This window comes from Oncorhynchus masou, chromosome 31 (assembly GCF_036934945.1).
Source record: "Oncorhynchus masou masou isolate Uvic2021 chromosome 31, UVic_Omas_1.1, whole genome shotgun sequence".
Taxonomy (NCBI): domain Eukaryota; kingdom Metazoa; phylum Chordata; class Actinopteri; order Salmoniformes; family Salmonidae; genus Oncorhynchus; species Oncorhynchus masou.
The window spans coordinates 100,921,439-101,062,674 of record NC_088242.1 but is presented as its reverse complement, the minus strand read 5'-3'; the positions used below and the strand labels follow the sequence as shown (position 1 = coordinate 101,062,674).

The 141,236-nt window shown below is 46.9% G+C and overlaps 2 protein-coding genes across 5 annotated transcripts; both read left to right on the top strand.

The window, feature by feature from the left end:
• Positions 1-28,040: 28,040 nt before the first annotated feature.
• On the top strand, positions 28,041-58,083 carry LOC135524827 (mitochondrial import receptor subunit TOM70-like). Its single transcript, XM_064952683.1, has 12 exons — positions 28,041-28,530; positions 40,586-40,759; positions 41,151-41,277; positions 42,104-42,213; positions 49,320-49,468; positions 49,987-50,194; positions 52,245-52,379; positions 52,598-52,705; positions 53,037-53,153; positions 55,249-55,346; positions 55,897-56,019; positions 57,217-58,083. Exons 1-12 carry the CDS (start codon positions 28,300-28,302, stop codon positions 57,368-57,370), a joined length of 1,734 nt encoding a protein of 577 aa, XP_064808755.1. The 5' UTR covers positions 28,041-28,299; the 3' UTR covers positions 57,371-58,083.
• A 9,888-nt stretch (positions 58,084-67,971) lies between these two features.
• Positions 67,972-139,932, top strand: tbc1d23 (TBC1 domain family, member 23). 4 transcript variants are annotated; one of them, XM_064952680.1, is made up of 19 exons: positions 67,972-68,076; positions 87,354-87,525; positions 89,069-89,174; positions 95,341-95,548; positions 100,475-100,598; positions 106,430-106,554; positions 107,037-107,083; positions 107,163-107,266; positions 109,903-110,025; positions 110,246-110,338; positions 120,694-120,864; positions 121,067-121,109; positions 121,228-121,313; positions 122,137-122,276; positions 125,353-125,397; positions 127,609-127,697; positions 132,102-132,237; positions 133,082-133,276; positions 137,939-139,932. In XM_064952680.1, exons 1-19 carry the CDS (start codon positions 68,039-68,041, stop codon positions 138,021-138,023), a joined length of 2,130 nt encoding a protein of 709 aa, XP_064808752.1. In that variant the 5' UTR covers positions 67,972-68,038; the 3' UTR covers positions 138,024-139,932. The 4 variants fall into 4 exon arrangements, with proteins under 4 accessions (XP_064808752.1, XP_064808751.1, XP_064808753.1 ...); XM_064952679.1 differs by having other exon boundaries at positions 109,903-110,046; XM_064952681.1 differs by lacking the exon at positions 125,353-125,397 and having other exon boundaries at positions 109,903-110,046.
• The last annotated feature ends 1,304 nt before the right edge of the window (positions 139,933-141,236 follow it).

The following is a 141,236-nucleotide window of genomic DNA, read 5'->3' as shown; positions in this document are numbered from 1 at the left end:
TCTTATGGCTTGGGGGTAGAAACTGTTAAGAAGCCTTTTGGACCTAGACTTGGCGCGCCGGTACCGCTTGCCATGCGGAAAGCAGAGAGAACAGTCTATGACTAGGGTGGCTGGAGTCATTGACAATTTTTTGGGCCTTTCTCTGACACCGCCTGGTCCTGGTTGGCAGGAAGCTTGGCCCCAGAGATGTACTGGGCCGTACGCATCAACCTCTGTAGTGCCTTGCGGTCGGAGGCCGAGCAGTTGCCATACCAAGCAATGATGCAACCCGTCAGGATGCTCTCGATGGTGCAGCTGTAGAACCTTTTGAGGATCAGAGGACCCATGCCAAATCTTTTCAGTCCCCTAAGGGGGATAGGCTTTGTTGTGCCCTCTTCACGACTGTCTTGCTGTGCTTGGACCATGTTAGTTTGTTGGTGATGTGGACACCAAGGAACTTGAAGCTCTCAACCTGTTCTACTACAGCCCCATCGATGAGAATGAGGACGTGCTCGGGCCTCCTTTTCATGTAGTCCACAATCATCTCCTTGTCTTGATCACGTTGAGGGAGAGATTGTTGTCCTGGCACCACACGGCCAGGTCTCTGACCTCCTCCTTATAGGCTGTCTCATCATTGTCGGTGATCAGGCCTACCACTGTTGTGTCATCTGAAAACTTGATGATGGTGTTGGACCGTGCCTGGCCATGCAGCCATGCGTGAACAGGGAGTACAGGAGTAGACTGAGCATGCACCCCTGAGTGGCGGATCAGCATGGAGGATGTGTTGTTACCTACCCTTACCACCTGGGGGCAGCCCATCAGGAAGTCCAGGATCCAGTTGCAGAGGGAGATGTTGAGTCCCAGGATCCTTAGCTTATTGATGAGCTTTGAGGGCAATATGGTGTTGAACTCTGAGCTGTAGTCAATGAATAGCATTCTCACATAAGTGTTATTTTTGTCCAGGTGGGAAAGGGCAGTGTGGAGTGCAATAGCGATTGCATCATCTGTGGATCTGTTGGTGCGGTATGCAAATTGGAGTGGGTCTAGGGTTTCTGGGTTAATGGTGTTGATGTGAGCCATGACCAATCTTTCAAAGCACTTCATGGCTACAGACCTGAGCGCTAAGGGTCGGTAGTTATTTAGGCAGGTTACCTTAATGTTCTTGGGCACAGGGACTATGGTGGTCTGCTTGAAACATTTTGGTATTACTTGAAACATGTTGGTATTACAAACTCAGTCAGGGACAGGTTGAAAATGTCAGTGAAGACACTTGCCATTTGGTCAGCACATGCTCGCAGTACACGTCCTGGTAATCCGTCTGGCCCTGCGGCCTTGTGAATGTTTGTTGACCTGTTTAAAGGTCTTTCTCTCATCGGTTACGGAGAGCGTGATTACATAGTTGGTGCTCTCATGCATGTTTCAGTGTTCCTGCCTCAAAGTGAGCATAGAAGTAATTTAGCTTGGCTGGTAGTTTCGTGTCACTGGGCAGCTCACGGCTGTGCTTCCCTTTGTAGTCTCTAATAGTTTGCAAACCCTGCCACATCCGATGAGCGTCGGAGCTGGTGTAGTACCATTCAATCGTGGTCTTTTATTGATGCTTTTCCTGTTTGATGGTTCGTCTGTGTCCTGTTTTGTTCTGTAGAGGAATTTCTTAGAAGCTTCCGGGTTAGAGTCCTGCTCCTTGAAAGCGGCACCTCTACCCTTTACCTCAGTGCAGATGTTGCCTGTAAACCATTGCTTCTGGTTGGGGTATGTACGTACGGTTACTGTGGGGATGACATCATTGATGCACTTATTGCTGAAGCCAGTGACTGATGCGGTATACTCCTCAATCGGAAGAATCCCAGAACATATTCCAGTCTGTGCTAGCAGAACAGTCCTGTAGCTTAGCATTTGACCAGTTTCGTATTGAGTGAGTCACTGGTGCTTTCTGCTTTCATTTTTGCTTGTAAGCAGGAATCAGGAGTATAGAATTATGGTCAGATTTGCCAAATGGAGGGCGAGGGAGAGCTTTGTGTGTGGAGTAAAAGGTGGTCTAGAGTTTGTTTTACCTCTGGTTGCACATTTAACATGCTGGTAGAGATTAGGTAAAACTGATTTAAGTTTCCCTGCATTAAAGTCCCAGGCCACTAGGAGTGCTGCCTCTGGATGAACTTTTTCCTGTTTGCTTATTGAGTGCGGTCTTAATGCCAGCATTAACACTCTCTTTAAAACCTCTTTGGGCTAGGGGGCAGTATTTTCACGTCCGGATGAAAAGCACGCCCAAGGTAAACTGCCTGCTACTCAGGCCCAGAAGCTAGGATATGCATATTATTAGTAGATGTGGATAGAAAACACTCTGAAGTTTCTAAAACTGTTTGAAACATGTCCGTGAGTATAACATAACTGATTTGGCAGGCAAAACCCAGAGCATAATCCATCCAGGGGAAAAAGGTTTTGAGGCCAATCTGTTTTCCATTAGGTTTCTATGGCAATCCCTTTTTAATATAAATATGCTTGCAGTTCCTATGGCTTCCACTAAATGTCAACAGTCTTTAGAAATTGGTTGATGTTTTTCCTTTGAGAAATGACGAAGTAGTCCTGTTCTTTCCATGTGTCACTCCAGGTGCACTCTAATGTTTTGGTGCGCGCGACCTGGAACGTGCTTCACTTTGTTTTCGTCCGTTATTGAGCACAATATTTCCTGTCTTAAATGTTATCGATTATTTACGTTTTAGGATACATACATTTGGATTAGGAACGTTGTTTGAAATGTTTGGACCAAGTTTACAGGTAATTTATTGGATATTTTGAAAGGCATGTTGGGTGAGTTGGGTGTTCTTCTGAATCAAACGCGCCAAATAAATTGACATTTTGGGGATATAAAGAAGCAATTTATCGGACAAAAAGACCATTTGTGATGTTTATGGGACATTTTGGAGTGCCAACAGAAGAAGATCTTCAAAGGTAAGGCATGAATTATATAGTTATTTCTGACTTTTGTGTAGCACCTGCCTGTTTGAAATCTGATTTTCATGTGTTGGTATGCTGGGCTCTGTCCTCAGATAATCGCATGGTCTGCTTTCGCCGTAAAGCCTTTTTGAAATCTGACACTGGATTAACTTCTTGAAACTCCCCATCCCGGATCCGGGATCGTGACTAAGCCTCAGGCTCATTAGCATAACGCAACGTTAACGATTTCTGAAAATCGCAAATAAAATTAAAATAATGCGTTTGCTCTCAAGCTTAGCCTTTTCTTAACAACACTGTCATCTCAGATTTTCAAAATATGCTTTTGAACCATAGAAATGGACTAATTTGTGTAAGAGTATGCAAAGCTAGCATAGCATTTTGTGTAGCATGTAGCACGCAACATTTTCACAAAAGCTAGATAACCAAATAAATAAAATCATTTACCTTTGAAGAGCTTCTGATGTTTTCAATGAGGAGACTCCCAGCCACATACCAGATGCGCAGTGTTTCCTGAAAGCATCTGTGTGTAGGAGAAATCGTTCCGTTTTCTACATTGCGCCTGGCTACCGAAACGAACCGAAAATGCAGTCACCTACAACGTGAAACTTTTCCGGATTAACTACATAATATCGACCGAAACATGGCAAACGTTGTTTGGAATCAATCCTCAAGGTGTTTTTTCACATATCTCTTCATTGACATGCAGTTCGTGGAAGCTTGCTTCCCTCTCTGTGTCCCATGGAAAAATACTGGCAGGTGACTTTTGCGCACCAATTTCGGCGCAGGACACCGGGCGGACACGTGGTAAATGTGGTCTCTTATGGTCAATCTTCCAATGATCTGCCTACAAATACGTCACAATGCTGCAGACACCTTGGGGAAACGACAGAAAGGGTTGATTCATTCCTCTTGCGTTCACAGCCATATAAGGAGATCATGAAAGACAGAGCCTCAAAAATCCTTGTCATTTCCTGGATGCCATCTCATCTTGGTTTTGCCTGAAGCTCACGTTAAAGGGCACGCACAGAGAAGATATTTGTATTTCTGGACACGTCAGAGTGTTTTCTTTCGAACAGTAGCAATTATATGCATAGTCGAGCATCTTTTTGTGACAAAATATCTTGTTTAAAACGGGAACGTTTTTCATCCAAAAATGAAATAGCGCCACCATAGATGTAAGAGGTTAACAAGAAGTTCATCTTTAAACCGATGTATAATACTTGTATGCTTTATGAATTCTTATTATGAGTATTTCTGGTTTTGAATTTGGCGTGCTGCAATTTCACTGGGTGTTGTCAAATCGATCCCGCTAAAGGGATTGGCGCACAAAGGGATCCATAAGAAGTTTTAACTACCTTATTTTCTCAATAACATCCTCTCTCCTTCACTTCACCCCTCTCCCCCCTTCTCCCTAAGTCCTCTATCTTATATCAGCTGTGATGGTGAACCCCTCCCCTTCTCCCTAAATCCTCTATCTTATATCAGCTGTGATGGTGAACCCTTCCCCTTTCTCTCTAAATCCTCTAGGTTATATCAGCTGTGATGGTGAACCACTCCCCTTCTCCCTAAATCCTCTATCTTATATCAGCTGTGATGGTGAACCCCTCCCCTTTCTCTCTAAATCCTCTAGGTTATATCAGCTGTGATGGTGAACCACTCCCCTTCTCCCTAACTCCTCTAGGTTATATCAGCTGTGATGGTGAACCCCTCCCCTTTCTCTCTAAATCCTCTAGGTTATATCAGCTGTGATGGTGAACCACTCCCCTTCTCCCTAACTCCTCTAGGTTATATCAGCTGTGGTGGTGAACCCCTCCCCCTTCTCCCTATCTCCTCTAGGTTATATCAGCTGTGATGGTGAACCCTTCCCCTTCTCCCTAAATCCTCTAGGTTATATCAGCTGTGGTGGTGAACCCCTCCCCTTCTCCCTAAATCCTCTAGGTTATATCAGCTGTGGTGGTGAACCCCTCCCCTTCTCCCTAAATCTTCTAGGTTATATCAGCTGTGATGGTGAACCCTTCCCCTTCTCCCTAAATCCTCTAGGTTATATCAGCTCTGATGGTGAACCCCTCCCCTTCTCCCTAAATCCTCTAGGTTATATCAGCTGTGATGGTGAACCCCTCCCCTTCTCCCTAAATCCTCTAGGTTATATCAGCTGTGATGGTGAACCCCTCCCCTTCTCCCTAACTCCTCTAGGTTATATCAGCTGTGGTGGTGAACCACTCCCCTTCTCCCTAACTCCTCTAGGTTATATCAGCTCTGATGGTGAACCCCTCCCCTTCTCCCTAAATCCTCTAGGTTATATCAGCTGTGATGGTGAACCCCTCCCCTTCTCCCTAAATCCTCTAGGTTATATCAGCTGTGATGGTGAACCCCTCCCCTTCTCCCTAAATCCTCTAGGTTATATCAGCTGTGATGGTGAACCCCTCCCCTTCTCCCTATCTCCTCTAGGTTATATCAGCTGTGATGGTGAACCCCTCCCCTTCTCCCTAAATCCTCTAGGTTATATCAGCTGTGATGGTGAACCCCTCCCCCTTCTCCCTATCTCCTCTAGGTTATATCAGCTGTGGTGGTGAACCCCTCCCCTTCTCCCTAAATCCTCTAGGTTATATCAGCTGTGATGGTGAACCCCTCCCCCTTCTCCCTAACTCCTCTAGGTTATATCAGCTGTGATGGTGAACCCCTCCCCCTTCTCCCTATCTCCTCTAGGTTATATCAGCTGTGATGGTGAACCCCTCCCCTTCTCCCTAAATCCTCTAGGTTATATCAGCTGTGGTGGTGAACCCCTCCCCTTCTCCCTAAATCCTCTAGGTTATATCAGCTGTGATGGTGAACCACTCCCCTTCTCCCTAACTCCTCTAGGTTATATCAGCTGTGGTGGTGAACCCCTCCCCTTCTCTCTAAATCCTCTAGGTTATATCAGCTGTGGTGGTGAACCCCTCCCCTTCTCCCTAACTCCTCTAGGTTATATCAGCTGTGATGGTGAACCCCTCCCCCTTCTCCCTATCTCCTCTAGGTTATATCAGCTGTGGTGGTGAACCCCTCCCCTTCTCCCTAAATCCTCTAGGTTATATCAGCTGTGATGGTGAACCCCTCCCCTCCTCCCTACCTCCTCTACGTTATATCAGCTGTGCTGGTGAACCCCTCCCCTTCTCCCTATCTCCTCTAGGTTATATCAGCTGTGATGGTGAACCCCTCCCCTTCTCCCTAAATCCTCTAGGTTATATCAGCTGTGGTGGTGAACCCCTCCCCTTCTCCCTAAATCCTCTAGGTTATATCAGCTGTGATGGTGAACCACTCCCCTTCTCCCTAACTCCTCTAGGTTATATCAGCTGTGGTGGTGAACCCCTCCCCTTCTCTCTAAATCCTCTAGGTTATATCAGCTGTGGTGGTGAACCCCTCCCCTTCTCCCTAACTCCTCTAGGTTATATCAGCTGTGATGGTGAACCCCTCCCCTTCTCCCTATCTCCTCTAGGTTATATCAGCTGTGGTGGTGAACCCCTCCCCTTCTCCCTAAATCTTCTAGGTTATATCAGCTGTGGTGGTGAACCCCTCCCCTTCTCCCTAACTCCTCTAGGTTATATCAGCTGTGATGGTGAACCCCTCCCCCTTCTCCCTAACTCCTCTAGGTTATATCAGCTCTGATGGTGAACCCCTCCCCCTTCTCCCTAAATCCTCTAGGTTATATCAGCTGTGGTGGTGAACCCCTCCCCTTCTCCCTATCTCCTCTAGGTTATATCAGCTGTGATGGTGAACCCCTCCCCTTCTCCCTAACTCCTCTAGGTTATATCAGCTGTGGTGGTGAACCCCTCCCCTTCTCCCTAAATCCTCTAGGTTATATCAGCTGTGATGGTGAACCACTCCCCTTCTCCCTAACTCCTCTAGGTTATATCAGCTGTGATGGTGAACCCCTCCCCCTTCTCCCTAAATCCTCTAGGTTATATCAGCTGTGGTGGTGAACCCCTCCCCTTCTCCCTATCTCCTCTAGGTTATATCAGCTGTGGTGGTGAACCCCTCCCCTTCTCCCTAAATCCTCTAGGTTATATCAGCTGTGGTGGTGAACCCCTCCCCCTTCTCCCTATCTCCTCTAGGTTATATCAGCTGTGGTGGTGAACCCCTCCCCTTCTCCCTAAATCCTCTAGGTTATATCAGCTGTGGTGGTGAACCCCTCCCCTTCTCCCTATCTCCTCTAGGTTATATCAGCTGTGGTGGTGAACCCCTCCCCCTTCTCCCTATCTCCTCTAGGTTATATCAGCTGTGGTGGTGAACCCCTCCCCTTCTCCCTAAATCCTCTAGGTTATATCAGCTGTGGTGGTGAACCCCTCCCCTTCTCCCTATCTCCTCTAGGTTATATCAGCTGTGGTGGTGAACCCCTCCCCTTCTCCCTAAATCCTCTAGGTTATATCAGCTGTGGTGGTGAACCCCTCCCCTTCTCCCTATCTCCTCTAGGTTATATCAGCTGTGGTGGTGAACCCCTCCCCCTTCTCCCTATCTCCTCTAGGTTATATCAGCTGTGGTGGTGAACCCCTCCCCTTCTCCCTAAATCCTCTAGGTTATATCAGCTGTGGTGGTGAACCCCTCCCCTTCTCCCTATCTCCTCTAGGTTATATCAGCTGTGGTGGTGAACCCCTCCCCTTCTCCCTAAATCCTCTAGGTTATATCAGCTGTGGTGGTGAACCCCTCCCCTTCTCCCTAAATCCTCTAGGTTATATCAGCTGTGGTGGTGAACCCCTCCCCTTCTCCCTATCTCCTCTAGGTTATATCAGCTGTGGTGGTGAACCCCTCCCCTTCTCCCTAAATCCTCTAGGTTATATCAGCTGTGGTGGTGAACCCCTCCCCTTCTCCCTAACTCCTCTAGGTTATATCAGCTGTGATGGTGAACCCCTCCCCTTCTCCCTAAATCCTCTAGGTTATATCAGCTGTGGTGGTGAACCACTCCCCTTCTCCCTAAATCCTCTAGGTTATATCAGCTCTGATGGTGAACCCCTCCCCTTCTCCCTAACTCCTCTAGGTTATATCAGCTGTGGTGGTGAACCCCTCCCCTTCTCCCTAACTCCTCTAGGTTATATCAGCTGTGGTGGTGAACCCCTCCCCTTCTCCCTAACTCCTCTAGGTTATATCAGCTGTGGTGGTGAACCCCTCCCCCTTCTCCCTAACTCCTCTAGGTTATATCAGCTGTGGTGGTGAACCCCTCCCATTCTCCCTAACTCCTCTAGGTTATATCAGCTGTGGTGGTGAACCCCTCCCCTTCTCCCTAAATCCTCTAGGTTATATCAGCTGTGATGGTGAACCCCTCCCCTTCTCCCTAAATCCTCTAGGTTATATCAGCTGTGGTGGTGAACCCCTCCCCTTCTCCCTATCTCCTCTAGGTTATATCAGCTGTGGTGGTGAACCCCTCCCCTTCTCCCTAAATCCTCTAGGTTATATCAGCTGTGGTGGTGAACCCCTCCCCTTCTCCCTAAATCCTCTAGGTTATATCAGCTCTGATGGTGAACCCCTCCCCCTTCTCCCTAAATCCTCTAGGTTATATCAGCTGTGGTGGTGAACCCCTCCCCTTCTCCCTAACTCCTCTAGGTTATATCAGCTGTGATGGTGAACCCCTCCCCTTCTCCCTAAATCCTATAGGTTATATCAGCTGTGGTGGTGAACCCCTCCCCTTCTCCCTAAATCCTCTAGGTTATATCAGCTGTGATGGTGAACCCCTCCCCTTCTCCCTAAATCCTCTAGGTTATATCAGCTGTGGTGGTGAACCACTCCCCTTCTCCCTAAATCCTCTAGGTTATATCAGCTCTGATGGTGAACCCCTCCCCTTCTCCCTAACTCCTCTAGGTTATATCAGCTGTGGTGGTGAACCCCTCCCCTTCTCCCTAACTCCTCTAGGTTATATCAGCTGTGGTGGTGAACCCCTCCCCTTCTCCCTAACTCCTCTAGGTTATATCAGCTGTGGTGGTGAACCCCTCCCCCTTCTCCCTAACTCCTCTAGGTTATATCAGCTGTGGTGGTGAACCCCTCCCCTTCTCCCTAACTCCTCTAGGTTATATCAGCTGTGGTGGTGAACCCCTCCCCTTCTCCCTAAATCCTCTAGGTTATATCAGCTGTGATGGTGAACCCCTCCCCTTCTCCCTAAATCCTCTAGGTTATATCAGCTGTGGTGGTGAACCCCTCCCCTTCTCCCTATCTCCTCTAGGTTATATCAGCTGTGGTGGTGAACCCCTCCCCTTCTCCCTAAATCCTCTAGGTTATATCAGCTGTGGTGGTGAACCCCTCCCCTTCTCCCTAAATCCTCTAGGTTATATCAGCTCTGATGGTGAACCCCTCCCCTTCTCCCTAAATCCTCTAGGTTATATCAGCTGTGGTGGTGAACCCCTCCCCTTCTCCCTAACTCCTCTAGGTTATATCAGCTGTGATGGTGAACCCCTCCCCTTCTCCCTAAATCCTATAGGTTATATCAGCTGTGGTGGTGAACCCCTCCCCTTCTCCCTAAATCCTCTAGGTTATATCAGCTGTGATGGTGAACCCTCCCCTTCTCCCTAAATCCTCTAGGTTATATCAGCTCTGATGGTGAACCCCTCCCCTTCTCCCTAAATCCTCTAGGTTATATCAGCTGTGGTGGTGAACCCCTCCCCTTCTCCCTAAATCCTCTAGGTTATATCAGCTGTGATGGTGAACCCCTCCCCTTCTCCCTAAATCCTCTAGGTTATATCAGCTCTGATGGTGAACCCTCCCCTTCTCCCTAAATCCTCTAGGTTATATCAGCTGTGATGGTGAACCCTTCCCCTTCTCCCTAAATCCTCTAGGTTATATCAGCTCTGATGGTGAACCCCTCCCCTTCTCCCTAAATCCTCTAGGTTATATCAGCTGTGGTGGTGAACCCCTCCCCTTCCTCTCCCTAAATCCTCTAGGTTATATCAGCTGTGGTGGTGAACCCCTCCCCTTCTCCCTAACTCCTCTAGGTTATATCAGCTGTGGTGGTGAACCCCTCCCCTTCTCCCTATCTCCTCTAGGTTATATCAGCTCTGATGGTGAACCCCTCCCCTTCTCCCTATCTCCTCTAGGTTATATCAGCTGTGGTGGTGAACCCCTCCCCTTCTCCCTATCTCCTCTAGGTTATATCAGCTGTGATGGTGAACCCCTCCCCTTTCTCCCTAACTCCTCTAGGTTATATCAGCTGTGATGGTGAACCCCTCCCCTTCTCCCTATCTCCTCTAGGTTATATCAGCTCTGATGGTGAACCCCTCCCCTTCTCCCTATCTCCTCTAGGTTATATCAGCTGTGGTGGTGAACCCCTCCCCTTCTCCCTATCTCCTCTAGGTTATATCAGCTGTGATGGTGAACCCCTCCCCTTTCTCCCTAACTCCTCTAGGTTATATCAGCTGTGGTGGTGAACCCCTCCCCTTCTCCCTAAATCCTCTAGGTTATATCAGCTGTGATGGTGAACCCCTCCCCTTCTCCCTAAATCCTCTAGGTTATATCAGCTCTGATGGTGAACCCCTCCCCTTCTCCCTAAATCCTCTAGGTTATATCAGCTGTGGTGGTGAACCACTCCCCTTCTCCCTAAATCTTCTAGGTTATATCAGCTGTGATGGTGAACCCTTCCCCTTCTCCCTAAATCCTCTAGGTTATATCAGCTGTGGTGGTGAACCCCTCCCCTTCTCCCTAAATCCTCTAGGTTATATCAGCTGTGGTGGTGAACCCCTCCCCTTCTCCCTATCTCCTCTAGGTTATATCAGCTGTGGTGGTGAACCCCTCCCCTTCTCCCTATCTCCTCTAGGTTATATCAGCTGTGGTGGTGAACCCCTCCCCTTCTCCCTAAATCCTCTAGGTTATATCAGCTGTGGTGGTGAACCCCTCCCCTTCTCCCTAACTCCTCTAGGTTATATCAGCTGTGGTGGTGAACCCCTCCCCTTCTCCCTAAATCCTCTAGGTTATATCAGCTGTGATGGTGAACCCCTCCCCTTCTCCCTAAATCCTCTAGGTTATATCAGCTGTGGTGGTGAACCCCTCCCCTTCTCCCTATCTCCTCTAGGTTATATCAGCTGTGGTGGTGAACCCCTCCCCTTCTCCCTAAATCCTCTAGGTTATATCAGCTGTGGTGGTGAACCCCTCCCCTTCTCCCTAAATCCTCTAGGTTATATCAGCTCTGATGGTGAACCCCTCCCCCTTCTCCCTAAATCCTCTAGGTTATATCAGCTGTGGTGGTGAACCCCTCCCCTTCTCCCTAACTCCTCTAGGTTATATCAGCTGTGATGGTGAACCCCTCCCCTTCTCCCTAAATCCTATAGGTTATATCAGCTGTGGTGGTGAACCCCTCCCCTTCTCCCTAAATCCTCTAGGTTATATCAGCTGTGATGGTGAACCCCTCCCCTTCTCCCTAAATCCTCTAGGTTATATCAGCTCTGATGGTGAACCCCTCCCCTTCTCCCTAAATCCTCTAGGTTATATCAGCTGTGGTGGTGAACCCCTCCCCTTCTCCCTAAATCCTCTAGGTTATATCAGCTGTGATGGTGAACCCCTCCCCTTCTCCCTAAATCCTCTAGGTTATATCAGCTCTGATGGTGAACCCCTCCCCTTCTCCCTAAATCCTCTAGGTTATATCAGCTGTGATGGTGAACCCTTCCCCTTCTCCCTAAATCCTCTAGGTTATATCAGCTCTGATGGTGAACCCCTCCCCTTCTCCCTAAATCCTCTAGGTTATATCAGCTGTGGTGGTGAACCCCTCCCCTTCTCCCTAAATCCTCTAGGTTATATCAGCTGTGGTGGTGAACCCCTCCCCTTCTCCCTAACTCCTCTAGGTTATATCAGCTGTGGTGGTGAACCCCTCCCCTTCTCCCTATCTCCTCTAGGTTATATCAGCTCTGATGGTGAACCCCTCCCCTTCTCCCTATCTCCTCTAGGTTATATCAGCTGTGGTGGTGAACCCCTCCCCTTCTCCCTATCTCCTCTAGGTTATATCAGCTGTGATGGTGAACCCCTCCCCTTTCTCCCTAACTCCTCTAGGTTATATCAGCTGTGATGGTGAACCCCTCCCCTTCTCCCTATCTCCTCTAGGTTATATCAGCTCTGATGGTGAACCCCTCCCCTTCTCCCTATCTCCTCTAGGTTATATCAGCTGTGGTGGTGAACCCCTCCCCTTCTCCCTATCTCCTCTAGGTTATATCAGCTGTGATGGTGAACCCCTCCCCTTTCTCCCTAACTCCTCTAGGTTATATCAGCTGTGGTGGTGAACCCCTCCCCTTCTCCCTAAATCCTCTAGGTTATATCAGCTGTGGTGGTGAACCACTCCCCTTCTCCCTAAATCTTCTAGGTTATATCAGCTGTGATGGTGAACCCTTCCCCTTCTCCCTAAATCCTCTAGGTTATATCAGCTGTGGTGGTGAACCCCTCCCCTTCTCCCTAAATCCTCTAGGTTATATCAGCTGTGGTGGTGAACCCCTCCCCCTTCTCCCTATCTCCTCTAGGTTATATCAGCTGTGGTGGTGAACCCCTCCCCCTTCTCCCTATCTCCTCTAGGTTATATCAGCTGTGGTGGTGAACCCCTCCCCCTTCTCCCTAACTCCTCTAGGTTATATCAGCTGTGGTGGTGAACCCCTCCCCTTCTCCCTAACTCCTCTAGGTTATATCAGCTGTGGTGGTGAACCCCTCCCCTTCTCCCTAAATCCTCTAGGTTATATCAGCTGTGATGGTGAACCCCTCCCCTTCTCCCTAAATCCTCTAGGTTATATCAGCTGTGGTGGTGAACCCCTCCCCTTCTCCCTATCTCCTCTAGGTTATATCAGCTGTGGTGGTGAACCCCTCCCCTTCTCCCTAAATCCTCTAGGTTATATCAGCTGTGGTGGTGAACCCCTCCCCTTCTCCCTAAATCCTCTAGGTTATATCAGCTCTGATGGTGAACCCCTCCCCCTTCTCCCTAAATCCTCTAGGTTATATCAGCTGTGGTGGTGAACCCCTCCCCTTCTCCCTAACTCCTCTAGGTTATATCAGCTGTGATGGTGAACCCCTCCCCTTCTCCCTAAATCCTATAGGTTATATCAGCTGTGGTGGTGAACCCCTCCCCTTCTCCCTAAATCCTCTAGGTTATATCAGCTGTGATGGTGAACCCCTCCCCTTCTCCCTAAATCCTCTAGGTTATATCAGCTCTGATGGTGAACCCCTCCCCTTCTCCCTAAATCCTCTAGGTTATATCAGCTGTGGTGGTGAACCCCTCCCCTTCTCCCTAAATCCTCTAGGTTATATCAGCTGTGATGGTGAACCCCTCCCCTTCTCCCTAAATCCTCTAGGTTATATCAGCTCTGATGGTGAACCCCTCCCCTTCTCCCTAAATCCTCTAGGTTATATCAGCTGTGATGGTGAACCCTTCCCCTTCTCCCTAAATCCTCTAGGTTATATCAGCTCTGATGGTGAACCCCCCCTTCTCCCTAAATCCTCTAGGTTATATCAGCTGTGGTGGTGAACCCCTCCCCTTCTCCCTAAATCCTCTAGGTTATATCAGCTGTGGTGGTGAACCCCTCCCCTTCTCCCTAACTCCTCTAGGTTATATCAGCTGTGGTGGTGAACCCCTCCCCTTCTCCCTATCTCCTCTAGGTTATATCAGCTCTGATGGTGAACCCCTCCCCTTCTCCCTATCTCCTCTAGGTTATATCAGCTGTGGTGGTGAACCCCTCCCCTTCTCCCTATCTCCTCTAGGTTATATCAGCTGTGATGGTGAACCCCTCCCCTTTCTCCCTAACTCCTCTAGGTTATATCAGCTGTGATGGTGAACCCCTCCCCTTCTCCCTATCTCCTCTAGGTTATATCAGCTCTGATGGTGAACCCTCCCCTTCTCCCTATCTCCTCTAGGTTATATCAGCTGTGGTGGTGAACCCCTCCCCTTCTCCCTATCTCCTCTAGGTTATATCAGCTGTGATGGTGAACCCCTCCCCTTTCTCCCTAACTCCTCTAGGTTATATCAGCTGTGGTGGTGAACCCCTCCCCTTCTCCCTAAATCCTCTAGGTTATATCAGCTGTGATGGTGAACCCCTCCCCTTCTGAACATCCTGACACATAGAGGGTACAGAATGATCGGAGGTGAGAGAACACTTGGTCGGGTCAACAGGAAGTATTATGAAAAAGATGCTTTACATTGAAATACAGATAGAGATGTAGTAGTCCCAGAGTTATTGATCCAAGGTCAGTTTTGCATTTCACGTCCTGATGATTATGATGACTGAAGGTGTTAGAATAAACAAAACACAAGACTTAATCATGCTCTCTCTCTCTCTTTCCATCCGTCTCTCGTCTGCAGGTATGTTATGACGTGAGGGAGGATGCCAACCCCCAGTCCCGTTATCGCCACCTCATCCGCTATAAGATCACCTTCGGGCCGACTGGGAGCCCAAGGCTGGTTAGGAGACACCACTAGAGACAGAATTATGTAATTGTGATGAACTGATAGATTATGAAGTTTAGTAGCAATGTAATGAATTATTCACCTGCTCCCTGCTCCTCCCTGCTCCTCTGTTATTCTTATCTCTTCCCTTTGTGTCTTTGACATGCTTTCTCCCACCTCCTTTTTCTGCCTGTTTTTACTATGCACCAGTTCAGATTGAACTTGCATTTATAATATAATATAATAATATTTATAATACATGTATTGTGTATTTATAAACCTTGGGTGATGAACTTCTTTCAATAAAGCTTTTCACATTCTCTACTGGTTGAAATGAAGTGTCTCGTTTGATGAAATATTACACCTGTCCTGTGTCCTCAGACCAGTGAAATACTACACCTGTCCTGTGTCCTCAGACCAGTGAAATACTACACCTGTCCTGTGTCCTCAGACCAGTGAAATACTACACCTGTCCTGTGTCCTCAGACCAGTGAAATACTACACCTGTCCTGTGTCCTCAGACCAGTGAAATACTACACCTGTCCTGTGTCCTCAGACCAGTGAAATACTACACCTGTCCTGTGTCCTCAGACCAGTGAAATACTACACCTGTCCTGTGTCCTCAGACCAGTGAAATACTACACCTGTCCTGTGTCCTCAGACCAGTGAAATACTACACCTGTCCTGTGTCCTCAGACCAGTGAAATACTACACCTGTCCTGTGTCCTCAGACCAGTGAAATACTACACCTGTCCTGTGTCCTCAGACCAGTGAAATACTACACCTGTCCTGTGTCCTCAGACCAGTGAAATACTACACCTGTCCTGTGTCCTCAGACCAGTGAAATACTACACCTGTCCTGTGTCCTCAGACCAGTGAAATACTACACCTGTCCTGTGTCCTCAGACCAGTGAAATACTACACCTGTCCTGTGTCCTCAGACCAGTGCAGATGAAGAAAATGAGATGGTGAGGAGAACCTGTTTTAAAGTATTCACATGATGCAAAGGAAATGTAGAGTACTGTTTTTTTTAAATTCTGCTTCTGTATATATGAATTTAAAATCAGCCTTGAACTTTTTCTTTTGTTTAAATAGATAAACTATATTTATTATCTATTTATTGTCTTATCATGATGGAGCGGTCCCCAACCCTGTGCCCTGGACCATCGTAGGAGTTCCGGACTGTGGACCGTCGCAGGAGGATCCGGACTGTGGACCGTCGCAGGAGGTTCCGGACTGTGGACCGTCGCAGGAGGTTCCGGACTGTGGACCGTCGCAGGAGGTTCCGGACTGTGGACCGTCGCAGGAGGTTCCGGACTGTGGACCATCGCAGGAGGTTCCAGACTGTGGACCGTCGCAGGAGGTTCCGGACTGTGGACCATCGCAGGAGGTTCCGGACTGTGGACCGTCGCAGGAGGTTCCGGACTGTGGACCGTCGCAGGAGGTTCCGGACTGTGGACCGTCGCAGGAGGTTCCGGACTGTGGACCGTCGCAGGAGGTTCCGGACTGTGGACCGTCGCAGGAGGTTCCGGACTGTGGACCGTCGCAGGAGGTTCCGGACTGTGGACCGTCTCCGAAAGCTCCGGACTGGGGACCGTCGCCGGAAGCTCCGGACTGGGGACCATCGCTGGAAGCTCTGGAATGGGGACCATCGCCGGATGCTCTGAACTGTAAACCGTCGCCGGAAGCCTGGTGCGTGGAGCCAGCACAGGTGGCACGGGACTGGTGACATGCACTTCAGGACGAGTGCGGGGAGCAGGCACAGGATGTACTGGACAGGGGAGGCGCACTGGTGCGTGGAGCCAGCACAGGTGGCACCGGACTGGTGACACGCACTTCAGGACGAGTGCGGGGAGCAGGCACAGGACGTACTGGACAGGGGAGGCGCACTGGTGGCCTGGTGTGTGGAGCTGGCACAGATAGTACCGGGCTGAGAAAGCACTCTTCAGTGCACCAGCGCTGCAGCATACTCCTTGCCAAAACCTCTCTCCGGTATCTCTCATTACCTTCCTCTATCGACTCCCACACATGCTCTGGCACTCTCCTATGCTCGACAGCTAGCTCCGCCAACCACCCCTAGTGCCCCCCCCCCCCCAAAAAAAATGTTGAGGTTGTCCTTGGGCTTTCTGTGGGTGCAAACCCTGGCGTTGTCACGGTCCCCCCTTTTTTCCTTCCGTCTGCCGCCAAGGAAGGATTTCGCATCCTCTCATGTCCTCCCACGTGAAAAACCTCCTCACCTCATGTCCACGCTGCTTGGTCCCTTGTTGGTGAGATCTTCTGTCACGGTTGTGTGAACAGACGGACCAAGGCGCAGCGTGATAAACGTTCCACATATTTATTTACGCAAAACTTCCAAACAAAAAAAGGAAACAAACAGCGAAACGTGACATCAGAGGCACTAACTCAAAAAAAGATCCCACAAAACACAGTGGGGAAATAGCTGCCTAAATATGATCCCCAATCAGAGACAACGATAAACAGCTGCCTCTGATTGGGAACCATACCAGGCCAACATAGAAATAATAAAACCTAGATCACCCACCCTAGTCACAGAGAATAGAAAGGCTCCATATGGTCAGGTCGTGACAGCCTGCCTAGCAGGCTTGGTCCAACAAAGCCAAAACCCCCAGATGGATGAGCATAATATACAAGGAACTTCTCAATGCTGCTAATGAGTACCTTGATGACCTTGTACCTAGCCGGTGGGGATTCCGGTGGCAGTGCTGGCAACACTAGCTTCAGTAACTCATGGGGAGGGGTCACACTCAGACAATCAGGCAAATTATTATGGCCCTGGTGGCACATAATAATCAAAAGGTCTGATTGCTCAGAGATGCTTTGGGAAAATGGTCACAACGGGGGATCAGCGTGTGTGTGTTTCAGGGTAGAGGGGTGTATCTTAGTGCCATCAGCTAGGACTTGACATTGGTTAATCAAATCTCTGCCTTCTCAAACAGCTACAACTCTATATCCATTCACACCTCAAGTCTTCTCTTGAGTTGGGCTCAGGGATGGAACAACTGTTGAATGTCTGTGCGTGTGGATTTTTGTGGGGGGAAGGGTAGTGTGTGTGTGTGTGTGTGTGTGTGTGTGTGTGTGTGTGTGTGTGTGTGTGTGTGTGTGTGTCCCACATCAGATGTGTCCCACATCTGTTGCTAGGGTTAATATATACAGTACCACTCATAAGTTTGGACACACCTACTCATTCCAGGGTTTTTCATTCCAACAAGTGCTCAGCATATCTGGGAACTACTTCAAGACTGTTGGGAAAGTATTCCAGGTGAAGCTGGTTGAGAGAATACCAAGAGTATGCTAAGCTGATATCGAGGCAAAGGGTGGCTCCTTTGAAGAATCGAAATTCTGAAATCTATTTTCAAATCAAATTAAATAAAAGATTATTTGTCAGGTGCGCCGAATACAACAGGTGAAATGCTTATTTACAGGCTCTAACCAATAGTGCAAAAAAGGTATTAGGTGAACAATACGTAGGTAAAGAAGTAAAACAACTGTAAAAAGACAGGCTATATACAGTAGCGAGGCTATAAAAGTAGCGAGGCTATAGAAGTAGCAAGGCTACATACAGACATCGGTTAGTCAGGCTGATTGAGGTAGTATGTACATGTAGATATGATTAAAGTGACTATGCATATATGATGAACAGAGAGTAGCAGTAGTGTAAAAGGGGGGTTGGCGGGTGGTGGGTGGGACACAATGCAGATAGCCCGGATAGCATTGTGCGGGAGCACTGGTTGGTTGACCCAATTGAGGTAGTATGTACATGAATGTATAATTAAAGTGACTATGCATTGCGCCGACAGAAACAAACATCTTTCTGGTAAGAAGAGGGGCGGGGGCGTATGCTTTATGGTTAACGAGACGTGGTGTGATACAGGAACTCAAGTCCTTCTGTTCACCTGATTTAGAATTCCTCACAATCAAATGTCGACCGCATTACCTACCAAGGGAATTCTCCTCGATTATAATCACAGCCGTATATATTCCCCCCCAAGCAGACACATCGATGGCTCTGAACTAACTTTATTTGACTCTTTGCAAACTGGAATCCATATATCCTGAGGCTGCATTCATTGTAGCTGGGGATTTTAACAAGGCTAATCTGAAAACAAGACTCCCTAAATTGTATCAGCATATCGATTGCGCAACCAGGGCCGGTAAAACCTTGGATCATTGCTATTCTAACTTCCGCGATGCATATAAGGCCCTGCCCCGCCCCGCCCTCCTTTCGGAAAAGCTGACCACGACTCCATTTTGTTGCTCCCTGCCTACAGACAAAAGCTAAAACAAGAAGCTCCCACGCTGAGGTCTGTTCAACACTGGTCCGACCAATCTGACTCCAAGACAGCTTCCATCACGTGGACTGGGATATGTTTCGTATTGCGTCAAACAACAACATTGATGAATACGCTGATTCGGTGAGTGAGTTCATTAGAACGTGCGTTGAAGATGTCGTTTCCATATCAACGATTAAAACATTCCCAAACCAGAAACCGTGGATTGATGGCAGCATTCGCGTGAAACTGAAAGCGCGAACCACTGCTTTTAATCAGGGCAAGGTGACCGGAAACATGACCGAATACAAATAGTGTAGCTATTCCCTCCTCAAGGCAATCAAACAAGCTAAGCGTCAGTATAGAGACAAAGTAGAATCGCAATTCAACGGCTCAGACACAAGAGGTATGTGGCAGGGTCTACAGTCAATCACGGATTACAAAAAGAAAACCAGCCCAGTCACGGACCAGGATGCCTTGCTCCCAGGCAGACTAAATAACTATTTTGCCCGCTTTGAGGACAATATAGTGCCACTGACATGGCCCGCAACCAAAACATGCAGACTCTCCTTCACTGCAGCCGAGGTGAGTAAAACATTTAAACGTGTTAACCCTCGCAAGGCTGCAGGCCCAGACGGCATCCCCAGCCGCGCCCTCAGAGCATGCGCAGACCAGCTGGCTGGTGTGTTTACGGACATATTCAATCAATCCCTATCCCAGTCTGCTGTTCCCGCTTCAAGAGGGCCACCATTGTTCCTGTTCCCAAGAAAGCTAAGGTAACTGAGCTAAACGACTACCGCCCCGTAGCACTCACTTCCGTCATCACGAAGTGCTTTGAGAGACTCGTCAAGGACCATATCACCTCCACCGTACCTGACACCCTAGACCCACTCCAATTTGCTTACCGCCCAAATAGGTCCACAGACCATGCAAACTCAACCACACTGCACACTGCCCTAACCCATCTGGACAAGAGGAATACCTACGTGAGAATGCTGTTCATCGACTACAGCTCAGCATTTAACACCATAGTACCCTCCAAACTCGTCATCAAGCTCGAGATCCTGGGTCTCGACCCCGCCCTGTGCAACTGGGTACTGGACTTCCTGACGGGCCGCCCCCAGGTGGTGAGGGTAGGTAACAACATCTCCACCCCGCTGATCCTCAACACTGGGGCCCCACAAGGGTGCATTCTGAGCCCTCTCCTGTACTCCCTGTTCACCCACGACTGCGTGGCCACGCACGCCTCCGACTCAATCATCAAGTTTGCGGACGACACAACAGTGGTAGGCTTGATTACCAACAACGACGAGACGGCCTACAGGGAGGAGGTGAGGGACCTCGGAGTGTGGTGTCAGGAAAATAACCTCACACTCAACGTCAACAAAACTAAGGAGATGATTGTGGACTTCAGGAAACAGCAGAGGGAACACCCCCCTATCCACATCGATGGAACAGTAGTGGAGAGGGTAGTAAGTTTTAAGTTCCTCGGCATACACATCACAGACAAACTGAATTGGTCCACCCACACAGACAGCATCGTGAAGAAGGCGCAGCAGCGCCTCTTCAACCTCAGGAGGCTGAAGAAATTTGGCTTGTCACCAAAAGCACTCACAAACTTCTACAGATGCACAATCGAGAGCATCCTGTCGGGCTGTATCACCGCCTGGTACGGCAACTGCTCCGACCACAACAGTAAGGCTCTCTAGAGGGTAGTGCAGCACCAGCACCTGCAGCACCTGATGTCACAGGAAGGCCAAAAAGATCATCAATGACAACAACCACCCGAGCCACTGCCTGTTCACCCCACTATCATCCAGAAGGCAAGGTCAGTACAGGTGCATAAAAGCTGGGACCGAGAGACTGAAAAACAGCTTCTATCTCAAGGCCATCAGACTGTTAAACAGCCACCACTAACATTGAGTGGTTGCTGCCAACATACAGACTCAAATCTCCAGCCACTTTAATAATTAATAATTGAATGTAGTAAATGTATCACTAGTCACTTTAAACAATGACACTTTATATAATGTTTACATACCCTACATTACTCATCTCATATGTACAGTGGGGCAAAAAAGTATTTAGTCAGCCACCAATTGTGCAAGTTCTCCCTCTCAAGATGAGAGATGCCTGTAATTTTCATCATAGGTACACTTCAACTATGACAGACAAAATTAGAAAAAAAATCCAGAAAATCACATTGTAGGATTTTAAATGAATTTATTTGCAAATTATGGTGGAAAATAAGTATTTGGTCACCTACAAACAAGCAAGAATTCTGGCTCTCACAGACCTGTAACTTCTTCTGGTTTGAAGAAATCAACTGTGGGAGCAATTATTGGGAAATGGAAGACATACAAGACCACTGATAATCTCCCTCGATCTGGGGCTCCACGCAAGATCTCACCCTGTGGGGTCAAAATGATCACAAGAACGGCGAGCAAAAATCCCAGAACCACACGGGGGGACCTAGTGAATGACCTGCAGAGAGCTGGGACCAAAGTAACAAAGCCTACCATCAGTAACACACTACGCCGCCAGGAACTCAAATCCTGCAGTGCCAGACGTGTCCCCCTGCTTAAGCCAGTACATGTCCAGGCCCGTCTGAAGTTTGCTAGAGAGCATTTGGATGACCAAGAAGAAGATTGGGAGAATGTCATATGGTCAGATGACACCAAAATATAACTTTTTAGTAAAAACTCAACTCGTCGTGTTTGGAGGACAAAGAATGCTGAGTTGCATCCAAAGAACACCATACCTACTGTGAAGCATGGAGGTGGAAACATCAAGAAACAAAGGGACCAGGATGACTGATCCATGTAAAGGAAAGAATGAATGGGGCCATGTATTGTGAGATTTTGAGTGAAAACCTCCTTCCATCAGCAAGGGCATTGAAGATGAAACGTGGCTGGGTCTTTCAGCATGACAATGATCCCAAACGCAACGAAGGAGTAGCTTCGTAAGAAGCATTTCAAGGTCCTGGAGTGACCTAGCCAGTCTCCAGATCTCAACCCCATAGAAAATCTTTGGAGGGAGTTGAAAGTCCATGTTGCCCAGCAACAACCCCAAAACATCACTGCTCTAGAGGAGATCTGCATGGAGGAATGGGCCATAATACAGCAACAGTGTGTGAAAACCTTGTGAAGACTTACAGAAAACGTTTTACCTCTGTCATTGCCAACAAAGTGTATATAAGAAAGTATTGAGATAAACTTTTGTTATTGACCAAATACTTATTTTCCACCATAATTTGCAAATAAATTCGTAAAAAATCCTACAATGTGATTTTCTGGATTTCTTTCCTAATTTTGTCTGTAATAGTTGAAGTGTACCTATGATGAAAATGACAGACCTCTCTCATCTTTTTAAGCGGGAGAACTTGCACAATTGGTGGCTGACTAACTACTTTTTTGCCCCACTGTATATACTGCACTCTATACCATCTTGCATATGCCGTTCGGCCATCGCTCATCAATATATTTATATGTACATATTCTCATTCATCCCTTTACACTTGTGTGTATAAGGTAGTTGTGAAATTGTTAGAGGTTGTTGATATTACTTGTAAGATATTATATGAGTCCAACCCTAACTACTACTACTACATATCAAGTCCGACCCTATCTACTACTGCATATATTAGTCCAACTTTAACTACTACTACATATATTATCCCAACCCTAACTACTACATTTATATTTTTACCCCTTATTTTACCAGGTAAGTTGACTGAGAACACATTCTCATTTACAGCAACGACCTGGGGAATAGTTACAGGGGAAAGGAGGGGGATGAATGAGCCAATTGTAAACTGGGGATTATTAGGTGACCATGATGGTTTGAGGGCCAGATTGGGAATTTAGCCAGGACACCGGGGTTAACACCCCTACTCTAATGGTAAGGGCCATGGGATCTTAAATGACCAGAGAGAGTCAGGACACCCATCTAACATCCCATCCGTAAGACAACACCCTACACAGGGCAGTGTTCCCAATCACTGCGGTATTGGAATATTTTTTAGACCAGAGGAAAGGGTGCCTCCTACTGGCCATCCAAAACCACTTCCAGCAGCATCTGGTCTCCCATCTAGGGACCAACCAGGACCAACCCTGCTTAGCTTCAGAAGCAAGCCAGCAGTGGGATGCAGGGTGGTATGCTGCTGACCAGGACCAACCCTGCTAGCTTCAGAAGCAAGCCAGCAGTGGGATGCAAACAATTACTGCTTACTTTGGTCCTCATAATGAAAAGCCCAACACATTGTATTCCTCATACATAATGCCTGTATTGAAATGTTTCATCAAGTGCCATTTACACCATTTACATTACACTCTGTGAAACATCGGAAGCCATTCACTTTCAATGGAAGGGAAACGGAGAGAAACGGAGTGGGCAGGGGACCATTGAGCAAAGCGAGCATGGTGGAGGGAGCTGAACAGGGTGGGATGCGATATCACCACGTGAGAGACTATTTGAAGTTCATCATAGCTTCCAACCCCTACTGGATTGACTGATGATGGCTGTTGATACGTAGCACTTGCTAGCTTGTTAGTACTCACATGAGGGTGAAGCTAGCGTGGTTAGGTGAGTGCCGCATTTATAGTGTAATGACACAGCATGGAGCAGGTCTCGAACCCTCGACATTCTAGGCTGATTTCCGCGCTTATAAACCCAGGGTTGTCCCTCCTTTCAAAGAGCGCGTCCTCGCGCTAGCTTGTGACTCTACGTCTTACAGGAACGAGCTCACCGGCCAAGCATGCGCACTGTCGTGGATGGGAGGTCCGATCACTTCAGACACCAATGTAATGACCTGACTAGATCATAAAGGAACAATTGTCCAGACAGAGGATTGAGTTTACAAATTGACAGTTTATTAACCCAACTTTACACAGGCTACTGTTTGGCCGTAGCCCACGCCAAATAAATGAAAGATACCCCACAAGCCAACCGTGACCTTCTCTTGTGAAGGCCAGACGTAAGAGAAAGAACAATGGCTAAACCTGGTCTTAACTTCTAATGCTCCATTCCCCTGCCCAACCCCCATACACGCCACTCAGCCAACCGCCAGGATGCCCGGCATCAAAACATTCCAGGCATTCCCGTGATTGGCAGATAGCAGGTTGATTGGTATGTCGGACCAAGCGAACACTGGTAAGTGCAACACAACCCACTAATAGCCTAACACATAACACATCGCTGTCTCTGTGCGGGTCACTACAATCGTATAAACTGACGGTCTCTATATACACTACTGTTCAAAAGTTTGGGGTCACTTAGAAAAGTCCTTGTTTTTGAAAGAAAATCTCATTTTTTGTCCACTGAAATAACATAAAATTGATAAGAAATACAGTGTAGATATTGTTAATGTTGTAAATTACTATTGTAGCGGGAAACAGCTGATTGTTATGGAATATCTACATAGGAGTACAGAGACCCATTATCAGCAACCATCACTCCTGTGTTCCAATGGCATGTTGTGTTAGCTAATCCACGTTTATAATATATATTGTTATAGCATTTTATATTTTTTTCCCCCTTTTTTCCCCCAATTTCGCAAGAGGACAAGTACGTTAGAGTGTCTAGTTTGAGAAACAGACGCTTCAAAAGTCCTCAACTGGCAGCTTCATGAAATAGTACCCACAAAAACCAGTCTCAACGTCAACAGTGAAGAGGAGACTCTGGGATGCTGGCCTTCTAGGCAGAGTTGTAAAGAAAAAGCCATATCTCAGACTGGCCAATAAAAATAACATATTAAGATGAGCAAAAGAACACAGACACTGGGGAGGTAGTCTGCCTAGAAGGCCATCATCCCGGAGTCGCCTCTTCACTGTTGAAGTTGAAATGGGTGTTTTGAAGTTATTTTAATGGACAAAAAAGTTGCTTTTCTTTCAAAAACAAGGACATTTCTAAGTGACCCAAAACTTTTGAATTGTAGTGTAGCTCTATAGACCCTGGTCAAAAGTAGACCACTATATAGGGAATAGGGAGCCATTTGGGACACAGCCCTTGTTGACTTGATGGCAGGTTGGTGCTGCTGTGCTGTCGAGTTTGAGGACAGCCTGCCTTTATGGCCCTGAGGGCAGAGATCTGATTGAGTGGTTGTGCCGGTTACCCTCCCAGACCAGTCCAACCAGACAGGCAGCACTTGGTTGCTTCACACAGGAATGTTACCCAGGATAGATGGAAACTAGGCCATGCCACACACTCTGGGATCACATGATAGCACATCTGGGTCATCAAATACAGAGAATGTTGATTATTTATTTATTTTTTATATTTTTTATTTCACCTTTATTTAACCAGGTAGGCAAGTTGAGAAGAAGTTTGCATTTACAATTGCGACCTGGCCAAGATAAAGCAAAGCAGTTCGACACATACAACGACACAGAGTTACACATGGAGTAAAACAAACATACAGTCAATAATACAGTAGAAACAAGTCTATATATGATGTGAGCAAATGAGGTGAGATAAGGGAGGTACAGGAAAAAAAGGCCATGGTGGCTAAGTAAATACAATATAGCAAGTAAAACACTGGAATGGTAGATTTGCAGTGGAAGAATGTGCAAAGTAGAAATAAAAAATAATGGGGTGCAAAGGAGCAAAATAAATAAATAAATAAATACAGTAGGGAAAGAGGTAGTTGTTTGGGCTAAATTATAGGTGGGCTATGTACAGGTGCAGTAATCTGTGAGCTGCTCTGACAGCTGGTGCTTAAAGCTAGTGAGGGAGATAAGTGTTTCCAGTTTCAGAGATTTTTGTAGTTCACCCCAGTCATTGGCAGCAGAGAACTGGACGGAGAGGCAGCCAAAGAAAGAATTAGTTTTGAGGGTGACCAGAGAGATATACCTGCTGGAGCGTGTGCTACAGGTGGGTGATGCTATGGTGACCAGCGAGCTGAGATAAGGGGGGACTTTACATAGCAGGGTCTTGTAGATGACATGGAGCCAGTGGGTTTGGCGACGAGAATGAATCGAGGGCCAGCCAACGAGAGCGTACAGGTCGCAATGGTGGGTATTTTTTGGGGCTTTGGTGACAAAACAGATGGCACTGTGATAGACTGCATCCAATTTGTTGAGTAGGGTATTGGAGGCTATTTTGTAAATGACATCGCCAAAGTCGAGGATTGGTAGGATGGTCAGTTTTACAAGGGTATGTTTGGCAGCATGAGTGAAGGATGCTTTGTTGCGAAATAGGAAGCCAATTCTCGATTTAACTTTGGATTGGAGATGTTTGATGTGCGTCTGGAAGGAGAGTTTACAGTCTAACCAGATGTAAGAGAATAACTTTAGACCGTCCCTTCGCCCATACCCGGGCGCGAACCAGGGACCCTCTGCACACATCAACAACAGTCACCCTCGAAGCATCATTACCCATCGCTCCACAAAAGCCGCGGCCCTTGCAGAGCAAGGGGAACCACTACTTCAAGGTCTCAGAGCAAGTGACGTCACCGATTGAAATGCTATTTAGTGCGCACCACCGCTAACTAAGCTAGCCGTTTCACATCCGTTACACTCAACGCCCTTTTGACCTCCTCCTTTTCCGCTGCAACCAGTGATCCGGGTCAACAGCATCAATGTAACAGTATAACTTTAGACTGTCCCTTTGCCCATACCCGGGCACGAACCAGGGACCCTCTGCACACATCAACAACAGTCACCTTCGAAGCATCGTTACCCATCGCTCCACAAAAGCCGCAGCCCTTGCAGAGCAAGGGGAACTACTACCTCAAGGTCTCAGAGCAAGTGACGTCACTGATTGAAACACTATTTAGTGTGCACCACCGCTAACTAAGCTAGCGTTTCACATCCGTTACACAGACACCTAAGTATTTGTAGTTGTCCACTTATTCTAAGTCAGAGCCGTCCAGAGTAGTGATGTTGGACAGGCGGGCAGGTGCAGGCAGCGATCGGTTGAAGAGCATGCATTTAGTTTTACTTGTATTCAAGAGCAATTGGAGGCCACGGAAGGAGAGTTGTATGGCATTGAAGCTTGCCTGGAGGGTTGTTAACACAGTGTCCAAAGAAGGGCCAGAAGTATACAGAATGGTGTCGTCTGCGTAGAGGTGGATCAGAGACTCACCAGCAGAAAGAGCGACATCATTGATGTATACAGAGAAGAGAGTCGGTCCAAGAATTGAACCCTGTGGCACCCCCATAGAGACTGCCAGAGGTCCGGACAGCAGACCCTCCGATTTGACACACTGAACACTATCAGAGAAGTAGTTGGTGAACCAGGCGAGGCAATCATTTGAGAAACCAAGGCTGTCGAATCTGCCGATGAGAATGTGGTGATTGACAGAGTCGAAAGCCTTGGCCAGATCAATGAATACGGCTGCACAGTAATGTTTCTTATCGATGGTGGTTAAGATATCGTTTAGGACCTTGAGCGTGGCTGAGGTGCACCCATGACCAGCTTTGAAACCAGATTGCATAGCAGAGAAGGTATGGTGAGATTTGAAATGGTCGGTAATCTGTTTGTTGACTTGGCTTTCGAAGACCTTAGAAAGGCAGGGTAGGATAAATATAGGTCTGGAGCAGTTTGGGTCAAGAGTGTCCCCCCCTTTGAAGAGGGGGATGACCGCAGCTGCTTTCCAATCTTTGGGAATCTCAGACGACACGAAAGAGAGGTTGAACAGGCTAGTAATAGGGGTGGCAACAATTTCGGCAGATCATTTTAGAAAGAGAGGGTCCAGATTGTCTAGCCCAGGCTGATTTGTAGGGATCCAGATTTTGCAGCTCTTTCAGAACATCAGCTGACTGAATTTGGGAGAAGGAGAAATGGCGAAGGCTTGTGCGAGTTGCTGTGGGGGGTGCAGTGCTGTTGACCGGGGTAGGGGTAGCCAGGTGGAAAGCATGGCCAGCCGTAGAAAAATGCTTATTGAAATTCTCAATTATAGTGGATTTATCAGTGGTGACAGTGTTTCCTATCTTCAGTGCAGTGGACAGCTGGGAGGAGGTGTTCTTATTCTCCATGGACTTTACAGTGTCCCAGAACTTTTTTGAGTTCGTGTTGCAGGAAGCAAATTTCTGCTTGAAAAAGCTAGCCTTGGCTTTTCTAACTGCCTGTGTATAGTGGTTATGTTAAACATAAACATACTGGTAATACAACGTTCATTTGAAAATAGTGTAAAAAAAGTATAATGTAATGGCAAAGCACTAGAATACTCTCATAACATCTATAAACAGTCATAGTCAATAAATGCTATCTATAATACACAATCCCAATCTCTTTGATAACACTCAAAATTAGGTTTACTGTTATCAACGTTTAAAGCATTTGCATTATTTAATACATACACTAGATGGGGTGCTTGTACTCCATGTAATGTTGTAGTCGTCCGTGTGGTCCAGAAGTAAAGAGTTCCCCGCCCTGGTTGCAATTACACAGAGCCCGCCAGTATCCCAAGATTCCGCTGTTTCCGCTTTTACCTCGCCGATTCCAGAGTTGGTACTGGAGGCAGTGGTGTGTTGGTCGTCACTAGTTACCACAGCCATAAAGTCATTATTATGGCCAAAACGAGCCTATTTCTACAAGTTATATCCTTAAATATGTTTTTAAACCTAACCACACTGGTGACATGATTAACCTTTAAATTAAGACCAAAAAGGGAATTTTTAATAAAAAAAACGATATATAGCCAATTTTGACTTTGTGGTTGGGGTAACTAATGACAACTGATGCGTGTTCTGCTCGCTTCTATCCATTATATGGTGGATGATGGCCGCTTCAAAGCCTGTCGAGTCGCAGTCCGGGAGCGGTTTCCCCCGCTGGCAGCTGGCCCTTCTGGTCGGAACCCCCATAGTGCTGGGTGTAGGAGCTGTTTACCTGTGGAAACGAAACAAGACGAAGGACACACCGGGGAAAAGCAATGGGGAACGGACAACTCCAGAAGGCAGCGCCAACCCCGTCCAGGGCCAAGGAGCCCGTTGCGAGCAGGAGGACATGGTATGACTCTCAACCACTCCTAGATATCACTCTGGCGTACAGCTTTCTGGCGTACATGGGTACGATAACACAATCATTTTTATTTGGAGTATGATTTTATCAATACCGAAATACATTCAAGGGCACAGGTCGCACCTGCATTTAGTGGTTGGTTGGTAAAGGTTTACAATTTAGGTTACTCATTTAGTTAACTAGTTAGAAAATGTCGCCACAGACAGGCATGTATTACCGTTCCTATCCACAGCAGTATTCAGCGTGACCAAAAACACGTATGTACTTAATAACTAGCTAGTTCTTAAAACGGGGGCAGGCTAGACATTTCAGGTTAGGTGAGTTGCCAAACTAGCTTTGTTACTGTTGGCTAGTTCTCTTGCCAGAAGTTACCGACCCCAACCGTGCATGGTTAGCCACGTTTTTTATTTCATCTTTATTTAACCAGGTAGGCTAGTTGAGAACAAGTTCTCATTTACAACTGCGACCTGGCCAAGATAAAGCAAAGCAGTGCAGCACAAACAACACAGAGTTACACATGGAGTAAAACAAAAAATACAGTCAATAATACAATATAAAAAGTCTTTAAACAGTGTGTGCAAATAAGGTAAGATAAGGGAGGTAAGGCACTAAATTGACCATGATGGTGAAGTAATTACAATTAACCAATTAAACACTGGAGTGATAGATGTGCAGAAGATGAATGTGCTGGCACAGATACTGGGTTGCAAAGGAGCAAGATGAATTAATAAATAAATACAATATGAGGATGAAGTAGTTGGCTGGGCTGTTTACAGATGTGCTATGTACAGGTGCAGTGATCTGTGAGCTGCACCATTTTTGCAGTTTGTTCCAGTCATTGGAGACAGAGAACTGGAAGGAGAGGCGGCCGAAGGAGGAATTGGCTTTGGGGGTGACCAGTGAGATATACCTGCTGGAGAGCGTGCTACGGGTGGGTGCTGTTATGGTGACCAGTGAGCTGAGATAAGGCGGGGCTTTACCTAGCAGAGACTTGTAGATAACCTGTAGGTTAGGCGACGAGTATGAATCGAGGGCCAGCCAACGAGAGTGTACAATGGTGGGTAGTATATTGGGCTTTGGTGACAAAACGGATGGCACTGTGAAAACACTGCATCCAATTAGTTGAGTAGAGTGTTGGAGGCTATTTTGTAAATGACATCGCCGAAGTCGAGGATGGGCAGGATGGTCAGTTTTACGAGGGAATGTTTGGCAGCATTGAGTGAAGGAGGCTTTGATGCAAAATAGGAAGAGTTCAGTACAGTTACGTATTATTGTGGATAGTCAGGTTAATATAATAGACAATCGCTAATCAATATGAACGTTCTACATCAATGACCATGTTATTTTTGCGAGTTTGGACAGATCAAGTTTGTATGTGAAAACTATATATAAGATGCATACTGGATAAGATCTTGAACTAGAACTGTATTAATTTAGGGGAATGTCAAATACACATGAAACATTCATGGTCATTTAGCTGGCTTGCCATTTAATAGCTAATTTGTCCTGGGAGATGAACATTGGTTTGTTATTCTACCTGAAATGCATATGGTCCTTTTTTGTTGTTGCTGGATCTTTGAACTTTGACCGGGAGGCTCGGCATCGAGCAATCCTGTTCTGAACCAATGCATTCTAACAGTATATAACAAATACAGGGCATTCTAACAGTATATAACAAATACAGGGCATTCTAACAGTATATAACAAATACAGGGCATTCTAACAGTATATAACAAATACAGGGCATTCTAACAGTATATAACAAATACAGGGCATTCTAACAGTATATAACAAATACAGGGCATTCTAACAGTATATAACAAATACAGGGCATTCTAACAGTATATAACAAATACAGGGCATTCTAACAGTATATAACAAATACAGGGCATTCTAACAGTATAACAAATACAGGGCATTCTAACAGTATATAACAAATACAGGGCATTCTAACAGTATATAACAAATACAGGGCATTCTAACAGTATATAACAAATACAGGGCATTCTAACAGTATAACAAATACAGGGCATTCTAACAGTATATAACAAATACAGGGCATTCTAACAGTATAACAAATACAGGGCATTCTAACAGTATATAACAAATACAGGGCATTCTAACAGTATATAACAAATACAGGGCATTCTAACAGTGTATAACAAATACAGGGCATTCTAACAGTATATAACAAATACAGGGCATTCTAACAGTATATAACAAATACAGGGCATTCTAACAGTATATAACAAATACAGGGCATTCTAACAGTATATAACAAATACAGGGCATTCTAACAGTATATAACAAATACAGGGCATTCTAACAGTATATAACAAATACAGGGCATTCTAACAGTATATAACAAATACAGGGCATTCTAACAGTATATAACAAATACAGGGCATTCTAACAGTATATAACAAATACAGGGCATTCTAACAGTATATAACAAATACAGGGCATTCTAACAGTATATAACAAATACAGGGCATTCTAACAGTATATAACAAATACAGGGCATTCTAACAGTATATAACAAATACAGGGCATTCTAACAGTATATAACAAATACAGGGCATTCTAACAGTATTCAAACCCCTTGACTTTTTACTATTTTTTAAAATTTATTTTACGTTACAGCCTTATTCTAAAATTGATTAAATCATTTTCCCCCTCATCAATCTACACACAATACCCCATAATGACATCACAATACCCCATAATGACAAAGCAAAAAAAGTTAAAATAAAAAAAGTTTGGTAATTAATCAAAATAAATCAAACTGAAATATTACATTTACATAAGTATTCAGACCCTTTACTCTGTTCTTTGTGGAAGCACTTTTGGCTGTGATTACAGCCTCAAGTCTTCTTGGGTATGACTGTACAAGCTTGGCACACCTGTATTTGGGGAGTTTCTTCCATTCTTCTCTGCAGATCCTCTCAAGCTCTGTCAGGTTGGATGGGGATCGCTGCTGCACAGCTATTTTAGGTCTCTCCAGAGACGTTAGACCGGGTTCAAGTCCGGGATCTGGCTGGGCCACTCAAGGATATTCAGAGACTTGTCCCGAGATCGCTCCTGCGTTGTCTTGGCTGTGTGCTTAGGGTCATTGTCCTGTTGGAAGGTGAACCTTCGCCCCAATCTGAGGTCCTGTGCGCTCTGGAGCAGGTTTTCATTATTGTATTTCAGTTTTTTTTTTGCCATACATTTCTAAAACCCTGTTTTTGCTTTGTCCTTATGGGGTATTGTGTGTGGAGTTGTTTTTATTTAATACATTTTAGAATAAGGCTGTAATGTAACAATGTGGAACAAGTCTAGAGGTCTGAATACTTTCCGAAGGCACTGTATGCTATGGCAATAAATATATATTTTGGTTGTTTATGAAGGGTTTTAGGTATTTATTTGAATTAGTTTGTTACTGTAGGCTGTAGGGTAAATCTATTTATTTAATTAAAACTTTATTTGACTAGGCAAGTCAGTTAAGAACAAATTATTATTTACAATGACGGCCTACACCAGCCAAACCCTAACCAGGTTGACGCTGGGCCAATTGTGTGTCGTCCTAGGCGACTCCCGATCACGGCCGGTTGTGATACAGCCCAGGATCGAACCAGGATCTGTAGTGACGCCTCTAGCACTGAATCAGTGCCTTAGACCGCTGCTCCACTCGGGAGCCCTATAAATTAAATCACTTCTTGACAGTATCTCTATGTACAGGGAGTACCAGGTAATAACATGACTATATACAGGGAGTACCAGGTAATAACATGGCTATATACGGGGAGTACCAGGTAATAACATGGCTATATCCGAGGAGTACCAGGTAATAACATGGCTTTATACAGGAAATACCAGGTAATAACATGGCTATATACAGGAAGTACCAGGTAATAACATGGCTATATACAGGAAGTACCAGGTAATAACATGGTTATATACAGGAAATACCAGGTAATAACATGGCTATATACAGGAAGTACCAGGTAATAACATGGCTATATACAGGAAGTACCAGGTAATAACATGGTTATATACAGGAAATACCAGGTAATAACATGGCTATATACAGGAAGTACCAGGTAATAACATGGCTATATACAGGAAGTACCAGGTAATAACATGGCTATGTACAGGAAATACCAGGTAATAACATGGCTATATACAGGTAGTACCAGGTAATAACATGGTTATATACGGGGAGTACCAGGTAATAACATGGCTATATACAGGGAGTAACAGGTAATAACATGGCTATGTACAGGGAGTACCAGGTAATAACATGGCTGGATACGGGGAGTACCAGGTAGTAACATGACTATATACAGGGAGTACCAGGTAATAACATGGCTACATACAGGGAGTACCAGGTAATAACATGGCTATATACAGGGAGTACCAGGTAATAACATGGCTATATACAGGGAGTACCAGGTAATAACATGGCTATATACAGGGAGTACCAGGTAATAACATGACTATATACAGGGAGTACCAGGTAATAACATGACTATATACAGGGAGTACCAGGTAATAACATGGCTATATACAGGGAGTACCAGGTAATAACATGGCTATATACAGGGAGTACCAGGTAATAACATGGCTATATACAGGGAGTAACAGGTAATAACATGGCTATGTACAGGGAGTACCAGGTAATAACATGGCTGGATACGGGGAGGACCAGGAAATATCATGGCTGGATACGGGGAGTACCAGGTAGTAACATGACTATATACGGGGAGTACCAGGTAATAACATGGCTATATACGGGGAGTACCAGGTAATAACATGGCTGGATACGGGGAGTACCAGGTAATAACATGGTTATATACGGGGAGTACCAGGTAATAACATGGCTATATACGGGGAGTACCAGGTAATAACATGGCTATATACGGGGAGTACCAGGTAATAACATGGCTATATACGGGGAGTACCAGGTAATAACATGGCTATATACGGGGGAGTACCATGTAATAACATGGCTATATACGGGGAGTACCAGGTAATAACATGGCTATATACGGGGAGTACCAGGTAATAACATGGCTATATACGGGGAGTACCAGGTAATAACATGGCTATATACGGGGAGTACCAGGTAATAACATGGCTATATACGGGGAGTACCAGGTAATAACATGGCTATATACGGGGAGTACCAGGTAATAACATGGCTATATACGGGGAGTACCAGGTAATAACATGGCTATATACGGGAGTACCAGGTAATAACATGGCTATATACGGGAGTACCAGGTAATAACATGGCTGGATATGGGGAGTACCCGGTAATAACATGGCTATATACGGGGAGTACCAGGTAATAACATGGCTATATACGGGGAGTACCAGGTAATAACATGGCTATATAAATGGAGTACCAGGTAATAACATGGCTATATACAGGGAGTACCAGGTAATAACATGGCTATATACGGGGAGTACCAGGAAATAACATGGCTGGATATGGGGAGTACCCGGTAATAACATGGCTATATACGGGGAGTACCAGGTAATAACATGGCTGGATACGGGGAGTACCAGGTAATAACATGGCTATATACGGGGAGTACCAGGTAATAACATGGCTATATACGGGGAGTACCAGGTAATAACATGGCTATATACGGGGAGTACCAGGTAATAACATGGCTGGATACGGGGAGTACCCGGTAATAACATGGCTATATACGGGGAGTACCAGGTAATAACATGGCTATATACGGGGAGTACCAGGTAATAACATGGCTGGATATGGGGAGTACCCGGTAATAACATGGCTATATACGGGGAGTACCAGGTAATAACATGGCTGGATACGGGGAGTACCAGGTAATAACATGGCTATATACGGGAGTACCAGGTAATAACATGGCTATATACGGGAGTACCAGGTAATAACATGGCTATATACGGGGAGTACCAGGTAATAACATGGCTGGATACGGGGAGTACCCGGTAATAACATGGCTATATACGGGGAGTACCAGATAATAACATGGCTATATACGGGAGTACCAGGTAATAACATGGCTATATACGGGGAGTACCAGGTAATAACATGGCTATATACGGGGAGTACCAGGTAATAACATGGCTATATAAATGGAGTACCAGGTAATAACATGGCTATATACAGGGAGTACCAGGTAATAACATGGCTATATACGGGGAGTACCAGGTAATAACATGGCTGGATATGGGGAGTACCCGGTAATAACATGGCTATATACGGGGAGTACCAGGTAATAACATGGCTGGATACGGGGAGTACCAGGTAATAACATGGCTATATAAATGGAGTACCAGGTAATAACATGGCTATATACAGGGAGTACCAGGTAATAACATGGCTATATACAGGGAGTACCAGGTAATAACATGGCTATATACGGGGAGTACCAGGTAATAACATGGCTATATACGGGGAGTACCAGGTAATAACATGGCTATATACGGGGAGTACCAGGTAATAACATGGCTGGATATGGGGAGTACCCGGTAATAACATGGCTATATACGGGGAGTACCAGGTAATAACATGGCTATATAAATGGAGTACCAGGTAATAACATGGCTATATACAGGGAGTACCAGGTAATAACATGGCTATATACGGGGAGTACCAGGTAATAACACGGCTATGTACGGGGAGGACCAGGTAATAACACGGCTATGTACGGGGAGGACCAGGTAATAACACGGCTATGCGGGGAGGACCAGGTAATAACACGGCTATGTACGGGGAGGACCAGGTAATAACACGGCTATGCGGGGAGGACCAGGTAATAACACGGCTATGTACGGGGAGGACCAGGTAATAACACGGCTATGCGGGAGTACCAGGTAATAACACGGCTATGCGGGAGTACCAGGTAATAACATGGCTATGTACGGGGAGTACCAGGTAATAACATGGTTATGTACGGGGAGTACCAGGTAATAACATGGTTATTTACACGGAGTACCAGGTAATAACACGGCTATGTACGGGGAGGACCAGGTAATAACACGGCTATGTACGGGGAGTACCAGGTAATAACACGGCTATGCGGGAGTACCAGGTAATAACACGGCTATGTACGGGGAGTACCAGGTAATAACACGGCTATGTACGGGGAGTACCAGGTAATAACACGGCTATGTACGGGGAGTACCAGGCAATAACACGGCTATGCGGGAGTACCAGGTAATAACACGGCTATGTACGGTGAGTACCAGGTAATAACACGGCTGGATACGGGGAGGACCAGGTAATAACATGGCTATATACGGGGAGTACCAAGTAATAACATGGCTATGTACGGGGGATACGGGGGGTACCAGGTAATAACACGGCTATGTACGGGGAGTACCAGGTAATAACATGGCTATATATGGGGAGTACCAGGTAATAACATGGCTATGTACGGGGGATACGGGGGGTACCAGGTAATAACACGGCTATGTACAGGGAGTACCAGGCAATAACATGGCTATATATGGGGAGTACCAGGTAATAACTTGGCTATATACGGGGAGTACCAGGTAATAACATGGCTATATACTGGGAGTACCAGGTAATAACATGGCTATATACAGGGAGGTAATAACATGGCTATATACGGGGAGTACCAGGTAATAACATGGCTATATACAGGGAGGTAATAACATGGCTATATACGGGGAGTACCAGGTAATAACATGGCTGGATACGGGGAGTACCAGGTAATAACATGGCTATGTACAGGGAGTACCAGTTAATTATTTTTTATTTTTTTATTTTACCTTTATTTAACCAGGCAAGTCAGTTAAGAACAAATTCTTATTTTCAATGACGGCCTGGGAACACTGGGTTAACTGCCTGTTCAGGGGCAGAACGACAGATTTGTACCTTGTCAGCTCGGGGTTTGAACTTAACCTTCCGGTTACTAGTCCAACGCTCTAACCACTAGGCTACCCTGCATGGCTATGTATGGGGGAGTACCAGTTAATAACATGACTATGCGGGGGTACAAGGTAATAACATGGCTATGTACGGGGGGTACCAGGTAATAACATGGCTATGTCGGGGGGTACCAGGTAATAACATGGCTATGTTATGTACAGGGAGTACCAGGTAATAACATGGCTATGTACGGGGGGGTACCAGGTAATAACATGGCTATATACGGGGAGTACCAGGTAATAACATGGCTATATACGGGGAGTACCAGGTAATAACATGGCTGGATATGGGGAGTACCCGGTAATAACATGGCTATATACGGGGAGTACCAGGTAATAACATGGCTGGATACGGGGAGTACCAGGTAATAACATGGCTATATACGGGGAGTACCAGGTAATAACATGGCTATATACGGGGAGTACCAGGTAATAACATGGCTATATACGGGGAGTACCAGGTAATAACATGGCTGGATACGGGGAGTACCCGGTAATAACATGGCTATATACGGGGAGTACCAGATAATAACATGGCTATATACGGGAGTACCAGGTAATAACATGGCTATATACGGGGAGTACCAGGTAATAACATGGCTATATACGGGGAGTACCAGGTAATAACATGGCTATATAAATGGAGTACCAGGTAATAACATGGCTATATACAGGGAGTACCAGGTAATAACATGGCTATATACGGGGAGTACCAGGTAATAACATGGCTGGATATGGGGAGTACCCGGTAATAACATGGCTATATACGGGGAGTACCAGGTAATAACATGGCTGGATACGGGGAGTACCAGGTAATAACATGGCTATATAAATGGAGTACCAGGTAATAACATGGCTATATACAGGGAGTACCAGGTAATAACATGGCTATATACAGGGAGTACCAGGTAATAACATGGCTATATACGGGGAGTACCAGGTAATAACATGGCTATATACGGGGAGTACCAGGTAATAACATGGCTATATACGGGGAGTACCAGGTAATAACATGGCTGGATATGGGGAGTACCCGGTAATAACATGGCTATATACGGGGAGTACCAGGTAATAACATGGCTATATAAATGGAGTACCAGGTAATAACATGGCTATATACAGGGAGTACCAGGTAATAACATGGCTATATACGGGGAGTACCAGGTAATAACACGGCTATGTACGGGGAGGACCAGGTAATAACACGGCTATGTACGGGGAGGACCAGGTAATAACACGGCTATGTACGGGGAGGACCAGGTAATAACACGGCTATGTACGGGGAGGACCAGGTAATAACACGGCTATGTACGGGGAGGACCAGGTAATAACACGGCTATGTACGGGGAGGACCAGGTAATAACACGGCTATGTACGGGGAGTACCAGGTAATAACACGGCTATGTACGGGGAGTACCAGGTAATAACATGGCTATGTACGGGGAGTACCAGGTAATAACATGGTTATGTACGGGGAGTACCAGGTAATAACATGGTTATTTACACGGAGTACCAGGTAATAACACGGCTATGTACGGGGAGGACCAGGTAATAACACGGCTATGTACGGGGAGTACCAGGTAATAACACGGCTATGTACGGGGAGTACCAGGTAATAACACGGCTATGTACGGGGAGTACCAGGTAATAACACGGCTATGTACGGGGAGTACCAGGTAATAACACGGCTATGTACGGGGAGTACCAGGCAATAACACGGCTATGTACGGGGAGTACCAGGTAATAACACGGCTATGTACGGTGAGTACCAGGTAATAACACGGCTGGATACGGGGAGGACCAGGTAATAACATGGCTATATACGGGGAGTACCAAGTAATAACATGGCTATGTACGGGGGTACCAGGTAATAACACGGCTATGTACGGGGAGTACCAGGTAATAACATGGCTATATATGGGGAGTACCAGGTAATAACATGGCTATGTACGGGGGATACGGGGGGTACCAGGTAATAACACGGCTATGTACAGGGAGTACCAGGCAATAACATGGCTATATATGGGGAGTACCAGGTAATAACTTGGCTATATACGGGGAGTACCAGGTAATAACATGGCTATATACTGGGAGTACCAGGTAATAACATGGCTATATACAGGGAGGTAATAACATGGCTATATACGGGGAGTACCAGGTAATAACATGGCTATATACAGGGAGGTAATAACATGGCTATATACGGGGAGTACCAGGTAATAACATGGCTGGATACGGGGAGTACCAGGTAATAACATGGCTATGTACAGGGAGTACCAGTTAATTTTTTTTTTTTTTTTTAATTTTACCTTTATTTAACCAGGCAAGTCAGTTAAGAACAAATTCTTATTTTCAATGACGGCCTGGGAACACTGGGTTAACTGCCTGTTCAGGGGCAGAACGACAGATTTGTACCTTGTCAGCTCGGGGGTTTGAACTCGCAACCTTCCGGTTACTAGTCCAACGCTCTAACCACTAGGCTACCCTGCATGGCTATGTACGGGGAGTACCAGTTAATAACATGACTATGTACGGGGGGTACAAGGTAATAACATGGCTATGTACGGGGGGGGTACCAGGTAATAACATGGCTATGTACGGGGGGGTACCAGGTAATAACATGGCTATGTTATGTACAGGGAGTACCAGGTAATAACATGGCTATGTACGGGGGGGTACCAGGTAATAACATGGCTATGTACAGGGAGTACCAGGTAATGACACGGCTATGTACGGGGGGGTACCAGGTAATAACATGACTGGATACGGGGAGGACCAGGTAATAACATGGCTATGTACGGGGGGGGGTACCAGGTATTAACATGGCTATGTACGGGGGGGGGGGTACCAGGTAATAACACGGCTATGTACGTGGAGTACCAGGTAATAACATGGCTATATACGGGGAGTACTAGGTAATAACATGGCTATGTACCAGGTATTTGAGGTAGTAGATATGTACATATAGGTAGGGATTAAGTGCCGAGGCATTGGATAGATAGTAAACAGTAATAGCAGCATATGTGATGAGTCAAAAGAGATTAGTGAAAAAAGGGTCAATGCAGATAACCAATAGCTACCCAGACTGACTATTTAACCAACTATTTAGCAGTCTTATAGCTTGGGGGTGGAAGCTGTTCAGGGTTTTGGTTTCAGACTTGGTGTGTCGGTATCGCTTGCTGTGCGGTAGCACAGAGAACAGTCTATGACTTGGGTGGCTGGAGTCTTTGATAATTTTTAGGGCCGTCCTCTAACACCGCCTGGTCCTGGATGGCAGGAGACTTGGCCACAGTGACGTCCTGGGCCGTACGCACGACCTTCTAGCGCCTTACGGTCAGATGACGAGCAAAAACAGATAAAGCAACACCTCCCAACGTCTCTCCCCTATTGGACCTAGATAGTTTGTGTATGTGTTGATATGTGGGCTGCTTTTTTTAATGTATGTAGTTCTGTCATTGAGCTGTTCTTGTCTTTAAATGTTCTGTATTATGTCATGTTTTGTGTGGACCACAGTAAGAGTAGCTGCTACTTTCGCAACAAGCTCTAATAGGGATCCTAATCAAAAGTGAAATTGTCTCAATTGTTTCAAGGCTAAAAAAATCCTTCTTTAACCTGTCTCTTCCACTTCATCTACACGGATCAAATTGGATTTAACAAGAGACATCATTCTGGGATCATAGCTTTTGCATGGATTCATCTGGTCAGTCTGTAATGGAAAGAGCAGGTGTTCTTAATGTTTTGTCCACTCATTGTAGATGGTAATGGTAACCTATGAGTTGTGAATCAGAACATGCCTCACAGCGATCCACATAGTTGTGCTTTTAATTTAATTGCTGTGGAAACAATGTGGCCATCAATTAACAATACAACATGGCAATCCTTTTTGTTCTCATGTGTTTCACCACTAACTCTGTCTCCCTCCCTTCCATCCTGTAGAGTCCTCTGGTCCGGGCCCAGGGTGCCACTAACTCTCCCTCCTTTCCATCCTGTAGAGTCCTCTGGACCGGGCCCAGGGTGCCACTAACTCTCCCTCCTTTCCATCCTGTAGAGTCCTCTGGACCGGGCCCAGGGTGCCACTAACTCTGTCTCCCTCCCTTCCATCCTGTAGAGTCCTCTGGACCGGGCCCAGGGTGCTAAGAACAAGGGTAACAAGTACTTCAAGGCTGGGAAGTATGAGCAGGCCATCCAGTGTTACACAGAGGCCATCGGTCTGTGTCCTAGAGACAACCAGACAGACCTGTCCACCTTCTACCAGAACAGAGCTGCTGCCTACGAACAGCAGGTTAGTGGCAACTATCACCTTGGCAACCATTCATTATAATGCTCTGTATGTGTTCATGTGGGTTTATAGCAGTGGAGGCTGGTGAGGGGAGGACAGCTCATAGTAATAGCTAGAATAGAATTGATGGAATGGTATCAAACACATGGAAACCAGACCACCACGTGTTTGATGCTGTTTCAGTGAAACCAGACCACCACGTGTTTGATGCTGTTTCAGTGAAACCAGACCACCACGTGTTTGATGCTGTTTCAGTGAAACCAGACCACCACGTGTTTGATGCTGTTTCCTCTGGTTTCCACGTGTCACCAGCCACCACGTGTTTATAGTTTAGAACTGTTGAATGCATGTGTGTCCCTGTGTGTTTGTGTGTGTTAACCACGTCTGTTTCCAGATGAAGTGGACAGAGGTGGTGCAGGACTGTACCCAGGCTGTAGTGATTAATCCACGCTACATAAAGGCCCTGTTCAGGAGGGCCAAGGCCCTGGAGAGACTGGACAACAAGAAGGAGTGCCTGGAAGGTACACACACACACACTGGATAACAAGAACTACATGGAAGGTAGACCCACACACACACACTGGATAACAAGAGGGAGTGCCTGGAAGGCGGGGCTTAGCTCAGACTTGTTACTGTTGACCAGAGTCCTATTCCCTATGTAGTGGACTACTTTAGACCAGAGCCCTATTCCCTATGTAGTGGACTACTTTAGACCAGAGCCCTATTCCCTATGTAGTGGACTACTTTAGACCAGAGCCCTATTCCCTATGTAGTGCACTACATTAGACCAGAGCCCTATTCCCTATATAGTGGACTACTTTAGACCAGGGCCCTATTCCCTATATAGTGGACTACATTAGACCAGGGCCCTATTCCCTATATAGTGCACTACTTTAGATCAGGGCCCTATCCCCTATATAGTACACTACAGTTGAGCCGTGTGGTCCCTGGTCAAATGTGCTTTATATAGGGAATAGAGTGACAGTTGGAACGTGATCTCCTTTAAAGGCACGTGATACCACAGCAGGTCAAGTAACAAGGGAACCCCCATATATTCCCTGTTCCTGTAGATGACAAGGGAACCCCCATATATTCCCTGTTCCTGTAGATGACAAGGGAACCCCCATATATTCCCTGTTCCTGTAGATGACAAGGGAACCCCCATATATTCCCTGTTCCTGTAGATGACAAGGGAACCCCCATATATTCCCTGTTCCTGTAGATGACAAGGGAACCCCCATATCCCCTGTTCCTGTAGATTACAAGGGAACCCCCATATCCCCCCCTCCTCCTGTTCCTGTAGATAACAAGGGAACCCCCATATATCCCCCCCTCCTGTTCCTGTAGATGTGACAGCGGTGTGTATCCTGGAGGCCTTCCAGAACCAGCAGAGTATGCTGCTAGCAGACAAAGTCCTAAAACTGCTGGGGAAGGAGAAGGCCAAAGACCAATACAAGGTGAGAGGATGTTCCAGCTCTCCTGCTGCTCCTTACTGAAGACATTGAGTAATGTTGCGTTTTAACTGCTCTGAAAGTTTCTCCTTCTCTGTTGGTCTGTGTAATCTGTGGGAAATATGTCTCTATGGTTATACATTTGGCAGGAGGTGAGGAAGTACATCTCTCAGAAATAAAGGAGCTTAAACTCGAGGAAATTCAACCAAGACAAAAAAGACAAAGCCGAGGACAAAGTCTACTTCGGTTGTACAGTCTGATACATCAGTCTTTACCCCCCTGTTGATAAGGGTGGGTTGGTTGTACAGTGATACATCAGTCTTTACCCCCCTGTTGATAAGGGTGGGTCGGTTGTACAGTGATACATCAGTCTTTACCCCCCTGTTGATAAGGGTGGGTCGGTTGTACAGTGATACATCAGTCTTTACCCCCTGTTGATAAGGGTGGGTCTGTTGTACAGTCTGATACATCAGTCTTTACCCCCCCTGTTGATAAGGGTGGGTCGGTTGTACAGTGATACATCAGTCTTTACCCCCTCCCTGCTGATATGGGTGGGTCTTTTGTACAGTCTGATACATCAGTCTTTACCCCCCTGTTGATAAGGGTGGGTCGGTTGTACAGTGATACATCAGTCTTTACCCCCCTGTTGATAAGGGTGGGTCGGTTGTACAGTGATACATCAGTCTTTACCCCCCTGTTGATAAGGGTGGGTCGGTTGTACAGTGATACATCAGTCTTTACCCCCCCCTGTTGATAAGGGTGGGTCGGTTGTACAGTGATACATCAGTCTTTACCCCCTGTTGATAAGGGTGGGTCGGTTGTACAGTGATACATCAGTCTTTACCCCCCTGTTGATAAGGGTGGGTCGGTTGTACAGTGATACATCAGTCTTTACCCCCCCCCCCGTTGATAAGGGTGGGTCGGTTGTACAGTGATACATCAGTCTTTACCCCCTGTTGATAAGGGTGGGTCGGTTGTACAGTGATACATCAGTCTTTACCCCCTGTTGATAAGGGTGGGTCGGTTGTACAGTGATACATCAGTCTTTACCCCCTGTTGATAAGGGTGGGTCGGTTGTACAGTCTGATACATCAGTCTTTACCCCCTGTTGATAAGGGTGGGTCGGTTGTACAGTGATACATCAGTCTTTACCCCCTGTTGATAAGGGTGGGTCGGTTGTACAGTCTGATACATCAGTCTTTACCCCCTGTTGATAAGGGTGGGTCGGTTGTACAGTGATACATCAGTCTTTACCCCCTGTTGATAAGGGTGGGTCGGTTGTACAGTGATACATCAGTCTTTACCCCCTGTTGATAAGGGTGGGTCGGTTGTACAGTCTGATACATCAGTCTTTACCCCCCTGTTGATAAGGGTGGGTCGGTTGTACAGTGATACATCAGTCTTTACCCCCCTGTTGATAAGGGTGGGTCGGTTGTACAGTGATACATCAGTCTTTACCCCCCTGTTGATAAGGGTGGGTCGGTTGTACAGTGATACATCAGTCTTTACCCCCCTGTTGATAAGGGTGGGTCCCCATCAGTCTTTACCCCCCTGTTGATAAGGGTGGGTCGGTTGTACAGTCTGATACATCAGTCTTTACCCCCCTGTTGATAAGGGTGGGTCGGTTGTACAGTGATACATCAGTCTTTACCCCCCTGTTGATAAGGGTGGGTCGGTTGTACAGTGATACATCAGTCTTTACCCCCCTGTTGATAAGGGTGGGTCGGTTGTACAGTGATACATCAGTCTTTACCCCCCTGTTGATAAGGGTGGGTCGGTTGTACAGTGATACATCAGTCTTTACCCCCCTGTTGATAAGGGTGGGTCGGTTGTACAGTGATACATCAGTCTTTACCCCCCTGTTGATAAGGGTGGGTCTGTTGTACAGTCTGATACATCAGTCTTTACCCCCCTGTTGATAAGGGTGGGTCGGTTGTACTCTTGGATAGGACAGTTATAATGTAAATTAGTGTCATAGACAACTGCTTGACAACGCCTTTCACAAGAAATTACCAATTTCAGAACACTTTCTTTACTGTCCGAGATGGGTAATTAAGTTCAGGGTAAATCACCAAAAAATAACATGACTTTTTGGCTTTTCAACACCATTGCCACTTTCTATACTTTGCCGAAATTACAAGAATGTTACACAACCTCCAGGGCGCCCTATTGTAGCGGGCATTGATGCAGTAACGGCCCACTATCTACTTCTGTTGACTTTTTTATTAGACCACTCGCAGAACAGCTCCCCTCCTTTGTAAAGGACACCAGCAGTATGGTCTCAGAACAGCTCCCCTCCTAAAGGACACCAGCAGTATGGTCTCAGAACAGCTCCCCTCCTAAAGGACACCAGCAGTATGGTCTCAGAACAGCTCCCCTCCTAAAGGACACCAGCAGTATGGTCTCAGAACAGCTCCCCTCCTGAAGGACACCAGCAGTATGGTCTCAGAACAGCTCCCCTCCTAAAGGACACCAGCAGTATGGTCTCAGAACAGCTCCCCTCCTAAAGGACACCAGCAGTATGGTCTCAGAACAGCTCCCCTCCTAAAGGACACCAGCAGTATGGTCTCAGAACAGCTCCCCTCCTAAAGGACACCAGCAGTATGGTTTCAGAACAGCTCCCCTCCTTTGTAAAGGACACCAGCAGTATGGTTTCAGCACTGCTCCCCTCCTTTGTAAAGGACACCAGCAGTATGGTTTCAGCACTGCTCCCCTCCTGAAGGACACCAGCAGTATGGTTTCAGCACTGCTCCCCTCCTAAAGGACACCAGCAGTATGGTCTCAGAACAGCTCCCCTCCTTTGTAAAGGACACCAGCAGTATGGTCTCAGAACAGCTCCCCTCCTAAAGGACACCAGCAGTATGGTCTCAGAACAGCTCCCCTCCTAAAGGACACCAGCAGTATGATCTCTATTTAATCTCTTGATCCTCTCCCTGAGAATACTTTGTTAGTTACTTTTGATGTTGAGTCATTATACACTAATATTCCACACGAGGGCGGTATTGAAGCTATGGAACATTTTCTTCTGCAATGTGACCCTAATGAACTACCTTCCAGTGCTGCATTATAACATTGTCTGAAATTGTACTCACAGACACAACTACTTCATGTTTCTAAATTATGTATTTATTCAGATGAAGGGTACTGCTATGGGATCCCCTATGGCTCCTAACTATGTTAATGTGTATGTGGGTTACATGGAGAAACAGTCAATTCTCAATCCTCTCAAATGTTTTCTTGCCTTACATCATTATTTGGAAACGGTATATTGATGATATTTTTGTTCTATGGAGGGGTGATGCAAAACAGCTCCAGGCGTTCCATGCTTTTCTTAACTCCTGTTCTGAGCATCTGAGATTTACTATGCAGTCTGACATACGTCAAATCAGTTTCCTTGATGTTCTGATTTTGTGTGAGGATAATGTTCTATACACTGATCTTTACAGGAAACCAACTGATCGTAACAGTTTGTTGAGGGCTGATAGCTGTAATCCGCTTCCCTTGAAAAACACTTAGCCCTACAGCCAATTCTGTCTAATCAAAATAATTAGAAAAAAACAGTCAGATTTCTACATAAATATGGCTGAGTTGCAAAGAAAATTCTGTGAGAGGGGGTACAAAAATGATCAGATTAATACTGCCATTGAGAAAATCCAACACATAAACTACTGCAGCATAAATACCGGAGGCTGAGACAGGAGGGGTCAGGAGACACTGTGGCCCCATCCGATGACATCCCCGGACAGGGCCAAACAGGAAGGATATAACCCCACCCACTTTGCCAAAGAACAGCCCCCACACCACTAGAGGGATATCCTCAACCACCAACTTACCATCCTGAGACAAGGCAGAGTATAGCCCACAAGCCTATGGCTTGGAGGTAGAAGCTGTTAAGGAGCCTTTTGGACCTAGACTTGGCGCTCCGGTACCGGTAGCAGAGAGAACAGTCTGACTTGGGTGACTGGAGTCTCAGACAATTTTTGGGGCCTTCCTCTGACACCGCCTAGTATGGATGGCAGGAAGCTTGGCTCCAGTGATGTGCTGGGCTGTACACACTACCCTCTGTAGCACCTTACGGTCAGATGCCGGGCAGTTACCATACCAAGCGGTGATGCAACCGGTCAGGATGCTCTCAATGGTGCAGCTGTAGAACCTTTTGAGGATCTGGGGACCCATGCCAAATCATTTCAGTCTCCTGAGGGGGAAACGCTGTTGTTGTGCCCTCTTAACGACTGTCTTGGTGTGTTTGGCGATGTGGACCCCAAGAAACTTGAAACTCTCGACCCTCTCCACTACAGCCCCATCGATGTTAATAGGGGCGTGTTCGGCCCTCCTTTTCCTGTAGTCCACGATCATCTCCTTTGTCTTGATCACGTTGAGGGAGAGGTTGTTGTCCTGGCACCACACTGCCAGTTCTCTGACCACCTCCCTATAGGCTGTCTCATCGTTGTCGGTGATCAGGCCTACCACCTTTGTGTCGTCAGCAAACTTAATCATGGTGTTGGAGTCGTGCTTTGCCATGCAGTCGTGGGGGAACAGGAAGTACAGGAGGGGACAAAGCACGCACCCCTGAGGGGCCCCTGTGTTGAGGATCAGCGTGGGATTGCGCATTAAAAACCTCTCTGACACGTCAGGGTCCACTCATTCAGACTGGTTTTACTCCCTCATTTATGAGAATACAAGCCTGAAACAATTTCTAAAGACTGTTGACATCTAGTGGAAGGCATAGGAAATGCAAATTGAGTCCTAAGTCAATGGATACTGTAATGGCATCGAATAGAAAACTTCAAACCTCCCCAAAAAATGATTTTTCTCAGGTTTTCGCCTACCAAATCACTTCTGTTATACTCACAGACACTATTTTAACAGTTTTGGAAACTTTAGTGTTTTCTATCCAAATCTACCAGTTGTATGCATATCATATCTTCTGGACCCGGGTAGCAGGCCGTTTAATTTGGGCATGCTTTTCATCCAAAATTTCAAATGCTGCCCCCTACTCTAGAGAAGTTAAGCCATACACTCCACAGAGCTGGGCTTTACAGAAGAGTGGCCAGAAAAAAGCTATTGCTTAAAGAAAAAAATAAGCAAACCCAACTCCTCTCATCACCCTGAGAACACCATCCCCAAAGTGAAGCATGGTGAAGCATGGTGGTGGCAGCATCATGCTGTGGGGATGTTTTTCATCGGCAGGGACTGGGAAACTGGTCAGAATTGAAGGAATGATGGATGGAGCTAAATACAGGGAAATTCTTGAGGAGAAACCTGTTCAGTCTTCCAGAGATTTGAGACTGGGACGGAGGTTCACCTTCCAGCAGGACAATGACCCTAAGCATACTGCCAAAGCAACACTTGAGTGGTTTAACATTGAAATGTCTTGGAATGGCCTAGTCAAAGCCCAGACCTCAATCCAATTGAGAATCTGTGGTATGACTTAAAGATTGCTGTACAACAAAAATCATGTTTTCTTTTGTCTTATTTCTTGTTTGTTAAACAAGAAAATATATTTCTTCAAGGTGGTAGGCATGTTGTGTAAATCAAATGAAACAAACCCCCCAGAAATCTATTTTAATTCCAGGTTGTAAATCAACAAAATAGGAAAAATACTTTCGCAAGTAGGTCCAGTGATGGGGGAGTGGCTATCCTCATCTGCAGGACAGTTTGAAGAGGTGTGATCAAACTCGCTCGGGGTGGGGGAGAATCAGCAAGAGAAAGATTCTCCTGCCGTGCTCTCTAGGTGGGGGAGAATCACCAAGAGAAAGCTTCTCCTGCCGTGCTCTCTGGGTGGGGGGAGAATCACCAAGAGAAAGCTTCTCCTGCCGTGCTCTCTGGGTGGGGGAGAATCACCAAGAGAAAGCTTCTCCTGCCGTGCTCTCTCTTTGATTCTGTGGAAGTCCTTTTGGAAATGTATAAAGCTGCCATGCACAACCACTGTTCCATTGTTGTACAGGTTAACAGAGGGTGTCTGTCTCAGGGTCCTCGTTTTACACTATTCTGATGTTCCACCCTCCACCAATACCCTCTCTCTTAAAAGAGGGGTAGTTGGCTCGTATAGCTATGTGCCATGCCCAGGGATTGTCCGTGTTAAGGGTTAGGTTGCTTACGTTCCCATTTTTGTAGCAGTCAGCATCAAGCGTCTCTGGATTTTCCATGAGGAGCTTCTCATTGTACTCTTTCCGTTCCTTATTTTTTATATCCAAGGGGTACTGTACTGTGGTGACCTCTGTACCGAAGGAAGCCATGGAGCAGGGTGCCAAAGAGGCCTCTGCATTTGAGTGGGGGAGGAACTCTGCTGCCATTGTTGGGCTCAGGGGCTTCACACCTCTCACTTCACTGCTAATTAATGTTGCAGCCGGGTCTGTTCTGTCCTAGCAAGCTTGGTAGCCTTTTACTTAGCATTCAGTCTTTATAAAGTTAAATAGCTACAGATTATTGTAATGTTATTTTCCTTCTAGGCTTTCGAAGTAGCTTGACTAACATTACTTACTCAGTTCCAAGTTGGATGATATTTTCGTGTTTCTGTTGTGCTTCTTTTGATGGTTGTTGGTTTGTCAGGAAGTAAGCTGGATAGTCCTTTGCAGTAAGAATTCTTGGTAATAAAAATCCTTACAAAATCAGGTTAAAGGTTTCAAGTTTTGATTTGGAGTGAAATGTTGTGGAGGGCCGTATGCTGTATGTCCTTGTTAAAAAAATATATATATATATATATAAAAAAAAAACATCAAGTTTATGCAACCCCAAATCTATCTTTTTGTAAAAACTTGCTGAACAATTCAGGAGCTCATCTGCTCATTTACCTCTCTTTCTCAAATCCTCTCTCTGCAGAACCGTGAGCCCCTGATGATTTCTCCTCAGTTCATCAAATCTCTCCCTCTTTTTTTCTCCCCTCTCCCCCTCTTCTCGTTACCTCTCTCGCTCTGCTCTTCTCCCTCTTTCGTCTCCCTCTCTTTCCTCTCTTCAGAACGGTGAGCGCTATGATGATTTGTCCTCAGTTCAAGTCTCCCTCTTTCTCCTCTCTTCTCTCAATTCCTCCTGCCTCGCTCTTCTCGCTCTCTTTCCCTCCGCTCTCTTCTCGCCGTCTCCCTCCCTCAATTCATCATGTCTTCTCTCTCCAGAACCGCGACCCCCTGATGCCTTCTCCTCAGTTCATCAAGTCCTACTTCAGCTCCTTCACTGATGACATTATCTCCCAACCGCTCCAGAAGGGTGAGAAGAAGGACGAGGACAAGGACAACGAGGGCGAGGCCGCAGAGGTCACAGAAAGGTCAGAGGTCACACTGTGGTATCACTTCCTGTCCTGTATGTTGCTCTGGATAAATAAAAAACTACATTTTCGTTCCAAATGGTACACTATTCCCTATAAACGCAGCCATAGTGTCTGTACCAGGTTTCAACACACTGAATTAGTGACTGTACCAGGGTTCAACACACTGAATTAGTGTCTGTACCAGGCTTCAACACACTGAATTAGTGTCTGTACCAGGGTTCAACACACTGAATTAGCGTCTGTACCAGGGTTCAACACACTGAATTAGCGTCTGTACCAGGGTTCAACACACTGAATTAGCGTCTGTACCAGGGTTCAACACACTGAATTCGCGTCTGTACCAGGGTTCAACACACTGAATTAATGTCTGTACCAGGGTTCAACACACTGAATTAATGTCTGTACCAGGGTTCAACACACTGAATTAGTGACTGTACCAGGGTTCAACATAGCTTTGGTTATCTGAAGGCCAAGCAGTACATTAACCCCGTCCTTAACCTCTAACCTGTCCATAGTTCTGGTTATCTGAAGGCCAAGCAGTACATGGAGGAGGAGAACTATGATAAGATCATCAGTGAGTGCACTAAGGAGGTGGAGTCTGGGGGCCGGTACACTGCTGAGGCCCTGTTGCTACGGGCAACCTTCTACCTCCTGATTGGCAACGCCACCGGCGCCCAGCCCGATCTGGACCGGGTCATCAACATGGAGGACGCCAACGTCAAGGTAGTGGAAATGAGCTGGTGTCCAGTAGCTCAGCTCCTCCTCTCAGTTAGTCGCTATGAGCAGCTCCCCAATCCTCTCGTTTAGTCCTCTGTTCGTCGCTATTAGCAGCTCAGCCCCTCCTCCTCTCGGTTAGTTGGTATTAGTAGCTCAGCTCCTCCTCCTCTCAGTTAGTTGCTATTAGCAGCTCAGCCCCTCTCGGTTAGTTGCTAATAGCAGCTCAGCCTCTCTTGGTTAGTCGCTATTAGCAGCTCCCTCTCTCGGTTAGTCGCAAATAGCAGCTCCGCCTCTCTCGATTAGTCGCTATTAGCAGCTCAGTCCCTTTCGGTTAGTCGCTATTAGAAGCTCAGCCTCTCTTGGTTAGACGCAAATTAGCAGCTCCCCCTCTTGGTTAGTCGCTATTAGCAGCTCAACCCCTCCTCTCAGTTAGTCGCTATTAGCAGCTCCTCCTTTCAGTTAGTCGCTATTAGCAGCTCCCCCTCTCAGTTAGTCGTTATTCGCAGCTCAACCCCTCCTCTCAGTTCGTTGCTATTAGCAGCTCAGCCCCTTTCGGTTTGTCACTATTAGCAGCTCCCCCTCTCGGGTAGTCGCTATTAGCAGCTCCTCCTTTCAGTTAGTCGCTATTAGCAGCTCCCCCTCTCAGTTAGTCGTTATTCGCAGCTCAACCCCTCCTCTCAGTTCGTTGCTATTAGCAGCTCAGCCCCTTTCGGTTTGTCACTATTAGCAGCTCCCCCTCTCGGGTAGTCGCTATTAGCAGCTCCCCCTCCATTCGGTTTGCCGCTATTAGCAGCTCAGCTCCCCCTCTCGTTTAGACGCTATTAGCAGCTCCTCATCTCGGTTTATCGCTATTAACAGCACCCCCTCTCAGTTCGTCGCTATTAGCAGCTCCCCCTCCATTCGGTTTGTCGCTATTAGCAGCTCATCTCCCCCTCTCGTTTAGACGCTATTAGCAGCTCCTCACAGCTCCCCCTCTCGGGTAGTCGCTATTAGCAGCTCCTCCTCTTGATTAATCACTATTAGCAGCTCAGCCCCCCCTCTTCTCAGTTAGTTGCAATAAGCAGCTTAGCTCCTCCACCTCTCGGTTATTCACTATTAGCAGCTCCCCCTCCTCTCGGTTAGTCGCCATTAGTAGCTCAGCTGCTCCTCTCGGTTAGTCGCTATTAGCAGCTCAGCTCCTCCTCTCGGTTAGTCGCTATTGGCAGCTCAGCCCCTCTTCCTCTCGGTTAGTCGCTATTAGTAGCTCCCCTCCTCTCGGTTAGTCACTATTAGCAGCTCAGCTCCTCCTCCTCTCGGTTAGTCGCTATTAGCAGCTCAGCTCCCCCTCTTGTTTAGACGCTATTAGCAACTCCCCCTCTCAGTTAGTCGCTATTAGCAGCTCCCCCTCCTCTCGGTTAGTCGCCATTAGTAGCTCAGCTGCTCCTCTCGGTTCGTCTCTATTAGTAGCTCAGCTTCCCCTCTCGGTTAGTTGCTATTAGTAGCTCCCCCTCTCTCGGTTAGTCGCAAATAGCAGCTCCGCCTCTCTCGGTTAGTTGCTATTAGCAGCTCAGCTCCTCCTCTCGGTTAGTTGCTATTAGCAGCTCAGCTCCTCCTCTCGGTTAGTCACTATTAGCAGCTCCTCATCTCGGTTAGTCACTATTAACAGCTCCTCCTCCTCTCAGTTAGTCACTATTAACAGCTCCTCCTCCTCTCGGTTAGTCACTATTAGCATCTCTGCTCCTCCTCTCGGTTTGTCGCTATTAGTATGATGGTATGGCTGTCAACACATTGTTCCAAACAAGAATGAGTCTACTTTCAACTTTGCTTCTTAATATAGTCATTCCATTTCTAGGATTCCATAGCAAGCAGCTCTTCTTTCTCTTAGTCCTGCGAGCTGAGGGCCAATGCTCTGACTAAAACCCTGTGTTTGTCCTGTCTCTGTCCTGGTACTGCAGCTCAGGGCCAATGCTCTGACTGAAACCCTGTGTTTGTCCTGTCTCTGTCCTGGTACTGCAGCTCAGGGCCAATGCTCTGACTGAAACCCTGTGTTTGTCCTGTCTCTGTCCTGGTACTGCAGCTCAGGGCCAATGCTCTGATCAAGCGTGGCAGTATGTACATGCAGCAGCAGCAGCCTATGATGTCAACACAGGACTTCAACATGGCCGCTGAGATCGACACGCGCAACGCAGATGTCTACCACCACCGGGGACAGGTAGGGCAGTCTCTGTCACTATCCCTTATGTCCCTGCCCAAATGGCACCCTATTCCCTATTTAGTGCACTACTTTTGACCAGCGCCCATAGGCCTCTAAATTAGGAATGGGGTGAATAGGATGCCCTTTGGGGCTAACTTGCAAGTAAACAGTAAGATGCATTAAGTCACATCATTGCCATTGGTTTACACTAACAGACCGAAGTGTTTCCCCTTCAGTTGAAGATCCTTCTGGACCAGGTAGAGGAGGCCGTCCGAGATTTTGATGAGTGCATCCTGCTCAGACCTGACTCTGCTCTGGCACAGGCTCAGAAAGGCTTCGCCCTGGTGAGTATGGATCATGGTGAGTACTGACTGTAGGTTTAGTGCTCACTAATATAATGGATATCTGTTATAAACATGAATCTGATCAGTTTCTCTGTCCTCTAGTGTAGGTTTGGGATGTGTTGGAGTGTTCATGTTAAAAGGTTCATCCTACTGGCTATGCCTGCTGTAAAGACGTGCTCTTGTGAATGGACTGTCTTATCCACTTTATACAGCCTAGCTGAGACTAATATGCTGTTAATGAACTGGGAGAAAGTTAGTTAGTCAGCGCTCTAAGGTTGGTGCCGTATGCAGCATTCTAAATGTGTGTTAACCAGCTAGTCTGTGTGTCCAGTACAGGCAGGCATACACTGGCAACAGCCAGTCCCAGGTGCAGACGGCCATGGACGGCTTTGAGGACATCGTCAGGAGGTTCCCTAAGTGTGCTGAAGGATACGCTCTGTATGCACAGGTAGGGGTGCACTCTGTCATTAACATTGTCTCACCTGTCAGGTACGCTGTCAACACCGTCTCTCTGAGGTGGTGTGGTATATTGCCAGTATACCATGGCTAAGGGCTGTTCTTATGCACGACGCAGTGCCTGTATACAGTGCCTTGCGAAAGTATTCGGCCCCCTTGAACTTTGCGACCTTTTGCCACATTTCAGGCTTCAAACATAAAGATATAAAACTGTATTTTTTTGTGAAGAATCAACAACAAGTGGGACACAATCATGAAGTGGAACGACATTTATTGGATATTTCAAACTTTTTTAACAAATCACAAACTGAAAAATTGGGCGTGCAAAATTATTCAGCCCCTTTACTTTCAGTGCAGCAAACTCTCCCCAGAAGTTCAGTGAGGATCTCTGAATGATCCAATGTTGACCTAATGATGATAAATACAATCCACCTGTGTGTAATCAAGTCTCCGTATAAATGCACCTGCACTGTGATAGTCTCAGAGGTCCGTTAAAAGCGCAGAGAGCATCATGAAGAACAAGGAACACTCCAGGCAGGTCCGAGATACTGTTGTGAAGAAGTTTAAAGCCGGATTTGGATACAAAAAGATTTCCCAAGCTTTAAACATCCCAAGGAGCACTGTGCAAGCGATAATATTGAAATGGAAGGAGTATCAGACCACTGCAAATCTACCAAGACCTGGCCGTCCCTCTAAACTTTCAGCTCATACAAGGAGAAGACTGATCAGAGATGCAGCCAAGAGGCCCATGATCACTCTGGATGAACTGCAGAGATCTACAGCTGAGGTGGGAGACTCTGTCCATAGGACAACAATCAGTCGTATATTGCACAAATCTGGCCTTTATGGAAGAGTGGCAAGAAGAAAGCCATTTCTTAAAGATATCCATAAAAAGTGTTGTTTAAAGTTTGCCACAAGCCACCTGGGAGACACCAAACATGTGGAAGAAGGTGCTCTGGTCAGATGAAACCAAAATTGAACTTTTTGGCAACAATGCAAAACGTTATGTTTGGCGTAAAAGCAACACAGCGCATCACCCTGAACACACCATACCCACTGTCAAACATGGTGGTGGCAGCATCATGGTTTGGGCCTGCTTTTCTTCAGCAGGGACAGGGAAGATGGTTAAAATTGATGGGAAGATGGATGGAGCCAAATACAGGACCATTCTGGAAGAAAACCTGATGGAGTCTGCAAAAGACCTGAGACTGGGACGGAGATTTGTCTTCCAACAAGACAATGATCCAAAACATAAAGCAAAATCTACAATGGAATGGTTCAAAAATAAACATATCCAGGTGTTAGAATGGCCAAGTCAAAGTCCAGACCTGAATCCAATCGAGAATCTGTGGAAAGAACTGAAAACTGCTGTTCACAAATGCTCTCCATCCAACCTCACTGAGCTCGAGCTGTTTTGCAAGAAGGAATGGGAAAAAATGTCAGTCTCTCAATGTGCAAAACTGATAGAGACATACCCCAAGCAACTTACAGCTGTAATCGCAGCAAAAGGTGGCGCTACAAAGTATTAATTTAAGGGGGCTGAATAATTTTGCACGCCCATTTTTTCCGTTTTTGATTTGTTAAAAAAGTTTGAAATATCCAATAAATGTCGTTCCACTTCATGATTGTGTCCCACTTGTTGTTGATTTTTCACAAAAAAATACAGTTTTATATCTTTATGTTTGAAGCCTGAAATGTGGCAAAAGGTCGCAAAGTTCAAGGGGGCCGAATACTTTCGCAAGGCACTGTATATCCCTTAGCCGTGGAATATTGGCTATATATCACATGCACCCTTATTGCTTTTATAAACTGGTTACCAACTTAATTAGATCAGTAAAAATACTTGTTTTGTCATACCTCTGATATACCATGGCTTTCAGCCAATCAGCATTCATTGCTGGAACCACCCAGGTTCTAGTAATAAATCACATCTTATCTGCAGTAGATTATGGCTGCTTGAAAAACTTCTTGTTTAACAGAACTTCAAATCTCTTCTGACAATTTGAGTTGTTTTATTAAGTAAAATGTGTCCTAAAATGTACTTGAGTATGTGAATCATCCTGAAACATCTCCCCTGTGTTATTCAGGCATTGACTGACCAGCAGCAGTTTGGCAAGGCAGATCAGATGTACAACAAGTGTATTGACCTGGAGCCAGACAACGCCACAACATACGTCCACAAGGGGTGAGTTAAGAGGGGCGTCTCTGAGATGAAGTGGATGGGAGGGGCGTCCCTGGTCCCCGAGATGAGGTGGATGGGAGGGGTGGCCCTGGTCCCCGAGATGAGGTGGATGGGAGGGGTGTCCCTGAGATGAGGTGGATGGGAGGGGCGTCCCCGAGATGAGGTGGATGGGAGGGGCGTCCCCGAGATGAGGTGGATGGGAGGGGCGTCCCCGAGATGAGGTGGATGGGAGGGGCGTCCCTGAGAGGCATCCTTGGTGCCTAATTTTATTAACTTTGTTTAATAATGCCGCAAAACATGTGTGTGCCCGTTTTCACGCAAAAGTTGGCATTTATAAAAATTGAACTTGACATGAGGATTGGCTTATCCTCCCGGAAACTGTAGACCATGCGTACGCACAGTTTCGTGCACGCAGATATGTAGTGCTAGATTTACGCAATAGTTATAAATGAGGCCCCTGGTGTGATGAGGTTGTGAGGGGAAGTGGCCGGCAGATCAGGAGTAATGTTTTAGTGATAGTCCAATAAGTTGCTAATTCCTGTGTGTGTGTCAGGTTGTTGCAGCTCCAGTGGAAGCAGGACTTGGACCTGGGCCTGGACCTCATCAGCAAGGCCATTGAGATCGACAACAAATGTGACTTTGCCTATGAAACCATGGGCACTATTGAGGTTCAGAGGTTAGTTCAATACTTTTTCAAATATTTCCCGGTAATAACTTTAGTTTCGTTAAGAAGGCATTAAATAACATATTGGTACGTTTATAAATGTTTTTACATTAACAACAAATATATAAAAAAAATAGTCCTACTTTCCAACCCAGTGTACAAAAAAATACTAACTTTATACACAGGGGTATATACATTTAAAATGTATAAGGTTCACAGGCATTTAAGGTTTTGCTTTACTTTATATATTTTTTGTATTTATGCAGCATGAAAAAAAAAGCCATTTAGTTCAGTTTTAAAATGACTCTTGGCTTTTCTGTAGCCCAGTTGCATTTATAGTATGTATCAAATTATTACCTTACATAATAATAATACAGAGATGAATTATGGGACAGGGTCAGGGGCATCCAGAATATATTGGATTAGGGGCATCCAGAACATCTTGGATTAGGGGCATCCAGGACATCTTGGATTAGGGGCATCCAGGACATCTTGGATTAGGGGCATCCAGGACATCTTGGATTAGGGGCATCCAGGACATCTTGGATTAGGGGCATCCAGAATATATTGGATTAGGGGCATCCAGAATATATTGGATTAGGGGCATCCAGAACATCTTGGATTAGGGGCATCCAGAACATATTGCATCAATTAAATTCACGGCCATCCAGAATATCTTGGATAGGTCAGGGGCATCCAGAACATCTTGGATAGGTCAGGGGCATCCAGTACATATCCAGACACATACATAAAATGTAATCTCATAAAATACATAAGACACATGTAAAAACTATATCTAGGGTGTGTTCGTAAATTTAATCTGGAGTGCCAGAGTGCGCTCTGGGTGTTCGTAAATATAGAGTGTTGTCAGATTGTCCGTTCAGAAATTCAGGGAATTTCGCTCTCGGAGCATTCAGAGCGCCCACACTAGACCCTCTGGCCGAGGAGTAGGGTTGATCCAAGCTTTATGACCTCACAGCTGTAGTCAAGCACCCAAACTAACTGGCCAACGTTGGCTAGCTTGCTAGCTACTTCCAGACACAAATGAGAGGACACCTCACAGATCATTTTACTCACCATAGCAGAGCTGGTTAGGCTGTTTTCATTTTTTCCAGAGCGTTGGTGACTGTAACTGCTGCTGGAAACAATTGAATTACTATTTTTTGCCAATGTTTACTGACACTTAAATAAACTTCCCTCTCATTTCAGGGGAAACCTGGAAAAAGCGATAGACATGTTCAACAAGGCCATCAACCTGGCCAAGTCAGAGATGGAGATGGCCCACCTCTACTCACTGTGTGATGCAGCCTACGCCCAGACTGAGGTAGCCAGGAAGTACGGGCTGAAGCCACCCACGCTGTAACTCTCCACACAGACCTGTATAGAGTTCTAATGGACTGTTCATTTGCTACTATATATGTTTCTATTCTTCTTGTTCTCTAACAAATATTCCTGTCCAGACACCTCCATATCCTCGAGATAACGTAACATTATCATTGAATGGCAAATTTAAATGCAGGATTAAAATGTTAGTCAAATGTGTGTGTGTAATGATGGATGTCTGTGTTTGGTGTAATGCTGCAGCTGATATGACAATGTGTGGGATAAGCGAGTCCAGGGGAAGTTGGGGTCCTAAAGTGTTGTTTATTTTGGGGGATTGCCTGTTTTTCTTTTTTATATATTCTGTACAGCATGTGAGATTTCTCTTTCTAAGTACATGTTAATGCTCGTGCTGAAATACTGTTTCTGAAACTATCTGGCCATTTTGGAAAGGCTAGACTGAATAAGAATGAACATTTAGAGCTAAAATGACAGCTTTAATTCAGCAATTCTCAAAATGTACCGCTTCTATTTTTATGTGGTTGTTTTCCCAGCTGCTTGTAGATTCCGAAAAAGTCAGAAGGGACAATTATTTTAATATTTTTTTCAGGCTCAGTCAACTTTTATTTTGCAGGGGGCAGGTATGCCATCATACAGTGCCTACAGAGAGTATTCACACCCAGTGGTGTGTATTCATGGATGCCAAGGGAAGCCAGGCTTCCCCAAAAAAATTGACCAATAAAAAAAACAAAATTATTTATTTTGCCTCTGTGTTATATAATTTTCCTTCAATTCGAAAGCATCCGAGTGAGCGAAACAGCTGTCTCTGTGTATAGGCCATGTATTTGATGCCATCTGGTCCAAACGAGTATGACGTTGTTGCGTTGAAGGCAAGGGAAGCCAGAGATCGTTTGACCTCCCTTGATAAAAAAGTATACCAAATTAGCCAGTTTAGCGTTGAGCTCAACTGTGAAAAGTCCTGGCGCACCATAAAAAAAGTGTTCAACGGACATTGAGAGCATACCTCACTGACAGAAACTTGAATTGTTGCATCTCGTTGTGATGTCCTCCGGTGGCTAGCTAGCTACCTAAAATTGTCCTTTTCCTAAATTATCCATGGATGGAGATAGGGGTTTGGACTTGCGGTTTTAAGTAATTATCCGTACTGGCTAATGATTATAATGCTGATCCCACCATTCATTCATACATTGTTGTGCTCCTGGCCTGAGAGGATAGAAGTTGAATATGTAACTAGATGTAGAAGGCTAATGTTAACTATCTGGCCAAGCACATCGTTCCCCATGAAAGGAAGTTAGGGTAGCGAGCAAGCATTTTAGCCAAATCTGACGAGTTATCTCCAAACAGTTCAACTTGATAACATGCATGCAGTTTTGTTGAACGTTACTCAAAGTAACGAGGTTCTACTCAACATACTGCAGACCAAAGATGATCAGTTAATGAACACAATGACTAAGTTGGATGACAAATCAGCAGAACTCATTGAAGTCGCTGACCAAATGAATAATGAGAGAACTCGGGTGATGAAGATGGAAATATTGCTTTCTAAGCAAGCGGAGGAAATCTCATCACTGAATCTCTTGCTCCGTACTCAAGACCTCTATCTGCAAACCATGACAGATAAGTTTGAGACCGAAGGGAGCAAGTGCGACACTCACGTGTCCAAAATCAGTACTCTAAACGCTCAAGTGGACCCTTAGGTACCATGTGGAGGAAGTCCAGAATGGTCACACTCTACAGCGTCACTACCCATCCAAGCAACTGGAGCCCTGTACTCAAATGAGTAAAGACGATAGGTTTCAGACTTTGCCTCCCTCGAGTGTCCCTCAGTCTTCTCCTCTTGGCCATTCGGCATTGAGTAATATGGTGCCTCTTGGCCAACAACCCTCTCCGCTCGCTTGGCACAGAATACCTTGACAAATGACTACGCTAAACTTGCCATAGCTTTAAAATTAGAATTCAGTTGTTCTGTAACTCACAAACACGATAGCTTACTGGCTAACACCGTCAAACAAGCTCAGAACGAACACCCACAAGCTTACAGGCTTTGTTCAGCTTACTTTGGCCTACTCACTGAAACCGGAATGGACGAGCTGTTACCATTCAAACAAATGTTTCTGTCAAACATGTATCCAACCTTCATTACTTACTTGGGCCCTGCAGCCCACGTTGGCTTGCCCATCTTACTACTCAGAGAGTTCGCAAGCACAGCTTTTAAGGCATCAAAAGCTCGCAACGCTAAGAGCTCTGACCACTCTGTTTTGAAGTTTGACCAGGAGCACTCACTCCACTCAGAGGGTGCATTATCAGGTATTGGAGCGTTGAGAGATGACGCACAACAACGGTTTGTACCATGATTCCAATAACCTCCGCGGTCTAAATAACTGTACCGCTACAATCAACCTGTTCGCTACGTTCCTGCACCCAACCCACACAAAGTGTCAGTGCACAAGGGTAACAAAGGGTTGAAGGATGATCAAAACGTAAACCAATGTTCTCCAGAAGTTCCACTACTTGAAGAACTAAAGTGAGAAAAATTTGAGGAAAGGGTTAAAGATGAGTCACAAGGACTAGACAGGGAATTACCGGACACCAGGTCCGCAAGAATTAACACCCATAGCAGGGACGTTCAAATTTCTCTCACTCGAGACCCTATCCAGGAAACAAGCCCACAGGCTTTGTCTATAGACTCTGATACAAAGGTTGAGAAGACAACGGTCAAACACTTTGTTAAAGCCAAGCCCACTCAAAATTCGAAAAGTCGATCTTCTTTAACCTTGAACAGAGTTGGCACATCACGTCGTTGCGAATGACCACTCCACTTTGTGGGGAATATGTCCACTAAACACGAATCTAAACGCCCATACCTGGAAACAGTCCTGGAGGACTGCTTAACTTGTCATGCGCTAATTGATTCGGGCGTGGCAATATCGCTCAAATATCTTTCAAACATTGTTAAATGATCTCAAAAAGGGCTTTGAACTATTTTTTTCTTATTGTATGTTTGTATATATAATTATTATTATTATTTGTTACGCTCGTCTGTGACTGTCACTTTGTCCCATCGTTGTCTAATATCTTTTCACTTTTGTTTTGAATGTTCTTAATTGGAAAATGCAAAAAAAAAGGGCTTTGAAACCAACTAAATATTGGTAAACAGTGGAATGATGCGACACGAGTCTTCGAGGGGTCACCCAGACTACCCCGCCTCTCACATTGAGAGTCATGCTGAAACTTCCAGGACATATCTCTCGTTCACAATGTGTTACCAGCCTTGAATCTGTACTCCTGCTACTCGGCGCAGACTTGATTAATCGGTTACTCCCACTGATGGATTGGAAAACCAACCAGGTATGGTCACAGGCTACAGTGCCTTCTCCACTTACCGCACTGTTTCCCCCTAACGCTAGTTGCAATGCAGTCTTTCATGAGGGGTATCTATCGAAAGCACCCCTTGGGAAAAAGACATCTCGAAACCTCTAGGTGCAGAATCCGATCCAAAAGGATATTACGATATCTCGACACATTCCATCAGCAAACCTGATTGACCATTATTTTCATGATACTGAGCCAGCTGTCTCTGTGAATGAGCAACTTCCCTCCTTGCAGTCGTGCAATACGGTAGTTGAGATGAACTTCTCTTGCCCTTCGGACACTCCTGCAAGCACTGCGGCTGTCTCAGCAGTAAATACATTGATGCACAGAGTGTACTCTGCTTCCGATGATACACCTTCCACTTTGTACAATGACATTAATGGCGTCAGTCCAGCAACTGACCCGATGACTCCCACTGGTGAAACACCTTGCGATATCACAGACAGATATCCTCATCTCAGTTCACAGGTACTGAAGAGGTTGCCACACACGGACGCTGTGGTGACCTCGGCAGCCACTGAGGGTGTTGAAGCACAAACACCAGGAGATTTGGTTGAAAAATTACAGTCACTCTCATAACGAGGCCGCTAACAACTCGTACACAGGGTCCGATCTTTTCGTTTGTGCCTCGGACACCAACACCACCCGCTGGTGTGTGTGTGGGGGGGGGGGTCCTGAGACACAAAGGGGGCGAATAGTAGACCAGACCCATGATGAGCCTCATCGAGGTTGGTGGGGAGGTCAAGACTATGTGAATCACTGGACGAGGCCGCCAGACCAAAAAACAAATCTAGTTGAAACTCCCCTGTGAGAACTGTGAGGAGCAGACAGGCCCCTAGACGGGGATAATCTTAGAACACATCTAAGATATTACTGAGGTGTACCACACTGGTCGTAACTGAAGTCCATTGGAATTCCACCTCAAACAAATGGCAAAAATACTCATGCTTTGCCATGTGTAGGTTCAACTACAATACAACTAGTAAAATGCTCTAATCATGTGTTCCGGTAGGATAATATTTCAGAATAAATCGGTAGGATAACTGGTCCCCTTGAGTAACAGTACCAATGACAGCAACAGTCAGATCAGCTACAATCAGTAAGAACGTTAGAGACCTTACCAATGAAATTTCCTTTGACAACAGCGACAGAGTAGTTAGGAGTCACTCAGAGTGCAACAAGGGGAAGGGAATCTCCAGAGCACTCTTCCAATGGTTAACACACATGCCACTCTAATAAATAGAATCCTCCATTCAGGAGGACAGATCACACCACGTACGACTGGTCCAATACTTAAAGAATACTTCCGTCATGAGGTTAGCTCCTCCGTGGATAACATAGCTATGAAATATACTTCTGCATACCTATCGCCACTACAATAGTGGAAGACAGTGATTCGTAGTAAAACCATTACAGACTCCCTCGACACCAGTTCTGACTGACCTCCAGGCATTGACCTGAAAATTACCTGATTATGTCAGACTCATTCTGAACAAGTTGTAGTCTGCCAGGATACTTGGTTTCCTTCCCTTGACATGCACTCTTGTGTAAGCATATACGCACATGCACAACGGAACATCCAATTAGGATTTATGCTATGATCGTTTAAGGGTCCGAGCAAAAATACCAACATTAGTAAAGTTGAACATTTACGTTGAGGCCTTTGACTCGACAGCTACAGTACTCACCAGTTATCTTCCCAGAAGTCCATAGGTCATCCCTGTAGACTGCCCAAAACTAGTGCCTTATAGCTGTTGACTTATCATATAGTTATCAACTTAGATTAGTACCTAAGCAACACACCAAGTAGGAAAACCCTAGACATGACATTAGAGACAATGCCATGGTAGAGTCAATTTTCCAGGACATTGGACTTATATAGAATACAGTCCAATTCGATGTTTATGGTGTGATAACTATATTTGGTATATCTTTTCTTTATGCTTTCATTCCTTTTCGGTTCAGTTCCCTTGACACTTAAAAAGCGATAGAGCCATAAACAAAGTCCCTATACATCCATCACTTAGTGCCACAATTGTCATGTAATTATATATTTTGTGAGTGTGTGTGAGCTGTTAACATATGCCTAAGTTACTGCCCAGATCTTCCAGTCTGGACGACCAGACGACGGGTCCGGAACGGCGATCCCAAATCCGGACTCCAACTGTCCATCCTTGTGGCGGTCTGACCCGCTGTCAGAGAGCCTACCAAGATGAACCACCAGAGGGGGGGACCACAACGGCGATCACCAACCGGACATCAACTGTCCATCCTTGTGCCGGTCTGACCCGCTGTCAGAGAGCCTACCAAGGTAAACCACCAGAGGGGGGGACCACAATGGCGATCACCAACCGGACATCAATTGTCCATCCTTGTGATGAACCGCCCCGCTGTCAGAGAGCCTACCAAGTTCAACCACCAGAGGGGACTGCAACGATGATCTACAAGCAGGACATCACGTGGTCATTATTTTTATGTTGATTTGTAACTTGCAGGATAATCACAAGATCCAAACCACCAATAAAATGCAAATTAATTACTTAAAAATCATACAATGTGATTTTCTGGATTTTTATTTTAGTTTCCGTCTCTTGCAGTTGAAGTGTACCTATGATAACAATTACAGACCTCTACATGCTTTGTAAGTAGGAAAACCTGCAAAATTGGCAGTGGATCAAATACTTGTTCTCCCCACTGTAGGTAGGGGTAAAGTGACTAGGAAACAGTATAGATAACAGACAGTAATATATACTGTATTATACATATAGGTAGGGGTGAAGTGACTAGGAAACAGGATAGATAAGACAGTAATATATACTGTATTATACATATAGGTAGGGGTGAAGTGACTAGGAAACAGGATAGATAAGACAGTAATATATACTGTATTGGACATATACAGTTGAAGTCAGAAGTTTACAAACACATAGGTTGGAGTCATTAAAACTCGTTTTTCAACCACTCCACAGATTTCTTGTTAACAAACTATAGTTTTGGCAAATCGGTTAGGACATCTACTTTGTGCATGACACAAGTACTTTTTCCAACAATTGTTTACAGACATGGGAAAATCAAAAGAAATCAGCCAAGACCTCAGAAAAAAAAATGAAATCGCGAAACATTAGAACAGATACCCATCAGAGCATAGACTTCTTTAGTCAAGATTTAGTTATAACCAGAATGTCCACCGCTTTGGTTTGAGAAACCTGAGTTACAATAAAATCAATTTTCGAAATCAAACTTCTGTTATTTACACGAATCAGTCTGAGGCTGCAGCTGTGGGATTTCATATCAGACTGAGTTTCAATGATGGCATAGGGCCAAACCCTAACCCGGACGACACTCGGCCAAGTGTGCCCCGCCCTATGGGACTGCCGATCATGGCTGGTTGTGTTACAGCCCGGGATCAAACCAGGGTCTGTAGTGACGCCACTAGCACTGAGATGCAGTGCCTTAGACCGCTGTGCCACTTTGGAGCCTTACTAGAACCCCTACTAGAAAATACCACTAGGTTGGTTTGCAATAGATACAAGATTGCCTAGAACTGAACCAGTATGTCTATGCATCGAACTATGCTCATTTGTTAAACACTCATTTGAAAATACCATAGGGCTAGCTTGAATTGGTATAGATACAAGATTGTCTCGAACAAATACCATAGGGCTAGCTTGAATTGGTATAGATACAAGATTGTCTCGAACAAATACCATAGGGCAAGCTTGAATTGGTATAGATACAAGATCGTCTCAAACAAATACCATAGGGCTAGCTTGAATTGGTATAGATACAAGATTGTCTCGAACAGTGGTTCCCAACCTTTTTTGGTTACTGTACCACCAACTGAATGTTTCTCTGCCCGGAGTACCCCTGAGGTACCCCTTCATGTGCATTTTACCAGTAACCCTATGGTCTAGTCCCAGTACCCCTGGTTGGGAACCACTGGTCTAGAACTGTACCATTGGGTTGACGCCTTGAGTGAGTTGCAGCCCAGAGCAAGGATGGGGATTAAAACATAAGTCAATGATGGTGACTTGTTGCGGGCCTAGTGAAAAATTATAATGCTGATCATTTACAGTTGGGGTTACCTAAGCGGGACTCGGGTGTTGATAAATCAATGTCTCGGCGCAGCCTTGAAATGCGAGGACAGGGTTCAGGACACAAGATTATTTGGATCAAATCAAATTTATTTATATAGCCCTTCTTACATCAGCTGATATCTCAAAGTGCTGTACAGAAACACAGCCTAAAACCCCAAACAGCAAGCAATGCAGGTGTAGAAGCACGGTGGCTAGGAAAAACTCCCAAGAAAGGCCAAAACCTAGGAAGAAACCTAGAGAGGAACCTGGCTATGAGGGGTGGCCAGTCCTGCCAAAAAGGCAGGATATAACCCCATCCACTTTGCTAAAGCACAGCCCCCACACCACTAGAGGGATATCTTCAAACCACCAACTTACTACCCTGAGACAAGGCTGAGTATAGCCCATGAAGATCTCCCCCATGGCACGAACCCAAGGGGGGGCCAGGACAGGAAGATCACGTCAGTGACTCAACCCACTCAAGTGATGCACCCCTCCTAGGGACGGCATGGAAGAGCACCAGTAACAGTGACTCAGCCCCCGTAATAGGCTCAGAAGCAGAGAATCCCAGTGGAGAGAGGGGAACCGGCCAGGCAGAGACAGCAAGGGTGGTTCGTCGCTCCAGTGCCTTTCCGTTCACCTTTACACTCCTGGGCCAGACTACACTCAATCATAGGACCTACTGAAGAGATGAGTCTTCAGTAAAGACTTAAAGGTTGAGACCAAGTCTGCGTCTCTCACATGGGTAGGCAGTCCATTCCTTAAAAATGGAGCTCTATAGGAGAAAGCCCTGCCTCCAGCTGTTTGCTTCGAAATTCTAGGGACAGTAAGGAGGCCTGCGTCTTGTGACCGTAGCATACGTGTAGGTATGTACGGCAGGACCAAATCAGAAAAATAGGTAGGAGCAAGCCCATGTAATGCTTTGTAGGTTAGCAGTAAAACCTTGCTAACAGGAAGCCAGTGTAGAGAGGCTAGCACTGGAGTAATATGATATTTTTTTTGGTTCTAGTCAAGATTCTAGCAGCCGTGTTTAGCACCAACTGAAGTTTATTTAGTGTTTCATCAGCTTTATCCGGGTAAAAAAAAGCATGGTTAGATTTTTCGGCATCATTTTTGGAGAAAAAGTTTCAGATTAAATCAAATCCAATGCTTGTGCTTCTAGTTCTGACAGTGCAGTAATATCTCACAAGTAATCTAACTATTTCACAATAACTACCTTATACACACAAGTGTAAAGGATTGAATAAGAATATGTACATATAAATATATGGATGAGCAATGGTCGAACAGCATAGGCAAGTTGCAGTAGATGGTATAGAGTACAGTATATACATATGAGATGAGTAATGTAGGGTATGTAAACATTGTATAAAGTGGCATTGTTTAAAGTGACTTGTGATACATTTATTACATCCAATGTTTAATTATTAAGTGGCTAGAGATTTGAGTCAGTATGTTGGCAGCAGCCACTCAATGTTAGTGATAGATGTTTAACAGTCTGATGGCCTTGAGATAGAAGCTGTTTTTCAGTCTCTCGGTCCCTGCTTTGATGCACCTGTACTGACCTCGCCTTCTGGATGATAGTGGTGTGAACAGGCAGTGGCTCGGGTGGTTGTTGTCATTGATCTTTTTGACCTTCCTGTGACATCGAGTGGTGTAGGTGTCCTGGAGGGCAGGTAGTTTGCCCCCGGTGATGCGTTGTGCAGACCTCACTACCCTCTGGAGAGCCCTGCGGTTGTGGGCAGACAGGATGCTCTCGATTGTGCATCTGTAAATGTTTGTGAGTGTTTTAGGTGACAAGCTAAATTTCTTCAGCCTCCTGAGGTTGAAGAAGAGCTGTTAAAGATGCATTCCAGCCTCACTTGGTTTAAAGTAGAAGAAAGATTGACTGCATCACATTTTGTTTTATGAAAAAATTCCAAATTATCTGTATAATCAAATAACATAATTCTGACATGCCACCAGGGATCTTTTCACAGTCCCCAAGTCCAAAACCAATTTAAGGCAACGCATGGTGTTGCATAGAGCCATGGCTACATGGAAAACCCTTCTATCTCAAATTACCCAAACAATCAGCAAAATCAGCATTAAAAAACAAACAATAAAACAACACCTTACAAGACCCCTCCCCTATCTCACCTAGATAACTTGTATGTCAATTTAAAGTCATGTTTTTTTATGAGTGTTTTGTCTGCACAGGACCTTTTGTATTTCTATATATAAAAAAATGGACGTAGTTTTGTTCTTGTCTATTAATGTTCTGTATTATGTCATGTTTTGTGTGAACCCCAGGAAGAGTAGCTGCTGCTTTTGCAACAGTTAATGGAGATCCTTATAAAACAGCAAATACACATGGTGTACACCATCCAACGAAATGCTCACTTACAGGTTCCCTCTTGACAATGCAACAACCATACGAAATAATACAAAATGTAATATGAACATAAAGTAAATGCCTCAGTAGAATATAAGTAACATTTTAGCATAATTATAATACAGAAAAGAACTCTTTATAATTACATATTTACAAGTGTTTTGGGGTTGGGGGGGTTGTGGGAAAAGGGTTTAGACTGTCAGAATTGCATGTGTCTGTCTACATGTCTTTCTGCCGGTTTCTGTGTGTTTGTGACCAAATGACCAGTTATGTTTTATATTTTCTCCGAGAGAATGTCCAAGAGAGGCAAAACTAACTGTGTTGTTATAAAATGGTCATAATTGAATTCATAGTAAAAAGGGAGGCAACAAGTGGCCTTCTCACCCTTCGCCACACAATGAGGGAATTCGATTAAGCTGAATTGTGGTGTACCGGGCTATGGCGTGAATCATCAGAAGCGGTGAGGGAGGAGCGCTTTCTCAAATCGAACAGTGCGCTGCTGGGTCATGTTATCAAAAACGCAGCATGATGCATCGCTCAGAAACATACATATATTTTCATTAAAATATAGTTTTGTTTTCATTGTCTGATAAAGGTAGATAAAGCATGCTTATCACTTATTACTTTTACATGTGAAAACACAGAATCCTACTCATTACTCAACATACTTGACCTACATCACTTTTGTTTTGAGGCGACTTCGTTGCCTGCCAGAACGGGGACCCTGGCTCATTGCCCGGAGGCAGCCCGGTTCCAAAACGAACGCGACCAACGCTAACCAAGTTCACCCTGGGAAAATCCTGGGCAATAATCGAATCCTCTCCATGCTCTTCTGGACGGCAATTTTGACGTTGACGTCAACACAGCAATGGCGGATGCAGTGGAGGAAGTTCTTGAAGGCAGCTGGTAAGATTAAATATAATTATCACTGTTGTCAGAGATACTTATGACATCAGTTGAATCAGTATTTTTATAATATAAAACAATATTTGTTAGCTACGTTACATCTGGGAAAAGTAGGTTGCCCTTCTGGGGTGATGATGGTTTTGGACTGTATCGATTAGCTACTAGCCGGAGATCGAGCGATGCTCTCATCTGAAACAGCCCAGCTAACGTTTAGTTAGTCTAGGTAGGCTTTCACAAGAAAGAAGCTAGGCAATTCGATAACTATTGTTTGCAATACTAGCTAGCTACAAGAACAACTAGTGTTGTCATTCCTGAGCGACACTGCTTGTATTGTTTAGGATTTTGATGTGTAAATATTGCTAACGTTAGCTAGCTAGCTGTAGACTCGAGAGGTTGTGGCTTAATTATATATTTTTTCTATTGTCAACAGTAGCCACTCAATCCCCTATCATCAAAGTTGTCCTAATGGCTGTGAAGTGAGGTTCTGGATGCCACAGTATCTGTGCGTTATGCCGCGTTCAAAACAACTGGGAACTTGGAAATCTCGGATTTTAGTGCGTTTAAAACAACTGGGAACTCGGGGAAAAAAGAACTCCGACTGAGAATTTGTTTCGAACGTGACGTCGAAAACTCGGGCATCTTTATAGAGCTATGGCATTCCAACCGGAAGATCACCGACGTCATGATTTGACTTCTGTTATTTCCGAGTTTCTAGTTGTCTTGAAAGCAGCTGGAGATGTCGACGCTGAATGTGTATGACGTGTCTGGTCTCTGACTCCCACGATGTTCCGATTCAAACTCCCATTAGACAGCTCTGCTGGAGTTTTGCTGAGCAACTATCTTCATTTACTCCCATTACGGCTGGTATGTACTTCCAAAAAAGGTATACATTTTGGGCTTCCGAGTGGCGCAGTCTAAGGCATTGCATCTCAGTGCAAGAGGCGTCACTACAGTCCCTGGTTCGAATCCAGGCTGTACCACATCCGGCCGTGTTTGGGAGTCCCATTGGGTGGCATGCAATTGGTCCAGCGTCGTCCGGGTTTGGCCGGGGTAGGCCATCATTGTAAATAAGAATTGTTCTTAACTGACTGTTGAAGACCTCTGACCTGTGTGGCAGTAATGAGTGAAGTCTGGCAGCAATTGGAGGTGCAAAATAGGTTGTTGTTTTTTTCCCGGTTACTTTCTACCTTTTTTTGGGAGTACATACCCGCCGTAATGGGCACTAAATTAAGATGGTTGCTCAGTGATACTCTATATTTGGTCAATAACGAATGTATTTCTACATTATAATGCATGCAGAGCTGTCCAATTGATTTTGAATTGAAGCTTCCTCTGCGTTGCGCCACGTTCAAAACAACTGGGAACTCGGAAAAAAACAAGCCCGACTGGGGAAAAAATCCAACTCGGTCCTCTTTCTGGAGCTCTGAATTCCTGACCTGAAGATCACTGATGTCATGATTTGTCCTCATATTTTTCAGAGTTCCCAAATGTTCTGAATGCGGCATTAGAGACCAGACATGTCATACTCATCGTCGACATCTCTAACATGCTGACCACACCGCTCGCATCGTAAAATACATTTATCCATGCATGTCATTCAATCATTGCATCCACACTGCTTGTGCACATCTGCGTAGCCAGGCGCTAAAATAGAACTTGGTTCTAATTGTGACGCTTGATGCACTGAAAGTCCCGCCTCTCCCATCTCCTCATTGGTTTTGAGGAGCATATACCCACGTGTCATGGGTGATTGAAAGATTAACTGAGGTTCACACTCCAGTCCAGGTGGTGGGGGTGATGCACCTTAAAGTCGGTTGTCAACCGCCATATAAGTCCAAAGAAGAAGAAGAAGGAGGAGAGATTACTAGAAAATAACTTGGTTTACCCTTTTATCTGAGGATTAATTGTCAGAGTAGAGGACCTTGTGCATTTCAGGTAAAATAACAACCCAATGTTTATATCCCAAGACAAATTAGCTAGCAACAGCAAGCTAGCTAGCTAAATGTCCATGAATGTTTCATGTGTTTCAACCTATCCCCAAATGAATATAGTTGGTTTTGACATTTCAACCTGCGTGTCCTGATTGCGTCTGGTGTGGGGGGACAAAATGAACAAGCTGTCTGGTCACATGTAACGCACAGATACTGGGGAGTGTTTTATGCCTGTGGAGCTGGTTCCTGATCCAGCTAAACATCAGTCAAATCACATTTTTATGCAGGGCGATATGGATAAAATATAATTTCATGATATTTTTGACGGTATGACAGTATTTTATGTGTTTGAATAATGTTCTAGGTATTCTTTCTGAGTATCTCATTTCCCCAGGCAGGATCCCACATCAATTATAGTGATTTCAATGGGCCTTTCTCCATTTATACTGTTCAATCCAACTCGAAGCAAAAATTATTTTCTGCATTTTCATACATTTCTGCATTTCCTGCACTTATCATTTTCACATTGTACCACGCAGCATGGTATGGGCTAGGACTAGTTAATCGGTGAATTGCTGGAATCGTGGAAATATAGTGATTATAATTCTATACTTGGAATGTAGTGGGAGAAGCACCTTGAGTACATTTTGTTGTTTGACAACGAATGAATAAGCCAGTGAGAAATATTTTTTTTACGGTAGGAACCAAAGTGTTGGTCAGTGTTTCCAGGTGACCCTAATAATGTTACATTACATGATTTCTTATGTCATATAGCTAACTAGCTAACTAACATTCATGCTTACCTATTCCTCTCTGATAAGCATTTTTGTACAACTGTATCTTATCTAGGCCTGCACTGGTACCAGGCCGTATTAGCGAACTAGCTATGTATATTTAGCAAGCTAGCTTGCCAGCTAACTAGCTATTAGCATTAACACAATTCATTTTTCCCAACACCTTGCTAAGAAAATAAAGAAAGTGCTGGTGACTCTGTGGTCGAGTACCTGCTCTCTCCTTGAGTGATGCAGGGCATGGTGTGGTTAGCAGCATGTAGTAGGAGAGGGGGAGAAATGACTCAAGTAGCAAACGGAAGTAAACTATAAAAACTCACTGCGCTGGAGTTGCATAGGACATTTAACAAACCAAACATTAAAATACAGTTATAGAAGGTAAAGTAAAAACTGAAACCAGTTCTTGAATCAATACCAATATATATTAAAATATGGTGTACTGCTCAGCCCTAATCCGAACAATGGCCTTCATCAGCTTGGTCAGGAATCAGGATAGTGTAAAGACGGTCTGCTAAATGTGTTCCTCTTGTCATTATAGTAAAGTGAAGGACATTCCAACAGGCTCTGTATATGTGTCAACCAGTGTACTCTAGGCAAATGATGCCATTCATTTTCCCCATTGATAGATGCTAACTACCTTGAGCGCCTATTGATGAAGGTATCTTCTCCCCAGGGGACTTTAGTTAAGAGCCTGACACTCAGTCTGAACATGCATTTCTTACGGTACGGTTTTGGAAATATCGTTAGCAAAAAAAATAGTAGCCTCGAGCACTCTCTGGTGTAGCACCATGGTGTAGCCGGAGGACAGCTATTTTCCATCCTCCTCTGAAACGGGGAAAGAAACACTTGTTCTAATGATTACACCCCAGATCAGCTAGATGCAGGTAAGAGTGTGCAAGGTGGTATTGAATGTGTCTCTCTCTGTCACCTTGATTACTCCAACTTGTCTCTGGACCTGTGCTATGTTATAAACTTTAATTCGTAGGCTAGGTTGTAGCAACCTCAACATTGGTATAGGACAAATTAGAGTATCATGTAGTAGCCTAAACTGATCACTGATGCATTGAACTGTTACTTTGAGCTCAATTAATTCATACCCCTGCACATGTCCTGGTACCCTGTGTGTATATAGCCGTGTTATTACCCCATACCCCTGCACAACGACTCGGTACTGGTAGCCATGTTATTACCCCTGTACATTGACTCGGTACTGGTAGCCATGTTATTACCCCTGTACATTGACTCGGTACTGGTAGCCATGTTATTACCCCTGTACATTGACTCGGTACTGGTAGCCATGTTATTACCCCTGTACATTGACTCGGTACTGGTAGCCATGTTATTACCCCTGTACATTGACTCGGTACTGGTAGCCATGTTATTACCCCTGTACATTGACTCGGTACTGGTAGCCATGTTATTACCCCTGTACATTGACTCATACTAGTAGCCATGTTATCACCCCATACCCCTGTACATTGACTTGGTACTCGTAGCCATGTTATTACCCCATACCCCTGTACATTGACTTGGTACTGGTAGCCATGTTATTACCCCATACCCCTGTACATTGACTTGGTACTGGTAGCCATGTTATTACCCCATACCCCTGTACATTGACTTGGTACTGGTAGCCATGTTATTACCCCATACCCCTGTACATTGACTTGGTACTGGTAGCCATGTTATTACCCCTTTACATCGACTCATACTGGTAGTCATGTTATTACCCCATACCCCTGTACATGGTATCTTGTGCATGGACTCGGTACTGGTAGCCGTGTATATAGCCAAGTTATCGTTACTCATTGTGGATGAATTATTGCTTTTATTATTACACATTTTACTTTTTCTATAATTTTTATATTTTGCATCTCTGCATTGTTGGGAAGGGCCTGGCCTGTAAGTCAGCTTTTCTCTGTTAGTCTACACCTGTGAAATTATTTTTGATATAAAATTAAAGGGCTTTATGCTTCTAGAATTGTATCACAATTGAGAATTCATTCATGTTTAGATGGAGAATTGGTCTGTTTTGTCTGCCAGAGCCAGTCTACCTCTGAAAAGAACATATAAGGTCCTTGGACCTTAGGAAGTAACAGTAGACTCCTTAAGAGAACTTCTTGGGTTACCTTTCACATAGAATGAGCCCTGGTTAATCCATTCATTTCAGTATCCTTCCTTCTGGTCATTATTTATATGGTTACAAAGACACTGTTCATGAGCAGGGAGAACAGAGACACAGTCTATCCGGCAGGAAATCACTGCTAATATGGAAGGGTTGTGTCTGTTGCAACAGGGAGGGAATCACGAGGACTGGTTGTGTCTGTTGCAACAGGGAGGGAATCACGAGGACTGGTTGTGTCTGTTGTAAAAGGGAGGGATTCACAAGGACTGGTTGTGTCTGTTGCAACAGGGAGGGAATCACGAGGACTGGTTGTGTCTGTTGTAACAGGGAGGGAATCACGAGGACTGGTTGTGTCTGTTGTAAAAGGGAGGGATTCACAAGGACTGGTTGTATCTGTTGCAACAGGAAGGGAATCACAAGGACTGGTTGTGTCTGTTGTAACAGGGAGGGAATCATGCTAATAAGGACGGGTTGTGTCTAGGGATGTAAAGATTCACAAATCGGTCCCCGATTCAAATGTTTAATACAAGTGCCTGAGTCGGTGAACCCCAAACCACACTAAGCATGTAACTACGTTGACTGTCATTGATCTACAAGTCATTTAAAGCATGCCGAACAACTCCAGGCAATATCAGTAGCCTAGTCAATCTGAGCACTGCACCCAGCTCCAGTAGCCTAGTCAATCTGAGCACTGCACCCAGCTCCAGTAGCCTAGTCAATCTGAGCACTGCACCCAGCTCCAGTAGCCTAGTCAATCTGAGCACTGCGCCCAGCTCCAGTAGCCTAGTCAATCTGAGCACTGCGCCCAGCTCCAGTAGCCTAGTCAATCTGAGCACTGCAACCAGCTCCAGTAGCCTAGTCAATCTGAGCACTGCACCCAGCTCCAGTAGCCTAGTCAATCTGAGCACTGCGCCCAGCTCCAGTAGCCTAGTCAATCTGAGCACTGCGCCCAGCTCCAGTAGCCTAGTCAATCTGAGCACTGCGCCCAGCTCCAGTAGCCTAGTCAATCTGAGCACTGCGCCCAGCTCCGGTAGCCTAGTCAATCTGAGCACTGCGCCCAGCTCCATTAGCCTAGTCAATCTGAGCACTGCGCCCAGCTCCAGTAGCCTAGTCAATCTGAGCACTGCGCCCAGCTCCGGTAGCCTAGTCAATCTGAGCACTGCGCCCAACACGCTGACCAATGCCAGGAAGGCGGCCTGTTCCTGATCTTGCACATCTGCGCTGCACCTTAAACATTCAAATGCTAAAATGGCTTGTGTGATATTAGTCTTTATTATACTGAACAAAAATATAAATGCAACATGCAACAGTTTCAAAGATTTTACTGAGTTACAGTTCATATAAGGAAGTCAGTCAATTGAAATAAATTCATTAGGCCCTAATCTATGGATTTCACATGACTGGGCAGGGGCACACCCCCATAATTACTCCTCAGCACTCCCCTCCCCACCGCTAATTTATTATAATAGTGAAGACATCAAAACTATGATATTAACACATATGGAATAATGTAGTAACCAAAAAAGTGAGATTCTTCAAATAGTCACCCTTTGCCTTGATGACAGCTTTGCACACTCTTGACATCCTCTCAACTAGCTTCATGAGGTAGTCACCTGGAATGCATTTCAATTAACAGATGTGCCTTGTTGACTTTTAATTTGTCAAATTTCTTTCCTTAATGTTTTTGAGCCAATCAGTTGTGTTGTAACAAGGTAAGGGGGGGGGGGGGGGGAGATATGACAGTCCATCATTACTTTAAGAGATGAAGGTCAGTCAATTCGGAAAATTTCAAGAACTTTGAAAGTTTCTTCAATTGCAGTCGCAAAAACCATCAAGCGCTATGATAGGTTACCTCTGCTGCAGAGGATAAGTTCATTAGAGTTACCTGCACCTCAGATTGGAAAGGAAGACCCAGAGTTACCTCTGCTGCAGAGGATAAGTTCATTAGAGTTACCAGCCTCAGAAATTGCAGCTCAAATAAATGCTTCACAGAGTTCAAGTAGTCAACTAGAGGTCGACCGATTTATGATTTTTAAACGCCGATACCGATTATTGGAGGACGAAAAAAAAGCCGATACTGATTAATCGGACGATTTTTATTTATATATTTGTAATGACAATTACAACAATACGGAATGAACACTTATTTTAACTTAATATAATACATCAATAAAGTCAATATAGTCTCAAATAAATAATGAAACATGTTGAATTTGGTTTAAATAATGCAAAAACAAAGTGTTGGAGAAGTAAAAGTGCAATATGGACCGGTACACCTTGTATATAGCCTCCACATTGACTCTGTACCGGTACCTTCTGTATATAGCCTCCACATTGACTCTGTACCGGTACACCCTGTATATAGCCTCCACATTGACTCTGTACCGGTGCCCCCTGTATATAGTCTCCACATTGACTCTGTACCGGTACACCCTGTATATAGCCTCCACATTGACTCTGTACCGGTACACCCTGTATATAGCCTCCACAATGACTCTGTACCGTAACACCCTGTATATAGCCTCCACATTGACTCTGTACCGGTACACCCTGTATATAGCCTCCACATTGACTCTGTACCGGTGCCCCCTGTATATAGCCTCCACATTGACTCTGTACCGGTGCCCCCTGTATATAGCCTCCACATTGACTCTGTACCGGTGCCCCCTGTATATAGCCTCCACATTGACTCTGTACCGGTACCCCCTATTTATAGCCTCCACATTGACTCTGTACCGGTACACCCTGTTTATAGCCTCCACATTGACTCTGTACCCCCTGTATATAGCCTCTACATTGACTCTGTACCGTAACACCCTGTATATAGCCTCCACATTGACTCTGTACCGGTACCCCCTGTATATAGCCTCCACATTGACTCTGTACCGGTACCCCCTGTTTATAGCCTCCACATTGACTCTGTACCGGTACCCCCTGTTTATAGCCTCCACATTGACTCTGTACCGGTACCCCCTGTTTATAGCCTCCACATTGACTCTGTACCGGTACCCCCTGTATATAGCCTCCACATTGACTCTGTACCCCCTGTATATATCCTCCACATTGACTCTGTACCGGTACACCCTGTATATAGCCTCCACATTGACTCTGTACCGGTACACCCTGTATATAGCCTCCACATTGACTCTGTACCTCCTGTATATAGCCTCCACATTGACTCTGTACCGGTACCCCCGTATATAGCCTCCACATTGACTCTGTACCGGTACCCCCTGTTTATAGCCTCCACATTGACTCTGTACCGGTACCCCCTTTATATAGCCTCCACATTGACTCTGTACCGGTACCCCCTGTATATAGCCTCCACATTGACTCTGTACACATTTACTCTGTACCGTAACACCCTGTATATAGTCTCCACATTGACTCTGTACCGTAATAACCTGTATATAGCCTCCACATTGACTCTGTACCGTAACACCCTGTATATAGTCTCTAAATTGACTCTGTACCGTAACACCCTGTATATAGTCTCCACATTGACTCTGTACCGTAATAACCTGTGTATAGCCTCCACATTGACTCTGTACCGTAACACCCTGTATATAGCCTCCACATTGACTCTGTACCCCCTGTATATAGCCTCCACATTGACTGTGTACCCCCTGTATATAGCCTCCACATTGACTCTGTACCCCCTGTATATAGCCTCCACATTGACTCTGTACACATTGACTCTGTACCGGTACCCCCTGTATATAGCCTCCACATTGACTCTGTACTGGTACCTCCTGTATATAGCCTCCACATTGACTCTGTACTGGTACCTCCTGTATATAGCCTCCACATTGACTCTGTACCAGTACCCCCTGTATATAGCCTCCATATTGACTCTGTACCGGTACCCCCTGTATATAGCCTCCAAATTGACTCTGTACCGGTACCCCCTGTATATAGCCTCCATATTGACTCTGTACCGGTACCCCCTGTATATAGCCTCCACATTGACTCTGTACCGTAATACCCTGTATATAGCCTCCACATTGACTCTGTACCGGTACCCCCTGTATATAGCCTCCACATTGACTCTGTACACATTAACTCTGTACCGTAACACCCTGTATATAGTCTCCACATTGACTCTGTACCGTAATAACCTGTGTATAGCCTCCACATTGACTCTGTACCGTAACACCCTGTATATAGCCTCCACATTGACTCTGTACCCCCTGTACACCCCACAAGGGTGCGTTCTGAGCCCTCTCCTGTACTCCCTGTTCACCCACGACTGCGTGGCCACGCACGCCTCCAACTCAATCATCAAGTTTGCGGACGACACAACAGTGGTAGGCTTGATTACCAACAACGACGAGACGGCCTACAGGGAGGAGGTGAGGGCCCTCGGAGTGTGGTGTCAGGAAAATAACCTCACACTCAACGTCAACAAAACTAAGGAGATGATTGTGGACTTCAGGAAACAGCAGAGGGAACACCCCCCTATCCACATCAATGGAACAGTAGTGGAGAGAGTAGCAAGTTTTAAGTTCCTCGGCATACACATCACAGACAAACTGAATTGGTCCACTCACACAGACAGCATCGTGAAGAAGGCGCAGCAGCGCCTCTTCAACCTCAGGAGGCTGAAGAAATTCGGCTTGTCACCAAAAGCACTCACAAACTTCTACAGATGCACAATCGAGAGCATCCTGGCGGGCTGTATCACCGCCTGGTACGGCAACTGCTCCGCCCTCAACCGTGAGGCTCTCCAGAGGGTAGTGAGGACTGCACAACGCATCACCGGGGGCAAACTACCTGCCCTCCAGGACACCTACACCACCCGATGTTACAGGAAGGCCATAAAGATCATCAAGGACATCAACCAACTGCCTGTTCATCCCGCTATCATCCAGAAGGCGAGGTCAGTACAGGTGCATCAAAGCTGGGACCGAGAGACTGAAAAACAGCTTCTATCTCAAGGCCATCAGACTGTTAAACAGCCACCACTAACATTGAGTGGCTGCTGCCAACACACTGACACTGACTCAACTCCAGCCACTTTAATAATGGGAATTGATGGGAAATGATGTAAATATATCACTAGCCACCTTATGTACATATTCTTTATCCCCTTACACTGTGTATAAGACAGTAGTTTAGGAATTGTTAGTTAGATTACTTGTTGGTTATTACTGCATTGTCGGAACTAGAAGCACAAGCTTTTCGCTACACTCGCATTAACATCTGCTAACCATGTGTATGTGACAAATAAAATTTGATTTGATTTGATAGTCTCCACATTGACTCTGTACCGTAACACCCTGTATATAGTCTCCACATTGACTCTGTACCGTAACACCCTGTATATAGCCTCCACATTGACTCTGTACAGTAATACCCTGTATATAGTCTCCACATTGACTCTGTACCGTAACACCCTGTATATAGTCTCCACATTGACTCTGTACCGTAACACCCTGTATATAGCCTCCACATTGACTCTGTACAGTAATACCCTGTATATAGTCTCCACATTGACTCTGTACACATTTACTCTGTACCGTAACACCCTGTATATAGTCTCCACATTGACTCTGTACCGTAATAACCTGTATATAGCCTCCACATTGACTCTGTACCGTAATACTCTGTATATAGTCTCCACATTGACTCTGTACCGTAACACCCTGTATATAGTCTCCACATTGACTCTGTACCGTAATAACCTGTATATAGCCTCGCTATTGTTATTTTACTGCATTGTTGGTTAAGGGCTTTTAAGTAAGCTTTTCACTGTAATGTCTACACCTGTTGTATTCGGCGCATGTGACATACGATTTGATCTACCGTACAGTATCTAGGGTTAGATCTACTATACAGTACCTGAGCTTTGTGCTAATGTTTGCTTGCACATATTATGCAGTGTCTGTATTGCCCATCTGCCCATTTCCCAGGTCTGTCTGTCTGTCTGCTTTATGTAACAGAAGAGCGGAGTCCCTGGGCAGCAGGCAGGTTAACAATGACCTCCATGTCACTGTTCATCCTGCTTTGTAGTGGATTGGAGAGAGGAAAAGATACTTCTATTTCTCCTCTGGGCAGATGGATGGAGCAATATTATTATTCATATTATTGTTATTATTCATGTTATATTATTCATATTTTGTAAAACTTAATATTCACGTTTTTATTGTTATTATTCAGCCTACAAAAAAATTATTAAATATATATAAAAATAAAAAGAGTATAAAAGGAAAACGGAAAAAAATCAAAGTTAAGTCTCAAGCTAGGATTACATTTGAGGAATATATCTGAGAAACGAAAGATGATTTAATTACTACGATGTTTGACAATATATTTTCCATGTGATAGCTTTACTTACTGCTATAGCTGTATTGAAAAGTAACATGACTGAAGTATGCTGTGACAGTGGCTTTAGTCTCAGTCCCTTCCTCAGTACTATCCTAATGCAGCAGAATAGAAACGGGAGGCTATATTGCCTTCATGTTTCTAAAATGGTCTGCTCTCCTCTTGCTCTGTAGAGCAATCTGCTTCTTTATAGCTTTTGTAGTGATTCATATGTTGATGATGTAAAGAATATTTGCTGGTCTGTGGTGAGTAATGAGGAGCAATCAGACGCTGCACTTGACACATTTATGTAATTGCTTATTCCAATTACTAATAAGCATGAACCCATTAAGAAAATTACTGTAAAAACTGTTAAATCCCAGTGGATTGATGAGGAATTGAAAAATTGTATGGTTGTGAGGAATGAGGCAAAAGGTATTGCAATTAAGTCTAGCAGCCCAACTGATTGGCAAATGTACTGCAAATTAAGAAGTGATGTGACGAAACTAAATAAAAAGAAACCATACTATGAAACAAAGATGAATGATAGTAAAAAGCTTTGGAGCACCTTGAATTAAATGTAGGGGAAAAAAGCCAACTTGGCTCCTCATTTATTGAATCAGATGGCTTATTCATCACACAGCTCACTGATATTGCCAACTACTTTAATGACCTTTTCATTGGCAAGACAAACTTAGGGATGACATGCCAGCAACAAACGCTGACACTACACATCCAAGTATATAGGACCAAATTATGAAAGACAAGAATTGTGCTTTTTGAATTCTGTAAAGTCAGTGTGGAAGAGGTGAAAAATGTATTGTTGTCTATCAACAATGACAAGCCACCGGGGTCTGACATTCTGGATGGATAATTACTGAGGATAATAGCAGACGATACTGACACTCCTATTTGCCACATCTTCAATTTAAACTTCCTACTAGAGAGTGTGTGCTCTCAGGCCTGGAGGGAAGCGAAAGTCATTCCGCTACCTAAGAATAGTAAAGCCCCTTTACTGGCTCAAATAGCTGACCAATCAGCCTGTTACCAACCCTTAGTAAACTTCTGGAAAAAATTGTGTTTTACCAGATACAATACTAACAGACTTTCAGCACGCATATAGGACATTTAACAACTGATAATTGGCTGAGAGAAAATGATGATAAAAAGATTGTGGGGCTGTCTTCAGTGCAGCTTTTGACATTATCGATCATAGTCTGCTAATTGAATACCGTATCTGTTATGGCTTTACACCCCCTGCTATATTGTGGATAAAGAGTTACCTGTCTAACAGAACACAGGGTGTTCTTTAATGGAAGCCTCTCAAACATAATCCAGTTAGAATCAGTAATTCCCCAGGGTAGCTGTTTAGGCTCCTTGCATTTTTCATTCTTTACTAATGACATGCCACTGGCACTGAGTAAAGCCAGCGTGTCTATGTATGCAGATGACTCAACACTATACACGTCAGCTACTACAGTGACTGAAATTACTGCAACGCTCAACAAAGATCTGCAGTTACTTTCAGAGTGGGTGGCAAGGAATAAATTCGTCCTAAATATTTCCAAAACTAAAAGCATTGTTTTTGGGACAAATCATTCAGTAAACCCTACACCTCAACTAAATCTTGTAATGAATAATGTGGAAATTGAGCAAATTGAGGAGACTAAACTTCTTGGATTAAACCTGGATTGTAAACTGTCATGGTCAAAACATATTGATGTAGTAGTAGCTAAGATTGGGAGAAGTCTGTCCATAATAAAGCAATGCTCTGCCTTCTTAACAACACTATCAACAAGACAGGTCCAACAGGCCCTAGTTTCTACCTTCTTAACAACACTATCAAAAAGGCAGGTCCTACAGGCCCTAGTTTCTACCTTAACAACACTATCAACAAGGCAGGTCCTACAGGCCCTGGTTTTGTCACACCTGGACAACTTACTGTTCAATCATGTGGTCAGGTGCCACAGAGAGACTTAGGAAAATTGCAATTGACTCAGAACAGGGCAGCATGGCTGGCCCTAAAAGTACACTGAGAGCTAATATTAATGACATGCATGTCAATCTCTCCTGGCTCACAGTGGAAGAGAGATTGACTACTTGTTTTTGTAAGAAGTGTTGACATATTGAATGTACAAAGCTGTTTGTTTAAACCACTAGTACACAGCTCAGACACCCATACATATGCCACCAGAGGTCTCTTCACAGTCCCCAAGTCCAGAACAGACTATGGGAGGCACACAGTGCTACATAGAGCCATGACTATATGGAACTCTATTCCACAGTACTACATAGAGCCATGACTACATGGAGCTCTATTCCACAGTACTACATAGAGCCATGACTACATGGAACTCTATTCCACAGTACTACATAGAGCCATGACTACATGGAACACTATTCCACAGTACTACATAGAACCATGACTACATGGAACTCTATTCCACAGTACTACATAGAACCATGACTACATGGAACTCTATTCCACAGTGCTACATAGAGCCATGACTACATGGAACTCTATTCCACAGTACTACATAGAGCCATGACTACATGGAACTCTATTCCACAGTACTACATAGAGCCATGACTACATGGAACTCTATTCCACAGTACTACATAGAGCCATGACTACATGGAACTCTATTCCACAGTACTACATAGAGCCATGACTACATGGAACTCTATTCCACAGTACTACATAGAGCCATGACTACATGGAACTCTATTCCACAGTACTACATGGAGCCATGACTACATGGAACTCTATTCCACAGTACTACATAGAGCCATGACTACATGGAACTCTATTCCACAGTACTCTACATAGAGCCATGACTACATGGAACTCTATTCCCCAGTACTACATAGAGCCATGACTACATGGAACTCTATTCCACAGTACTCTACATAGAGCCATGACTACATGGAACTCTATTCCCCAGTACTCTACATAGAGCCATGACTACATGGAACTCTATTCCCCAGTACTACATAGAGCCATGACTACATGGAACTCTATTCCACAGTACTACATAGAGCCATGACTACATGGAACTCTATTCCACAGTACTACATAGAGCCATGACTACATGGAACTCTATTCCACAGTACTCTACATAGAGCCATGACTACATGGAACTCTATTCCACAGTACTACATAGAGCCATGACTACATGGAACTCTATTCCACAGTACTCTACATAGAGCCATGACTACATGGAACTCTATTCCCCAGTACTACATAGAGCCATGACTACATGGAACTCTATTCCACAGTACTACATAGAGCCATGACTACATGGAACTCTATTCCACAGTACTACATAGAGCCATGACTACATGGAACTCTATTCCACAGTACTACATAGAGCCATGACTACATGGAACTCTATTCCACAGTACTCTACATAGAGCCATGACTACATGGAACTCTATTCCCCAGTACTCTACATAGAGCCATGACTACATGGAACTCTATTCCCCAGTACTACATAGAGCCATGACTACATGGAACTCTATTCAACAGTACTACATAGAGCCATGACTACATGGAACTCTATTCCACAGTACTACATAGAGCCATGACTACATGGAACTCTATTCCACAGTACTCTACATAGAGCCATGACTACATGGAACTCTATTCCCCAGTACTACATAGAGCCATGACTACATGGAACTCTATTCCACAGTACTACATAGAGCCATGACTACATGGAACTCTATTCCACAGTACTACATAGAGCCATGACTACATGGAACTCTATTCCACAGTACTACATAGAGCCATGACTACATGGAACTCTATTCCACAGTACTCTACATAGAGCCATGACTACATGGAACTCTATTCCCCAGTACTCTACATAGAGCCATGACTACATGGAACTCTATTCCCCAGTACTACATAGAGCCATGACTACATGGAACTCTATTCAACAGTACTACATAGAGCCATGACTACATGGAACTCTATTCCACAGTACTACATAGAGCCATGACTACATGGAACTCTATTCCACAGTACTCTACATAGAGCCATGACTACATGGAACTCTATTCCACAGTACTACATAGAGCCATGACTACATGGAACTCTATTCCACAGTACTCTACATAGAGCCATGACTACATGGAACTCTATTCCCCAGTACTACATAGAGCCATGACTACATGGAACTCTATTCCACAGTACTACATAGAGCCATGACTACATGGAACTCTATTCCACAGTACTACATATAGCCATGACTACATGGGACTCTATTCCACAGTACTCTACATAGAGCCATGACTACATGGAACTCTATTCCACAGTACTACATAGAGCCATGACTACATGGGACTCTATTCCACAGTACTACATAGCACCATGACTACATGGAACTCTATTCCACAGTACTACATAGAGCCATGACTACATGGAACTCTATTCCACAGTACTCTACATAGAGCCATGACTACATGGAACTCTCTTCCACAGTACTACATAGAGCCATGACTACATGGAACTCTATTCCACAGTACTACATAGAGCCATGACTACATGGAACTCTATTCCACAGTACTCTACATAGAGCCATGACTACATGGAACTCTATTCCCCAGTACTACATAGAGCCATGACTACATGGAACTCTATTCCACAGTACTCTACATAGAGCCATGACTACATGGAACTCTATTCCCCAGTACTCTACATAGAGCCATGACTACATGGAACTCTATTCCCCAGTACTACATAGAGCCATGACTAAATGGAACTCTATTCCACAGTACTACATAGAGCCATGACTACATGGAACTCTATTCCACAGTACTACATAGAGCCATGACTACATGGAACTCTATTCCACAGTACTCTACATAGAGCCATGACTACATGGAACTCTATTCCACAGTACTACATAGAGCCATGACTACATGGAACTCTATTCCACAGTACTCTAAATAGAGCCATGACTACATGGAACTCTATTCCCCAGTACTACATAGAGCCATGACTACATGGAACTCTATTCCACAGTACTACATAGAGCCATGACTACATGGAACTCTATTCCACAGTACTACATATAGCCATGACTACATGGGACTCTATTCCACAGTACTCTACATAGAGCCATGACTACATGGAACTCTATTCCACAGTACTCTACATAGAGCCATGACTACATGGAACTCTATTCCACAGTACTACATAGAGCCATGACTACATGGAACTCTATTCCACAGTACTACATAGAGCCAGGGTTGAAGAGAGGCAGAATCAGAGATAGGTGACTACATAGAACTCTATTCCACAGTACTACATAGAGCCATGACTACATGGAACTCTATTCCACAGCACTCTACATAGAGCCATGACTACATGGAACTCTAATGCTCTACAACATCCGCAGAGTACGACCCTGCCTCACACAGGAAGCTGCGCAGGTCCTAATCCAGGCACTTGTCATCTCCCGTCTGGATTACTGCAACTCGCTGTTGGCTGGGCTCCCTGCCTGTGCCATTAAACCCCTACAACTCATCCAGAACGCCGCAGCCCGGAGGTGTTCAACCTTCCCAAGTTCTCTCACGTCACCCCGCTCCTCCGCTGTCTCCACTGGCTTCCAGTTGAAGCTCGCATCCGCTACAAGACCATGGTGCTTGCCTACGGAGCTGTGAGGGTAACGGCACCGCAGTACCTCCAGGCTCTGATCAGGCCCTACACCCAAACAAGGGCACTGCGTTCATCCACCTCTGGCCTGCTCGCCTCCCTACCACTGAGGAAGTACAGTTCCCGCTCAGCCCAGTCAAAACTGTTCGCTGCTCTGGCCCCCCAATGGTGGAACAAACTCCCTCACGACGCCAGGACAGCGGAGTCAATCACCACCTTCCGGAGACACCTGAAACCCCACCTCTTCAAGGAATACCTAGGATAGGATAAAGCAATCCTTCTCACCCCCCCTTAAATGATTTAGATGCACTATTGTAAAGTGGCTGTTCCACTGATGTCAGAAGGTGAATTCACCAATTTGTAAGTCGCTCTGGATAAGAGCGTCTGCTAAATGACTTAAATGTAAATGTAAATTCCCCAGTACTACATAGAGCCATGACTACATGGAACTCTATTCCACAGTACTACATAGAGCCATGACTACGTGGAACTCTATTCCACAGTACTACATAGAACCATGACTACATGGAACTCTATTCCACAGTACTACATAGAGCCATGACTACATGGAACTCTATTCCACAGTACTACATAGAGCCATGACTACATGGAACTCTATTCCACAGTACTACATAGAGCCATGACTACATGGAACTCTATTCCACATCAGGTAACTGATGCAGCGGTAGAATCAGATTTAAAAACAGTTAAAAATACACCTTATGGAACAGGGAGGGAATCACACGTAGTGTGTTGTGAATTCTGCAATGAATGTATTGTAATGTTTTAAAAATTGTATAAAAGGCCTACGTTTTGTCGAACACCAGGAAGAGTTGTGGGGATCCATAATAAGTACAAATACCTATCAGATTCCAAAATCTATTAGTTACTGCAGACCATATTTGATACAGGAAGTCAATGGAGCCTACTGTTTCTAGCCTAGCCTTACTACTGCTCGGGTCAGGCAGCCTGGATACCATGGTAACAGCAGGGGACTTTGACCACTCCTCTTGTTCTGTTGAGCAATCTGATTCTTTTGAGCTGCTTACCTATCGTATTATCAGATTCCAATACCTATCAGTTACTATATGAAAGAGATCCCACCAATCCCTTGTCATCTCTTTTAATGTGACGGTAGTAAATGTGACGGTAGTAAAGTATCTGTTGGCGAGCAGGGAGACAGACACATGCTGTAAACTGAATGTTCAGGTTGTGGCTGATGCTTTGATTTACATTGGAATGTGTGGAATGCTCAGTGGTGACAGAAATAGACTCGTCCTCGTGACATTTGAAAAAGCCCTGTATACAGATGAAACAGTAGTCAAACAAATAGCATATCAGTATTGAAGTGTTATTGACGTTGCTGAAAAATGTAGGGTTTAAACAGTTCAGTGTTTGTCTCTCTGTCCTGTCCTGTGTTGCTGTCTGACCTGTCCTGTCATGCTTTCTGAGCTGTCCTGTCATGCTTTCTGAGCTGTCCTGTCTGGGTCTCTGTCCTGTCTGGGTCTCTGTCCTGTCTGGGTCTCTGTCCTGTCTGGGTCTCTGTCCTGTCTGGGTCTCTGACCTGACCTGTCTTGTTCTGTGTCCTGACCTGTCTTGTTCTGTGTCCTGTCTTGTTTTGTGTCCTGTTTTCTCTTGCTTTATTACCTGTCCTGTCTTGATCTCTGAGCTGTCCTGTGTTGCTGTCTGTCCTGTCTTGTTCTCTGAGCTGACCTGTCTTGTTCTCTGAGCTGACCTGTCTTGTTCTCTGAGCTGACCTGTCTTGTTCTCTGAGCTGACCTGTCTTGTTCTCTGAGCTGACCTGTGTTGCTGTCTTGTTCTCTGCGCTGACCTGTCTTGATCTCTGAGCTGACCTGTGTTGCTGTCTGTCCTGTCTTGTTCTCTGAGCTGACCTGTCTTGTTCTCTGAGCTGACCTGTCTTGATCTCTGAGCTGTCCTGTGTTGCTGTCTGTCCTGTCTTGTTCTCTGAGCTGACCTGTCTTGTTCTCTGAGCTGACCTGTCTTGTTCTCTGAGCTGACCTGTCTTGTTCTCTGCGCTGACCTGTCTTGTTCTCTGAGCTGACCTGTATTGCTGTCTGACCTGTCTTGTTCTCTGCGCTGACCTGTCTTGTTCTCTAAGCTGTCCTGTGTTGCTGTCTGACCTGTCTTGCTCTGTGCGCTGACCTGTCTTGCTCTGTGCGCTGACCTGTCTTGCTCTGTGCGCTGACCTGTCTTGTTCTCTGCGCTGACCTGTATTGTTCTCTGCGCTGACCTGTATTGTTCTCTGCGCTGACCTGTCTTGTTCTCTGCGCTGACCTGTCTTGTTCTCTGCGCTGACCTGTATTGTTCTCTGCGCTGACCTGTATTGTTCTCTGCGCTGACCTGTGTTGCTGTCTGAGCTGTCCTGTCTTGTTCTTTGTGCTGTCTTGCAACATTGCCCTAAAAAGATGTCGTTCTGATAGTGTTGCTGTTTCTCTGTCCTGCAGGGATCAGGATCTGGCTGAGGCCCTGGACTCTGGAGGCTCTGACCTGGAGCTAGAGATGGACATACAGGGGGAGCTGGGGTTGGGGGGAGGGCTGGGGCTGGATGGGGAAGAGGCCGGGGAGGTTATTCGAGTCCAGGAGCTACCAGCCCAGCAGAGAGCCAAGCTGTGGAAGGTGAGCGAGGTCAGGGTTCGTGGGTTCGGCCTACCGTAACAGAGGGGGAGGAATTAGACTAGGGATAGAATGGGAGGGGGTCAGAGGGGGTGGTCAGGGTGAGGGGGTGGTCAGGGGGTGGGATTGATTTTATATATATTTTTCCTGTAAAGCACGTTGAGTTGCTTTCCATGTCTGAAATGTGCTGTATAAATAAAGCTTGATTTGATTTGATTTGATTAGGGATGAGATGGAACTAGGAATGGGGTGGGACTAAGGAAGGGGTTGGCGGGTCAGAGGGTGAGGGACCAGGGAGGGGGGTCAGAGGGTGAGGGACCAGGGAGGGGGGGTCAGAGGGTGAGGGACCAGGGAAGGAGTGTGACTAGGGAGGGGGTGGGGGGGTCGGAGGGTGAGGGACTAGGGAGGGCATGGGGGGGTCAGAGGGTGAGGGACCAGGGAGGGGGGTCGGAGGGTGAGGGACTAGGGAGGGGGTGGGGGGGTCAGAGGGTGAGGGACCAGGGAGGGGGGTCGGAGGATGAGGGACTAGGGAGGGGGTGGGGGGGTCAGAGGGTGAGGGACCAGGGAGGGGGGTTGGAGGGTGAGGGACTAGGGAGGGCATGGGGGGGTCAGAGGGTGAGGGACCAGGCAGGGGGGTTGGAGGGTGAGGGACTAGGGAGGGTGTGGGGGGGTCAGAGGGTGAGGGACAGGGAGGGGTGTAGAAGGGTCAGAGGGTGAGGGTCCGGGGGGGGGTCAGAGGGTGAGTGTCCAGGGTGGGGGTGGGGGGTCAGAGGGTGAGGGACAGGGGAGGGGTGTAGAAGGGTCAGAGGGTGAGGGTCCAGGGAGGGGGGGTCAGAGGGTGAGGGACTAGGTAGGGGGGGGGGGGGTCAGAGGGTGAGGGAGGGACTAGGGAGGGGGGACATCTCTAATCTGTTTAGCTGATAATTGGTTTGTTGACCCCCAACGTTAGCAGACACCACTCCACTGTTGATTAGCTGCTCAATGATGAGAACAGAAGACAAGCATAGACTGAGTACTGAGCATATCTCATAGCTAGAGCCAGGAGGTTTACCTGTCCGGGAACAACTCTGAGCCATCAGTGGTTCTCAGTAGTTTCCCAGTCTGTCTCCTCCTGTGTGTTGGGGTAACTGTCAGCTACCAATTGACGATCTGGTCCTGTCTGTCAGCTACCAACTGACGATCTGGTCCTGTCTGTCAGCTACCAACTGACGATCTGGTCCTGTCTGTCAGCTACCAACTGACGATCTGGTCCTGTCTGTCAGCTACCAACTGACGATCTGGTCCTGTCTGTCAGCTACCAACTGACGATCTGGTCCTGTCTGTCAGCTACCAACTGACGATCTGGTCCTGTCTGTCAGCTACCAACTGACGATCTAGTCCTGTCTGTCAGCTACCAACTGACGATCTGGTCCTGTCTGTCAGCTACCAACTGACGATCTGGTCCTGTCTGTCAGCTACCAACTGACGATCTAGTCCTGTCTGTCAGCTACCAACTGACGATCTGGTCCTGTCTGTCAGCTACCGACTAGTTGGTGTGTTTTGTCAGATTGCGCTGAATGTGGAAGGTAAAGGAGACAGTCTGTCCTCGTGGGATGGAGTCCTGGATCTTCCAGAACAGAACCTTATACACACCCGCTGCCAGCAGCTCATTGGTGAGTGACTGTTACATACAGTATCTATGTTATATATACAGTACCAGTCAAAGGTTTGGACACACTGACTCATTCAAGGTCCAGGGATGTTACTATTTTCTACATTGTAAAATAATATTGAAGACATCAAAACTATGAAATACATATGGAATCATGTAGTAACCAAAAAAGTGTTAATCAAATCAAAATATATTTCAGATTCTTCAAAATAGCCACCCGTTGCCTTGATAACAGCTTGGCACACGCTTGGCATTCTCTCAACCAGCTTTACCTGGAATACTTTTCCAACAGTCTTGAAGGAGTTCCCACATATGCTGAGCACATGTTTTCTGCGGTCCAACTCACCCCAAGCCATCTCAATTGGGTTGAGGTTTGGTGATTGTGGAGGCCAGGTCATCTAATGCAGCACTCCATCACTCTCCTTCTTGGTCAAATAGCCCTTACACAGCCTGGAGGTGTGTTGGTTCATTGTCCTGTCAAAAAACAAATGATAGTCCCAATAAGCGCAAACCAGATGGGATGGTGTATCGCTGCAGAATGCTGTGGTACCCATGCTGGTTAATTAAGTGTGCCTTGAATTGTAAATAAATCACTGACCGTGTCACCAGCAAAGCACCATCACACCTCCTCCTCCATGCTTCACGAGGGGAACCACACATGCAGAGATCATCTGTTCGCCTACTCTGCGTCTCACAAAGACACAGCGGTTGGAACCAAAAATCTAAAACTTGGACTCATCGGACCAAAGGACAGATTTCCACTGGTCTAATATCCATTGCTCGTGTTTCTTGGCCCAAGCAAGTCTCTTTTTATTGGTGTCCTTTTGTAGTGGTTTCTATGCAGCAATTTGACTATGAAGGCCTGATTCATGCAGTCTCCTCTGAACAGTTGATGATGAGATGTGTCTGTTACTTGAACTCTGCAAAGCATTTATTTAAGTGAAATAAGCGATAAATTAACAGTAAATATTACACTCACAGAAGATCCAAAAGAATAAAGATATTTCAAATGTCATATGTCTATATACAGTGTTGTAACAAGGTGCAAATGGTTAAAGTACAACAGGGAAAATAAATAAACATAAATATAGATTGTATTTACAATGGTGTTTGTTCTTCACTGGTTGCCCTTTTCTTGTGGCAATAGGTCACAAATCTTGCTGCTGTGATACACACTGTGGTATTTCACCCAGTAGATATGGGAGCTTATCAAAAACGGGTTGTTTTCAAATTCATTGTGGATCTGTGAAATATGTGTCTCTAATATGGTCATACATTTGGCAGGAGGTTAGGAAGTGCATCTGTTTCCACCTCATTTTGTGGTCAGTGAGCACATAGTCTGTCTTCTCTTGAGAGCCAGGTCTGCCTACGGTGGCCTTTCTCAATTGCAAGTCTATGCTTACTGAGTCTGTACATAGTCAAAACTTTCCTTAATATTGGGCCAGTCACAGTGGTCAGGTATTCTGCCGCTGTGTACTCTCTGTTTAGGGCCAAGTAGCATTCTGGTTTACTCTTTTTTGTGTGTGTGATTATTTTCAGTGTGTCAAATACTGACCTTGTTGTTTTCTCATGGTTTGGTTGGATCTAAATGTGTTTCTGTCCTGGGGGTCTGTTTGTGTTTGGGAACAGAGCCCCAGGACAAGCTTGCTTAGGATCTCTTCTCCATCATTTTGACTGTCGTTTCTCTTTGCTTATTTAAGCTGTTCTTGCCATAATGTGGACTTGGTATTTTACCAAATAGGGCTATCTTCTGTATACCACCCCTGCCTTGTCACATCAAAACTGATTGGCTCAAACGCATTAAGAAGGAAAGAAATTCCACAAATTAACTTTGAAGAAGGCACACCTGTTAATTGAAATGTATTCCAGGTGACTACCTCATGGAGCTGGTTGAGAGAATGCAAGGGTAGCCTAGTGGTTAGAGCATTGGACTAGTAACTGAAAGGTTGCAAGTTCAAATCCCCGAGCTTACAAGGTACAAATCTGTTGTTCTGCCCCTGAACGTTCCTAGGCCGTCATTGAAAATAAGAATTTGTTCTTAACTGACTTGCCTAGTTAAATAAAGGTAAAATTAAAAATAAATAAAAAGTGTGCAAAGCTGTCATCAAGGCAAAGGGTGGCTACTTTGAAGAATCTCAAATATAAAAAATATTTTGATTTGTTTAGAACTTTTTTGGTTACTACATGATTCCATATGTGTTATTTCATAGTTTTGATGTCTTCACTATTATTCTACAATGTAGAAAATAGTAAAAGAAATAAAGAAAAACCCTGTAATGAGTAAGTGTCCAAACCTTTGTTTGCTACTGTATATACTGTGCCTATGGAAAGTATTCAGACCCCTTGACTTTTTGCACATTTTGTTACATTACAACCTTATTCTAAAATTGATTAAATAGTTTTCCCCCCCTCATCAATCTACACACAATACCACATGACAAAGCAAAAACTTTTTTTTATTTTTAACATTTTTGCTAAATTATAATAAATAAATATGACAATTTACCTAAGTATTCAGAACCTTTTACTCAGTACTTTGTTGAAGCACTTTTGGCAGCGATTACAGCCATGAGTCATTTTGGGTAAGACGCTTCAAGCTTGGCACGCCTGTATTTGGGGAGTTTCTCCCATTCTTCTCTGAAGATCCTCTCAAACTCCGTCAGGTTGGATGGGGAGCGTCACTGCACAGCTATTTTTAGGTCTCATGTGAATCCAGAGCATCCCAAACATGCTCAATGAGTAACATGTCTGGTGAGTATGTAAGCCATGGAAGAACTGGGACATTTTCAGCTTCTAGGAAATGTGTACAGATCCTTGTGTGACATGGTGCAGTGCATTATCATGCTGAAACATGAGGTGATGGTGGTGGATGAATGGTACAACAATGGGCCTCAGGATCTCGTCACGGTATCTCGGTGCATTCAAATTGCCATTTATAAAACGCAATTTTGTTTGTTGTCTTTAGCTTATGGCTGCCCATACCATAACCCCCCCCCACCACCACCATGTTGCACTCTGTTCACAACGTTGACATCAGCAAAATGCCAGCCCACACGACGCCTGCGGTACGCCAAATTCTCTAAAATTACATTGGAGGCGGCTTGTGCTAGAGAAATTAACATTAAATTCTCTTGCAACCGCTCTGGAGGATATTCTTGAAGTCAGCATGCCAATTGCACGCTCCCTCAAAACGAGACATCTGTGGCATTGTTTAATCAGCTTCTTGATATACCACATCTGTCAGGTCGATGGATTGTCTTGGAAAAGGAGAAATGCTCACTAACAGGGATGTAAACTAAATTGTGCACATTTGAAATAAGCTTTTTGTGCGTATGGAACATTTCTGGCATCTTTTATTTCAGCTCATGAAACATGGGACCAACACTTTACATTTTTGTTCAGTGTATATTATATTCTACCTGCCCTGCTCAAGACAATTCATAGGATGGATAATTATTTGTCTTGCATAGCTCGGTCACAATGCTGTCTCCTGGAGCTCGGACACAATGCTGTCTTCTGGAGCTCGGACACAATGCTGTCTCCTGGAGCTCGGTCACAATGCTGTCTCCTGGAGCTCGGACACAATGCTGTCTCCTGGAGCTCGGTCACAATGCTGTCTCCTGGAGCTCGGTCACAATGCTGTCTTCTGGAGCTCGGACACAATGCTGTCTTCTGGGGCTCGGTCACAATGCTGTCTTCTGGAGCTCGGTCACAATGCTGTCTTCTGGAGCTCGGTCACAATGCTGTCTTCTGGGGCTCGGTCACAATGCTGTCTTCTGGAGCTCGGTCACAATGCTGTCTTCTGGAGCTCGGTCACAATGCTGTCTCCTGGAGCTCGGACACAATGCTGTCTTCTGGAGCTCGGTCACAATGCTGTCTTCTGGAGCTCGGTCACAATGCTGTCTCCTGGAGCTCGGTCACAATGCTGTCTCCTGGAGCTCGGACACAATGCTGTCTTCTGGAGCTCGGACACAATGCTGTCTTCTGGAGCTCGGTCACAATGCTGTCTTCTGGAGCTCGGTCACAATGCTGTCTTCTGGAGCTCGGTCACAATGCTGTCTTCTGGAGCTCGGTCACAATGCTGTCTTCTGGAGCTCGGTCACAATGCTGTCTTCTGGAGCTCGGTCACAATGCTGTCTTCTGGAGCTCGGTCACAATGCTGTCTTCTGGAGCTCGGTCACAATGCTGTCTTCTGGAGCTCGGTCACAATGCTGTCTTCTGGAGCTCGGTCACAATGCTGTCTTCTGTGGCACGGTCAGTAATGCTCTCTTCTGTGGCTCGGTCAGTAATGCCCTCTTCTGTGGCTCGGTCAGTAATGCCCTCTTCTGTGGCTCGGTCATTAATGCTCTCTTCTGTAGCTCGGTCACAATGCTCTCTTCTGTAGCTCGGTCACAATGCTGTCTTCTGTAGCTCGGTCACAATGCTGTCTTCTGTAGCACGGTCAGTAATGTTGAGAATAGACAATAGAAACATAAGTCCAAACACAAGCTGGGTTCTCATACAGTTTGGGTCTTATGCAGAAACTGTCAGCTGTCATCAGCTTTGCACAATCCTTTCTCTGCCTGATAGCAGGGTGGGTTAGGCAGCAGAACTGACATGGAGACTGCTCCAGGGCTCAGTGCCCCATGAAGGGCTGACTTTACTGCGCTGAGCCCTGGAGCAGTCTCCATGTCAGTTCTGCTGCCTAACCCAGGAAAACCCCAGGCCTTACCTCCAGGAGTAGGCCAGCACATGGTGCCACAGTGAAGAGACACAAACTGAGGGAGAGAATGTTCTAGTGGGTTGAAGAATCAATCCTGAGACCTTTCTTTGGCATCTTGTTTGCTAGTATCTTATTTCAATCAATTTCTTCAAGACACATTTGCTTGAAAGGTTCTCTGCTGGCTAAGGGCCATATGTATCCAGTATCAGGGTGGGATGGCTGATCTAGGATCAGGCCCCACCCCTGTCCATGTCATCTTATTCATTATGATCTAGGATCAGGCCCCACTCCCGTCCATGTCATCTTATTCATTCTGATCTAGGATCACCCCCCCCCCCTGTCCATGTCATCTTATTCATAATGATCTAGGATCAAGCCCCCCCCCCTGTCCATGTCATCTGATCTAGGATCAGGCCCCCCCCTCTCCATGTCATCTTATTCATAATGATCTAGGATCAGGCCCCCCCCCCTGTCCATGTCATCTGATCTAGGATCAGGCCCCCCTGTCCATGTCATCTTATTCATAATGATCTAGGATCAAGCCCCCCCCCTGTCCATGTCATCTTATTCATAATGATCTAGGATCAGGCCCCACTCCCGTCCATGTCATCTTATTCATAATGATCTAGGATCACCCCCCCCCTGTCCATGTCATCTGATCTAGGATCAGTCATCTTATTCTGTGCCCCCCCCTGTCCATGTCATCTGATCTAGGCCCCCCCCCCGTCCATGTCATCTTATTCATAATGATCTAGGATCAGCCCCCCTGTCCATGTCATCTTATTCATAATGATCTAGGATCAGGCCCCCCCCCCCCGTCCATGTCATCTTATTCATAATGATCTAGGATCAGGCCCCCCCCTGTCCATGTCATCTTATTCATAATGATCTAGGATCAGGCCCCCCCCCCGTCCATGTCATCTTATTCATAATGATCTAGGATCAGGCCCCCCCCCCCCCCCCCCTGTCCATGTCATCTTATTCATAATGATCTAGGATCAGGCCCCCCCCCCCACGTCCATGTCATCTTATTCATAATGATCTAGGATCAGGCCCCCCTGTCCATGTCATCTGATCTAGGATCAGGCCCCACTCCCGTCCATGTCATCTTATTCATAATGATCTAGGATCAGGCCCCCCCCCCATGTCCATGTCATCTTATTCATAATGATCTAGGATCAGCCCCCCCGTCCATGTCATCTTATTCATAATGATCTAGGATCAGGCCCCCCTGTCCATGTCATCTTATTCATAATGATCTAGGATCAGGCCCCCCCCTGTCCATGTCATCTTATTCATAATGATGTAAAATCCTAGATCAGCACTCCTACTCTGAGAGGTTTGATGCAAATGACTCCTGGATGATTTTACTGAACTCTGTTTCCATGCTGTCTTTCTCCTGACAGTGAGGCTAAGTGTAAGGACCTGTAACCTCTGACCTTGTGTCTCTGCTTCCTGTCTCCAGACCAGCTGGGGTGCGTGGCGGAGGAGGAGGGGCGTGACATGGTGTCTGATGTAGAGTCTGTCATCACGTTCTACTGTAAGTCCCGAAACATCACCTTCACCCCTGACCTCTCCTGGCCACACCTCCTCAAACCCCTGCTGGGCCTGCAGCTGCCCCGCTCCGATCTCTACAACTGCTTCTACGCCATCATGAATAAATATATCCCACGGTGAGACACACACCTCTACAATAGATATATACCACGGACAGACACACACCTCTACAATAAATATATACCACGGACAGACACACACCTCTACAATAAATATATACCACGGACAGACACACACCTCTACAATAGATATATACCACGGACAGACACACACCTCTACAATAGATATATACCACGGACAGACACACTCCTCTACAATAGATATATACCACGGACAGACACACTCCTCTACAATAGATATATACCACGGACAGACACACACCTCTACAATAGATATATACCACGGACAGACACACACCTCTACAATAGATATATACCACGGACAGACACACACCTCTACAATAGATATATACCACGGACAGACACACTCCTCTACAATAGATATATACCACGGACAGACACACACCTCTACAATAAATATATACCACGGACAGACACACACCTCTACAATAGATATATACCACGGACAGACACACACCTCTACAATAGATATATACCACGGACAGACACACACCTCTACAATAGATATAGACCACGGACAGACACACACCTCTACAATAGATATATACCACGGACAGACACACTCCTCTACAATAGATATATACCACGGACAGACACACACCTCTACAATAGATATATACCACGGACAGACACACACCTCTACAATAGATATATACCACGGACAGACACACACCTCTACAATAGATATATACCACGGACAGACACACACCTCTACAATAGATATATACCACGGACAGACACACTCCTCTACAATAGATATATACCACGGACAGACACACACCTCTACAATAGATATATACCACGGACAGACACACACCTCTACAATAGATATATACCACGGACAGACACACTCCTCTACAATAGATATATACCACGGACAGACACACACCTCTACAATAGATATATACCACGGACAGACACACTCCTCTACAATAGATATATACCACGGACAGACACACACCTCTACAATAGATATATACCACGGACAGACACACTCCTCTACAATAGATATATACCACGGACAGACACACACCTCTACAATAAATATATACCACGGACAGACACACACCTCTACAATAGATATATACCACGGACAGACACACACCTCTACAATAGATATATACCACGGACAGACACACACCTCTACAATAGATATATACCACGGACAGACACACACCTCTACAATAGATATATACCACGGACAGACACACACCTCTACAATAGATATATACCACGGACAGACACACACCTCTACAATAGATATATACCACGGACAGACACACACCTCTACAATAGATATATACCACGGACAGACACACTCCTCTACAATAGATATATACCACGGACAGACACACACCTCTACAATAGATATATACCACGGACAGACACACACCTCTACAATAGATATATACCACGGACAGACACACTCCTCTACAATAGATATATACCACGGACAGACACACTCCTCTACAATAGATATATACCACGGACAGACACTCCTCTACAAGTCTATAGATATATACCACGGACAGACACACACCTCTACAATAGATATATACCACGGACAGACACACACCTCTACAATAGATATATACCACAGACAGACACACACCTCTACAATAGATATATACCACGGACAGACACACACCTCTACAATAGATATATACCACGGACAGACACACACCTCTACAATAGATATATACCACGGACAGACACACTCCTCTACAATAGATATATACCACGGACAGACACACACCTCTACAATAGATATATACCACGGACAGACACACACCTCTACAATAGATATATACCACGGACAGACACACACCTCTACAATAGATATATACCACGGACAGACACACACCTCTACAATAGATATATACCACGGACAGACACACTCCTCTACAATAGATATATACCACGGACAGACACACACCTCTACAATAGATATATACCACGGACAGACACACTCCTCTACAATAGATATATACCACGGACAGACACACACCTCTACAATAGATATATACCACGGACAGACACACACCTCTGCAATAGATATATACCACGGACAGACACACACCTCTACAATAGATATATACCACGGACAGACACACTCCTCTACAATAGATATATACCACGGACAGACACACTCCTCTACAATAGATATATACCACGGACAGACACACACCTCTACAATAGATATATACCACGGACAGACACACACCTCTACAATAGATATATACCACGGACAGACACACACCTCTACAATAGATATATACCACGGACAGACACACTCCTCTACAATAGATATATACCACGGACAGACACACTCCTCTACAATAGATATATACCACGGACAGACACACTCCTCTACAATAGATATATACCACGGACAGACACACACCTCTACAATAGATATATACCACGGACAGACACACACCTCTACAATAGATATATACCACGGACAGACACACTCCTCTACAATAGATATATACCACGGACAGACACACACCTCTACAATAGATATATACCACGGACAGACACACACCTCTACAATAGATATATACCACGGACAGACACACACCTCTACAATAGATATATACCACGGACAGACACACACCTCTACAATAGATATATACCACGGACAGACACACACCTCTACAATAGATATATACCACGGACAGACACACACCTCTACAATAGATATATACCACGGACAGACACACACCTCTACAATAGATATATCCCACGGACAGACACACACCTCTACAATAGATATATACCACGGACAGACACACTCCTCTACAATAGATATATCCCACGGACAGACACACACCTCTACAATAGATATATACCACGGACAGACACACTCCTCTACAATAGATATATACCACGGACAGACACACACCTCTACAATAGATATATACCGCGGACAATCCTCAGCAATCAACCAGGTTTTTAGAAATGTTTGCAAATTTATTGGGGGAAAAAACAACTTATTTACATAAGTATTCAGACCCTTTGCTATGAGACTCGAAATTGAGCTCAGGTGCATCCTGTTTCCATTGATCATCCTTGAGATGTTTCTACAACTTGATTGGAGTCCAACTGTGGTAAATTCAATTGATTGGAAAAGGCACACACCTGTCTATATAAGGTGTGTCTATAAGTCCACGAGGTCAAAGGAACTGCCTTAGAGCTCCAAGACAGGATTGTGTCGAGGCACAGATCTGGGGAAGGGTACCAAAAAATGTCTACAGTATTGAAGGCCCCCAAGAACACAGTGGCCTCCATCATTCTTAAATGGAAGAAGTTTGGAACAACCAAGACTCTTCCTAGAGCTGGCTGCTCGGCCAAACTGAGCAATCGGGGGAGAAGGGCCTTGGTCAGGGAGGTGACCAAGAACCTGATGATCACCCTGATAGAGCTCCAGAGTTCCTCTGTGGAGATGGGAGAAACTTCCAGAAGGACAACCATCTCTTCAGTAGTCCACCAATCAGGCCTTTATGGTAGAGTGGCCAGACGGAAGCCACTCCTCAGTAAAAGGACATGAACGCCTGCTTGTAGTTTGCCAAAAAGTCCCCAAAAGTCTGACCATTCGGAACAAGATTCTCTGGTCTGATGAAACCAAGATTGAACTCTTTGACCTGAATGCCAAGCGTCACGTCTGGAGGAAACCTGGCACCATCCATACAGTGAAGCATGGTAGCGGCAGGGTAGCCTAGAGTGTTGGCCTAGTAACCAAAAAGTTGCAAGTTCGAATCCCCGAGCTGACTTGGTACAGATCTGTTGTTCTGCCCCTGAACAGGCAGTTAACCCACTGTTCCTAGACCAGTTAACCCACTGTTCCTAGACCAGTTAACCCACTGTTCCCAGGCCATCATTGAAATAAGAATTTGTTCTTAACTGACTTGCCTGGTTAAATAAAGGGTTTTTAAAAATGGTGGTGGCAGCATAATGCTGTGGGGATGTTTCTCAGGGACTGAGAATTAGTCAATTAATCATCAAGCCGTTGACTAATTAAATCAGGTGTACCAGTTTAGGGTTAAGCAAAAGTGAAACTTCTTGGGGGTGAGGAGTGGGTTGGGAAACTCTGATCTTGATGACTGTATTGAAGCCAACACCTCCATCTTGGCTCTCCCCCACCATTGTGTTGAATCCAACACCTCCATCTTGGTACTCCCCCACCACTGTGTTGAAGCCAACACCTCCATCTTGGCTCTCCCCCACCACTGTGTTGAAGCCAACACCTCCATCTTGGCTCTCCCCCACCACTGTGTTGAAGCCAACACCTCCATCTGGTACTCCCCAACCGTTGTGTTGAAGCCAACACCTCCATATTGGCTCTCCCCCAACATTGTCTTGAAACCAACACCTCCATCTTGGTACTCCCCCACAATTTTGTCTTGAAACCAACACCTCCATCTTGGTACTCCCCCACAATTTTGTTAAAGCCAACACCTCCATCTTGGCTCTCCCCCACCATTGTGTTTAAGCCAACACCTCCATCTAGGCTCTCCCCCACCATTGTGTTTAAGCCAACACCTCCATCTTGGCTCTCCCCCACCATTGTGTTTAAGCCAACACCTCCATCTTGGCTCTCCCCCACCATTGTGTTGAAGGCAACACCTCCATCTTGGAACTCCCCCACCATTGTGTTGAAGCCAACACCTCCATCTTGGCTCTCCCCCACCAGTGTGTTAAAGCCAACACCTCCATCTTGGCTCTCCCCCACCATTGTACGTTTGCAGGAAGCTATAGAAATGCATGTATTAATGTCTACATTAATTTATACCATGTTTATTCTCTTACAGACACCTTAATGCATACTGTACATTATATTATGCTAAACATGATGAATGTTTAATAACACTAGGTGTAACAGTACGTCTTCCTGTCCAGGGACTGTGTAGTGAAGGGCCGTCCGTTCCACCTGTACAGACTGCTGCTTCAGTATCATGAACCAGAACTCTGCTCCTTCCTCGACACCAAGAAGATCACCCCAGACTCCTACACTATACACTGGGTAGGTCTATCTAACCCCAGACTCCTACACTATACACTGGGTAGGTCTATCTAACCCCAGACTCCTACACTATACACTGGGTATGTCTATCTAACCCCAGACTCCTACACTATACACTGGGTATGTCTATCTAACCCCAGACTGGGTATGTCTATCTAACCCCAGACTCCTACACTATACACTGGGTATGTCTATCTGACCCCAGACTCCTACACTATACACTGGGTATGTCTATCTAACCCCAGACTCCTACACTATACACTGGGTATGTCTATCTAACCCCAGACTCCTACACTATACACTGGGTATGTCTATCTAACCCCAGACTGGGTATGTCTATCTAACCCCAGACTGGGTATGTCTATCTAACCCCAGACTGGGTATGTCTATCTAACCCCAGACTGGGTATGTCTATCTAACCCCAGACTGGGTATGTCTATCTAACCCCAGACTGGGTATGTCTATCTAACCCCAGACTCCTACACTATACACTGGGTATGTCTATCTAACCCCAGACTCCTACACTATACACTGGGTATGTCTATCTAACCCCAGACTCCTACACTATACACTGGGTATGTCTATCTAACCCCAGACTGGGTATGTCTATCTAACCCCAGACTGGGTATGTCTATCTAACCCCAGACTCCTACACTATACACTGGGTATGTCTATCTAACCCCAGACTCCTACACTATACACTGGGTATGTCTATCTAACCCCAGACTGGGTATGTCTATCTAACCCCAGACTCCTACACTATACACTGGGTATGTCTATCTGACCCCAGACTCCTACACTATACACTGGGTATGTCTATCTAACCCCAGACTCCTACACTATACACTGGGTATGTCTATCTAACCCCAGACTCCTACACTATACACTGGGTATGTCTATCTAACCCCAGACTGGGTATGTCTATCTAACCCCAGACTGGGTATGTCTATCTAACCCCAGACTGGGTATGTCTATCTAACCCCAGACTGGGTATGTCTATCTAACCCCAGACTGGGTATGTCTATCTAACCCCAGACTGGGTATGTCTATCTAACCCCAGACTCCTACACTATACACTGGGTATGTCTATCTAACCCCAGACTGGGTATGTCTATCTAACCCCAGACTGGGTATGTCTATCTAACCCCAGACTGGGTATGTCTATCTAACCCCAGACTGGGTATGTCTATCTAACCCCAGACTCCTACACTATACACTGGGTATGTCTATCTAACCCCAGACTCCTACACTATACACTGGGTATGTCTATCTAACCCCAGACTGGGTATGTCTATCTAACCCCAGACTCCTACACTATACACTGGGTATGTCTATCTGACCCCAGACTCCTACACTATACACTGGGTATGTCTATCTAACCCCAGACTCCTACACTATACACTGGGTATGTCTATCTAACCCCAGACTCCTACACTATACACTGGGTATGTCTATCTAACCCCAGACTGGGTATGTCTATCTAACCCCAGACTGGGTATGTCTATCTAACCCCAGACTGGGTATGTCTATCTAACCCCAGACTGGGTATGTCTATCTAACCCCAGACTGGGTATGTCTATCTAACCCCAGACTGGGTATGTCTATCTGACCCCAGACTGGGTATGTCTATCTAACCCCAGACTGGGTATGTCTATCTAACCCCAGACTGGGTATGTCTATCTAACCCCAGACTGGGTATGTCTATCTAACCCCAGACTGGGTATGTCTATCTAACCCCAGACTGGGTATGTCTATCTAACCCCAGACTGGGTATGTCTATCTAACCCCAGACTGGGTATGTCTATCTAACCCCAGACTCCTACACTATACACTGGGTATGTCTATCTAACCCCAGACTCCTACACTATACACTGGGTATGTCTATCTAACCCCAGACTCCTACACTATACACTGGGTATGTCTATCTAACCCCAGACTCCTACACTATACACTGGGTATGTCTATCTAACCCCAGACTGGGTATGTCCTACACTATACACTACACTGGGTATGTATGTCTATCTAACCCCAGACTCCTACACTATACACTGGGTATGTCTATCTGACCCCAGACTCCTACACTATACACTGGGTATGTCTATCTAACCCCAGACTCCTACACTATACACTGGGTATGTCTATCTGACCCCAGACTGGGTATGTCTATCTAACCCCAGACTGGGTATGTCTATCTAACCCCAGACTAACCCCAGACTCCTACACTATACACTGGGTATGTCTATCTAACCCCAGACTCCTACACTATACACTGGGTATGTCTATCTAACCCCAGACTCCTACACTATACACTGGGTATGTCTATCTAACCCCAGACTCCTACACTATACACTGGGTATGTCTATCTAACCCCAGACTCCTACACTATACACTGGGTATGTCTATCTAACCCCAGACAGGGTATGTCTCTAACCCCAGACTACACTATACACTGGGTATGTCTATCTAACCCCAGACTCCTACACTATACACTGGGTATGTCTATCTAACCCCAGACTCCTACACTATACACTGGGTATGTCTATCTAACCCCAGTCTATCTAACCCCAGACTCCTACACTATACACTGGGTATGTCTATCTAACCCCAGACTCCTACACTATACACTGGGTATGTCTATCTAACCCCAGACTCCTACACTATACACTGGGTATGTCTATCTAACCCCAGACTCCTACACTATACACTGGGTATGTCTATCTAACCCCAGACTCCTACACTATACACTGGGTATGTCTATCTAACCCCAGACTCCTACACTATACACTGGGTATGTCTATCTAACCCCAGACTCCTACACTATCTAACCCCAGACTGGGTATGTCTATCTAACCCCAGACTGGGTATGTCTATCTAACCCCAGACTCCTACACTATACACTGGGTATGTCTATCTAACCCCAGACTCCTACACTATACACTGGGTATGTCTATCTAACCCCAGACTGGGTATGTCTATCTAACCCCAGACTGGGTATGTCTATCTAACCCCAGACTGGGTATGTCTATCTAACCCCAGACTGGGTATGTCTATCTAACCCCAGACTGGGTATGTCTATCTAACCCCAGACTGGGTATGTCTATCTAACCCCAGACTGGGTATGTCTATCTAACCCCAGACTCCTACACTATACACTGGGTATGTCTATCTAACCCCAGACTCCTACACTATACACTGGGTATGTCTATCTAACCCCAGACTCCTACACTATACACTGGGTATGTCTATCTAACCCCAGACTCCTACACTATACACTGGGTATGTCTATCTAACCCCAGACTCCTACACTATACACTGGGTATGTCTATCTAACCCCAGACTCCTACACTATACACTGGGTATGTCTATCTAACCCCAGACTCCTACACTATACACTGGGTATGTCTATCTAACCCCAGACTCCTACACTATACACTGGGTATGTCTATCTGACCCCAGACTGGGTATGTCTATCTAACCCCAGACTGGGTATGTCTATCTAACCCCAGACTGGGTATGTCTAACCCCAGACTCCTACACTATACACTGGGTATGTCTATCTAACCCCAGACTCCTACACTATACACTGGGTATGTCTATCTAACCCCAGACTGGGTATGTCTATCTAACCCCAGACTCCTACACTATACACTGGGTATGTCTATCTAACCCCAGACTCCTACACTATACACTGGGTATGTCTATCTAACCCCAGACTCCTACACTATACACTGGGTATGTCTATCTAACCCCAGACTCCTACACTATACACTGGGTATGTCTATCTAACCCCAGACTCCTACACTATACACTGGGTATGTCTATCTAACCCCAGACTCCTACACTATACACTGGGTATGTCTATCTAACCCCAGACTCCTACACTATACACTGGGTATGTCTATCTAACCCCAGACTGGGTATGTCTATCTAACCCCAGACTGGGTATGTCTATCTAACCCCAGACTCCTACACTATACACTGGGTATGTCTATCTAACCCCAGACTCCTACACTATACACTGGGTATGTCTATCTGACCCCAGACTGGGTATGTCTATCTAACCCCAGACTGGGTATGTCTATCTAACCCCAGACTGGGTATGTCTATCTAACCCCAGACTGGGTATGTCTATCTAACCCCAGACTGGGTATGTCTATCTAACCCCAGACTGGGTATGTCTATCTAACCCCAGACTCCTACACTATACACTGGGTATGTCTATCTAACCCCAGACTCCTACACTATACACTGGGTATGTCTATCTAACCCCAGACTCCTACACTATACACTGGGTATGTCTATCTAACCCCAGACTCCTACACTATACACTGGGTATGTCTATCTAACCCCAGACTCCTACACTATACACTGGGTATGTCTATCTAACCCCAGACTGGGTATGTCTATCTAACCCCAGACTCCTACACTATACACTGGGTATGTCTATCTAACCCCAGACTCCTACACTATACACTGGGTATGTCTATCTAACCCCAGACTGGGTATGTCTATCTAACCCCAGACTCCTACACTATACACTGGGTATGTCTATCTAACCCCAGACTCCTACACTATACACTGGGTATGTCTATCTAACCCCAGACTCCTACACTATACACTGGGTATGTCTATCTAACCCCAGACTCCTACACTATACACTGGGTATGTCTATCTAACCCCAGACTCCTACACTATACACTGGGTATGTCTATCTAACCCCAGACTGGGTATGTCTATCTGACCCCAGACTGGGTATGTCTATCTAACCCCAGACTCCTACACTATACACTGGGTATGTCTATCTAACCCCAGACTCCTACACTATACACTGGGTATGTCTATCTAACCCCAGACTCCTACACTATACACTGGGTATGTCTATCTAACCCCAGACTCCTACACTATACACTGGGTATGTCTATCTGACCCCAGACTCCTACACTATACACTGGGTATGTCTATCTAACCCCAGACTCCTACACTATACACTGGGTATGTCTATCTAACCCCAGACTCCTACACTATACACTGGGTATGTCTATCTAACCCCAGACTCCTACACTATACACTGGGTATGTCTATCTAACCCCAGACTCCTACACTATACACTGGGTATGTCTATCTAACCCCAGACTGGGTATGTCTATCTAACCCCAGACTCCTACACTATACACTGGGTATGTCTATCTAACCCCAGACTCCTACACTATACACTGGGTATGTCTATCTAACCCCAGACTCCTACACTATACACTGGGTATGTCTATCTAACCCCAGACTCCTACACTATACACTGGGTATGTCTATCTAACCCCAGACTCCTACACTATACACTGGGTATGTCTATCTAACCCCAGACTCCTACACTATACACTGGGTATGTCTATCTAACCCCAGACTCCTACACTATACACTGGGTATGTCTATCTAACCCCAGACTGGGTATGTCTATCTAACCCCAGACTCCTACACTATACACTGGGTATGTCTATCTAACCCCAGACTCCTACACTATACACTGGGTATGTCTATCTAACCCCAGACTCCTACACTATACACTGGGTATGTCTATCTAACCCCAGACTGGGTATGTCTATCTAACCCCAGACTCCTACACTATACACTGGGTATGTCTATCTAACCCCAGACTCCTACACTATACACTGGGTATGTCTATCTAACCCCAGACTCCTACACTATACACTGGGTATGTCTATCTAACCCCAGACTCCTACACTATACACTGGGTATGTCAGTACAGCCTATTAGGTTTGAAATGTTACCTTGCAGTGGGATGGTGGATTGTGACTGGTATGTTGTGTATCCTACAGCTCGGCAGTCTGTTCTCCAGTCACTGCCTACCAGAGGTGACTCAGGCCATGTGGGACTTTTACCTCCAACAGGCTGACCCCTTCCTCATCTTCTTCCTCCTGCTCATCATCCTCGTCAATGCCAAGTACCCACTATTACATCATATTCATAATACAAACCAGATTACAACACACAGCTACCGCAAATTACTATCACAAACGTATCAATACCAGGTCTTCAGTGCTTTGATATTCCTTTATTACTTTTGGTTCCCCCTAGAGATAACATCCTGTTTGTTCCCCCACTAGAGATAACATCCTGTTTGTTCCCCCCCTAGAGATAACATCCTGTTTGTTCCCGCCCTAGAGATAACATCCTGTTTGTTCCCCCACTAGAGATAACATCCTGTTTGTTCCCCCACTAGAGATAACATCCTGTTTGTTCCCCCACTAGAGATAACATCCTGTTTGTTCCCCCCCTAGAGATAACATCCTGTTTGTTCCCCCACTAGAGATAACATCCTGTTTGTTCCCCCACTAGAGATAACATCCTGTTTGTTCCCCCACTAGAGATAACATCCTGTTTGTTCCCCCACTAGAGATAACATCCTGTTTGTTCCCCCACTAGAGATAACATCCTGCAACAAGAAGGGGACAGTAAAGAAGATATCATTAGTAAGTTATCTGCTTCTGGATTCAACTTCTAGGCTGCTGTGTGTTGAATGCAGGGATCTAACCTGTGTGTTTGTTACAGAGATGTTGGAGGACTCTCCTGCCCTGTTAGAGGCTGATGATATAGAAGACCTGTTCTCTCTGGCCCAGTATTACTGGAGCAAGACCCCTCTGTCTCTCAGAAAGGTAAAGTACTGTTATGGGTCCCTCCTTATACAGCTGGCATGGGGCCCTGCTCAATACAGCTGGCATGGGGCCCTGCTCAATACATCTGGCATGGGGCCCTGCTCAATACAGCTGGCATGGGGCCCTGCTCAATACAGCTGGCATGGGGCCCTGCTCAATACAGCTGGCACGGGGCCCTGCTCAATACAGCTGGCACGGGGCCCTGTTCAATACAGCTGGCACGGGGCCCTGCTCAATACAGCTGGCACGGGGCCCTGCTCAATACAGCTGGCACGGGGCCCTGCTCAATACAGCTGGCACGGGGCCCTGCTCAATACAGCTGGCACGGGGCTCTGCTCAATACAGCTGGCACGGGGCTCTGCTCAATACAGCTGGCACGGGGCCCTGCTCAATACAGCTGGCACGGGGCTCTGCTCAATACAGCTGGCACGGGGCTCTGCTCAATACAGCTGGCACGGGGCCCTGCTCAATACAGCTGGCACGGGGCGAATACCTTACTGTAAAATGCTTACTTTCAAGCTCTTAACCAACAAGTTTTCAGAATATAGAGTTAAGAAAATACTTACCTAAATAAAGTTATATACAAGGGGTACCGGTACAGAGTCAATGTGGAGGCTATATACAGGGGGTACCGGTACAGAGTCAGTGTGAAGGTTATATACAGGGGGTACCGGTACAGAGTCAGTGTGAAGGCTATATACATGGGGTACCGGTACAGAGTCAATGTGGAGGCTATATACAGGGGGTACCGGTACAGAGTCAATGTGGAGGCTATATACATGGGGTACCGGTACAGAGTCAATATGGAGGCTATATACAGGGGGTACCGGTACAGAGTCAATGTGGAGGCTATATACATGGGGTACCAGTACAGAGTCAATGCGGAGGCTATATACAGGGTGTTACGGTACAGAGTCAATGTGGAGGCTATATACAGGAGGTACTGGTACCGAGTCAGTGTGAAGGCTATATACATGGGGTACCGGTACAGAGTCAATGTGGAGGCTATATACATGGGGTACCGGTACAGAGTCAATGCGGAGGCTATATACAGGGTGTTACGGTACAGAGTCAATGTGGAGGCTATATACAGGAGGTACTGGTACCGAGTCAGTGTGAAGGCTATATACATGGGGTACCGGTACAGAGTCAATGTGGAGGCTATATACATGGGGTACCGGTACAGAGTCAATGCGGAGGCTATATACAGGGTGTTACGGTACAGAGTCAATGTGGAGGCTATATACAGGAGGTACTGGTACCGAGTCAGTGTGAAGGCTATATACAGGGGGTACCGGTACAGAATCAATGTGGAGACTATATACAGGGGGTACCGGTACAGAGTGAAAAGTCTATGACTTGGGTGGCAGGAGTCTTTGACATTTGTTAGGGCCTTCCTCTGACACCGCCTAATATAGAGGTCCTGGATGGTAGGAAGTTTGGCCCCAGTGATGTACTGGCCCATTCTCACTACCCTCTGTAGCGCCTTACGGTCAGATGCTGAGTAGTTGCCATACCAGGCAGTGATGCACTCGATGGTGCAGCTGTAGAACCTTTTGAGGATCTGGGGACCCATGCCAAATCTTTTCAGTTTCCTGAGGGGGAAAAGGTGTGGTAGTGCCCTCTTCACAACTGTCTTGGTGTGTTCGGACCATTCTAGTTTGTTGGTGATGTGGACACCAAGGAACTTGAAACTCTCGACCCGCTCCACTACAGCCCCGTTGATGTTAATGGGGGCCTGTTCAGCCCGCCCTTTCCTGTATTCCACGATCAGCTCCTTTTGTCTTGCTCACATTGAGGGGGAGGTTGTTGTCCTGGCACCACCCGGCCAGGTCTCTGACCTCCAACCCTATAGGCCGTCTCATCTTTGAGGGGGAGGTTGTTGTCCTGGCACCACCCGGCCAGGTCTCTGACCTCCAACCCTATAGGCCGTCTCATCTTTGAGGGAGAGGTTGTTGTCCTGGCACCACCCGGCCAGGTCTCTGACCTCCTCCCTATAAGCTGTCTCATCGTTGTCGGTGATCAGGCCTACCACTGTTGTGTCGTCAGCGAACTTAATGATGGAGTTGGAGTGGTGCCTGGCCATGCAGTCATGGGTGAACAGGGAGTACAGGAGGGGACTGAGCACACACCCGAGGGCCCCAGTGTTGAGGATCAGTGTGGTGGATGTGTTCTTCCCTACCCTTACCAGCTGGGGACGCCCCGTCAGGAAGTCCAGGATCTAGTTGCAGAGGGAGGTGTTTAGTCCCAGGATCCTTAGCTTATTGATGAGCTTTGAGGGCACTATGGTGTTGAACGCTGAGCTGTAGTCAATTAACAACATTCTCAGTACAACACAACTAACATGGAGCCCGGTTGAATATAACTGAAGTTGCTGCAGGCCCATGCAGTAAGTGGCAGTATTGTGAGGGAAGAAGAAGGTAAATGTCATTGGAGAATACCTTTACATTTCTCTGAACTGTTTTAATTCTCTTCTTTGGGTCATGTTAAGTTGCTTTCATAATGTATGTAGCAGTATGTCTCTGTGGGTGTAGGAGAACCAGACGTTGACTCTCTCTGTCTATTGGAGAACCAGACGTTGACTCTCTCTGTCTATTGGAGAACCAGACGTTGACTCTCTCTCTCTGTGTCTGTAGGAGAACCAGAACTTGTTTGGGTCCAGCCTGGTGGCACTGAAGGAGGAAGACATGGATCTGAGTCAGGCTCTCTGTCTCCCTGTGTCTGTCCCTGAGATACTGCAGGCCAACCAGCTGCAGCCTGTGAGTAACAGCACCCCTGAGGTGCGTTCAACAAGGCTTTCATTTTCGGTGAACATGTTACTGTAGTGACAGTTTTAGTTGGACTGAAAATGTTAGTGGAAAATCAAATGGCTAATTACTGTAAGGATTAATGTAGCATTTTAGTAGCAATAACCAAACTACAAATTACTTTGATATTCCTACTACATGTAATAGAAATGTCTCTATCGACCTGTCCCAGGAAGGGGTTCGGTTCTTTGTGGTGGACTGTCGACCTGCTGAGCAGTACAACGCTGGACACCTCTCTACTGCCTTCCACCTGGACTCAGACTTGGTGAGACCTAGGGGGGGGGGGCTGGAGACTAGGGAGAGGAGAATGGGGAGAGGGGACGGTAGAGGAGAATGGGGAGAGGGGACGGTGGAGGAGAATGGGGAGAGGGGGATGATGGAGGGGAATGTGGAGGGGGGGGGGACGATGGAGGAGAATGGGGAGAGGGGGCGGTGGAGGAGAATGGGGATGGGGGGATGATGGAGGGGAATGTGGAGGGGGGGGGACGATGGAGGAGAATGGGGAGAGGGGGCGGTGGAGGAGAATGGGGAGAGGGGACGGTGGAGGAGAATGGGGAGAGGGGACGGTAGAGGAGAATGGGGAGAGGGGACGGTGGAGGAGAATGGGGAGAGGGGGATGATGGAGGGGAATGTGGAGGGGGGGGAAATGTGGAGGAGGGGGACGATGGAGGAGAATGGGGAGAGGGGGCGGTGGAGGAGAATGGGGATGGGGGGATGATGGAGGGGAATGTGGAGGGGGGGGGACGATGGAGGAGAATGGGGAGAGGGGGCGGTGGAGGAGAATGGGGAGAGGGGACGGTGGAGGAGAATGGGGAGAGGGGACGGTAGAGGAGAGTGTGGGGGGGGACGATGGAGGAGAGTGTGGGGACGGTGGAGGAGAGTGTGGGGTGGGACGATGGAGGAGAGTGTGGGGGGGACGGTGGAGGACAGTGTGGGGGGACGGTGGAGGAGAGTGTGGGGGGGGCGGTGGAGGAGAATGGGGAGAGGGGGCGGTGGAGGAGAATGGGGAGAGGGGACGGTGGAGGAGAGTGTGGGGGGACGGTAGAGGAGAGTGTGGGGGGGACGATGGAGGAGAGTGTGGGGACGGTGGAGGAGAGTGTGGGGTGGGACGATGGAGGAGAGTGTGGGGGGACGGTGGAGGAGAGTGTGGAGGGGGGCGGTGGAGGAGAGTGTGGGGGGACGGTGGAGGACAGTGTGGGGGGGGACGGTGGAGGAGAGTGTGGGGGGGCGGTGGTGGAGAGTGTGGGGGCGGTGGAGGAGAGTGTGGGGGGACGATGGAGGAGAGTGTGGGGGCGGTGGAAGAGAGTGTTGGGGGGACGATGGAGGAGAGTGTGGGGGGACGGTGGAGGAGAGTGTGGAGGGGGACGGTGGAGGAGAGTGTGGAGGGGGGCGGTGGAGGAGAATGTGGGGGGATGGTGGAGGAGAGTGTGGAGGGGGGGTGGTGGAGGAGAATGTGGGGGGACGGTGGAGGAGAGTGTGGGGGGGACGGTGGTGGAGAATGTTGGCGGGACGATGGAGGAGAGTGTGGGGGGGACGGTGGAGGAGAGTGTGGGGGACGATGGAGGAGAGTGTGGGGGGACGGTGGAGGAGAGTGTGGAGGGGGCGGTGGAGGAGAGTGGGGGGGACGGTGGAGGAGAGTGTGGGGGGGGCGGTGGTGGAGAGTGTGGGGGGGACGGTGGAGGAGATTGTGGGGGGACGGTGGAGGAGAGTGTGGGGGGCGATGGATGAGAGTGTGGGGGGGCGGTGGAGGAGAGTGTGGGGGGGGCGGTGGAGGAGAGTGTGGGGGGACGGTGGAGGAGAGTGTGGGGGACGGTGGAGGGGGACGGTAGAGGAGAGTGTGGGGGGGACGGTGGAGGAGAGTGTGGAGGGGGACGGTGGAGGAGAGTGTGGGGGGACGGTGGAGGAAAGTGTGGAGGGGGACGGTGGAGGAGAGTGTGGAGGAGAGTGTGGAGGGGGCGGTGGAGGAGAGTGTGGAGGGGGGCGGTGGAGGAGAATGTGGGGGGACGGTGGAGGAGACTGTGGGGGACGGTGGAGGGGGGACGGTAGAGGAGAGTGTGGAGGGGGGACGGTGGAGGAGAGTGTGGGGGGGCGGTGGTGGAGAGAATGTGGGGGGACGATGGAGGAGAGTGTGGGGGGGACGGTGGAGGAGAGTGTGGGGGGAACGGTGGAGGAGAGTGTGGGGGACGGTGGAGGAGAGTGTGGGGGGACGGTGGAGGAGAGTGTGGGGGGAACGGTGGAGGAGAGTGTGGGGGGGACGGTGGAGGAGAGTGTGGGGGGACGATGGAGGAGAGTGTGGGGGGGGTGGAGGAGAATGTGGGGGGACGGTGGAGGGGGACGGTGGAGGAGAGTAGACAATGGAGGAGAGTGTGGGGGGACGGTGGAGGAGAGTGTGGGGGGGGGGGACGGTGGAGGAGAGTGTGGGGGGACGGTGGAGGAGAGTGTGGGGGGGCGACGGAGGAGAGTGTGGGGGGGACGGAGGAGAGTGTGGAGGGGGCGGTGGAGGAGAGTGTGGGGGGGACGGTGGAGGAGAATGTGGGGGCGACGGAGGAGAGTGTGGGGGGGACGGTGGAGGAGAGTGTGGAGGGGGACGGTGGAGGAGAATGTGGGTGGGGACGGTGGAGGAGAATGTGGGTGGGGACGGTGGAGGAGAGTGTGGGGGGACGGTGGAGGAGAGTGTGGGGGGACGGTGGAGGAGAGTGAGGGGGGGGTGGAGGAGAGTGTGGGGGGACGGTGGAGGAGAGTGTGGGGGTGGACGATGGAGGAGAATGTGGGGGGGTGGAGGAGAATGGGGGGGGCGGTGGAGGAGAGTGTGGGGGGACGGTGGAGGAGAGTGTGGAGGGGGGACGGTGGAGGAGAGTGTGGGGGTGACGGTGGAGGAGATTGTGGGGGGCGGTGGAGGAGATTGTGGGGGGGCGGTGGAGGAGAGTGTGGGGGGACGATGGAGGAGAGTGTGGGGGGTACAGTGGAGGAGAGTGTGGGGGGGGACGGTGGAGGAGAGTGTGGGGGGGGCGGTGGAGGAGAGTGTGGAGGGGGCGGTGGAGTAGAATGTGGGGGGGACGGTGGAGGGGGGGACGGTAGAGGAGAGTGTGGGAGGGGGGACGGTGGAGAAGAGTGTGGGGGGGGACGGTGGTGGAGAATGTGGGGGGGACGATGGAGGAGAGTGTGGGGGGACGGTGGAGGAGAGTGTGGGGGGAACGGTGGAGGAGAGTGTGGGGAGGGACGGTGGAGGAGAGTGTGGGGGGGACGGTGGAGGAGAGTGTGGGGGGACGGTGGAGGAGAGTGTGGGGGGGGCGGTGGAGGAGAGTGTGGGGGGGGACGATGGAGGAGAGTGTGGGGGGGCGGTGGAGGAGAATGTGGGGGGACGGTGGAGGGGGGGGACGGTGGAGGAGAGTGTGGACAATGGAGGAGAGTGTGGGGGGGACGGTGGAGGAGAGTGTGGGGGGACGGTGGAGGAGAGTGTGGGGGGGACGGTGGAGGAGAGTGTGGGGGGGACGGTGGAGGAGAGTGTGGGGGGGCGACGGAGGAGAGTGTGGAGGGGGAAGGAGGAGAGTGTGGAGGGGGACGGTGGAGGAGAGTGTGGGGGGACGGTGGAGGAGAATGTGGGGGCGACGGAGGAGAGTGTGGAGGGGGACGGTGGAGGAGAATGTGGGTGGGGACGGTGGAGGAGAGTGTGGGGGGACGGTGGAGGAGAGTGTGGGGGGACGGTGGAGGAGAGTGTGGGGGGACGGTGGAGGAGAGTGTGGGGGGGACGGTGGAGGAGAGTGTGGGGGTGGACGATGGAGGAGAATGTGGGGGGGATGGTGGAGGAGAATGTGGGGGGACGGTGGAGGAGAGTGTGGACAATGGAGGAGAGTGTGGGGGGGACGGTGGAGGAGAGTGTGGAGGGGGACGGTGGAGGAGAGTGTGGAGGGGGGACGGTGGAGGAGAGTGTGGGGGTGACGGTGGAGGAGATTGTGGGGGCGGTGGAGGAGAGTGTGGGGGGAGACGATGGAGGAGAGTGTGGGGGGCGGTGGAGGAGATTGTGGGGGCGGTGGAGGAGAGTGTGGGGGGGAGACGATGGAGGAGAGTGTGGGGGGGACAGTGGAGGAGAGTGTGGGGGGACGGTGGAGGAGAGTGTGGGGGGGGCGGTGGAGGAGAGTGTGGGGGGCGGTGGAGGAGAGTGTGGAGGGGGCGGTGGAGGAGAATGTGGGGGGGGAGATTTTGGAGGGGGACGATGGAGGACAGTGTGGGGGACGGTGGAGGAGAGTGTGGGGGGGACGATGGAGGAGAGTGTGGGGGTACAGTGGAGGAGAGTGTGGAGGGGGCGGTGGAGGAGAGTGTGGGGGGCGGTGGAGGAGAGTGTGGAGGGGGCGGTGGAGTAGAATGTGGGGGACGGTGGAGGGGGACGGTAGAGGAGAGTGTGGAGGGGGACGGTGGAGAAGAGTGTGGGGGGGGGACGGTGGTGGAGAATGTGGGGGGGGACGATGGAGGAGAGTGTGGGGGGACGGTGGAGGAGAGTGTGGGGGGAACGGTGGAGGAGAGTGTGGGGAGGACGGTGGAGGAGAGTGTGGGGGGACGGTGGAGGAGAGTGTGGGGGGACGGTGGAGGAGAGTGTGGGGGGGCGGTGGAGGAGAGTGTGGGGGGGACGATGGAGGAGAGTGTGGGGGGCGGTGGAGGAGAATGTGGGGGGGACGGTGGAGGGGGACGGTGGAGGAGAGTGTGGACAATGGAGGAGAGTGTGGGGGGACGGTGGAGGAGAGTGTGGGGGGGACGGTGGAGGAGAGTGTGGGGGGGACGGTGGAGGAGAGTGTGGGGGGGACGGTGGAGGAGAGTGTGGGGGGCGACGGAGGAGAGTGTGGAGGGGGACGGAGGAGAGTGTGGAGGGGGACGGTGGAGGAGAGTGTGGGGGGGACGGTGGAGGAGAATGTGGGGGCGACGGAGGAGAGTGTGGAGGGGGACGGTGGAGGAGAATGTGGGTGGGGACGGTGGAGGAGAGTGTGGGGGGGACGGTGGAGGAGAGTGTGGGGGGACGGTGGAGGAGAGTGTGGGGGGGGACGGTGGAGGAGAGTGTGGGGGTGGACGATGGAGGAGAATGTGGGGGGATGGTGGAGGAGAATGTGGGGGGACGGTGGAGGAGAGTGTGGACAATGGAGGAGAGTGTGGGGGGGACGGTGGAGTAGAGTGTGGAGGGGGGACGGTGGAGGAGAGTGTGGAGGGGGGACGGTGGAGGAGAGTGTGGGGGTGACGGTGGAGGAGATTGTGGGGGGCGGTGGAGGAGAGTGTGGGGGGAGACGATGGAGGAGAGTGTGGGGGGCGGTGGAGGAGATTGTGGGGGGCGGTGGAGGAGAGTGTGGGGGGGAGACGATGGAGGAGAGTGTGGGGGGACAGTGGAGGAGAGTGTGGGGGGACGGTGGAGGAGAGTGTGGGGGGGCGGTGGAGGAGAGTGTGGGGGGGCGGTGGAGGAGAGTGTGGAGGGGGCGGTGGAGGAGAATGTGGGGGGGAGATTTTGGAGGGGGACGATGGAGGACAGTGTGGGGGGGACGGTGGAGGAGAGTGTGGGGGGGGGGTGGAGGAGGAGAGTGTGGGGGGGACGGTGGAGGAGAGTGTGGGGGTTGACGGTGGAGGAGAGTGTGGGGGACGGTGGAGGAGAGTGTGGGGGGGGACGGTGGAGGAGAGTGTGGGGGGAAACGGTGGAGGAGAGTGTGTGTGTGTGGGGGGGGGCGGAGGAGAGTGTGTGTGTGGAGGAGAGTGTGTGTGTGGGGGGGGCGGTGGAAGAGAGTGTGGGGTGGGACGGTGGAGGAGAATGTGGAGGGGGGACGGTGGAGGAGAGTGTGTGGGGGGGGGGACGGTGGAGGAGAGTGTGGGGGGGGGATGGAAGAGAATGTGGAGGGGGGAGAATGTGGAGGGGGACGATGGAGGAGAATGTGGAGGGGGAGAATGTGGAGGGGGACGATGGAGGAGAGTGTGGACGGGGACGGTGGAGGAGAGTGTGGACGATGGAGGAGAGTTTGGACGATGGAGGAGAGTGTGGAGAGTGGGGAGGGGGACGATGGAGGGGAGGGGGGACGATGGAGGAGAGTGTGGAGAGTGGGGAGGGGGACGATGGAGGGGAGGGGGGACGATGGAGGAGAGTGTGGGGGGGACGGTGGAGGAGAATGTGGGTGGGGACGGTGGAGGAGAATGGGGAGGGGGGACGGTGGAGGAGAATGGGGAGGGGGGACGGTGGAGGAGAATGGGGAGGAGGGACGGTGGAGGAGAATGGGGAGGGGGACGGTGGAGGAGAATGGGGAGGGGGGGGACGGTGGAGGAGAATGGGGAGAGGGGACGGTGGAGGAGAATGGGGAGGAGGGACGGTGGAGGAGAATGGGGAGGGGGGACGGTGGAGGAGAATGGGGAGGGGGACGGTAGAGGAGAATGGGGAGGGGGGACGGTGGAGGAGAATGGGGAGAGGGGACGGTGGAGGAGAATGGGGAGGAGGGACGGTGGAGGAGAATGGAGAGGGGGACGGTGGAGGAGAATGGGGAGGGGGACGGTGGAGGAGAATGGGGAGGGGGACGGTGGAGGAGAATGGGGAGAGGGGACGGTGGAGGAGAATGGGGAGGAGGGACGGTGGAGGAGAATGGGGAGGGGGGACGGTGGAGGAGAATGGGGAGAGGGGACGGTGGAGGAGAATGGGGAGGGGGGACGGTGGAGGAGAATGGGGTGGAGGAGAATGGGGAGGGGGACGGTGGAGGAGAATGGGGAGGGGGACGGTGGAGGAGAATGGGGAGGGGGGACGGTGGAGGAGAATGGGGAGGGGGGACGGTGGAGGAGAATGGGGAGGGGGACGGTGGAGGAGAATGGGGAGGGGGGACGGTGGAGGAGAATGGGGAGAGGGGACGGTGGAGGAGAATGGGGAGGGGGACGGTGGAGGAGAATGGGGAGGGGGACGGTGGAGGAGAATGGGGAGGGGGACGGTGGAGGAGAATGGGGAGGGGGACGGTAGAGGAGAATGGGGAGGGGGACGGTAGAGGAGAATGGGGAGGGGGGACGGTAGAGGAGAATGGGGAGGGGGACGGTGGAGGAGAATGGGGAGGGGGACGGTGGAGGAGAATGGGGAGGGGGACGGTGGAGGAGAATGGGGAGAGGGGACGGTGGAGGAGAATGGGGAGGGGGACGGTGGAGGAGAATGGGGAGGGGGACGGTGGAGGAGAATGGGGAGGGGGACGGTGGAGGAGAATGGGGAGGTGGGACGGTAGAGGAGAAGGGGGAGGGGGGACGGTGGAGGAGAATGGGGAGAGGGGACGGTAGAGGAGAATGGGGAGAGGGGACGGTAGAGGAGAAGGGGGAGGGGGGACGGTGGAGGAGAATGGGTAGAGGGGACGGTGGAGGAGAATGGGGAGAGGGGGACGGTGGAGGAGAATGGGGAGAGGGGACGGTGGAGGAGAATGTGGGTGGGGACGGTGGAGGAGAGTGTGGGGGGGACGGTGGAGGAGAGTGTGGAGGGGGACGGTGGAGGACAATGGGGAGGGGGGACGGTAGAGGAGAATGGGGAGAGGGGACGGTGGAGGAGAATGGGGAGAGGGGACGGTGGAGGAGAATGGGGAGGGGGACGGAGGAGGAGAATGGGGAGAGGGGACGGTGGAGGAGAATGGGGAGGTGGGACGGTGGAGGAGAATGGGGAGGGGGACGGTAGAGGAGAAGGGGGAGGGGGACGGTGGAGGAGAATGGGGAGAGGGGACGGTGGAGGAGAATGGGGAGAGGGGGACGGTAGAGGAGAAGGGGGAGGGGGACGGTGGAGGAGAGTGTGGGGGGACGGTGGAGTAGAGTGTGGGGGGGGGACGGTGGAGGAGAGTGTGGGGGGGACGGTGGAGGAGAGTGTGGGGGGACGGTGGAGGAGAGTGAGGGGGGGGCGGGGGAGGAGAGTGTGGGGGGGGGGCGGTGGAGGAGAGTGTGGAGGGGGACGGTGGAGGAGAGTGTGGGGGGACGGTGGAGGAGATTGTGGGGGGGGGGGCGGTGGAGGAGATTGTGGGGGGGGCGGTGGAGGAGAGTGTGGGGGAGACGATGGAGGAGAGTGTGGGGGGGACGGTGGAGGAGAGTGTGGCGGGGAAGGTGGAGGAGAGTGTGGGGGGGACGGTGGAGGAGAGTGTGGCGGGGAAGGTGGAGGAGAGTGGGGGGGACGGTGGAGGAGAGTGTGGCGGGGAAGGTGGAGGAGAGTGTGGGGGGGACGGTGGAGGAGAGTGTGGGGGGGGGTGGAGGAGAGTGTGGAGGGGGGCGGTGGAGGAGAATGTGGGGGAGATTGTGGAGGGGGACAATGGAGGACAGTGTGGGGGGGACGGTGGAGGAGAGTGTGGGGGGGACGGTGGAGGAGAGTGTGGGGGTTGACGGTGGAGGAGAGTGTGGGGGGGGACGGTGGAGGAGAGTGTGGGGGGGACGGTGGAGGAGAGTGTGGGGGGGAACGGTGATATATTTAATATTTAATTCATTCAGATCTAGGATGTGTTATTTTAGTGTTCCCTTTATTTTTTTGAGCAGTGTGTGTGTGTGTGTGTGTGTGTGTGTGTGTGTGTGTGTGTGTACGTATATTTGTAGAGGCGAATTAATAACTCAAGATATATTTATTTCATATGTGAAGCGTGAAGTACATTTTTGTTGTTGTTGTGATTGCTGTCTCACCCTGTAACCGAAGTACACAAGTGTATATTTGTGTATAAGAGTTTTTAATATTATTACTTTATCTTACGTACCCACCCACCCACCCACCCACCTACCTACCTACCTACCTACCTACCTACCTGGTTAAACAAACGTGAAATAAAAAACATACATACATACATACCCACCCACCCACCCACCTACCTACCTACCTACCTACCTACCTGGTTAAACAAACGTGAAATAAAAAACATTGAATGTCTGAGCGCAATACAAGGAGCCGACCCTTTTGTGACCAAAAACATTGCAACAAACCGTCCGTCTCCGTAGGGTATAAACCGTCCGTCTCCGTAGGGTATAAATCGTCCGTCTCCGTAGGGTATAAACCGGCTTCTCCGTAGGGTATAAACCGTCCGTCTCCGTAGGGGATAAACCGGCCGTCTCCGTAGGGTATAAACCGTCCGTCTCCGTAGGGTATAAACCGGCCGTCTCCGTAGGGTATAAACCGTCCGTCTCCGTAGGGGATAAACCGTCCGTCTCCGTAGGGTATAAACCGGCCGTCTCCGTAGGGTATAAACCGTCCGTCTCCGTAGGGTATAAACCGGCTTCTCCGTAGGGTATAAACCGGCCGTCTCCGTAGGGTATAAACCGTCCGTCTCCGTAGGGGATAAACCGTCCGTCTCCGTAGGGTATAAACCGGCCGTCTCCGTAGGGTATAAACCGTCCGTCTCCGTAGGGTATAAACCGTCCGTCTCCGTAGGGTATAAACCGGCCGTCTCCGTAGGGTATAAACCGTCCGTCTCCGTAGGGTATAAACCGTCCGTCTCCGTAGGGTATAAACCGGCCGTCTCCGTAGGGTATAAACCGTCCGTCTCCGTAGGGGATAAACCGTCCGTCTCCGTAGGGTATAAACCGTCCGTCTCCGTAGGGTATAAACCGGCCGTCTCCGTAGGGTATAAACCGGCCGTCTCCGTAGGGTATAAACCGTCCGTCTCCGTAGGGTATAAACCGGCCGTCTCCGTAGGGTATAAACCGTCCGTCTCCGTAGGGTATAAACCGTCCGTCTCCGTAGGGTATAAACCGTCCGTCTCCGTAGGGTATAAACCGTCCGTCTCCGTAGGGTATAAACCGGCCGTCTCCGTAGGGTATAAACCGGCTTCTCCGTAGGGTATAAACCGTCCGTCTCCGTAGGGTATAAACCGGCTTCTCCGTAGGGTATAAACCGGCCGTCTCCGTAGGGTATAAACCGGCCGTCTCCGTAGGGTATAAACCGTCCGTCTCCGTAGGGTATAAACCGGCCGTCTCCGTAGGGTATAAATCGTCCGTCTCCGTAGGGTATAAACCGGCCGTCTCCGTAGGGTATAAACCGTCCGTCTCCGTAGGGTATAAACCGTCCGTCTCCGTAGGGTATAAACCGGCCGTCTCCGTAGGGTATAAACCGGCCGTCTCCGTAGGGTATAAACCGTCCGTCTCCGTAGGGTATAAACCGTCCGTCTCCGTAGGGGATAAGCCGTCCGTCTCCGTAGGGTATAAATCGTCCGTCTCCGTAGGGTATAAACCGGCCGTCTCCGTAGGGTATAAACCGGCCGTCTCCGTAGGGTATAAACCGTCCGTCTCCGTAGGGTATAAACCGTCCGTCTCCGTAGGGGATAAACCGTCCGTCTCCGTAGGGTATAAACCGTCCGTCTCCGTAGGGTATAAACCGTCCGTCTCCGTAGGGTATAAACCGTCCGTCTCCGTAGGGTATAAACCGGCCGTCTCCGTAGGGTATAAATCGGCTTATCGGCTATCTTCCTGCGGACTTACTTTCTCTCGCTCACCCTCTGTGTGGTCTTACTCTGTCAAAATGGCACCCCTTTCCCTATATAGTGCACTATATGGGCTCTGGTCAAAAGTAGTGCACACTATATAGGGAATAGTGCTCTGGTAAAAGTGTACACTATATCGGGAATGGGGTGCCATTTGGAATTCACGCTTAACCTTTCATCTGTTGCTGTGTGTCTCTAGATGCTGCAGAATCCATCAGAGTTCAGCCTATCAGTGAAGTCCCTCCTGGAGGCCCAGAAACAGAGTCTAGAGTCTGGCTCCATCGCTAGTGGAGAACACCTCTGCTTCATGGGTTCAGGGAGGGAGGAGGAGGACATGTACATGAACATGGTGCTGGCACACTTCCTACAGGTAGGAGAGTAGTATTTCAAAATAGACAGTGATTCATCCTTCATCTTGTTGGGCATTAGATGCATACCTGTTATTACAATTCAACCTTTTTTAAATCACAATTTGTTTTTTATTACAATTAAACCCTTTTTGTTATAGTGCAACCATTTTTTATTACAATTCAACCAATCTGTCAGTGCTAATGAGGGGTTTTCTCTCACAGAAAAACAAAGAATATGTCAGTATCGCTAAAGGTGGTTTTATGGGTGAGTGTTATTCTTGACATTTTAAACAATTCATATCAATAAATTAATAGACCTACTTATTTTGTCTTGATGGGTGCAAACCTAAATGAAATAGTGTCTATCCTGTTGTGTTGTCCAGCCCTGCAGCAGCACCTAACAGACATCAATGTGGAGGGACCAGACAACTATGTCCACTGGATAGTCAGCACCTCTGGATCAGCTGAAGTGAGTTCACTGGAGAAAGTCTGTAGCTACTGTCAAGGGAGGATTACACTGGACCTCGTCATAGTAGCCACTGTCAAGGGAGGATTACAATGGAGCTAGTCATAGTAGCCACTTTCAAGGGAGGATTTACAATGGAGCTAGACATAGTAGCCACTGTCAAGGGAGGATTACACTGGAGCTAGTCATAGTAGCCACTGTCAAGGGGAATTACACTGGAGCTAGTCAGTAGCCACTGTCAAGGGAGGATTACACGAGCTAGTCAGTAGCCACTGTCAAGGGAGGATTACACTGGAGCTAGTCATAGTAGCCACTGTCAAGGGAGGATTACACTGGAGCTAGTCAGTAGCCACTGTCAAGGGAAGATTACACTGGAGCTCGTCATAGTAGCCACTGTCAAGGGAGGATTACACTGGAGCAAGTCATAGTAGCCACTCTCAAGGGAGGATTACACTGGAGCTAGTCAGTAGCCACTGTCAAGGGAGGATTACACTGGAGCTAGTCAGTAGCCACTGTCAAGGGAGGATTACACTGGAGCTAGTCAGTAGCCACTATCAAGGGAGGATTACACTGGAGCTAGTCAGTAGCCACTGTCAAGGGATGATTACACTGGAGCTAGTCAGTAGCCACTGTCAAGGGAGGATTACACTGGAACTAGTCAGTAGCCACTATCAAGGGAGGATTACACTGGAGCTAGTCATAATAGCCACTGTCAAGGGAGGATTACACTGGAGCTATTCAGTAGCCACTGTCAATCTATCTTTTTGATAAAAACATGCTGAAAATTTCAGGAGCTCATGATCTCTCTCGCCCCCCCCCACAACAGGGAGAGGCGTTGAGCACCACAGGGGATAAAGGAGTCAAGTCTCTGGTCAACAAGATGACCTTTGCCCTCAAGTCCAAGTCTGTCATAGCGAAGGAGAAGATGATCAGCTTTATGGAGAACACGGCTACACCTGTAGACAGGTAATATCCTGTCCTTCCATGCTCTGTCTGTGTTAATATAGACAGGTAATATCCTGTCCTTCAAAGCTCTCTCTGTGTTAATATGGACAGGTAATATCCTGTCCTTCCATGCTCTGTCTGTGTTAATATAGACAGGTAATATCCTGTCCTTCCATGCTCTGTCTGTGTTAATATAGACAGGTAATATCCTGTCCTTCCATGCTCTGTCTGTGTTAATATAGACAGGTAATATCCTGTTCTTCAAAGCTCTGTGTTAATATAGACAGGTAATATCCTGTCCTTCCATGCTCTCTCTGTGTTAATATAGACAGGTAATATCCTGTCCTTCAAAGCTCTGTGTTAATATGGACAGGTAATATCCTGTCCTTCAAAGCTCTGTCTGTGTTAATATAGACAGGTAATATCCTGTCCTTCAAAGCTCTCTCTGTGTTAATATGGACAGGTAATATCCTGTCCTTCCATGCTCTCTCTGTGTTAATATAGACAGGTAATATCCTGTCCTTCAAAGCTCTGTCTGTGTTAATATAGACAGGTAATATCCTGTCCTTCAAAGCTCTCTCTGTGTTAATATAGACAGGTAATATCCTGTCCTTCAAAGCTCTCTCTGTGTTAATATGGACAGGTAATATCCTGTCCTTCCATGCTCTGTCTGTGTTAATATAGACAGGTAATATCCTGTCCTTCCATGCTCTGTCTGTGTTAATATAGACAGGTAATATCCTGTCCTTCAAAGCTCTGTCTGTGTTAATATGGACAGGTAATATCCTTCCATGTTCAGGACTCATTTCTCAGATAAATAATACAAATTATTCAAATCAGGGAATAATTATGGACTCCACTCCTCTAATTCAATGTTATTAAATCATTATTAATGATCCTTTACTAATTTAGTACAATAGTATTAATCTGTGCCTCTTCGCCGTGCCTTAGTTGAAGCCCTCTTCGCCGTGCCTTAGTTGAACCCCTCTTCGCCGTGCCTTAGTTGAACCCCTCTTCGCCGTGCCTTAGTTGACCCCTCTTCGCCGTGCCTTAGTTGACACCTCTTCGCCGTGCCTTAGTTGACCCCTCTTCGCCGTGCCTTAGTTGACCCCTCTTCGCCGTGCCTTAGTTGAACCCCTCTTCGCCGTGCCTTAGTTGACCCCTCTTCGCCGTGCCTTAGTTGAACCCCTCTTCGCCGTGCCTTAGTTGAACCCCTCTTCGCCGTGCCTTAGTTGAACCCCTCTTCGCCGTGCCTTAGTTGAACCCCTCTTCGCCGTGCCTTAGTTGACCCCTCTTCGCCGTGCCTTAGTTGACCCCTCTTCGCCGTGCCTTAGTTGACCCCTCTTCGCCGTGCCTTAGTTGACCCCTCTTCGCCGTGCCTTAGTTGACCCCTCTTCGCCGTGCCTTAGTTGACCCCTCTTCGCCGTGCCTTAGTTGACCCCTCTTCGCCGTGCCTTAGTTGACCCCTCTTCGCCGTGCCTTAGTTGACCCCTCTTCGCCGTGCCTTAGTTGACCCCTCTTCGCCGTGCCTTAGTTGACCCCTCTTCGCCGTGCCTTAGTTGACCCCTCTTCGCCGTGCCTTAGTTGACCCCTCTTCGCCGTGCCTTAGTTGAACCCCTCTTCGCCGTGCCTTAGTTGAACCCCTCTTCGCCGTGCCTTAGTTGACCCCTCTTCGCCGTGCCTTAGTTGACCCCTCTTCGCCGTGCCTTAGTTGAACCCCTCTTCGCCGTGCCTTAGTTGAACCCCTCTTCGCCGTGCCTTAGTTGAACCCCTCTTCGCCGTGCCTTAGTTGACCCCTCTTCGCCGTGCCTTAGTTGACCCCTCTTCGCCGTGCCTTAGTTGACCCCTCTTCGCCGTGCCTTAGTTGACCCCTCTTCGCCGTGCCTTAGTTGACCCCTCGACGCCGTGCCTTAGTTGACCCCTCTTCGCCGTGCCTTAGTTGACCCCTCTTCGCCGTGCCTTAGTTGAACCCCTCTTCGCCGTGCCTTAGTTGAACCCCTCTTCGCCGTGCCTTAGTTGAACCCCTCTTCGCCGTGCCTTAGTTGACCCCTCTTCGCCGTGCCTTAGTTGACCCCTCTTCGCCGTGCCTTAGTTGACCCCTCTTCGCCGTGCCTTAGTTGACCCCTCTTCGCCGTGCCTTAGTTGACCCCTCTTCGCCGTGCCTTAGTTGACCCCTCTTCGCCGTGCCTTAGTTGACCCCTCTTCGCCGTGCCTTAGTTGACCCCTCTTCCCCTCTTCGCCGTGCCTTAGTTGACCCCTCTTTGCCGTGCCTTAGTTGACCCCTCTTCGCCGTGCCTTAGTTGACCCCTCTTCGCCGTGCCTTAGTTGACCCCTCTTCGCCGTGCCTTAGTTGACCCCTCTTCGCCGTGCCTTAGTTGACCCCTCTTCGCCGTGCCTTAGTTGACCCCTCTTCGCCGTGCCTTAGTTGACCCCTCTTCGCCGTGCCTTAGTTGACCCCTCTTCGCCGTGCCTTAGTTGAACCCCTCTTCGCCGTGCCTTAGTTGAACCCCTCTTCGCCGTGCCTTAGTTGACCCCTCTTCGCCGTGCCTTAGTTGACCCCTCTTCGCCGTGCCTTAGTTGACCCCTCTTCGCCGTGCCTTAGTTGACCCCTCTTCGCCGTGCCTTAGTTGAACCCCTCTTCGCCGTGCCTTAGTTGAACCCCTCTTCGCCGTGCCTTAGTTGACCCCTCTTCGCCGTGCCTTAGTTGACCCCTCTTCGCCGTGCCTTAGTTGACCCCTCTTCGCCGTGCCTTAGTTGACCCCTCTTCGCCGTGCCTTAGTTGACCCCTCTTCGCCGTGCCTTAGTTGACCCCTCTTCGCCGTGCCTTAGTTGACCCCTCTTCGCCGTGCCTTAGTTGACCCCTCTTCGCCGTGCCTTAGTTGACCCCTCTTCGCCGTGCCTTAGTTGACCCCTCTTCGCCGTGCCTTAGTTGAACTCCTCTTCGCCGTGCCTTAGTTGAACCCCTCTTCGCCGTGCCTTAGTTGAACCCCTCTTCGCCGTGCCTTAGTTGAACCCCTCTTTGCCGTGCTTTAGTTGACCCCTCATCTCGTGCATAAATTTAACCCTTCATCATTGTGCCTTGTGTATTCCATGCTAGAATGTCTTTCACTCTCCCCTGGCCAGAGAAGGGGGTCCCTGACCGGTAAGACTCTCCCAGCAGCATGATGGCCTCTGTGGCCCATCTCATTCTTGCTCTGTCTCTCGCAGCCTACTTATTGCCCCGGGGACCAGAGGGCACTTGTTATGGAGCCGAGAGCTGTACCACGACCACACTAACGCATCCCCCCCTAACATACTGCTCCCGTCCCTTACTCACACCATGTCTCCAGTCCACATTCTGGCTCCTGGATGAAGTACTGCTCACTGATCACTCTGTCACCTGTTATAGTCGCTATGCTCTGTGTCACCTGTTAAAGTCGCTATGTCACTGTCTGTAGGTCACTGTCTGTTGTTGCTTTTTCTCGTCTAACTATATGAGTTGTCTGCAGTGGTCCTTGGATCTTTGCCTCGCCACTGTTTGCGTGGACATTCACTTTAAGTGTGTGATACTATTTCACTGTTCGCCAAGGTGATAGCCGGGGTTGTGTGGTTCACTGTTCTCCAAGGTGATAGCCGGGGCTGTGTAGTTCACTGTTCTCCAAGGTGATAGCCGGGGTTGTGTGGTTCACTGTTTTCCAAGGTGATAGCCGGGGTTGTGTGGTTCACTGTTTTCCAAGGTGATAGCCGGGGTTGTGTGGTTCACTGTTCTCCAAGGTGATAGCCGGGGCTGTGTGGTTCACTGTTCTCCAAGGTGAGAGCCGGGGCTGTGTGGTTCACTGTTTTCCAAGGTGAGAGCCGGGGCTGTGTGGTTCACTGTTCTCCAAGGTGATAGCCGGGGCTGTGTGGTTCACTGTTCTCCAAGGTGATAGCCGGGGCTGTGTGGTTCACTGTTCTCCAGGGTGAGAGCCGGATGCTGTGGCTGTATATCTACTGTATGTGCCTCTATTGCCCTGAATATCACCACTAATAAATTACGCTGTAATTGTAGAACCACTGCTTTAACTGGTTTCTTATTCCTCTAATAGTAACATAGCTGCCTGACTAATCCCAGATGGCTTTAACTGGTTTCTTATTCCTCTAATAGTAACATAGCTGCCTGACTAATCCCAGATGGCTTTAACTGGTTTCTTATTCCTCTAATAGTAACATAGCTGCCTGACTAATCCCAGATGGCTTTAACTGGTTTCTTATTCCTCTAATAGTAACATAGCTGCCTGACTAATCCCAGATGGCTTTAACTGGTTTCTTATTCCTCTAATAGTAACATAGCTGCCTGACTAATCCCAGATGGCTTTAACTGGTTTCTTATTCCTCTAATAGTAACATAGCTGCCTGACTAATCCCAGATGGCTTTAACTGGTTTCTTATTCCTCTAATAGTAACATAGCTGCCTGACTAATCCCAGATGGCTTTAACTGGTTTCTTATTCCTCTAATAGTAACATAGCTGCCTGACTAATCCCAGATGGCTTTAACTGGTTTCTTATTCCTCTAATAGTAACATAGCTGCCTGACTAATCCCAGATGGCTTTAACTGGTTTCTTATTCCTCTAATAGTAACATAGCTGCCTGACTAATCCCAGATGGCTTTAACTGGTTTCTTATTCCTCTAATAGTAACATAGCTGCCTGACTAATCCCAGATGGCTTTAACTGGTTTCTTATTCCTCTAATAGTAACATAGCTGCCTGACTAATCCCAGATGGCTTTAACTGGTTTCTTATTCCTCTAATAGTAACATAGCTGCCTGACTAATCCCAGATGGCTTTAACTGCTTCTTATTCCTCTAATAGTAACATAGCTGCCTGACTAATCCCAGATGGCTTTAACTGGTTTCTTATTCCTCTAATAGTAACATAGCTGCCTGACTAATCCCAGATGGCTTTAACTGGTTTCTTATTCCTCTAATAGTAACATAGCTGCCTGACTAATCCCAGATGGCTTTAACTGCTTCTTATTCCTCTAATAGTAACATAGCTGCCTGACTAATCCCAGATGGCTTTAACTGGTTTCTTATTCCTCTAATAGTAACATAGCTGCCTGACTAATCCCAGATGGCTTTAACTGGTTTCTTATTCCTCTAATAGTAACATAGCTGCCTGACTAATCCCAGATGGCTTTAACTGGTTTCTTATTCCTCTAATAGTAACATAGCTGCCTGACTAATCCCAGATGGCTTTAACTGGTTTCTTATTCCTCTAATAGTAACATAGCTGCCTGACTAATCCCAGATGGGCCATGCGTGTGGCTGTTCGTGCTTCATGTAGGGGGGCAGAAGAACAACCCTCTGACATGTTTGTCTCTTCTATAAAACAGACATGTGAGCAGTAGTGACCGGGTTGGAAAACCTTACAGAGGTGTGAAGCCAGTGTTCAGCATCGGTGATGAGGAAGAGTATGATACAGGTAACTATTGTGAAATACATCTACAATACTACTACTACTACTACTACAACAATCAATACTACTATACTACTACAATCAATAGTACTACAGTACTACAATCAATATTACTACATTAGTAATACATTAGTAATACCTTACTACAATTAATACCACTACAATACTACACTACCTCAATCAATACTACTTTATTAATACTACATTACTAATACATAACTACAGTTAATACTACTACAATACTATACTGCGACAATCAATACTACTACTCTAGTCTACACTACTATATTAGTAATACATCAGTAATACAGTACTACAATTAATACTACTACAATACTACACTACCTCAATACTACTACATTAAAAATACAGTACTACAATTAATACTATACTACTACAATCAATACTACTACAGTACTACTTCTACAATCAATACTACTACAATAGTAATACAGTACTACAATTAATACTACTACAATACTACACTGCCCCAATCAATATTACCGCAGTATTGCTATAATACTTAAATACTACTACAATACTATAGTATTACAATCAATACTACAATGCTACAATCAATTATACAATACTGCTACAACCCTGTAACCCCAATCAGTCGTCCCTTCAGACTAGTTCTCCTCTCCACCTATAGACCTGACTCACCAATAGGGCTGTTACGGTGACCATATTGCCGCCACACCGGCGGTCACGCGTCATGATGGCAGTCAAATTCTACGTGACCATTTAGTCACGGTAATTAAGCTTCTCCAGGGCTCATCAATGCAAATGTATTCGAAAATCTAATCCAGCATTTCATGAGAGCCCATGAGCTCATGTTGCACAAAATTTCTATGGGCTATGCAATTGTGTGAGAAAACAGAGTGATGGCCTCTATTAAAAAGAGGAGGATCACATCAGCTTTCTATAGTCTGTATTTATTTCTCAACTTTGCTAATATTAATCACATTGCTTCTCTTTACAACAGAAGTATAGCTTCTCTTTACAACAGGAGTATAGCCTACCTATCTGACATGCAAAAAAAAAAAAAAAAGCGTCCTCCATTCGCTATTTCAGTGCATAGATGACATATTTTTTTCCCCTGCCCCTGTTCCGACAGCTGCATCACAATGGTCCATTCTAAATCAAAACTAATTTCACACATATATTATTTAGTACAGTTGAAGTCGGACATTTCTTGTTAACAAACTATAGTTTTGGCAAGTCGGTTAGGACATCTACATTGTGCATGACACAAGTCATTTTTACAACAATTGTTTACAGACCGAACTCACTGTGTGACAATTCCAGTGGGTCAGAAGTTTACATACACTAAGTTGACTGTGCCTGTAAACAGCTTGGACAATTCCAGAAGATGATGTCATGGCTTTAGAAGCTTCTGATGGGCTAATTGACATCATTTGAGTCAATTGGAGGTGTACCTGTGGATGTATTTCAAGGCCTACCTTCAAACTCAGTGCATCTTTGCTTGACATCATGGGAAAATAAAAAGAAATCAGCCAAGACCGCAGGAAAACAATTGTAGACCTTCACAAGTCTGGTTCATCCTTGGGAGCAATTTCCAAACATCTGTACAAACAATAGTACGCAAGTATAAACACCATGGGAACACGCAGCCGTCAAAATGGCTTAATAACAACAAAGTCAAGGTATTGGTGTGGCCATCACAAAGCCCTGACCTCAATCCTATAGAAAATGTGTTGGCAGAACTGAAAAGCGTGTGCGAGCAAGGAGGCCTACAAACCTGACTCAGTTACACCAGCCCTGTCAGGAGCAATGGGACAACATTCACCCAACTTATTGTGGAAAGCTTGTGGAAGGCTACCTTAAATGTTTGACCCAAGTTAAACAATTTAAAGGCAATGCTACACTCAATTAGTATTTGGTATCTAAACTTCTGACCCACTGGGAATGTGTTGAAAGAAATGAAAGCTGAAACAAATCATTCTCTCTACTATTATTCCAGCTTGTGTGCTTTTTTTTGTGACATTTCCAAATCATAGTTGCACACCTCATGCCCACAGGCCTATATGTTTTGATAAGGTTACTATCACAACTAAAGTGGCCAAATAACTTATTTTAAAATGAAGCATGTTAATCCGCTTTACAAGGGGTGTAGAGCCTAACTGGCATACATAGCAGTGCGTGAGTTTCAAGTTTCGGGAAGAAAATGTTCACCATAAAAATGCATCTTTTACAATAAAAGCATTACATGCATAAACGCATTTGTGGCTATTTTTGAATGTTTTTTTCCCCGCTAATGGAACATTCACACTTATAGCCTACTACCATGTGTGCATTGTCAACTGTTGTACTATGGGGGATAGTAGATTTACAGAGGCTAGTACTTTTGCTGTTCGTTATGCCTACTCATCTTGTTGGCTGACATAGTAAATGTGGACATTTCTTCCAATATCTTCAATTATGAGGATGAGCGTGGTTGCATCCCCGACGTATCTGTCTTCACTTGTAGCCTGTGAGAAAGACCCTCGTATGGGAGAGCCATTTGAGTGAGACGTGCTTTGAAGTTTGCAGCCCGGAGAGGGGAATTATAATGATTATATTCAGCCCAAGGGAAAAACGGCCACGAGCCGCAAAAGGCATGGATTTGTTTTAGGGGGCATTAGGGCCACACAAAGGGAATGCAGGCGGATCATTTGAGGCAAGTGCTTGTCAAATTGTGAATGAGAGACTGATGACGTGTGTACAGCCTGCACAATAAACAATACAGAGCTCATGCCTTTCATAAGACCTTTGTCAAATCATCAGAGTCTCAACAGCTAATGGGGACCCTAATAAAATACCATTCAGCCTTTGTATCACAACTAAAGTTACATAAATAACTGTAAGTGAAGCATATAGGAGGACCAGTTCCTTTATTAACCGCTCAACACAGAATAGCAGCATGTGCACACTCCCTCAAATCCTTTGGAGAAAATATCATTTTTATTTTATTCAGCTACAGTGCATTCGGAAAGTATTCAGACACTTGACTTTTTCCACATTTTGTGACGTTACAGCCTTATATACCTTATATAGACAGGGTCTGAATACTTATGTAAATAAGACGTTTCTGTTTTTTTTTTATACATTTGCAAAAATGTCTCGCATTGTCATTATGAGGTATTGTGATGTCATTATGGGGAATTGTGTGTAGGTTGATGAGGATTTTTTTTTTCATCCATTTTAGAATAAGGCTGTAACATATATTTATTTTTATTTATTTTTACCTTTATTTAACCAGGTAGGCAAGTTGAGAACAAGTTCTCATTTACAATTGCGACCTGGCCAAGATAAAGCAAAGCAGTTTGACACATACAACGACACAGAGTTACACATGGAGTAAAACAAACATACAGTCAATAATACAGTATCAACAAGTCTATATACGATGTGAGCAAATGAGGTGAGATAAGGGAGGTAAAGGCAAAAAAAGGCCATGGTGGCAAAGTAAATACAATATAGCAAGTAAACACTGGAATGGTAGATTTGCAATGGAAGAATGTGCAAAGTAGAAATAAAAATAATGGGGTGCAAAGGAGCAAAATAAATAAATAAAATTAAATACAGTAGGGCAAGAGGTAGTTGTTTGGGCTAAAATATAGGTGGGCTATGTACAGGTGCAGTAATCTGTGAGCTGCTCTGACAGTTGGTGCTTAAAGCTAGTGAGGGAGATAAGTGTTTCCAGTTTCAGATATTTTTGTAGTTCGTTCCAGTCATTGGCAGCAGAGAACTGGAAGGAGAGGTGGCCAAAGAAAGAATTGGTTTTGGGGGTGACCAGAGAGATATACCTGCTGGAGCGTGTGCTACAGGTGGGAGATGCTATGGTGACCAGCGAGCTGAGATAAGGGGGGACTTTACCTAGCAGGGTCTTGTAGATGACATAGAGCCAGTGGGTTTGGCGACGAGTATGAAGCGAGGGCCAGCCAACGAGAGCGTACAGGTCGCAATGGTATAACAAAATATAACAATATAACAATATAACAAAATGTGGAACAAGTCAAGAGGTCTGAATACTTTCTGAATGCACTTGAATGTTCAAATGTATTCTTCATAATATAAAATAATTCCACAGAAGGTCAGTGGCTTGTAGGCTGTGTGTGGAAGACAGCAGATGCTAAATGTGAATGTTAATTAATGGTCAATTTACCTTGAGACCAGCAGTTATTTGCTTGACAATCACCGGCTGATTAAATGTCATTACCGCCACAGCCCTACTCACCACTAGTTCAGTGGTTCCCAAACTGTGAATCAGGGCCCACTTGTGGCTCACCCTGATGGGGGGGTTGCGACTCAACAGACACCTCAATTGGGAACCCCTGCTCTAGTTGACTAAAACTATTGATCTAGTTTGATCTCTATGGCTGTATCCCCCTCTGTCTCGCTGTTCAGATGAGATTGACAGCTCGTCCATGTCGGATGATGACAGGAAGGAGATTGTAAACATCCAGACGTGGATCAACAAACCAGACGTGAAGCACCATGTTCCCTGTAATGAGGTCAAGGAAACCGGACACATGTTCCCCAGGTGAGAATCCTGTTACAATAGACACATGTTCCCCAGGTGAGAATCCTGTTACAATAGACACATGTTCCCCAGGTGAGAATCCTGTTACAATAGACACATGTTCCCCAGGTGAGATTCCTGTTACAATAGACACATGTTCCCCAGGTGAGAATCCTGTTACAATAGACACATGTTCCCCAGGTGAGAATCCTGTTACAATAGACACATGTTCCCCAGGTGAGAATCCTGTTACAATAGACACATGTTCCCCAGGTGAGATTCCTGTTACAATAGACACATGTTCCCCAGGTGAGATTCCTGTTACAATAGACACATGTTCCCCAGGTGAGATTCCTGTTACAATAGACACATGTTCCCCAGGTGAGATTCCTGTTACAATAGACACATGTTCCCCAGGTGAGAATCCTGTTACAATAGACACATGTTCCCCAGGTGAGATTCCTGTTACAATAGACACGTTCCCCAGGTGAGATTCCTGTTACAATAGACACATGTTCCCCAGGTGAGATTCCTGTTACAATAGACACGTTCCCCAGGTGAGATTCCTGTTACAATAGACACATGTACCCCAGGTGAGATTCCTGTTACAATAGACACATGTTCCCCAGGTGAGATTCCTGTTACAATAGACACATGTTCCCCAGGTGAGATTCCTGTTACAATAGACACATGTTCCCCAGGTGAGATTCCTGTTACAATAGACGCATGTTCCCCAGGTGAGATTCCTGTTACAATAGACACATGTTCCCCAGGTGAGATTCCTGTTACAATAGACGCATGTTTCTAATGGTTCCTGTTTCTAATGGTTCCTGTTTCTAATGTCACGTGGTTCCTGTTTCTCCAGTCACCTGTTGATCACAGCGACCCACATGTACTGTCTGAGGGAGATCGCGTCCAGGAAGGGTTTTGCCTATATCCAGTCCAGACAGGCCCTCAACAGCGTGGTCAAGATCACCTCCAAGAAAAAACACCCAGAACTCATCACCTTCAAGTTCGGCAACAGCAACACTGCTGGAATAGAGATCTCTGCTGTGGAAAGGTATTGACTAACTGACTGTACGGGTACTGGCTGTCTCTGTTTACTAGACTACACTAACTGACTGTACAGGTACTGGCTGTCTCTGTTTACTAGACTACACTAACTGACTGTACGGGGTACTGGCTGTCTCTCTGACTAGACTACACTAACTGACTGTACGGGTACTGGCTGTCTCTGACTACACTAACTGACTGTACAGGTACTGGCTGTCTCTGTTTACTAGACTACACTAACTGACTGTACGGGGTACTGGCTGTCTCTGTTTACTAGACTACACTAACTGACTGTACGGGGTACTGGCTGTCTCTGTTTACTAGACTACACTAACTGACTGTACGGGTACTGGCTGTCTCTGTTTACTAGACTACACTAACTGACTGTATGGGTACTGGCTGTCTCTGTTTACTAGACTACACTAACTGACTGTATGGGTACTGGCTGTCTCTGTTTACTAGACTACACTAACTGACTGTATGGGTACTGGCTGTCTCTGTTTACTAGACTACACTAACTGACTGTACGGGGTACTGGCTGTCTCTCTGACTAGACTACACTAACTGACTGTACGGGTACTGGCTGTCTCTGACTACACTAACTGACTGTATGGGTACTGGCTGTCTCTGTTTACGAGACTAAACTAACTGACTGTACAGGTACTGGCTGTCTCTGTTTACTAGACTACACTAACTGACTGTATGGGAACTGGCTGTCTCTGTTTACTAGACTACACTAACTGACTGTACGGGGTACTGGCTGTCTCTCTGACTAGACTACACTAACTGACTGTACGGGTACTGGCTGTCTCTGTTTACTAGACTACACTAACTGACTGTACGGGTACTGGCTGTCTCTGTTTACTAGACTACACTAACTGACTGTACGGGGCACTGGCTGTCTCTCTGACTAGACTACACTAGCTGACTGTACGGGTACTGGCTGTCTCTGACTACACTAACTGACTGTACAGGTACTGGCTGTCTCTGTTTACTAGACTACACTAACTGACTGTACGGGTACTGGCTGTCTCTGACTCCACTAACTGACTGTATGGGTACTGGCTGTCTCTGTTTACTAGACTACACTAACTGACTGTATGGGTACTGGCTGTCTCTGTTTACTAGACTACACTAACTGACTGTATGGGAACTGGCTGTCTCTGTTTACTAGACTACACTAACTGACTGTACGGGGTACTGGCTGTCTCTCTGACTAGACTACACTAACTGACTGTACGGGTACTGGCTGTCTCTGACTACACTAACTGACTGTATGGGTACTGGCTGTCTCTGACTCCACTAACTGACTGTACGGGTACTGGCTGTCTCTGTTTACTAGACTACACTAACTGACTGTACGGGGTACTGGCTGTCTCTCTGACTAGACTACACTAACTGACTGTACGGGTACTGGCTGTCTCTGACTACACTAACTGACTGTATGGGTACTGGCTGTCTCTGTTTACGAGACTAAACTAACTGACTGTACAGGTACTGGCTGTCTCTGTTTACTAGACTACACTAACTGACTGTATGGGAACTGGCTGTCTCTGTTTACTAGACTACACTAACTGACTGTACGGGGTACTGGCTGTCTCTCTGACTAGACTACACTAACTGACTGTACGGGTACTGGCTGTCTCTGTTTAGTAGACTACACTAACTGACTGTACGGGTACTGGCTGTCTCTGTTTACTAGACTACACTAACTGACTGTACGGGGCACTGGCTGTCTCTCTGACTAGACTACACTAGCTGACTGTACGGGTACTGGCTGTCTCTGACTAAACTAACTGACTGTACAGGTACTGGCTGTCTCTGTTTACTAGACTACACTAACTGACTGTATGGGTACTGGCTGTCTCTCTGACTAGACTACACTAACTGACTGTTTGGGTACTGGCTGTCTCTGTTTACTAGACTACACTAACTGACTGTATGGGTACTGGCTGTCTCTGTTTACTAGACTACACTAACTGACTACGGGGTACTGGCTGTCTCTCTGACTAGGCTACACTAACTGACTGTTTGGGTACTGGCTGTCTCTGTTTACTAGACTACACTAACTGACTGTATGGGTACTGGCTGTCTCTGTTTACTAGACTACACTAACTGACTGTATGGGTCCTGGCTGTCTCTGTTTACTAGACTACACTAACTGACTGTACGGGATACTGGCTGTCTCTCTGACTAGACTACACTAACTGACTACGGGGTACTGGCTGTCTCTCTGACTAGGCTACACTAACTGACTGTTTGGGTACTGGCTGTCTCTGTTTACTAGACTACACTAACTGACTGTACGGGATACTGGCTGTCTCTCTGACTAGACTACACTAACTGACTACGGGGTACTGGCTGTCTCTCTGACTAGGCTACACTAACTGACTGTACGGGTACTGGCTGTCTCTGACTCCACTAACTGACTGTATGGGTACTGGCTGTCTCTGTTTACTAGACTAAACTAACTGACTGTACAGGTACTGGATGTCTCTGTTTACTAGACTAAACTAACTGACTGTATGGGTACTGGCTGTCTCTGTTTACTAGACTACACTAACTGACTGTACGGGGTACTGGCTGTCTCTCTGACTAGACTACACTAACTGACTACGGGGTACTGGCTGTCTCTCTGACTAGGCTACACTAACTGACTGTTTGGGTACTGGCTGTCTCTGTTTACTAGACTACACTAACTGACTGTATGGGTACTGGCTGTCTCTGTTTACTAGACTACACTAACTGACTGTATGGGTACTGGCTGTCTCTGTTTACTAGACTACACTAACTGACTGTACGGGGTACTGGCTGTCTTTCTGACTAGACTACACTAACTGACTGTACGGGTACTGGCTGTCTCTGACTACACTAACTGACTGTACGGGGTACTGGCTGTCTTTCTGACTAGACTAAACTAACTGACTGTACAGGTACTGGCTGTCTCTGTTTACTAGACTACACTAACTGACTGTACGGGTACTGGCTGTCTCTGTTTACTAGACTACACTAACTGACTACGGGGTACTGGCTGTCTCTCTGACTAGGCTACACTAACTGACTGTTTGGGTACTGGCTGTCTCTGTTTACTAGACTACACTAACTGACTGTATGGGTACTGGCTGTCTCTGTTTACTAGACTACACTAACTGACTGTATGGGTCCTGGCTGTCTCTGTTTACTAGACTACACTAACTGACTGTACGGGATACTGGCTGTCTCTCTGACTAGACTACACTAACTGACTACGGGGTACTGGCTGTCTCTCTGACTAGGCTACACTAACTGACTGTTTGGGTACTGGCTGTCTCTGTTTACTAGACTACACTAACTGACTGTACGGGTACTGGCTGTCTCTGACTCCACTAACTGACTGTATGGGTACTGGCTGTCTCTGTTTACTAGACTAAACTAACTGACTGTACAGGTACTGGATGTCTCTGTTTACTAGACTAAACTAACTGACTGTATGGGTACTGGCTGTCTCTGTTTACTAGACTACACTAACTGACTGTACGGGGTACTGGCTGTCTCTCTGACTAGACTACACTAACTGACTACGGGGTACTGGCTGTCTCTCTGACTAGGCTACACTAACTGACTGTTTGGGTACTGGCTGTCTCTGTTTACTAGACTACACTAACTGACTGTATGGGTACTGGCTGTCTCTGTTTACTAGACTACACTAACTGACTGTATGGGTACTGGCTGTCTCTGTTTACTAGACTACACTAACTGACTGTACGGGGTACTGGCTGTCTTTCTGACTAGACTACACTAACTGACTGTACGGGTACTGGCTGTCTCTGACTACACTAACTGACTGTACGGGGTACTGGCTGTCTTTCTGACTAGACTAAACTAACTGACTGTACAGGTACTGGCTGTCTCTGTTTACTAGACTACACTAACTGACTGTACGGGTACTGGCTGTCTCTGACTCCACTAACTGACTGTATGGGTACTGGCTGTCTCTGTTTACTAGACTCCACTAACTGACTGTACGGGTACTGGCTGTCTCTCTGACTAGACTAAATAATAAACTAATATGTGCACCTGAACACTTTAAAACACAGTGCATGTTATGGCCTGACTAACTTTACTACATCCTTACTGGTTCTTCTCTTCTATCAGTGTACCAGTCTCTGTGCTGTCAGTGTACCAGTCTCTGTGCTGTCAGTGTACCAGTCTCTGTGCTGTCAGTGTACCAGTCTCTGTGCTGTCAGTGTACCAGTCTCTGTGCTGTCAGTGTACCAGTCTCTGCCCTGTCAGTGTACCAGTCTCTGCCCTGTCAGTGTACCAGTCTCTGCGCTGTCAGTGTACCAGTCTCTGTGCTGTCAGTGTACCAGTCTCTGTGCTGTCAGTGTACCAGTCTCTGCCCTGTCAGTGTACCAGTCTCTGCCCTGTCAGTGTACCAGTCTCTGCCCTGTCAGTGTACCAGTCTCTGCCCTGTCAGTGTACCAGTCTCTGCCCTGTCAGTGTACCAGTCTCTGCCCTGTCAGTGTACCAGTCTCTGCCCTGTCAGTGTACCAGTCTCTGCGCTGTCAGTGTACCAGTCTCTGCCCTGTCAGTGTACCAGTCTCTGCCCTGTCAGTGTACCAGTCTCTGCCCTGTCAGTGTACCAGTCTCTGCTCTGTCAGTATAACAGTCCCTCTCTCTCTTTCTGCAGGTATCTGATCCCCAACGCGGGTGACGCCACCAAGGCCATTAAACAGCAGATCATGAAGGTTCTGGATGCCCTGGAGAGTTCCTAGAGACAGACAGGGATACATGAGAGCCCCCCCCCAGCTGGCCGGGAGGGGAGACGTCTGTCTGTCTGTCAGCTGAGGGCAGGGTGCTCTCTTTCTATTGATATCTCTCTCCCTTTCTCTCTGTCCTCCTCCTCTTCCCAGCCAGGCGAGGACCTGGACAGATCCTGTGTTGACTGTTAACCCTCCCTGTCTGTTGGGCTGAGGGTGTCGTCTCTCTCCCTACCTGGTTGCTGAGGACCTGAGAGAATGATTGACTGACTGGTTGAGTCCCAAACGGCACCCTATTCAATATATAGTCCTATCGGGCTTGGTAAAAAGTAGTGCACTATATAGGGAATAAGGCTCTGGTCTAAAGTAGTGCACTATATAGGGAATAGGGTCCTGTCTGGGAGGCATCCTGAGACTGTTGCTCCCTATTCACCACCCTGGTCTCATCCTGTCTGATATATGGGTTACACCCTCCATTACCCTGGTCTCATCCTGTCTGATATATGGGTTACACCCTCCATTACCCTGGTCTCATCCTGTCTGACATATATGGGTTACACCCTCCATTACCCTGGTCTCCTCATCCTGTCTGACGTATGGGTTACACCCTCCATTACCCTGGTCTCATCCTGTCTGATATATGGTTTACACCCTCCATTACCCTGGTCTCATCCTGTCTGACATATGTGGGTTACACCCTCCATTACCCTGGTCTCATCCTGTCTGATATATGGGTTACACCCTCCATTACCCTGGTCTCATCCTGTCTGACATATGTGGGTTACACTCTCCATTACCCTGGTCTCATCCTGTCTGATATATGTGGGTTACACCCTCCATTACCCTGGTCCCATCCTGTCTGATATATGTGGGTTACACCCTCCATTACCCTGGTCCCATCCTGTCTGATATATGTGGGTTACACCCTCCATTACCCTGGTCTCATCCTGTCTGATATATGGGTTACACCCTCCATTACCCTGGTCTCATCCTGTCTGATATATGTGGGTTACACCCTCCATTACCCTGGTCTCATCCTGTCTGACATATGTGGGTTACACCCTCCATTACCCTGGTCTCATCCTGTCTGACATATGTGGGTTACACCCTCCATTACCCTGGTCTCATCCTGTCTGATATATGTGGGTTACACCCTCCATTACCCTGGTCTCATCCTGTCTGATATATGGGTTACACCCTCCATTACCCTGGTCTCATCCTGTCTGACATATGTGGGTTACACCCTCCATTACCCTGGTCTCATCCTGTCTGACATATGGGTTACACCCTCCATTACCCTGGTCTCATCCTGTCTGATATATGGGTTACACCCTCCATTACCCTGGTCTCATCCTGTCTGATATATGGGTTACACCCTCCATTACCCTGGTCTCATGCTGTCTGATATGTGGGTTACACCCTCCATTACCCTGGTCTCATCCTGTCTGATATATGGGTTACACCCTCCATTACCCTGGTCTCATCCTGTCTGATATATGGGTTACACCCTCCATTACCCTGGTCTCATCCTGTCTGACATATGGGTTACACCCTCCATTACCCTGGTCTCATCCTGTCTGACATATGTGGGTTACACCCTCCATTACCCTGGTCTCATCCTGTCTGACATATGTGGGTTACACCCTCCATTACCCTGGTCTCATCCTGTCTGACATATGTGGGTTACACCCTCCATTACCCTGGTCTCATCCTGTCTGACATATGAGTTACACCCTCCATTACCCTGGTCTCATCCTGTCTGACATATGAGTTACACCCTCCATTACCCTGGTCTCATCCTGTCTGATATATGGGTTACACCCTCCATTACCCTGGTCTCATCCTGTCTGATATATGGGTTACACCCTCCATTACCCTGGTCTCATCCTGTCTGATATATGGGTTACACCCTCCATTACCCTGGTCTCATCCTGTCTTATATATGGGTTACACCCTCCATTACCCTGGTCTCATCCTGTCTGATATATGGGTTACACCCTCCATTACCCTGGTCTCATCCTGTCTGACATATGGGTTACACCCTCCATTAGCCTGGTCTCATCCTGTCTGACATATGTGGTTACACCCTCCATTACCCTGGTCTCATCCTGTCTGATATATGGGTTACACCCTCCATTACCCTGGTCTCATCCTGTCTGATATATGGGTTACACCCTCCATTACCCTGGTCTCATCCTGTCTGACATATGGGTTACACCCTCCATTACCCTGGTCTCATCCTGTCTGACATATGTGGGTTACACCCTCCATTACCCTGGTCTCATCCTGTCTGACATATGAGTTACACCCTCCATTACCCTGGTCTCATCCTGTCTGATATATGGGTTACACCCTTCATTACCCTGGTCTCATCCTGTCTGATATATTTTGGTTACACCCTCCATTACCCTGGTCTCATCCTGTCTGATATATGGGTTACACCCTCCATTACCCTGGTCTCATCCTTTCTGATATATGGGTTACACCCTCCATTACCCTGGTCTCATCCTGTCTGACATATGGGTTACACCCTCCATTACCCTGGTCTCATCTTGTCTGATATATGGGTTACACCCTCCATTACCCTGGTCTCATCCTGTCTGACATGTGGGTTACACCCTCCATTACCCTGGTCTCATCCTGTCTGATATATGTGGGTTACACCCTCCATTACCCTGGTCTCATCCTGTCTGACATATGTGGGTTACACCCTCCATTACCCTGGTCTCATCCTGTCTGACATACGGTGCACAAATTATTCAGACCCCTTGACTTTTTCCACCTTTTGTTAAGTTACAGAATTGCTCTGAAATGGATTAGTTTTTCCCCTTCATCAGTCTGCACATAATACCGATAATAATAAAGCAAAAACAGGTTTTTAGACATGTTAGCACATTTATAAAAAGTGTTAAAAAACTGAAAACACATTTACATAAGTATTCAGAGCTTTTACTCAGTATTTTGTTGAAGCACCTTTGGCAGCGAATACAGCCTCAAGTCTTCTTGGGTATGACACTACAAGCTTGGCACGCCTGTATTTGGGGAGTTTCTCCCATTCTTCTCTGCAGGTCCTCTCAAGCTCTGTCAGGTTGGATGGGGAGCGTTGCTGCACAGCTACTTTCAGGTCTCTCCAGAGATGTTTGATCAGATTCAAGTGCTGCCACCACCATGCTTTACCGTAGGGATGGTGCCAGGTTTCCTCCAGACGTGACGCTTGGCATTCAGAAC

Coding starts and splice junctions, on each gene's coding strand:
- tbc1d23 (XM_064952679.1), top strand. CDS start 68,039: ATGGCGGATGCAGTGGAGGAAGTTCTTGAAGGCAGCTG. Junction 95,549..100,474: donor ATGAATAAATATATCCCACG/GTGAGACACACA, acceptor CTTCCTGTCCAG/GGACTGTGTAGTGAAGGGCC. Junction 121,110..121,227: donor CGCTAAAGGTGGTTTTATGG/GTGAGTGTTATT, acceptor TGTGTTGTCCAG/CCCTGCAGCAGCACCTAACA.
- LOC135524827 (XM_064952683.1), top strand. CDS start 28,300: ATGATGGCCGCTTCAAAGCCTGTCGAGTCGCAGTCCGGGAGCGGTTTC. Junction 28,531..40,585: donor GTTGCGAGCAGGAGGACATG/GTATGACTCTCA, acceptor TCCATCCTGTAG/AGTCCTCTGGACCGGGCCCA. Junction 52,706..53,036: donor CTCAGAAAGGCTTCGCCCTG/GTGAGTATGGAT, acceptor CTGTGTGTCCAG/TACAGGCAGGCATACACTGG.